Genomic DNA, 107,355 nt, shown 5'->3' with positions numbered 1-107,355 from the left:
AGTCAGAGCGTGAGGAGGGGGCAAGCAGCCCCTTTTATAGCTGTTGCCAGGTAACTGTGGGGTGGAGTTCAGACAGAATGCTAACACTCTGCCTAGCCAGCCTAGCCCTGGACACTGCTCTAGGTTACTTCAGGAAAAGGCCCACCTGCCCTTTGCCCGGACCCTGAGGTACCTGCTCCAGGATATTGATCTGCATGACACACGGCCTCCTGAACGGATTGTTCAAGAGAAGCACAGGCCTGTGGGTGGATGAACCCACTCCAGGATAGTAGGCGAGGGTCCAGCTTTGGGTCTTGGATATGACACCTAATGGCCAGGTGATGCTATGTAAATATCTCTGTGCCTCACTTGTAGCCAATTATAGTTCTTTACCTCACTGGGGTGTGGCGAGAAAAGCATAATAAAAATCTACACATGCAGCAGGGCTCAGTGCACACTAGCCATTTAGGATGATGACAGATATCTTGGACCAAACAGCCTCGGGCGCTGCTTGTCATCAGCTCCAGACACGAGCTTTCCACACCTTCTCCCCATTTAGGTGACCCAGGGTGTACTGGCTGGTTTTGTGTGTCAACTTGACACAGGCTGGAGTTATCACAGAGAAAGGAGCTTCAGTTGGAAAAGTGCCTCCATGGGATCCAGCTGTGGGGCATTTTCTCCACTGGTGATCAAGTGGGGAGGCCCCTTGTGGGTGGGACCAACCCTGGGCTGGTAGTATTGGATTCTATAAGAAAGCAAGCTGAGCAAGCCAGGGGAAGCTAGACAGCAAGAAACATCCCTCCATGGCCTCTGCATCAGCTCCAGCTTCCTGGCCTGCTTGAGTTTCAGTCCTGACTTCCTTGGTGATGAACAGCAGTATGGAAGTGTAAGCTGAATAAACCTTTTCCTCCCCAACTTGCTTCTTGGTCATGATGTTTGTGCATGAATAGAAACCCTGACTAAGACAAATTGGTACCAGCATAGTGGGGTATTACTGTGACAACCTGACCATGTTTTGGGGAGGACTGTGGAAGGACGTTGGAACTTTGGGCTAGAAGATCCATTCGGTATTGAGAGCTCTGTGGGATGTTGTATAGGAGCTTGGAAGATAATGTTGAAAACAGTGCAGAAGATGGAGGCCTGGCTTGTGAAATTTCAGAGGGAAGATTAAAGACTCTTATCAGGGCCATTGCTGTTTTGATTGTGAAGATTCTGTGGTTCTGGTTAGCTGGGGCTGAAGAATCAGCTGTGATTAACAAGATACCAGAACTACTAAAGTGAAAACTTTGCATTACTGGGAGTGTTGATGCTGGTGAGCTGGAGCTAAGAAATTAGCAGTGATTAAGAAAAGACTAGCATTACTGAGGTGACATCTTCTGGGAAGTGTTTTCTGAGAGCACAGAGGCTGTGTTCCAGAGATAGCCAAGGTTGTACCTTGTGCTGTGGCTGGGCTTGGTAATGTGTAAGAGTCACCCAGGTGGTACTGGTTTTGAAGGCATGAAGGGGTCATGAAGAACAGCTGAGGTTTGGCACTGTGAGAGGCCATGGAAGGCCATTGGTGAAGGTGCAGCCTCAGTTGCAATTGATGGCCCAGGACCAAAGCGGTCATGCAAAGGAGTTGAGGCTTGGCAACCATGAAAAGAGCCTATGAGAGGCTATTGGTAAAGTCTAGTTACAGCAGAAGACAGCAGTGTTTTGGAGATGCCAGTACCATGAGATGACCAGTAAGAACAGCAAAAAAGTAGAGTACTGGCAACTGGAGCCTAGAAGACAAGGTGTGTGCTACAAAGGGCAGAGCTGGAGAAGAGACCCAAGCCCCTGGAGGAATCCAGAAGATCATGAGTGGATCCCAGACATTGGACAGTTGGAATTTAATTTTGCTTTAGGTTATGACTGTGCCCTGATATTTTTCCCTCTTGAAAGAAGAAAGTATTTTAATGGAGCCTACAGTTAAGAGACTCTGAATTTTAGAAGATATTGGTTATTTTTAAAGGGATTGAACTTTTAATATGTAAAGACTGGAACTTTTAAAGTTATTTAGATCTTGGGAATGAATAAGAAAGTAAGGGCTGAGGCTTAATAGTGTTTGTGTGCCAAGTTGAAAAGGGGTCAATTGGACTGACTGGTTTTTTGAGTCAACTTGACACAGGCTGGAGTTATCACAGAGAAAGGAGCTTCCGTTGGAAAAGTGCCTCCATGAGATCCAGCTGTGGGGCATTTTCTCAATTAGTGATCAAGGGGGGAGGCCCCTTGTGGGTAGTGCCATCTCTGGGCTGGTAGTCTTGGGTTCTATAAGAAAGCAAGCTGAGCAAGCCAGGGGAAGCAAGCCAGTAAGTAACATCCCTTCATGGCCTCTGCATCAGCTCCTGCTTCCTGACCTGCTTGAGTTCCAGTCCTGACTTCCTTTGGTGATGAATAGCAATGTGGAAGAGTAAGCTGAATAAACCTTTTCCTCCCCAACTTGCTTCTTGGTCATGGTGTTTGTGCAGGAATAGAAACCCTGATTTAGACACAGGGGGTCAGTGATGATACAGCAACATGCCAATGGGTGGGGCAGCTGTAGTTTTAACATTTGCCAGTTTCCATGACATAGGCGATCCAAATGATCAAGGGTCCAGCTGTTGCAGAAGATGGAGTTGAGACGCAAGGGCCAGGAGCTCCATCCTGCACAGTGGTCCTGCACAGCCCCACTGTGCAAATCAGCAGGCCCCATCACCTTCAGAATCGTTAGCAGGAGGCAAGTATGGCACATTGGTGATGGATGGTGGGCTTTTAATATTATCTTCATCTTTTAGAAAAAAGATCTATTTTTAATTTACTTGTATGTAGCCATGGGGATGGGGCATGTGAGTGCAGGTGACCTCAGATTCAGGAAGACAATGTCAGATTCCCTGGAGCTGGACATATGCTTGGGTCTGCTGGAGTGATGTGTCGACTGCTGGATGCGGATGCCAGGAACTGAACTCAGGCCCTCAGCAAGAGCAGCATCCATTCACTCTTAACTACTGAGCCATTTCTGCAGCCTCTATCTTTGCCTATTTACAGAGGCTGCTAGGATTGGACCTAGGTCCTCATGCAGGCTAATCACGTGCTCTGTCCTATTCCCTGGCCCACTTTTACTCTTATTACTTTAAAGATATTCTCTTTTGTATCCCAGGTGGACTTTGAACTTCTTACGTAGCTAAGGATGACCTTGAACTTCTGATGCACCCATCTCTTTCTTCTGCGTCCTGGCAGTACAGATATGTGTCACCACACCCTGGGTTGTGTGGTACTCCAAGGGAACCCAGGGCGTTCACATGCTAGGCAAGTGCTCTCCCAAGCTCTTCCCACCTTTGCTTTTAGGAAACTCTACTTAGTTTGCTTGTTTCTTTGAAGACTTACTTTCTTTTTTTATTTTTTTTAAAAGAATTTATTTTTTGTATATGAATACACTGTAGCTGTCTTCAGACACACCAGATCTCATTACAGATGGTTGTGAGCCACCATGTGGTGGCTGGGAATTGAACTCAGGACCTCTGGAAGAGCAGTCCGTGCTCTCAACCGCTGAGCCATCTCTCCAGCCTGACTTACTTTATTTTTCATTATGTATGTGTATGTGGGTGGGTGCAGGTGAGGTCAGAAGAGGTGCTGGATTCCTGGAGCTGGAGTTTTATGGCTGACTGCAAACTCTCCAGCCCTTGTTTTCAATTAACTTTAAGTATAAGCATCTCTAGTTTAATTTTTCACAATGGCTGTGCTGAACCCATGAACCCATGAAATGGTGGAATTTTAACAAGCCACTGACCCAAGCACATTCAAGCTGGGCCCCAGCACCTCACTATACCTTGTTGGGTCCTCCCTTCCCAAGGCCGTTGTTACTATGGTAACTCTAGGACCAGACCTTTGCACATCAACAGCACCCCCCTCTTCCACCCCATTAAACTCTTTTGGAATGCTAGGCATACATAGAAGCTGTCTCTGGAATGCCCTGTCAGCTGGAGACCCCTGGTCTGCCAGTCAAATACCATTACAAAGCTGAGGTGGTAGCACATGTCTGTAATTCCAGTGTGAGGCAGGGGCATTGTGAGTTCTAAACCAGCCTGGGCTAACAGTTAAACAATGACAAAAGGTGTTTTCATACCAGGTTAATAAGCACAAGCTTTGGATTCAAGCCCACTGTGGTATCTTGTGTTGATCTCTGCCATACAATAGCCATGTTACCCTTAGTGACTTAATCTCCCTCAGTCATTTGCCGGAGCTGTATAAAGGGAATATGAATCCTAGCCAGGTGAGGGCACATACCTGTAACCCCAGGAACTTAAGAGACTTGAGGATCAGGAGTGTCAGGTTCTCCTCAGCCTGGGCTACATGGGTCAGCCTGAGCTACATGAGCTACATGAGACCAAGTCTCAAGCCGGGCGTGGTGGCGCACGCCTTTAATCCCAGCACTCGGGAGGCAGAGGCAGGCGGATTTCTGAGTTCGAGGCCAGCCTGGTCTACAAAGTGAGTTCCAGGACAGCCAGGGCTATACAGAGAAACCCTGTCTCGAAAAACCAAAAAAAAAAAAAAGAGACCAAGTCTCAAACAAAACAAAACCGAGGGCCGGGGCCTGACTCAGCATGTAAGCAGGAATGCTTGCTACACAAGCGTGAAGAAGTGTGTTCAAATCCCGAGGCCCATGTAAATGTCAGGTGTCTTTGTGCGCCACAGCAGAATCCCAGGGCTTGCTGGCTGCCAGCCTGGCTCCAGAGTCCGTGAAAGCCTGCCAGGGGAATAAGGCAGAGGGTGAGAGAGCAGGGCGTGCCATCCTCCTCTGACTTCTGTATGTGCATAGGTGTATACACCCAGGCACACATACACAGACATCACACATAACACACACACACACACACACAGTGTATGTGTGTGTGGGGGGGTATACCTCAAAACAAAACAAAAATACCAAAAAACCAAAGATGGGTGGGGTGGCACACACCTGTAATCCCAGAATTTGAGAGGCAGAGTTCAAGGCCAGCCTGATCTACAGAGTGAGTTCCAGGACAGCCAGGGCTACACAGAGAAACCCTGTCTTGGAAAAAAGTGAACAAAGAAACAAACCATAACCAACAGCAACAGAGAAAAAGGGAGTGGGGGTCAGGGAGGTAGAATGCTGAAGAGTCTGGTTAGAATTCTTACTGAGCCGGGCGTGGTGGCGCACACCTTTAATCCCAGCACTCGGGAGGCAGAGGCAGGCGGATTTCTGAGTTCGAGGCCAGCCTGGTCTACAAAGTGAGTTCCAGGACAGCCAGGGCTATACAGAGAAACCCTGTCTCGAAAAAAAAAAAAAAAAAAAAAAGAATTCTTACTGAGCCCTGAGTCTCTCCTGGACCCAAATCAAACCAAACCAGTTCTTTCAACTAGTCTTTAGCCTGAACTCACATTGGACATTTGCAGTTCTGGCATTATGTAGTCGTGAATTACAGTCATGTTACAATAGGAAACACATTGAGCGTGCCCAATGGGCCCTCCCTTTGCACTTGCTCCTGCCAAGCGGGCAGACAGTGCTCTCTCATCTCTAAGGGACTAGTCAGCATGCTCTACTAATGAGATCACAGCCCTCGGAACCAACCCTTTGTGTCGGGCTGCCTCGCTCCTGAGTTAGTTTAGATTTGACTTAAACATACAGAACCCCTGGCGCAGTGTGTGATGCTGCCCTCGAGACCCCTGCATCAGCTAGGGGAGGCTTGTCGGGCCCCAGCTGTGGGGATCCACCAGAGGAGACTGTTTGGATTCAAGGTTTTGAGCCAATAGAAAGTCTTTATTAGCTAGCTGGGTGTTGGGGATCCAGTGTAGCTCCAAGCCTCTATCAGGGCAGCCGTTTGAGCACAAAAACCATGTTCTGGGTTGACTAACAAGAACAGTTAGAAGTGGAACTACAGAAGCTAAGGAGCAAGGTGAGTCCATTTAGAGACTTCCCCAGAACTACAGGATTTGAAGGAGTGGGTCTTTGTTCTCATTTTTTTTTTTTTTTTTTTTTTTTGGCAGGCGGTGCTGTCTGCATGTTGTTTTACGGCCTGAGTGGTACTTCTAGCCCTGAGGTGGTTATGCTAAGGTCTTAGGGCCTCCTAAGGTCTGGCACCCTGCTTCTCAGTAACCAACAGCCCTACAACTTGGTGGTTCCTTTCTTGTTCACATCCCATGCTGTCATAAGCTGGCTGCAGTTTTGTGCCTAGTCACCTGCATTCCAGGACCCAGGTTGAAGGAACAACCCTTATCTGGGGAATGGCTCCCTGCCAGATGGAGGTAGAATGATCCCCATTGCACAGTGCTATGACCCCGCAGGTGTCTTCTGTGAGCTGGCACACCTCTAGTATGTACACCAGTCACTAATGAAAGCAGTCACCAAAGAAGTAGTCTAGCCTGGTGTGGAAACGTTGGCTATCCCATCCTCCCCTGGAGCAGAATTCTGACCAGCTTGTTTCAGCTGCCTGCCCCACCCCCACGATTAGTTCTTAGCCTTCCTTCCCTGGGTTGAGAGGATGGATGACACACTGTCTGCTTCACACCATTCTGGGCTGCCTCTTCCCTGACAGAGCCTGGGTCAGTTGGACTACCTAAGACCATCTTTGGCCAAGGCCTACTCTGTACACCCATTCCAAGGCACTCTCCTCCCTCACACTTCCCAAAGCCCTAGAGTTCTGTAGCTGGAAATGCTAGCAGACCTGGAACCCGTTGGAGATGGACCCCTTCCCTCCCGTTTCCCTGGTAACATTATGAAGGAAGTCTCTTAGGATTTAAATTACCACTGGGTGGGGCATCTGGGCTTTGTGGAGGCAAGAACTCAACAAAGGAGAACTAGTACTTCCTGATGCTTCCCCTTTCTTCCTCAGAAGAAAGGAGTTTTACCTCTAGCCCTAGGTAGGGACCTCACATCCCTCCCTGGGGATGGTGGTTGGCAGGACTTCCTTTCTGTATCCTTTCCACGGAGTCCTAACTCAGAAAAGAGTTAAATTCTCTTCTATCCCACACCCTCTCTCTCTTACATACTGGCCAGGAACTGGAACGTGCTTTCTCTGCCACTCTGGGCTCTTTTTACCTTTTCACAAAGCCCCACCCCTACACTTTTTCCACCCACATGATTGTTTGCACATCGCCATTGCAAAATCCCCCCCCTCACTCTTCCTTTCCTTCGGCTTCCTCCTCCAGGCAGTTCTATAATTTTCTTCCAAACTCCAATAAAATCGTCCTCAAGCTTCCTTGCTGGTCTGTATTTAAACTCGTTTATTACAAGACTAAGAAACCAAGAAGGAAAATTTCGTTTCCCTGGTAACTAGGGACTCCCATTCTATGGCCACAGAGTCTTCTAACCTGAGCTTGTGTGAGCAGGCTGTGTAAGCAGCAGTCTGCCATAGGCCAGGTTCTTCCTGGGCACTGCTTTCCCTGTGCCCTTGCCAGGCTTCCAGAACTCCCAGCAGCACCCCCTTCCCTCCAACTCTCACAGCCTCGGCTTTCTCTCTTTGCAACCTTGGGGTGGACGCTCGGTCCTGCTTGGGTACTGTCTGCCTTGAGCAGGCCCCTGTTACTTGCAGGTCACCAAGGTCTTGCCTGCTCTTCCCTTGACCTCAATCTACACCATGACACTTTCCAAGTCCTGCCTATTCGAGCTCTACAGTATGCTACAAGTCTGCTCGATGTCTGTCCCCACTGTCCCACTCAGATCTAGCCTGGGTCACCACAAATGCTCTCCCAGTTGGGTTCTGAGGCATCTTTTCTTTCCCTCTTCATCCACACTCTGCTCAAAAGTCAAGAATAAAAATAAAAACAAGCCGGGCGGTGGTGGCGCACACCTTTAATCCCAGCACTTGGGAGGCAGAGTCAGGTGGATTTCTGAGTTCGAGACCAGCCTGGTCTACAGAGTGAGTTCCAGGACAGCCAGGGCTACACAGAGAGACCCTTTTTCAAACAAACAAACAAAAACAAAATAAAACCAGAATTGAACGTTGTGGTGCACGACTATAATCCCAGCATTTGGGAGGCAGGGGTTTGAGGCCAGCGGGGGTGGAGGTGGGGGTGAGGGTGGGGTAGGGTGGGGGGTTGCGGGGTGAGAGCTCAAGGCCCTGTGAGACTTAGCCAGACTCAGCTTTCCTTTCCCTCCAAGCCTCTCTTGCTGCCTCAGGCCTGCTCTCCCTCTTTGGGGATCTTAGTCTGTGCTAAGTGTCTGCAAAGTGGGGAACTGGAAGCTTTACCTCCAAAGATAGCCATGTTGGGGGAGGGACCTGTGAGCAAGCACTGGGCACTGTGGAACCCATTGCTGAGGTCTTTGTTCTAAAATCCACCTGGCCCTCCACCTCCTGCCATGGGGTCACGATCATGCACCACAAAGATCTTCCCAGACTGCAGAAAACAAAACTAACAACCCCAAACTAGTTCATTAGTTTGCATTAAATGAGAACTGGTTTAGAGCTTGGTTTTGGGGGATATACTCCTTCATGGTGGGGACTGTTGGAATAGGGCAAGGGCTTGGTGCTTGGCAATAGGACAGCTCCTGTCCATGGCAGCAGGAGGCTGCCTGCTGCTCCTATCTTGGTAGACCAGAAAGCCAAGAAGAGCCTGATGACATTCCTGTTCTTTATGTTTTGTTTTGTTTTGTTTTTTTCCCCAAGACAGGGTTTCTCTGTGTAGCCCTGGCTGTCCTGGAACTCACTCTGTAGATGGGGCTGGCCTCGAACTCAGAAATCTGCCTGCCTCTGCCTCCCAAGTGCCGGAATTAAAGGCCTGTGCTACCACTGCTGGGGGAGATTCCTGTTCTTTATAAATGGCCCGATCTGATATCCCACTAGAGCTGCACCGAGGGACTGAGGCGATCCATGAGTTCTGTCCTGCCTCTGGCTCCAGGCCCTGTGCTCGGCTGGTAGCTCAAGCTAACACATACCCTGGGATCACTGGTTAAAGCCCTCAGTGGTCCACTGAGCTATGCTTCCCCTAGGAAGTCTCTTCTCACCTCTATCCTAGAACGGAACCCTCCTGTATTCAAGGGGCCCATGAACGTAGGTATCTCTGCAACCCTGTGGCCCTGTGGAACGGTTGTGGAGTGGTGCAGTAGGGTGGTGGGACAGTGGCAGTAAGGACAGTGACAACCATGAGGTAACAGTTCTTCAGCTCATACCACCAGTCAGTCACTATCCCACATGTTTTTGACAGATTAGTTTTCACCAATAAAGCTGCATGTTTTCAGACAGGGTCTCATGGAGACCAAGGTGGCTTCAACTCTGGAGCAAATGCTCCTGCCCCAACCTTCTGAGCACAGGGCAGAATAGACAGATGTGCACCACCATGCCAAGTTGCTGCTATTTGTCTTTTCTTTTTCCAGCTGAAGTACAGCCTACAGCAAAAGACAAATTATAAGTGTAGAATTGAAAACCATCAGACCATTAGCACACACATGAACCGGACAGAGAGGAAGTACCTGGCTGCTCTCTCTAGAAGTCCCACTGTGCGCCTGGCTGACTTACCCTAGGACACACCCTTCCCCTGGCATCTGGTCCCAGAGATTCAACCTGCCTTCAAGGTTGAACTAAATGAAATTTTGCCTAGGACAAAGTTGATTGAGCCTCTCCCACAGTCTGCAGGCTGAGCACCTGCTTTCTGGGCTCTATAAACAAGGTCTGTGGTTAGCTGCGGCTCGCTCCTTTGGGATCAGGTAGCATGGCTTCAGCATGATATGGAGACTTGCTCCATTGTGGATTGGATACCTCCGTGTCCTAGTTAGCTTTAACTGTCAACTTGACACAGCCTAGAGTTATCTGAGATGGAAGCCTCAACTAAGACACTGCCTAGATCAGTGAGCATGTTTTATTTTATTTTGTTTTTTAATTGTGGGGGAGGCGGGGAAAGTGTCTTAACTGGCAATTGAAAAGGGAAGACCCAGCCCCCCTGTGGGTGATACCATACCTAGGCAGTTGGACCTGAGCTAGCAAGATCTGAGTCTTTGAGTAAGCCAGCAGGCAGTGTTCCTCCATGGCTTCTGATGTTCCTGCTGTGGCCTCCCCTTAGTGATGGTCTGTGAAATGGAATTAGAAGTCAAACAAATCCTTTCTTCTCCTAAGTTGCTTTTGGCCAAGGTATTTGTCCTAGCAACAGAAACTGCACTGTGTCCCAGGCTATGAAGAGCATGCACACACTCTTGTCAGCCTGCCCACATCTTGTGAATGCCCATGTGCTTATTTGGCTTCCCCGAGTCACGGAGTCAGCATACATAGACTCTGATGGGCTCCATCAGCCAAGTCTGAGCATTCTCCCGAGTGCTGAATGCTGTCTCCTGCCGGCATGTGATGAGAGCCATCCTGGTTCTTTCACACTGGGCAGACTCCACACCACATGTGCTCAGGACCAACCACCCTTTACTTCCTGGCCACCAGGCATGGCTCATCGCCAATCAAAAGTGCCCACTGGGATGCTATCTCTGTCTGTGGTCCTCACATCCGGTGTTGGCAAAGTCAGCATTGAATCTTAAGAGTTCCAAAACACCCAGGGCTATCTAGAGAGACCCTATCTCAAAAGCAAATAACAACCAAAACCAAAAACCCTCCCAAAACAAAAATGATTTTTCAGTGCCATTCCTGGCTTGGGTCTTCTGTGGTGAGGATGCTGCACTGCTCCCATTTTGCAGATAAGGAAACAAGTTCAGAGATTAGGGATGCTGCCCTAAGTCACACATCTGGAAGCAGCAGAGCCACTCAAACATATTAATATTTTGTTTTATGATTTTAAAATGCTGTCTCTACATATTACTATTAGTATTTCTTGTCAATCCCATAATATCCATAGTGTATATTAAAGATTGCTGGGCTATGTTGTAGGACCCAGGGCAAGGCAGGTCCAAGGGGTCAAAAAACAGACAAGAGCTAGGATAAGTGGGGACACTCTGTAGAAAGTGTCTCCAAAGACCCCAATCAAGCACAAGTGTGGAAGCTACCTCAGGTGACTGCTGTGGGGGTGGGGCTAACCACTATTTGGAAACACCATCATCTTCATCTGAAATGCAAGATCCAGAAAGCTGGTTTCAAAGCTGGCTGTTCCAACAGTATGCTCTGGTGTGGAAATCATTGCTCTAACAGGAACAGGCAGCGCCACTGGCCCACTGTTGCAGCTGGAGTCTGGTGAAAGGATGTCCCGTGCTCAGCACTGTGGCTGGAGAAGACTTTGACTGAAGGCTGCCCCGGTCGGGGGCTGATCTCAGTGTGGGAAATGCCTGGCACTGTAGCAATCTCATGGCTTCACTTTGCAGGCCTACTGTGTGGGAAGACTTGTCTCTCTTACCAATACAATTGGATAGGAAACACATTGGCCAATGAAACCAATGGGCTTTTTTCTCTTTTCCAACACAGCAAGAAACTGAGATGCAGCCCATTGCAGAGACTTGTGGGTTTCCCATCTGTCACCTTGAAGACTGTCAAGGCCAGTCTACTACACATGGCCCCTTATCATTCCCCATATCAGTAGCTCCACTGTGATGAGGGTCTTAGGGTCTGATGATGGTTGGTAAGTCAGACAGTGTGAAAACACACATTCCATAGAAACTGTCCTTTGGTAATGGAGCTTGTCAGTTCTAGAAATATGAAGATCGGTCATCTCAAGAGGTTGGGCAGTGGCCACAATCACAGCTGCATCTACCAGAATGCACTGTGACAATAGGCTGGTCTATGGCATAGGCCTTTCAGTTATGTTTTCAACAGAGGGCATTTCCAACTAGTGACGGTCTCACTGGGATGAAAGCCTGCTCTAAGTTGGGGAACATCTGGACCTTGAGCATTTCCCTCCATCTGAGGGATTAGGGCGCGGTTTGAAGGATTGGGGGACTCATGTTTGACAACTGTACCTGGAACTCCCTTACAGTATTTTATCTGTACTTTTCTCTCAGGAGCTTGCAAAAGTTGTTCTCCATCACACAGAAGACAACCTCCAGCCTGCTCCTCTGGGAGACCGGCTCCTCATTCATCCCAAGTGCTCCTAGGATGCCAGTCTGATGGCACAGCTGGGAAAAGTACAAACTTTGTTCTTCATCTTAGCTATCCAAGAAATGGGGGGGATGGGGGGCTTATATGACCCCACCTTTATTGGGCCTGCAGGCCAGGGCACCTGAGATCCTGCAACTCCAGAGCTCTCTCTCTCCTGTCCCCATCTCTGGTCCCACCAGTCAGTCATTCCTATCTTCAAACCCTCATCTTCAAGGAAGCTTCATGTAAATGCTCCCTACCATCCCCCTCAGAGTTTACCCTGCCGTTTCTCTGGACATGGGATGTGGCTCTCCAGGGGATAGGTTGGGGTCTCTGTCTGCCTTCCTGAGAGGGCCCCTGGTTGCTGCTTTTCTCACAGTCAGGATGAGCATCAGACCCTGCCAGCCCTCTCCTTCCCAGCGCCACAAATTTCCAAGCAATGGCAGCAGACATGGCCTGTGGAAGTCTTTGTGGGTCACACTGTTGGGATGTCACGATGAGGCCCCTTCTGACAGAGACAGACAATCTTTGGAAGGTCCTACCAATGTACTCCTCAACCTAGTCAGGAGCCTGCCCACTCCAAGCTGGAGCTGTCCATCAAAGGGCTGGCTTTGCTGACCCAGCTGGGAGCTTGGCTGGGTAGCTCCAAGTAGGAAGACCACTTTTCTTAGTCACTTCCCATTGACACAGAAGTGGGGTAACTTTGATAATGTTAAAGCATTCCTTGGCTCTTGGTGAGCTTAGCTGTGGGCGGGTGAGAAAGCTAGGGTCTCAGAAAACTTGACAGCTACAAAAGCCACCTTGAGCCAATGGCTTCCAAGTTCTCATCTTGCCACTTTGAAGAGTGCAATGCATGGCCACGGAGGGGTTTTAGAAGTTTTATTATGGTTTCTGATAGTTTAGGAGGCCAAGTTGTAGAGCAGGAGCAGGTCCTAGAAGAGACACCGTGAATGGCTTAGGTTAAGTTCAGGGCTTGTTAAAGGATTCAGGTAAAGCTGGAGATGCGGAACAGGAGGAGGAGCAGATGGCCCATCCATGAGGTGAGCGAGCAGTGTCTCTCCAGTTCTGGTCATACCCTCATATACAGCTTCCAGGCAGGATTAGAGTTGTGGCTCTGGGGTCCCTTCCTGTCTGACCAGTGTGTTTCCTGTTCTGCTCTCCCCTGACGTCAGGTTGCTCCAATGTGCAGATACTCCTCAGCCCTTGCCCAGGCTGTCTTTTACTCTCAGCCCTTGGCCATGTCACTTACGCCAACTCCATACATGACAAAGCTGGACCTACACTCTCCTGTCCACTCACTCGCCAGGGGGAGTTTATCCCCAAGCAAGCGAACATGCCCGTATCTCATCCTTTTCTCGGTACAATCCTTGCTGTCCTCTACCCGCACCCGTGGGCCTCCCTATTCCCACGTCACAGTCCTACAGTCCTAGAACCCAGAGGTACTGTGGGACTGTAAGGACGGACTTCTCCTTGGTGTGAGTGCTCACATGTGTATGTGTAGGTGGACTCTGCATCTCTGGAGGACAGTAAGACTGTACTGAGCTGAGGGCAACTGAAGCTATGGCCTTAGTTTTGAAAGTGAAGATAAAGGACGCTTGTTTCTTCTTCAAACTGCAAACACTTGCTGCCAGGAGGGCAGTGCTCAGTGGCTGGGAATAGGCTATCCTCTGCTAAACTGTTTTTTTGTTTTCTTAACATGTAAAGTGCATGGGGCTGGAGAGACGGCTCAGCAGTTCAGAGCACCCCCATTCAACTCCAGCTCCAAGAGATCCAAGGCCTTCGTCTGGTCTCTGAGGGTACCTCTCTACCTCCATGTAAAAATACTGACCTATAGCTAGATGTTGGTGTTGCATGCCTTTAATCCCAGAGGCAGGCAGATCTATGAGTTCAAGGCCAGCCGTGTCTATGGAGCAAGTTCTAGGACAGCCAGGGCTACAGAGATATCTTGTCTTGAAAATCAAAACAAAACAGAATAACTAAACAAAACAAACCCCTCAAAACCCGAACTAAAGGAATTAAGTTCTTATTTGGAAAGGAAGAGCTGAAATAAGAAAGAGCTCTGGAAAGGGTTAATCACTTGCATTGAGGTATTTCAACAGCCCCATCTGCCAGAATGTGCAGGTGAAGAACACCCCACAGCTTCCCAAAAGGTCAAGGCTTACTGTGACCTTGAGGTTTGGGCCTAGCCTGGCAGCCCCCACAAAGAGCTGGCTCACTCTGAGTGGTCAGCACACTTGGAATAGCGGGCATCCAGGATGTGTGCAGAGAGCAGGTGGGGCTCAGTACTCCTCTTGGTCACTGTGAAGGCGGGCAGGGACTTGCTCTGGAGCTTCATTTCCAGGTACCCATGGCTGACATGGCCATGCTGAGGAGAGCCTTTACAGGCCAGGCCAGGGATCGTGTCTGGGACCTGGGCAGAGGCATTGCTCCTAGTTTCTTTTCTGAAGCTGAGGTCACAGAAAGAATTGCTAAACTGGCTCTGCAGTGGTGAGGGAGGGAGGGAGAGAGGGAGAGAGGGCTGGCTCTGCATCTGGCAGAGGATGAATCATCAGGGCTAAGAGACTTGCTACCCTCAGTGTAGCATGTATGGTGCCATGGTCAGGCTTGGGAAAGGTAATGTGTCCAGCGCCGCATGCAGTAGGCATGACACTGGCAAGTCAGGGGTGGGGACTGTCCTTTAAATCTTCCACACTGCAGTCAGAGTCTGGCCTCCATGGTGCCAGGCTGCCAGTCAGTGCCCATGTTCCAACCACGTAAGCACTGTAGCTGGGCCTTGCTATATTGTGTTCTTCTTTTCCCACCCTTTACACGCCGCCCCCCCTCCCCCTCAGTTTTACCCCTATCACTAGATAGGAGAGAACAGAGAGAGGGGAGAGAGATAGAGATCTCTGAATCTAATTCCTTCTTGTTTCTTTTCGCTTATAGCTGGTCTTTGCTACTTTTGTGGGTCCTTCTTTTCCCTACCCTTTAGCCCCCCATTTTCACCCCCTATCATTAGATAGAAGAGAGAGGATGGGGGGGGGGAGAGAGAAATAGAGATCTCAGAATCTAATTTCTTTCTGTTTCTTCTTTGAACACAAACTACTAACAAATTACAACCAACCACCCCCAACAACCAACAACCACTGATCCCACCTATCAGGGCCCTAGCAGTATGTACCCTCTAAAAAGTCCCAAATGTCACACAATCGCAGAAACCACCTGCTAGAGCATAAGGTAAGTCATGGTCAGCTGCTGTGAAGTAGACCCATAACCCCACGCCTGAGAGTAAACCAAAAACATATTCTTATTTCTTTCTTTAAAAAAAAAATCAAAGTTCCAGAATTGTCACTACAGAGCACTGTCAGGGATGGTCAGAGACAGTGGAGCAAAGACAGCCTCTCTCTTAGTTTAGACCCAAGAGTAGTTACACAGAAGACGGGGGGGGGGGGGGGGGGTGTTCCAGCTGTTAACTAGTGGCAGCAAGAACACCCAGGCAAGCCTCCGTGTAACCATCCAGGTCCAGGATCCCAAGGCAAACACAACCCCAGCCCCTGGTTGCATCACTGATGTCTCAAGAGCAAAAGGAACACTCCTCTCCAGAAGGACCAAGGACTTCCTCTGTCACAGCAAAGTGCACAGGGCACTTGTAATCTCAGCATTTTTGAGAGAGGGAGAGGGGAGAGGGGAGAGGGGAGAGGGGAGAGAATCTCAGACAATGGCTTTCTTAATAGCAGACAAACTAGATGCAAGTCATTAGCAATGAATTAATCCCTCTGGCTTGACTAGAGGAATTGAGTTTTCTAAGCCCATGTCAGGGGACATGGTGCAAGCCGTTGTGTGATGCTTCCTTTTGCAGTCTACAGTACCAGGCCCCAGTTTTGGGTCAAGTAGTTTCTAGCAAGCAAACACCTGAAATCTAAACTACCTGGGAAGCCAAGTGCTTCCAACTTAGGCCAACAGCAAGCGCGCACTTTAGAGCAGCACTGTGGCCCTTTTGACCCTCAGCCTGACAGCCCTCTGGGTGGCTCCATCTCAGGCAATTAACTGAAGGGACACAGGATCCTCCAGCTCTCATCTGTCTACCTTAGAGAACTAAGCCTCTCTTTATTAGTTTGTGAGAATTGCTTAATCCCCTAAAGTCTCAGTTTCCCTGTCTGTCATCTATAAAAGAGAGGGTTGTAAAACTGGGAGAGACTATCTTGAAGAGTAAGGAAAAAAAAAAAAAAAAGAGCTTTGGAGCCAGGCAGGCACATTTCCAACCTTAGCCCTGGGTGACAAAAGTCTGCTTAACCTGGCAGTAAAATGTCCATGGGTGGGGCCAGAGAGGTGGCTCCAGTTCAGAGCACTGCTGCTCTTGCAGAGGACCTGAGTCTGGTTCCCAGCACCACAATTTTAGGCTTCTCAACCTCCTGTTAATTTGAGGTCCAAAGAATTCCGTACCCTTCTCTAGCCTCAGAGGGCATGTATACTCTCCTCTGGCCTCAGAGCATACCATCAGACAGACAGACAGACAAACACACCCCAGAAATAAAATAAATCTTAAAAAAATGTCTCTAGTAAGGACTATTAAAGGACTCTTCATGTCCCCCTAGAGCAAATGCTTGATTTCAGCCACTGTAAAAGGATATGAATGTATGCAAATGGCAATAAAATAACATAAAATAGCAACGAGATGCTTCCAGAGACTGCAGTAGGATTGATCTCAGGTCTGTCCTCTAGCCAAGTGCCCACCATCACTGCAGCTCTGACAGAGGACTGAAAGGTGAGGAGAGGACGCTGCATCAGCGTCATCAGTGCAGGAAGCCCTGCTGGGGACTGAGACACACTGGGTAAGACACACGGTTTCCTAGGACATCAGCATCACAAGCCATGGAAATGCACTATCGGGAGGGAGGGAGGGGGGCCTGCGCGGGGCAGTTCCCCATGGCGGTGCATCAGCCTCCACACCAGCACATGCTAACTTTGCAGGGTTCCAGAGCTATAGAATGTCAACCAAGGGAGCCCAGTGTGTTCACTGCAGGACTAAAGCTGGGAAGCACACAGCACTACAGCTAGCATGCTGCAAGCTCAGCCCACATAGCACCCAGTTCAGGCTTCCGGCTCTAGAATCTGAGACTGGTTAGTGGGTTCTGAGCAAGTGTGTGTATGTGGGGACTTCTTCATTCACAACACAGCACTGAACCTTCTGCTTCCAAGAGAACAGTGTATTTTAAACTTGGGAAGAGTCATAACCTAGGAAGGATTCAGTCGTCACATTCTACAGACATTGGTTTCTCCTCTGGGAGAGGGTTCGGGGGGTCGCACCCAACTCTGTGTGTGTGGGGGGGTGGGGTGGTAGTGACACGCACACAGAGTGTGACTTAAACCATCCGGCACACAGATGCCTCTGACGACAAGACTAGGAATATACTAGTAAGGAAACTGCTCTGCAGCAACTGCGGACCACAATGCTTGACCATACAGAGGGTATAGAGGCCCTAGCAGAGGTGGTGTACACCCTGCCTTAACCTGCCACTTACCAGGCCTGACAGCTCAAAGGCAAGCCCTTCTCCCAGGTCTCTTCCCCAGTAAGTGATATAGGATCTCAGAAGCCCTTGGTGCTAGAGAGGAAGTCAGATGTGTTCAGTCCCAGTGGTGGGGCCCTGGGAAGCAGGTGGCATGTTCACAGTCCCTGGCCCTGAGGGCAGCTGTGTGGGGAAGGCAAAGGAGCAGTGGCTTAGTGCCCTGATGTCTATCACAGCCGTGTGTCAGGAGCTGCAGGATGGCCAGGCAGTGTGCACCCAACTCCATTCCCACTCTGGGAAAGGTGCAGGGCCCCAAGGTGCGACTCTAAAGGCTCAACGGGGTTCTGCCTCTGGACTTGACTGCTTTGCTCATCCTTCGAACTCCAGTTCAGCCCAGTCCCCCTCCTTCACACAAACTGGGACAGGTTGGGGACTTTGATGTTGAGGTCACCGATGTTGATGTTCCTGGGGATCTCAGGGAGGTTGATGTTCTTCACAGCGGACACGGCCCTTGCAGGGGCTGCGGAGAGGCCGCCCTGGAAAGCGGGGAGAGTGTTAGTCGATTTCCAGTGTCGTCTGCTTAAATCCTAAAGCAGATGACAGACAGAGATCTAAAGCATTCCAGATGGCACATACAAAAGTCTTCATTCCTCACGGGTGTCAACAAAGCCCTATTTAGCTATGTGCAGCCTTGCAGCCTTTGCTGCCGTCCCACTACAGAGTCTGCAAAGGTGTGTTGTGCCCTGTGCTTCATGCACTTTTATAGTTATGGCAAGTAACACCACGCTTGGCCCATGGGTTGCTCAATAAATACTTGGTAGAGATGATTTATCTAAGTCCTACGACTTGAGGATACTAGATTTACAAAGCAAAACAAAATGAAATCCTTTCCTTAAGAGTCTACCTTACAGAAAAGTGCAAAGCCAGAGAAATTCGTTTGAAGGAGAAAGAATGTCAGCTTTCAGACAACAGCCTGCCAGCTAGTGTGAGCTGGAAAGGATGGGCTTTGGATGTCACGTGGCTACAGGCTGGGAAGCAGTAACCTTGGAAAATCAGCCTCCAGGCCCTCCAGGCTCAGCAGGGAGTGGAGGGGGTGACACAGGCCTGGGAGTCACTCTCTGTTCTAACCCACAGCTCTCAGGACGCTCCCTCTAGCTCTGCCCTTCCCCTGCATGTCTGCCTCTGCTGGTTCCAGACCCCTTGCCTGACTCACTCACAGTGCCTGGAAGCCTCCCAGCCTGCACTGCTCAGAAAACCCTGGCAGGCAGAGCTGTGGTCAGAAAAACTCTGACGAGATGAGCAGTCTCACAAGAAGGACACCTGGTTTTGTAAGACAGGTTCCATTCACAAAGCAAAGAAACCCTTGGAGACACTCAGAGATGTCACCATCCCACTATTTCTGCAGCTGTGAGGGGTACCCCTCTAACCCTGCTCACTGTGGGGCTGAGGTGGGCGAAGACCAGGGTAGGATTGGCCTGGCTTCACCATGAGCTCCTCCATCAAGCTCAGAGACACATGAGGATAAGGAGGTATGGTGTTTTCTTTTCCTTTTTTTCTCTTTTTTGGTTTTTGGAGACAGGGTTTCTCTGTTTAGCCCTAGCTATCCTGGAACTCACTCAGTAGATCAGGCTAGCCTCAAACTCACAGAGATCTGCCTTCCTCAGCCTCCCGAGTTCTGGGATTAAAGACATGTGCCACCACTGCTTGGCAAGGAACACTCTTCTGTTTGCTTTTTGAGACAGGGTTTCTCTATGTAGTCCTGACTGTACTAAACTCACTATGTAGACAGGCTGGCCTCAAACTCCAAGATCACCTGCTTAAGTCTCCTCAGTGGTGGGACTTAAAGTGTGTGCCATCACCACCTGCCCAGGTATGGTATTTCTAAATCAGCATTACTGTAGTTTTGAAGAAGCCTCACTGAAAGTAAAGAATCTTGACCTTCCAGAGGCTAAGAGCTAACCATGATCTATGGCTGCTCAGAGAACAGATGCACATATGCACCGCCAATGTGAGTCATAATCATATTCCAGAGGCTGGCTGTCCTTCCTGCCATCTGCCTTTCCTTTAAGCCAGAGATCTCAAGTCGCCCTACCTGTTTAATGTTTATACTGGCCTTCATGTTAGTGTAGACAAACCAAGAAAGACAGGAGGGAACCACCTCCTAAGAACAGAAGCCACCCAGCAGACACAGTCCACCCAAGCTATGGATGCTCTACACAAACACATGTTCCTCCCTGTACCCAGTCGGACACAGTGCAGCTACTTCCTCACCTCCGACTTCTCCAGCCGGTTTTGAGCTTCGATTTGAGCCACAATTTCATTCATGTTTGTCTCCAACACCATTCCACCCATCACCACCTCCTGCAGGATGTAGTGAACCTAGAAGAGAGGCATCAAGACTCAGAGCCCAGCACAGTGGTTTGCCCGGGGGGCAGCAGCAGAGGGGTCAGACAGGCCCTCACTGGAGACCACAAGACTTCATGGTCTTCTATCAGCAATGGCGGAAGGGTTTGGTTCTCTCAAGACAATGAGGTGGTGGCTGAGGCTTCCAACTCAGACAGCTCATGTTTAAATTCTAGCCCTGCTGTTTGTTAGCTAGGTGGTCTTTGGCAAATTATTTTCTCAGTACTTCAGCTTCCTTCCAAAACCTCGGGAATAAATGGCTGGGTGAGATACCTAGATGGAGAATTAAACAACGCTTTGCTAGTGCCTGCTACATGCTGGGCCCCACATAAGTAGAGACACTTTTCTGTCATCCATTAGACTGTCATCATATTGGCTGGCATTAAGTAGATCTAAGCAGCTGAAATGGTCTAAATACTCTCCTTAGCGTGCAGCTCACAGTTTCCAGCCAACCGGCAATTCTCTAAGCAAAACCAAATCTTGATGCACTACCAGGATGGAGCTGAGGCAATTCAACCACTACACAGGGAGACAGAAAGGCTGCCATGGAGAGCCGTGGGTGCCATCCTAACTGGTTTATAGTCATGGGAATTCAACAAAGGGCACTGTGCATGGTAGGCAAGAGCTCAACCATCTAACCAGGGTCCTGCAGCCGAGCGAGCGGTGTTCTTGCTAAACTGTGCAGGACGGCCCTCTGCTCATAATCCTCCTGTCTTGTTTCTCAACTAGATGTTGCCAACTCTTGCAGGTCCAACCTGGCACTTTATATTTCAAATAAACTATAGCAACGAGTCTTGTAATTACTTTCTGTTAAACCTTCTGTCATCAAGTGAGTGCAGAACGATTGGGCCGGTGCACAGGAGGCCAGAAAGGCCCTGGGAAAGCAATTCAGCTGCAAGACTGGTGGGTTTCAAAGCTCTTGGGCTTAGCTAAGACAGCAGCTTCACGTAAGAGGGAGACTAAAGACAAGGCTGAGAGGGTAGCTTGGGTTTAAAGCAGGGTATCCTGTTTGTTTGTGTGTGTGTATACACACACACATGCATGTGTCCCAAGTTTAGACCACTGACCTCCAGTCTCAAGTCAAGTGTCAACTTTTTCTTTGGAGCCAAGAAAGTTGAAGAAAAGAAGTGTGTGCCTGTTTTCATGCATTTGACTGTGTTCTTAGATTCTGCCCACAGCACAGGAAGCTGAAAGAAAGCCCTAACACGTGGCACTGGGATTTGCCCTTTGGCCTTGGGGAAGGAGTCCACATGAAGTAACCCTTCCATGCAGCCGTTTATTAAGACTTATAACCACTTCTCTGCTCTCTCCTCTCACTTCTAAATTCTATACAACACACATTACCCATAGGATACAGGAATTTATATCTATATGTAAATAAAACTTAATAGTAAAAGTTTCATATTTAGGCAACTTAAAAAATGTTATGCAAGACTGGTTTTCATATTACTCCTTGGGGGAACTCCATTGCGTACACTTCCCTATCAAATAGTCCTCTGGATGTATTAACTGTATGGGAGTTCCTCAGAAAGCAAAAACAGAACTACCGTATGACTCAACAATTCAGTGTCTCGGTACACACTGAAAAGACTGAAAGCAGAGACTCAAAGAGACATTTATACACCCACGTGCACATCAGATATTTAAACACCCATGTGCATATCAGCAATAGTCACAATGGGCAAAAAGTAGGGCAGTCCAAGTGTCCACTCTCAGATGAATGGATTAATAAAATATGATGTGTCCATAAAATAGACTACTATTCTGTCTTTAAAAGGGAGGAAGTTTTATACATGTACACACCTGTGCAATACAGATAAACCCTGAGGAAACTGTTGTAAGTAAACTAAATTAAACACAAAAAGATATACTACAAAATGGGTGTGGTGGTGCACAACTTTCATCCCAGCACTCAGGAGGCACTGGCAGCTGGATCTCAGAGTTTGAGGACAGCCTGGTCTACAGAATAATTTCTAGGACAGCCTGATCTATAGAGAAACCCTGCTTCAAGTAGTAAAAAAAAAAAGGCTGGAGAGATGGCTCAGTGGTTAAGAGCACTGACTGCTCTTTCAGAGGTCTTGTGTTCAATTCCCAGCAACCACATGGTAGCTCACAGCCATCTGTAATGGACATACATAAAATAAATAATTCTTTAAAAAAAAAAAAAAAGCAAAAGTAAACCAAACTAAACCAAACCAAACCAAAAAAGACATACTATGAAATTCATTTATGTGGTACCTAAAGCTGTCATCCATAGAAACAGAGAACAGAATGGGGGCTGGGGGAAGGCAGGTACGCTGCAGCGTGTGCAGAGGTGGACAAAGACCTCTGCAGATGGACAGTGGTAATGGCTGCACACTAATGTAATGAACTCAATGCTACTGTCCTGCAAAGTTGCCAGTGGTAAGGCTGGCAAACCCTGACTCCTAAACACAGGCAGAGCCCTATCTGCAGTCAAGCACTCTCAGTGCTCCACCATTTTCTGCTTAACCCACCTCTTCTTCATTGGTGCAAAGCAATGCTTTTGCTGAGTATCAACTATGTGTCAAGTGCTTCATAGGACTTGGGTTAATTTTACGACACTTATTTGAGTTTGGTCGCCGTGATGGTTAGTTTTGAATGTCAACTTATCACGACTCAGAACCACCTGGGAAGAGAGCCTGACTTGAGTAACTGTCTTTATTGAGTTAGTGGATGGCAGTGGTTCTCAAACTTCCTATGCAGAGACCCCAACTATAACATTACTTTTGTTGCTACTTCCTAACTGTAATTTTGCTACTGTTATGAACTACAATGTAAATATTTGATAATAGGACATCTGATACACAACCCTGTAAAAGTGTTGTCCAACCCCTGAAGGGGTCGAGAAGCACTGTCTATGGGTATGACTGCTTTGACTGTTAATTGAGATAGGATGACCCAGCCCGTTACCCATGGTAGCAGTGGTCCTGAGCTACACTGGACAGGAGGGAGGCATGAGAGCAAGCAGGCAGTGTGGTGGACTCCCTGCTCTGCTGTCTGTGTAGGTGAAGAACTGGAATGTAAGCCAAGTAAGCCTTGCCTCCCCACCTGCTCTCTGCCAGGATGTTTCACCATAGCAGCAGCAGAAGTCGGAGTAAGATGGCTCCTTCATTTCTTAGCTGAGAAAATGCAATGGAGTCTGTAGCTCCAGGAGCCATGGGTTCCAGAACCAGGGCGGAGCTGACCCCTGTATCTGTCACCGCATGTACCACATGACTCAGGTACACAGGGTATCACCATAAGGCTTGAGGCTATTGTGGCAGCTCCAGTGGGAACTCTGCAGTGTATCACCTCAGGATCCCAAACAATGTACAATGGAGAGTAACCCACATCTTCCTCCATGGGCTTCCTCCTTGGGATTCAGGACAGAGGAAAGTGTGACTGCAGAGGCTTTATGAACAAAATATAGCCAAAGGCCAAATTTGTAATGTTATGGGAATCAGAAGATAGGAAAAAAATATTAAGAACTTTTGTTTTATTTTTGAGACAGGGTTTCTCTGTGTAGCCCTGGCTGTCCTGGAACTCGCTCTGTAGACCAGGCTGGCCTTAAACTCAGAGATTCATCTGCCTCTGCCTCCTAACCAAAGGTGTGCACCACCACTATGCACTATCACTACCTGGCGAGAACTTCTAATTTGAACAAAAAGACAGAATTCCCAAAAGCCATTCAAGTGTGTTCTAAATATAACAGGGAGAAATGAAACTGCAAACCCATTTTCAACAAGACCAGAAGGAAACACAAATCCCAGACCCCCAAACGATGGCAAAGAGATCAGAGCAGGGAGCTCAGGCAAAGCTCCCTTTGATTCACAGAAGGAAAAGATGTGCCAGAGAAAATGGGAGCTAGTGACCTCAGAAGGCCTGTAAAGCTACACTCCCTGAAGGCCAAGCACACACCAAAGGAAGTCTTTGCTGATGGAAGGCCTAGAGTTGGGACCACATTAAAACAATACACAAGAAGCCTGCTGTCTGTGCCTCACAGAAGAGGTCCCTGTGGCAGCAGAAAATGCCTTCACACTGGGGAAGCCTTCCTCCTCATGGGTGCTTAGCTTTGTTAGCTGCCTAGAAATAACGTTAACCGACTTCACCTACAACTCTCTAACACAGGAGTAACAAAGCCCAGCTTAGAATACCCTCCCCCAACAAAACTCCTAAAAATAGCTGGCACCGAAAAAGCAAACCCATTTAAAGATGTTTATAAAGAGAAGTCTACACAGCAGTGAAATAATGAAACAACAAAGAAAATTAGGAAGCCGGAAAACCGAACATTAGACTAAGATCTCCGAGCAGAACCCTGATGCTGGGAGCATAGCCACAGCACAGAGTGTCAGCCAAGAAAAGACAGACAGACAGAAGACAGCTCAGCAGGACAGCAGGACAGCAGGAGCACACACAGACCCTGATCTGAGTCCAGCACTGCAGACAAAGCAAAGTACAATTTAATCATGTATTTTCGGGAGCATGGTGGTACATACTTAAAATCTCAGCTATTCAAGAAGTTGAGGGAGGAGAAACAGTTGTGTCTATGAAGCAAGAACTCCAAGTAGGAAGTCTAGAGCTTACAACAGAGGGAGACTAGAAGACGAGAAAGTATGTCACAGCGGGACTCGGGGACAAAGTAGAAGGAAAAAGAAACTACAGGATTGAAGGTAAAAATAGAAAATACAAATCAAGGGACATCACTAAAACATAAAGAGCAAAAGGCAAGCAGTAAGAGAAAACTGAATGAAACAATTAGGGGTGGAGGGAGGGCTGGGCAGTGAGTGCTTGCCCGGCACGGAGGCCCTGGGACCCAGGCCCAGTACTGCATAAGGCAGGTGTGCTGGTGCATGCTTATGACCCAGCATCTGGGAGGTAGAAGCAGGAGGACCCGAAGTCCAAGGTCATCCTCAGCTCTACAGGGAGTTTGAAGCCAGTCTCTAAACCCAAAGCAAAGCTAATACTTAACGCTAGCAGAGAACAGTCCCATCCTCCTGGACACACCCATGGATTTTATGCCTGGATGATCACTCCTGAGTCTTTCTTGAGGAATCCAGAATACATGTGGCAATCAAGAGGCCACTCAGAAAGACTACAGCATAAAGAAAACATCAGCCGTGAGTGGGATCAGCTTCTGGGTTCCATGTCTCAATAATGAAAACAAGCAAGGACCAGGAAGAAAAGGGAGGGAGCTGGGGAGAGACCAAGAGGTCACATCACCTTCAACAGTCCACAGACAGCACAGTAACACTCCTGATACGCTTGTTAGGCTTTTTAATATGATTTTCTCTCAAGTCCAAACCTACTCTCATTTGCTACAAACAAACTCCAGGAGCCACCAGTTACAGCCAACATCTCTCCTGGACTATTAGTTCTACGCCATTAGCTCACACAACTCACCCAGAAGGCACCCTTATCATTCCACTGCTCTAGAAGAAAACCTGCCAGGCTGGTGCCCACAATCCTCGTACCCAGAGGAGGAGTCAGGAAGATCATGAGTTCTAGACCAGCCTAGGTCAGAGTGAGACCCTGCTTCGAAAGCCAAGAGTCTCTCCTGTACTATTTTTTGGGGGAGGGGTTGTTGGGAAGAATGTGGTGTTCACCAGGAGTGGGGGATAAAGGAGGATAATGAAAGGTGAATATGATCAAAGTATATTTCACATATGTATGAAATTATGTAAAAAGGAACTCCCTGCATCCCCCACAGAAGGAAAACCCCAGCACCTGTGATGTGACAGGAAGTAGAGAATCCTTCCAAATGCCTTTCTTTTCTTTTATTTGAAGTAGGGTCTCTTTGTGTAGACCCAGCTGTCCTTGAACTCTCTGTAGACCAGACTAGTCCTAAACTCACAGAAATCCATCTGCCTCTGCTGCCCAGCATGCTAGGATTAAAGGCATATGCCACTACATCTTTCTACCGTTTAATGTTCACTCTTTCTTCTCATTCTTGGCTTGCTGTGTATATGTGATTAAATTCCATCACTATAATATTCACGAGAACACCACAAGCACCCTTTGCTAAGTGCACGGCTCCACGGACCGAAGGACTTGTAGGATGAAGGAACAGTAGCCCACGGTAACCTTGCATGCCAGTCAGGAATTCTAAATCAGAGGTAGTAAAACTTATCTGAGTGGATAAGAGCGAGCTAAGATGCTGGAGGCCGCCAAACACAGGTGTGGGAAGCACGCAGCCAAGAAACGAAACTGACCCGGGCACCTGCCGAATTGAAGATATGGGCAGAGCACAAAGAAGGCCTCTGTGAGAGGCCAGGCGGGGGCTGATGGGCTGCCCTGGAGGTTGGCAGCAGCAGTCTAGGTAAATACCTGAGAGAACACTGGGAGTCAAAGCACCGCCCCAATGAAAGAAGGCTGGGAGGAGAAGAAGCCTGCACCTGAGTCATGTAGATGGCATTCAAAATGATAGGACCATGGAGAGTTTGGTGTGATACTGTGTCCCTTAGTAATGTCAGAAGCCACACCCATAAAGTCTTACCAACATGACTGCCCAAATGTGAGCTGAACAAGGATGAGACCAATGGACTGACAAACTGAATGTGAAAAAAACCCACAAGATCCCCGCCTTTCACAAAGAAGTATAGACAACGGAGGAACAGTGGTTTTCCCCGGCAAAGGGCACACCCGTTGCTTGTCCAGTGCCAAATGATCAGTAGTGAGAACACGAGAGAACACAAGTCACGTTGCACAGACTGAGCAGTTCTATTTGGGTATGTGTACATACAGATGCGTACATGCACACAATAACAACTATTGAAAGAAGAGGCCAGGAACTTGAAGTAGAGTGGGGGAAGGGTAAATGGAAGGTTTTAAAGAGAAGAAAGGGAAGGGAGAAATTATAATCGCAAAAATAAAAAGCAAACAAGAAAAGATGAGACTAGAGGGAAGCAATCAGTGTGCACTTTGAGCACAAATCATCACTAAATAGTCTTCTGTCAGCCCAATGAGCATTTATTTATCACTATGATATTATCAAATCGACTCAGAAGTGCTTCTTGGAGTTTAAGTGAGAAGTGTCATGTGATTTCTAAGTTCCTCTGACCTAGAGATACTCACAAGAGGGAGAGGAGTTTACCTGAACATAAGGTGTAAGACGGCCCCAAGGTTCCAAGGGGACAATCTCATATGAGGATGTAGGTGAGAGATGCATCTGAAATCCTAGAGTTTGTACAGCAGCAGGGAGCAGCTGGGGTTTCCTGAGTTTGATTGACATAAATCTATGGCCACACTTTAATGAGTGAAAACTGGTATTTATAGTTCTACACAACTTAAATTTTTTTCTCTTGAAACCTCTATCTCACAATTGCCAAAAGTAGGAGTGATTTTTAGCTAGCTTGCCAGACGCTCTACAGACCCTCTGACCTGCTTTCTAGGCCTCTTCTCTGCTCTCACTCTAACTCCCACTCGGATACAGACCCTCTGACCTGCTTTCTAGGCCTCTTCTCTGCTCTCATGCTAACTCCCACTCAGATATCTGTATATCCTCAGTTTTTCTTTTTCTTTTTTTGTTTTTTGTGTTTGTTTTGGTTTTTTTTCCGAGACAGGGTTTCTCTGTAGAGCCCTGGCTATCCTGGAACTCACTCTGTAGACCAATATACGCTCAGCATACTCAAGGACCTGGGTCTGATCCTCAGCACAAAAGGAACAGGTTTGTCCACCTGTTGCTATCTCCCAGTAGAAAGAAAACACTTTCCCAAATGAGAGCTAGGGTCTGTAATGCTGCCGACTGCTGAGATTTGCCAATTCCCACACCTTGCAGCCTTCAACCCGTCTTGCATGGTGACCTTGCTAAATAGTTCTGTGAAAATCAAAACCATTCTTCCAGGTTTGGGGTTCTGACTGCCTAGGATTGGGCCACCTAAGTCAAGAACTTTGAGGACCTGTGCTGGTGGAGTCAGCGTCTCCCTAGTGATCTGGCTGAGTGTTTACTGAGACACTAAGTCAGGGCACTGCAGTACTGTTCTCTGCAGGTCTCTTGTCTAATGTGATCGTTTGAGGTTGCATGTTAAGTCTCCTGCGGGTGCCCAGAGCAATGTGCTTACAAAGCATTAGCTCACAGCTGCTGGGGAAAGAAGAGTCCAGTACTAGGCTGAAGTGACACAGCTTGTTGATCTGGCATGGCCTCCAAACTTGGCCCTCTGAAACTCGACGTCAGATAAAACAGATTAAAATGAGCCTGGTAGTGTCTCAACAAGATTGACAAGAGTACAACAGGAAGGACACAGATGCCACTTCAAAGTTACAGAACCTGGGCTGTGGAGTTTTTGAGGGTGGAGACAAGTCAGTTTCAATAGCCTTTCCCAAGGACACGGGGCCCAGACCTCCAAGGGTCCCTCCCATCCCTGGGATGAATCAAAGAACATTCTGCCTCTAACTCTGTCAGCAATCACTACCACTGGGAGCAAACTGTCTAGGAAGAGGAAGGGCGGGGCAAAGCCCTGAAGTCAGGCTTCTCCTCTAGTGGAGCGGTCTTCAAACCTGAACTTGGCCATGCTTCAAAGCTGAAGCAGTCAACCTCACACACCTTCGCCAATAAATACAGAATGTGAAGCTTGAGGAGTCAGCTTCAATCCCAAATGTAGTGCCTCAGAACACCTCCAGCACTGACTCCACAACACAGGGCAGCTCTCGGGGGATGGGGGGGGGATGGCAGGACCCCACCCTGGAGGCTTTGGGGCAGGGAGGCTGGGTAACATCTCTTGGACACTATCAGCCCATTAGCCATACCACAGCCTTAGCTTACAGTCACAGAAACCTCTAGACTAGAGTAATTTCAATTCCTCATCGGATTAAAATCTTACAAGACAGAGGCACACACTCCTGCCTGGCCATTGATGAGATAGAATCAATAAAATACTAACCAAATATAAAAGAACAGGGTCACTCTGACAATCAGGGTACCAAGTTCACAACACTCATGCTTTGACAAGGGATTCCTAATCATCTACAAATCAAGCTTACAAAGTAACTACGGGGGGGGGGGGGGCGGAGGCTGGAGAGATGGCTCAGCGGTTAAGAGCACCTATTGCACTTCCAGAGGTCCTGAGTTCAATTCCTAGCAATCACATGGTGGCTCACAACCATCTGTAATGAGATCTGATGCCCTCTTCTGGTGTGTGTCTGAAGACAGCTACAGTGTACTCATATAAAAAAAAAAAGTAACTACAAAAAAAGCCAAGGATAGATAACATTTTCTATCCCCTCAGGTTAGATTGCTTGAGTAAGTTCTATGAAAAGTCTTCAGAGAGTAAGTAGGAAAGAGATTCTTGGGGGAGAGGGTGGGTCATTTGTTGTCTGCTAGATGGTATGTGCTCTGAGAGAACCCGAATGGACTCAGCACAGACTAGGGAAGAGAAATGACCTTGGCTTAGGGTCAGTTTCTAGCTCTCATATATTCCACATAAAAAAGAAACGGAGAGCGCAAAGGCAAAACTATGCCCTAGAGACCTGGGAGTGAGCCTTTTTTTCTCTCTTGCCTACTCTCATTCTGGAACCTAGTATTTTGCAGCATCTCAAGACACGCAGAGCACTGCTCTTCTTGGGCCTGTGAACTGCCTTGTGATTCTGTGCCAAAAGTAAGTGTGATAATCAGACCTGACCTCTGTTGGTCCCTAAATGGTAGTGACTGCTGTGGGGTTAGAGGCAGAATGTTCTTTGACTTGATTGAGATCTGAACCAGGGCTGGAGGTCCTGGCACCCAGTGTTCCTGGGAAGGGCTTGTCTCCACCCTCAGCATAGGGATTACTGCAATGTACAGCGTGGAGGGCATAAGGAAGAAGGCATACTTGGTTCCACCTGGGAACTCGGGAGATAGAGCAGTGCAGGAGAGAGTTGATTCTTAAGTCACCATCATGTTACTTTAATGGAAACTTTCTGAAAGTGTATTAAGTACTCCCGGACTCTGAAATAGCATGTTTTGTTTAGCACCCTCACCCCATCCCTGTTAAGATCAATTAATGTGCTACAGTGTGACAATGAGATGCCATTAGAAGTTCAGATAAACAGCTGTTTGGTTTATCTAAGCATCCAGACCTATTGCACATAGGGGATGTGTTATGCTCAAAACATCCACTCAGCTTCACTATCTGTTCAAATATGTTTACCATCACATAATGTTAAGTGCTGGGAGGAAGGGTGATGATAAGATGTGGACCATGTCCTCAAGCACTTGGAATCAGGAAAGATAAACCTGTACAGAATTAACTATAATAAAAGAAGATTGCGATAAGTACCATGACCCGTACAGAATGCTATGTCAGCTCAGGGAGGGGGCTGAGACTAAGTGCCGAGGGGGAGGGCGGGTAGAAATCCCCGAGCAACTGTGTTTCCCTCATGTTCTAGAAATCCCATAGTGAAAGTGGTGAGCCACTGGCTGGCTTTGTGATCTGTGCTCTCTGAGGACTTACGTTTGATGTAGCCAACTATGCGCACTGCTCCTTATTTCTAACTTCTAAAAAGAAACCAATTCCCATTACCAGTTAGGGTTCTCTGGATGTTTTGTTTTTTTAGTTCACAGATGAAGGGCCTTGTGCATGAGAGCAAATGTTCTACCTCTGAGGTACATCCCTAATTTATCTCTCTAAAACTGCTCTGTGGGGCTGGGGAAATGGCTTTGTGGTTAAGAGTGCTTACTGTAGTTTGGATTCCTGTACTGATACGGCAACCAAGGCACATATAACACACACACACACACATACTCTCTCTCTCTCTCTCTCTCTGCATAAACTTATATGGACACATACACAAATAAATAATCTTTTTTTATTTTTTAATGTTCTAAAGATGAAGCTGAACTCAATGATAAAGTGCTTGTGAGAATGTGTGAGCTCTCCAACTCAATCCTAGGACAGCAAGAAACAGAGGAGGTGAGAAAGGAAGGGGAGGGAGGGAGGGAGGAAGAGAGGGAGTCTGCATGCTGAAGTCAGGTACAGGGTGCACACCTGCCATCCCAGTACTGGGAGGCTGAGAGACAGGACTGCTGCAAGTTCGAGGCCAGTCTGGGAAAAAGCAAAACCAAAGTTCTAACAGGCTGTTTCTTTCTAGCCTACCATTCAGTTCCCCCGTCCAATGCTTGCACTACTTACTGGTCTCAAACCCACATGGTACTGAGCACTGAGGACAATCCAAACCTTGTTTTCTTGAATTTTGTCCTTGCCCTGGAAAACTGTGGACTAACAGAACATGACTAACTCCAGTCCTTTGGTTGCCATGTTCAGGATGCTAAAGCGAGAGAACACTACAGGTAATGTGACCTGGTGAAGATGTGCAGGCCCAGACACAGGCCGGGCAAGTTCTGATTCTACTATTTACCCCTGTGTAGCCAGGGAGAGGCTGGCTTCCTCTCTTAAGTCCATTTCCTTACCTGCAAATGGGAAGACCCAGAGGCTTAGCTTCCTAGTCTAAGGATAAAAACGATGATGCAGGAGGATCACTCTGGCTGGTCACTCTGGCTGACAAAGCAAATACCAGATGGGGACGGGTTACTCGGTGGCTGTTCTCAAAGCCACCTCATTATCCCGTTTAACTCTTCCCCCACAGCAGAGCCCAGCTTTCATCTCCTTTAGCTCAGGGAAGAGTCATGCTTAGTGCTGCCCCAGAAGCAACTGTCAGAAACAACTATAATAAAAGAACTGTCTGCTGTCAAGCCTAAGGAACCCTCACTCCGCTGCATTAGCCACACCATGCAACAAACCATTCCCATGCCCTGGTGTAGCCGAGTCATTTAGCACAGCAACATGAAAGAGTCCTGTCCCCCACTTGAATTCTAACCCCTTCCTAGTCAGAACAAGCACAGCACTTTCAGGTAAAGGAAGCCCTATCATTTGACCATCAGGAGTGATGCCAAATGCTGGACCACAAACCTGTCTTTGGGGTGTGACCTCTGACCTCACAGTTCCTGTTCCTTCTGAGCCACTGCCACCAAACATGCCCAGGCCTCATTCTATGTTCACCCTTTTCTATGCTGGGACAAAGACACACAAGCAATAATATCCCCAAAGACAAGCTATGTAGGCAGTTCAGTGTCACTGGCACAAGGCTGACTGCAGGAAATGGCAAGAGGTGAAGCTAGAAAGGCAGGTGGGAGAGGTTATGACAGTCATTGTGTGGTATATCAAGGGGCTCTGAACATTTAGGTAGCAGTCCCAAGTAGTTTCTCCACTCAGGCAAACTCATTTGCTTAACCAGTCAGGGTCATTTAACATTATTAAAGGTTTCCAGGAAGGTGGAAGGAAGGGAGAGGAAAGAACACAGTATGCCTGTCTTCTTGCAAGGGTCTCAGTCACTTAGATCGGGGGCAGATAGTTAACATGTCTTAGGAAAAAGACTACAGTCAGAGTTAACAGTTGTGGAAGCAGAGGACTCACAGAAAGAAAGTCAATATAAATGCAAACTCAGCATTAATTGAGCTAACTAAAGACTAACTTCCACCTGGTCTACAGCGTGAGCTCCAGGACAGCCAGGGCTACACAGAGAAACCCTGTCTCGAAAACAAGAAAACAAAGACTAACTTCAATCACCAATAAGCAAAGGTATGTGGTTCTATACTTAGCAGATCCACACCTTCACTGGTTTTATGTGGCTATAAGGGAAAATGTTACAAATTAAACTATGACATGCTGGTGATTTGATATGGTAAATCATAACTATTCCCCAAAGAAGTGAACTACGGAATTGATGAGGCCTGTCAGAGCACTTGCCTGGCCCATGAGAGGTGTAGTTCAGGTTCATGTGTCCTGAAAAATGAGAAGGGACTAAGTTATGTAGGAACTTGCAAAGTCCATGAACTGTGCCACTCTGGGCTTTGAGGAATACTTCTTCTCCTTGTAGTTAAGTTCTTCTTTCAATAGTTAAGCCCAGGAAGGCCACCCTGGTATCTCTGTTGGTGCTGGCTGACGGCAGGAAGGTTTGAGAACTTACTGCCTAACAACCGTGAAGCTTAGCTCCTCAAGTCACAGGCAGCTCAGGTCACAGAAGCTGACCAGTGAGCAAATGTAATGTACTGTGCAGGTCCCCACTGGCACCGAACTACTTTCAGGCTCAACAATGTTCCCTGAAGCGTGCACCAGGCCAGTCCCTTTACAGGGCACACACTCCTTTGGCCCCCAGAAGCTGTGAAGTTAATAACAGTTTCTAGGCTAGGGAAAGGATAATCTGCAGACAACTTATCATTTTACCAGGCCTCAAACTCAGACTTTGCCTTATGGCAATATGTGTGATTTAACTGTTTATTGTGGTAGACAATAAAGGAGAGGGAGAAGGAGAAAGAGAAAGGAAGGCAGGGAGGAATGGAAGGAGGGACACACAGAGAGACTCACAGACACAGACACACACACACACACACACACAGACACACACACCAGGCACTATGTGCACATGGCACCTTCTCTCTACACAAGTTTCTTCTGTAACCATGGCTTGCAGTGATCTCCCCATCCCCTTTAGACATCTCCCACTCCTCGTCTCTTACTCCTTCCTACCTTCCAACTGTGGTCCAACCATGAAATCGTTTGCCTCTTTTTAGGCATCAAGGTCCTTATTCTAGCTGCTCCAAGAGACTGGAATGCTCTGCTCTAGCATCACATCTCTTCTCTTCTTTCTGTTCAAATGCTATCTTATCAGACCTTTTCCTTACCCTACATAAACATCAGGCCATGTCACCGAAGCCTCACGTTCCTGTATGGTACCCTCTCTACAGTCATCACTAGTTAACATATACCACACTTTATTTTCCCCTGCGTCATGGACAGGAATGCTTTATTAATTCTTTCTTCAGCCCTAGAACAGAGGATACATGAATTCACAGCAATTGCATAGTCAACTGGAAATATTTGAACAAGACAGTCTGACCACACTTTCACAATACCACACAATACCCGGTAGGAGAAACGATCTGAGTAAGTAGTTACTATGCTCTAAGCACTTTATATGTGTGACTCTCACAGTCACTGTCAAGGACTGTGGCAAAAGCCACAGAGTTCCTAAGCAGTAGAGCGAGGATTCAAGTCCAGCCATCTGGGCTTGAGTCTCTGCTCCTAACCACACCATAAGCAGAGACATACTGTGACAGCTGCAGCTACAAAAGCAGTCAAGGGTGTTGGGGACACACGGGTAGCCTGCTTCAGTCTGCAAGTGGAACAGGTGCCACAAGGAAGGCTAAAGAAGATGGCCAGAACGGAAAAAGCTTCCATGTCAGTATGTTACAGAAGCTAAGAACAAAGAGTGCTTTAAGGTGAGGGGACAAAGCTTCACACTGTCACCCCGTCCACCACTCCAAATCCTCCAACCAGCCCTGTGCACACACCCTGCATCCAATCCAACTTCCCTACTCTCCTACCCTCTACCCAGCACCCCTGCCTTTGGAAAATGGCCCAGGGTACCACTGATTAGCAATAGCAGTCAAAGACACAAAGACCAGTGGTTACACACATGCAGTCTCAAATGTCTACAGATCTATACTTGGTTGAACTGGAGTTTATGCAAAGTACCCCACCTCCCACCCACCCCTTTCTAACATGCATGTCCTCCGTACCTCCCATCCACCCCTTCGCAACATGCATGTCCTCCCCAGTGCCATCAGATCCTGAGCATTTGTGTAGCCTAAGTTGGCCTCAAACTTGCAATCCTCCTGGTATCAAAGGTAGGTACCACCACTATCAGCTTGTCTCTACTCTTCTGTTTTTACTGTCTCTAGTTTTGAAAGAAAAACTGAGAGAAATACAGTTTTCAATATAATAATCATACTTTAAAGTTCTTCAATTCTATGTAGAAAGAACATGGGTGTAAGTTTCAGATATTTTTAACCTAAGCCTCAGCTTCATTATCTGTTACTGGAAGACATTACCATACCCACAAAAGTCAGTGACGAATAAAGTCCATAGCATAATTCCCGGCACTGGGCAGCGGACCATCACCAATTTCTCTCCCTAACTCTCCTTGCTCAATGACTTCTTGGTGGGAGCTCATACAGCCTCACGTCTTCTCACTTGATGCTGATCTTCCACCTCACACTGTGGGGCTTTCTCACCAGTCTGTGACTCAATACAAGCCACTCTTAGATGCAGTGGCCAGCACCAAGACCACTGTACTCAGGCGGCAGCAGGTGCCTGCCATGCTTCTCTATGAAGAACCCTGACTTTCAGCTAGGAGCTGAAGGTAGTCTGCCATCTACCCTGCCCACCAACGGCTCAGTCCAGCCTCAGAAACAGGTACATCTTCAAAGTCTCAACCTCTTCTCTACTTCTGATAAATGTTCCTAACTAAGCCTTACAACCAGGTACTGCATTACTCCACCCAAAGCATGCACATGACTTCTGGTTGGGTGCAAACCAATTTGATCAAAGTGGCACTTAGCTACAAAAGCCAGCTGTGCACAGTGGGGGCTCCAAGTCAGCTGAGGGCCGCATGCAGTTTCTAGTACCTTCCAAGGAGGGGCTATTCCAAGACCAAACAGTGGCTTTGGGTAAACCAGCCTGTCTGCTGGACTACAGGCTTCTTAGAGGTGGAGAATTAGTGTAAAAGACAAGTTTGTCTTTAGTTGAAACTATATTTAGCAATATAGTTCTCCAAGTAAATACTTAACAAACACCTTTTGTCTGATAATCAGAAGAAAAAAGACAAAAACAACAAACAAACAAACAAACAAACAAACAAAAAACAGTGAAAGACAAAACCCCACAAAAGTATCAAGACTTCCCAAGGTCATAAGTCCCAGGAAATAGAGGTCATTTGCACAAAGCCCTCCTACAGGGAGAGGCACCTTTTCTCAGACTCTGTTATTGAATTTTAATTTCTAAAGCAACCTTAAATTCATGTAGAAAGCATGTAAGATACAGATATCAAATACAGTCTTACCACTTCAGGGAAGCTATTGTAGGTGATGTCTCTTCCTAAATGTTAGCCATGTTTTCTTCCTACAAAAACATTTCTCAGCTGAACAGTGGTGGTACACACCATTAATCCCAGCACTTGGGAGGCAGAGGCAGTTGGATCTCTGTGAGTTTGAGGCCAGCCTGGTCTACAGAGCAAGTTCCAGGACAGTCAGAGCTACACAGAGAAACCCTGTCTCAAAAATATTTTTTTCTCTAGTTTTATAGTATGCAAAATAAAGTATTAACGAATTAAATGTCAGCTTTACCCCGGAAAGGACAAATGAAAAACCAGTGGCAGCCTGCTGGGCATGCTGGCAAACACCTGCAATCCTAGCACTCATGAGTGAGACGGGAGGATATGGAGCTCAAAGTCATCCCTGCCGACAGAAAGAGCTAGAGGCCAGCCTGGGACATACATATGAGAGCTTGCTTTAAAACAAGCAAACTAAATCATTAGTAGTCACTGCTGTATTTATTAAGTGCGGGCTCTCCTCCCTGCTGTTCTAAAGTAGGACTGTGTTTGCCTAGTCCCTTGACCAAGGCGTGTAACTTATGTTGACCAGTGAAATGACTGGTGGCAGGTATGTCACTGGAAGAGCCAACATACAAGCACCCAGGTGGACTTCCAACAGCCTAGACCTCCAAATGACAACAGTGTACAGCAATGCCAGTGACCACACAATTTTTGAGAAATAAACTAAACCTAAGCTATAAGCTATGGAGATTTTTGGGATGATGTATGACCAATGCCTCTGAGGATTCACATGAACAGCAAGTGTAGCACAGTATTCTTAGCTAAGAAAAGGCCTGCTTAGCCGGGCTTCGGTGGCACACTCCTTTAATCCCAGTACTTGGGAAGCAGAGGCAAGCCAATATGTGAGTTCGAGGTCATCCTGGCCTGAAGAATGAGTCTAGGATGGCCAGGGCCACACAGAGAAGGTCTGTCACAAAGAAAGAGAGAGAAAGAAAGAGGGAGGGGGGAGAGAGAGAGAGCTAGCAAGCACGAGGGAAGGAGAGAAGAAGGGATGGAGGGAGGAAGGGATGGAAGGAGAGAGGGAAGAGGGAGGGGAGGGGAGGGAAGTCCTGCTTGTTTTGTAGGTGCTCAGCCTCTGAGAAACGCACCCCCATTCCAGCCTTTAAGGGCACAACAGCTCCACAACCACCACTGTGCACATACTGTGTGGTTAATTTCACCTGCCGCTTATATAAGGGATCTCTGGCAATTCCCTTTGCTCTTGGTTATAGTTTGGTGGTTAGTTTGTGTTTAGGAAAGGACTGACATCTATAGGTCAGGCTGGCTTTGAACTCATGGTGAGCTCCTGTTTTAGCTACCCAAGTGCTGGGGTTACAGGGTGTCACAACACCGGGCTCCCTTCACACATCTTATAAACACTGAATTGTCTTAAAAAGGCTAGATTCCAAATGGGTTCCTCTAAAAGGTCAAATGTTGTTGCTCTGTGTACAGGGTTAGCTACCTAGCTGCCCCTAGCTTCTAAGAAGGAATAACTAAACAAACCAAAGAGGCTGTGTGTGATCTCAACAGCTGGCAGCCAATGAGACTGGGCCCTCAGTCGTGAAAGGTTTACTAACAGAGAAACCTATACTGTGGGAATAGACATCAGGGGTAGTTTGGAGAGATCGTGGCTCCCCACCCCCACCCCTGCTTCTTCTTTTTAAACATACTCAACAGACTTTGGAAGCTAAAAAATCCTTTTCATATATCGGTCCACTGTCCTGAGGGAATGAGATACTTCTCTAAAGCAGAGGAGCCAACACTGAGAAATGGAGACAAAGATGGACAGGAGGCATGCCTTGACAATCAAACTGTTGTTTTACTGATCCTTAGCCTTGGCCTACATAAATGCATCCTGAATGCGCTCACTCATTCTTTAAGCAAAACTCCCTACTCTCAACATATTAGTAGACAAGGGCTAGGGATGCAACCCAGATTGGACTGGCTTCCCCACTCTTTGTTTGTTTGTTTTGATTTGTTTCGAGACAGTGTTTCTTTGTGTAGCCCTGGCTGTACTGGAACTCACTTTGTCGAACAGGTGGCCTCTAACTCAGAAATTCGCCTGCCTCTGCCTCCCAAGTGCCGGGATAAAAGGCATGCGCCACCACCTCCTGGCTGGTTTCCTCACTTTTGGGGCACATCCAGAAAAGAAAAGATGGCCAGAGACAGTCAAATGTGCCAGCTAGCTACTACTGTGAGAACTTAAGACCATTCTATCTAATTCCTCGTCTTCAGTAAACTCACACAAAGACAGATATTCCTTACTCATCTTTTGTTTCTGGAGACCAAGCAAGCAAGGCAAAATACCTGCTTCAGAGATGTCACTAAGATGTAAAAGGTGCTGTCAAGCCCTGCTGTTGCTGATCTGTTCCCAGAAGGGCCATCTGACAAACATGACCCGTTGTCACTGTTTATGAGCCTGTCACCTTATACTTCAGAAGTTCAACCGTGAACACTCAGCATTTTCAGCTATCTACTTGGCAGCCTTCCTGTGCTCAGCCCCACCCAGCATCACATGGGCCAACCCTATTGAGAGCCCAACACAGACTAAAGCAGCCATCTTGCCCTGTGGTCCTCAACCTATGGGTCAAGATTCCTTTGAGGTCAAACAACCCTTTCACAGGGGTCACAGTTATGAAGTTGCAACAAAACTATTAGGGGCCAGTACAACCTGCGGAACTGTACTGAAGGGTTACAGCACTCACTTGATGCAGTCAGTGAGTTGTGATGTGAGTCTGACAGCATAGTCTTGAAGACCCAATAGAGTCCAATCCCGGATTCGCTGTTGAGAGGCTACAGATGAGGATGCTAAGCCATCCACTCAGTTCTGACAAAGGAAACGCAGTTACCACAATGCTAATACTTAGGATGCTGAGCTGTGTTTAGGGATTGCTGGGAGCACTGAGGAACCAACTGCCTCTGCAAAAATATGTTCCAGCCGGGCATGGTGGCGCACACCTTTTATCCCAGCACTTGGGAGGCAGAGGCAGGAGGATTTCTGAGTTCGAGGCCAGCCTGGTCTACAAAGTGAGTTCCAGGACAGCTAGGGCTACACAGAGAAACTCTGTCTTGAAAAATCAAAAAAAAAAGAAAAAAAAAATGTTCCAGATGTATCTAGAGAGTAAATAGCTACCTCTCAGAGCTGGACCCTATTCAGTTACATAGGAAATTTGAGACCAGTTTGCATTACATGAAATTCTGTCACAAACAGGACATCAAAACTAGACCAGTTTGAGAATTACCTTTAAGACTGGTAGTCTTCCAGGCATGGTAGCACATGCCTTTAATCTCAGCAGAGGTTAGCCTCCAACTGGTCTACATAAAGCTGTTCTAGGCCAGCCAAGGCTACACAGTGACACCCTGTTTCCAAAACAGAAGGAGGAAAAGGAACAGGAGGAGGAGGAAAGGGAGGAGGAGGAAGAGAAGGAGAGGAGGAGGAGGAGGATAGTTTAAGTATATAAAATAAGTACAGATATAGCTGAATCTATCAAAGAGGGAAGAGAACAAGCAAAAACTCAGGAAGATCCTGAGGTAACAACAGAAGATTAGAGCTGTCCTGCTCGAAAGCTCACAGCACAGGTACTGCAGACACATTAAACATGGTGATGGTCAGAGCTGGAGAGGGCTCAGCAGCTAAGAGCACTGGCTGCTCTTCTAGAGGACCCAGGTTCAATTCCCAGCACCTACATGGCAGCTCACAACTGTCTGTAACACCAGTTCAAGGGGATCCCTCAACACAGACACACATGCAGGCAAAACACTAATGCATGTAAAAATAAATAAATCTTTTAAAAAAGAAGAAAGTGATGGCCAAGAAATGGTTACAGGATCTGGAGATCAGGAACTCACCTAAGAATCGGAGCTATGTGTGAAAAACAGGTTATAGGGAGACATGAAGTAAAATGGAAGATGGGTGTAGGCCTGCCTCATCCAAGAAACTCACCTTGGTGCTGGGGTGGGGCTCATCTCAGCACTATGCTTACCCTGTATGTGCAGGGCCTTGGGTTCGTGTCCTACACTACAGCAGTAAAAGAAAGATCGGGGAGAGAAGGTAGGGGAAGAGTCAAAGGGAGGGGGAGGAGGAGACAGGAAGGCAAAGCAAGGAAGGGGAGGAAAGAGGAAAACCTTGCTTTGAGGGAAATGACAAAAATGTAGTTAGAAGTAGAGGGGGCAGTGTCACAGAAAGGCTCCTCTGGGAGGCGGTGACTCACCTAGTGACATTACAGCGACACATCTAGAGATTTGTACATATAAGAAGGATAAAAAGCACAACCAGGAAACCAGCTGGAAATGCAAGATTCTGGCGTCCTTCAGAGACAGGAAATGGGATGGAACAAACTCCCTTCAGTACAAGAAGGAAAATATGGCGGTGTGAAGAGAGAGACAATAAAGAAATGGGATTTAACAAAAACCAGTTTAGAAGTCTGAAAAAGAAACCCAAGATTAAAGAAGAGTGTGATGGCACGTGCGTTTAAGTCCAACACTTAGAGCGGGAGAGAGGAGGACCTGCTGGTTTAGCCTCAGCTACACAGTAAGGAAGCTCCAGGCCAGCCTAGGCTACATGAGACCTTTTCTCAAAGTAAACAAAAGAAACACCAAGACTGGAAAATTTTGAAAGTATTAGAAATTCAGTCAAATGTGTCTGGGCCGGCCTGCTGCTCTAAGCCTCATGAGCATTAAGGGGGCAGCTTAACTAAGCAGCTGCCGGGAGCAGCAAAATCCACCACCAGGCGCTGCTGGCCTCAAGGTAAGGGAAAGAGTCTTCCGTTAAGAAGCACGAATCCAGTGATAAGACTGCTGTTTTCAGATAGGCCTTTTGCCTACGTAAGTGAAACAAAACAGCTGACTATCAAGGCACACCTGAGATGGCAAATGCTTTGTGAGAGTGCAGATAGCCAGGCTGAGGAAAGTGGAGTCGCTCTCTGGGAAACACCTTCAGGAAGTCTAAGGGTGACTAAGACAGGATTCTGACTCCTTCTACCATAGACTTCAACAACAAATAGATATGAGCAGTCATTTCTCAGTGCCAACCCACAGCTAAAAATAAACAGTTGTATGAACAGTAAAAAAATCTGCTGCAGCAGCAGCAAGGTGCTTTATGGAACTGACGAGAAGATAAGACGCACGAGAAAGGGCAGCGTTTTTATGGCCACTTACTTCCTTCTAAAAGCCATGTCCAATAAATGGAACCGTTTACTGGCTGAGCAGACATCCTCACAGATGTTTAAAATGGCATTAGAAGGATGAGGCAAAAAGGCACCCAAGAGGCAGAGGAAGGGCTTCTGACAAATCCTGACATCCTTTCATGACCAGCAATCCCTAGCCATTAGGAAGAACAAGGAAGAAGCCCTCACCTGATACAGGATGTTTACAGAAGACCCACAGCAAACGCTATGCTTCACGGCAACAGCTGAGGTGCTTTGGAAACCAGCGACCCAGACCTGATGCCATTTACCCCATGTCTAGCCCGCACAACACTAGAGATCCTGGACAACAGAGTGCGGGTACAAGAAACATAAAAAGTAAGAACACTGCAAAGAAATTAACAAAATGTCTACATACAAAAGAATTCCTAAGACCTTAATATAACCGCTGGTCTTAGTGTAAACATATAAAAATAAAATCAAACACTATACATAAAAAGTAGATATCTGGGGCTGGTGAGATGGCTCAGTGGGTAAGAGCACCCGACTGCTCTTCCGAAGGTCCGAAGTTCAAATCCCAGCAACCACATGGTGGCTCACAACCACCTGTAACTCCCTCTTCTGGAGTGTCTGAAGACAGCCAGCTACAGTGTACTTACATGTAATAAATAAATAAATAAATGTTTTTTTAAAAAGTAGATATCTAAGATAAAAATATAACAAAATGCAAAACCTCTATAAAAACATAAATGCTGACTGACAGATCTAAAGAAACTTTCAAGGAGGAAGCAGGAAGATTACTATGGATTTAAAGCCATCTACATAACAGGCTATGTAGGAAGCACTAGGACACTTTGTTCACTGGAGATACACTATGGATGTAGTTTATTATAAAAATGTAAATTACCTTCGAGTATGTAATGGACTTGATGCAATTCAAGTTAAAAATCTTTTTTCTTTCTTTCTTTTTTTAAATTTATACAAACCATACTTAAGGGCAGGTGTCAGACCCAGAAGGAGACCAACAGAAAATAAACTTAATGGTATTTTTGGAACTTTTTTTTTTTGTCACATAATGCTTTATTTGGGCATTTTTAACCTTACTGGTCTTTTGCTTTTATGTTATGATTTTTGATTTTGTGTTTTTATGGATTTTAAGTATATGGCTGGGGTTTTGCCTGTTTGTTGTCTAAAGAGAGAAAAGAATAGAGTTGGAAGAGTGGGGAAGTGGGGGTGATCTTGTATGAAGAGCCAGACACAGCGGTGCTACTTACAGAAAAACAGAAAATTCTTACAAAGACAGTCAGCCTTGAACAGCACACTGTGACTCAGAAAGCTGCCTTAGAAGCACACTCTACACTGCTTGCATGAAGCAGCTTGAATCAGAGGACCGACCCCCCCACCCCTTCCCATGCTCCACCTCGCACAAGACCACCGGCTCTTCCAGTTTTCCATCTCACAGGTTCCCAAGGGATCAAGTACTAAGCAGGCGGTCTTCACAAATAGTGCCTATGAACACCTACCACTCAGACAGACTGCTGCCCAGTGCCTACCTACCCTGTGTTGCTCACCACTGACACTGCCGCGCTTATGAGCTCCTGATAAAAAGAGAGCTCTCAGCCTAGAGAGGGGGCTCAGAGGTTAGGAGAACTGGCTGCTTTTCCAGAGAACACAGGTTTGATTCCCAGCACCCACATGTCAGTTCACAACTGTCTGTAAGTCCAGATAAGGTGGATCTGACACCCTCACATAGACATACAGGCAGGCAAAACACAAATGCACATAAAAAGAAATCAATCATTTTAAAAAAGAGAGCTCCCTGTGAGAGAAGTGAGGATGGTCACTTCAGCAGACCACCCCAACACAACAGGGACCACAGAAGATGAGAGAGCTGTGTCTTCTTTTCTGTCAATTAAGAAAGTCCTTTCTCCTGAAAGTCCAATCTTTTCATCTATGCTGAGACATTGAAATGCCATGTCCATATTTGCAAACAAACAGCTGGCACCTGCCAAGGATCCCACTCTGCCTATCTATCACATAGTAACCCTGCTACGATCCCACTCTGCCTATCTATCACATAGTAACCCTGCTATGATCCCACTCTGCCTATCTATCACATAGTAACCCTGCTATGATCCCACTCTCCCTATCTATCACATAGTAACCCTGCTATGATCCCACTCTCCCTATCTATCACATAGTAACCCTGCTACGATCCCACTCTGCCTATCTATCACATAGTAACCCTGCTACGATCCCACTCTGCCTATCTATCACATAGTAACCCTGCTATGATCCCACTCTGCCTATCTATCACATAGTAACCCTGCTATGATCCCACTCTCCCTATCTATCACATAGTAACCCTGCTATGATCCCACTCTCCCTATCTATCACATAGTAACCCTGCTATGATCCCACTCTCCCTATCTATCACATAGTAACCCTGCTATGATCCCACTCTGCCTATCTATCACATAGTAACCCTGCTATGATCCCACTCTCCCTATCTATCACATAGTAACCCTGCTACGATCCCACTCTCCCTATCTATCACATAGTAACCCTGCTACGATCCCACTCTCCCTATCTATCACATAGTAACCCTGCTACGATCCCACTCTGCCTATCTATCACATAGTAACCCTGCTACGATCCCACTCTGCCTATCACATAGTAACCCTGCTATGATCCCACTCTGCCTATCTATCACATAGTAACCCTGCTATGATCCCACTCTCCCTATCTATCACATAGTAACCCTGCTATGATCCCACTCTCCCTATCTATCACATAGTAACCCTGCTATGATCCCACTCTCCCTATCTATCACATAGTAACCCTGCTACGATCCCACTCTGCCTATCTATCACATAGTAACCCTGCTATGATCCCACTCTGCCTATCTATCACATAGTAACCCTGCTATGATCCCACTCTGCCTATCTATCACATAGTAACCCTGCTATGATCCCACTCTCCCTATCTATCACATAGTAACCCTGCTACGATCCCACTCTGCCTATCTATCACATAGTAACCCTGCTACGATCCCACTCTGCCTATCACATAGTAACCCTGCTACGATCCCACTCTGCCTATCACATAGTAACCCTGCTATGATCCCACTCTCCCTATCTATCACATAGTAACCCTGCTATGATCCCACTCTGCCTATCTATCACATAGTAACCCTGCTATGATCCCACTCTGCCTATCTATCACATAGTAACCCTGCTATGATCCCACTCTGCCTATCTATCACATAGTAACCCTGCTATGATCCCACTCTGCCTATCACATAGTAACCCTGCTATGATCCCACTCTGCCTATCTATCACATAGTAACCCTGCTACGATCCCACTCTGCCTATCTATCACATAGTAACCCTGCTACGATCCCACTCTGCCTATCTATCACATAGTAACCCTGCTATGATCCCACTCTGCCTATCTATCACATAGTAACCCTGCTACGATCCCACTCTGCCTATCTATCACATAGTAACCCTGCTACGATCCCACTCTGCCTATCTATCACATAGTAACCCTGCTACGATCCCACTCTCCCTATCTATCACATAGTAACCCTGCTACGATCCCACTCTCCCTATCTATCACATAGTAACCCTGCTACGATCCCACTCTGCCTATCACATAGTAACCCTGCTAGGATCCCACTCTGCCTATCTATCACATAGTAACCCTGCTATGATCCCACTCTGCCTATCACATAGTAACCCTGCTACGATCCCACTCTGCCTATCACATAGTAACCCTGCTACGATCCCACTCTCCCTATCTATCACATAGTAACCCTGCTATGATCCCACTCTGCCTATCTATCACATAGTAACCCTGCTATGATCCCACTCTGCCTATCACATAGTAACCCTGCTACGATCCCACTCTGCCTATCTATCACATAGTAACCCTGCTATGATCCCACTCTGCCTATCTATCACATAGTAACCCTGCTACGATCCCACTCTGCCTATCTATCACATAGTAACCCTGCTACGATCCCACTCTGCCTATCTATCACATAGTAACCCTGCTATGATCCCACTCTCCCTATCTATCACATAGTAACCCTGCTATGATCCCACTCTGCCTATCTATCACATAGTAACCCTGCTATGATCCCACTCTGCCTATCTATCACATAGTAACCCTGCTACGATCCCACTCTGCCTATCACATAGTAACCCTGCTAGGATCCCACTCTGCCTATCACATAGTAACCCTGCTAGGATCCCACTCTCCCTATCTATCACATAGTAACCCTGCTACGATCCCACTCTCCCTATCTATCACATAGTAACCCTGCTACGATCCCACTCTCCCTATCTATCACATAGTAACCCTGCTATGATCCCACTCTCCCTATCTATCACATAGTAACCCTGCTATGATCCCACTCTGCCTATCTATCACATAGTAACCCTGCTATGATCCCACTCTGCCTATCTATCACATAGTAACCCTGCTATGATCCCACTCTCCCTATCTATCACATAGTAACCCTGCTACGATTGTGACCGTTGCACAGCTTCAGAAGGACCACACCAGGCCAAACAGCTCCACATGAGGTTTACTGGAAGAGAGAGGGGCAAGTTGGCAGCGGGAAGAGAAGAGGGTAAGAAAGAGAGAGAGATCAGGGGAGCCTTTCTTTTTATAAGGGTGATGACATAATCACAGGTAAAGGTGGGAGGTGAGCCAAGTGGATTCTGGTAATATGGTGGCTGTTTCCTTGGAAACAGGTGTGCAGGTTCCATCTATGTGATGTCATGGGTTTCAGAGGTCCTGATAACAACAAATCCCAATAGCACCTAGTTTTTTACAATTTAAAAGAAATGAGCAGGGTGCCAATATAGCTCAGTAGGTAGAGGGACGTGCTGCCAAGCCTAATGACCTAGGCCCCCATGGTAGAGAGAACTGACAAGTTTGTCCTACAAGTTTGTCCTCTGACCTCTACATACATGCTGTGGCTACAAAGTTAGATATGTACTCTCAAAGATCAAAAACAAAACAACAAAAAACCCATCCCTTTTAAAGTAACGTTAGGCCTATAAAGACAACTCAATTTCATATTTTCAATGTCCTTCCAGATAGTGCATAGGGGAAGTGTTCTCCATGGTATAAATCACAAGACAGCAACATCCTTAACAACAATACCGGTAAACAACACCACTGGTACATGCAAAGAGAAAGGCAGAGCTGTCTGAAGTTTAAAGATCTTTCAGCTGACAGGGAAGGTTGACACTACAAAAGCACTACTGAGTCCTGAGCCCTGTGACACTGTCAGTCTCAAGTCGTCTGAAGGGAGAAATAGGTTCCAGGATCACCCTGCACCAGGCAGTGACAGTCAGAGATAGGCCAAGGAAAACAGCACTCCTGTCTGACATCCAAACAAGAATGCACGCACTGAGGTCATCTTCTAGGAACCAGATTGCTCCTTTAAAGCAGTCAGGACTTCTCTGGACCACATAATCATAACAGGGACAAGATCAACCAGACCAGACCTTGTCTAGGACTGCTTAATCATGTCTACCTCTCGCCTCTCATGCAATTCTCCTATTTAAACCCTGGTACAAACAGAGAAGAAAGAGAAGAGAAGCCACTGGGAAAAGGCCAAAACCAGCTTAGCATGGTAATGCTAGTAGCAATGAGTGTAAAAGCTCTTGCTGTCATAATAAACCAATAAAAATTATGCCATAACAATGGGCAGTTTGGGGGCTGGAGAGATGGCCTAGTAGTTAAGAATACTGGCTGCTCGTCTACAGGCTCCAGGCTTGATTCCCAGCATCCACATGCTAGATTGCAACCATCCTGAAACTCCAGTTCCAAGAGATCCTTTTCTGACCTCTATGGGCACTGTACACACAGAGCTCACAATCAATCATACAGGCAAAAGACCCATAAGCATAAATTAAATAAATAATAATTAAGTGAAAATTAAAAGCAACACACACACAACTCCTTCCAAAAAGCCATGGATCACTGGAAGGTCACTGGCTGATTTACCAGAGAACAGCACTGAGGACCACATGTGCCAGCTGGACAAAATAACGTGCTTATCCCCTGTGAGTTGTCTCCTGTTTAACTTGGCACAAGAGGACTCAGACCTCATCAGAGTTATGCTAACAAAACAAAACAAAACTGAGAACATTACTCGGGTCCATTTCAATTCTCAGTGTGCTTTCCTGACAGTATCTTTTTTTTTTTTTTAATTTATTTAATGTATGAGTGCTCTGCTGCATATATGTATGTATGTATGTATGTATGTATGTATGTATGTATATCGCTACAGATGGTTGTGAGCCACCATGTGGTTGCTGGGAATTGAACTCATGACCTCTGGAAGAGCAGACAGTGCTCTCAACCATCTCACCAGCCCTCCTGAGAGTATCTTGCATCTTCTCTTAAATGGTGTTTCAGTACCAGTCACTACACTGCTCCTCAGCAGAGATACAAGATTTTATTTTGTTTTGTTTTTTAAGATTTATTTTTATTTTATGTGCATGAGGGTTTTTTTGTTTTGTTTTTGTTTTGTTGTTGTTGGGTTTTTTTGTCTGTCTGTCTGTCTGTCTGTATACCTCATGCATGCTTGGGATCTGTAGAGGCCAGGAGATACCATCAGATCTCCTGATTGGAGTTAAAGACAACTGGTTCTGAGTTACCATATAGGTACTGGGAACCAAGCCTGGATTGTCTGCAAGAGCAGTACGCACTCCTTTTTTAAGTTTTGTTTTGTTTTGTTTTGTTTTGAGACAGGATATTTCCATGTAACTGCCCTGGGTGTCCTGGAACTCAACTCTGTAAACATAGCTGGCCTCAAACTCACAGAAATCCACGTGCCTCTGTCTCCCAAATCCTGGGATTAAAGGCTTGCACCACCATGTCTGACTGCAAATGCACTCTTGACCACCAAGTCCTATAGCTCCCTAAGAGACAAATTTTATTATGTCAAAGTTCCTGAGTTCACATCATTCCAAAGCTTCACTTGCTTAACCTGTCTGTTTCTTCCGGGTGAACAGACACATACATGCCACCACGGAGCACATGTGGAGATGAGAGGACAATTTGCAGTGTCAATTTTCTCCTTTTACCATGTGGATTCTGCTGATCCATCTCAGGACTTCAAAGCTTGGCAAGCAAACCCCCTTACCCACTGAGCCATCTCACTGGCCTCTCAGAACTATTAAACTCACTAAATAAAACAGGCTCAGACTTGATGGATGGATCAGTGGTAGAGTACCCAGCTAGGATGTGGGAGGCCCTGGACTCAAATCCCAGTACTGCAAAATTAATTGACTAATTAATTAAAACAGACTCTTGAACTAGGTTGGAACAAAAGAGCAAGTGAAAGAACAGGATGGTGCACTGTGACTGGAGATGTCCTAACTGGTAGTTTCCAGGAGCCCTGTTCTGGGAGAGGACCTACCTTATCCATGTGGAAGATCAAATCCAACTCACATACGTTTTCAAAACACTTATCCAGTGTCTCCACAAAAACCTAAAGAATAAGGAGAAACAGATAAAAAGAACATCAGTCACTGTTTTACAGATGTCATGTATGAGTGCAAAGGGGCAAGCCTGGCACACACCCTAGTCCTTCTGATGCAGAGGCCAATCTGATGGGGCATCCTCTCAATTGAGGCTCCCTCTTTCTGAACCATTTCTCCAACACTTTAACTTTTAAAAGTCCCACAGTCTTAAAAATCCAAACACTTTAAAAGTTCAGTCTCTCTGGGCGTGGTGGCGCACGCCTTTAATCCCAGCACTTGGGAGACAGAGGCAGGCGGATTTCTGAATTCGAGGCCAGCCTGGTCTACAAAGGACAGCCAGGGCTACACAGAGAAACCCTGTCTCGAAAAACCAAAAAAAAAAAAAAAAAAAAAAAAGTTCAGTCTCTTTAAAACACTCAGCTTTCTTCAAAGTTTCTCTAAAATATCCAAAGCCTCTCTAAAATGCCAGTCTCTTAACTGTGGGCACCTGCAAAATAAAAAAATACATTACATTCTTCTTATTTCAAGAAAGAAGTGCCAGGGCAGTCACAATCAGACTAAAGCAAAACCAAAATTCAACAGTGTAAAAGTTTAGTGTCTGATGTCTGGGACTCAGCCACGATTCTCTGAACCAAAGGGCCTGAGCCACTCCTCCAGTCCTGCCCTCAGCAGCACACCAGACTTGTCTCCTAGGCTCAGGCTGGCTCCCCTCCACAGCTCTTGCTGTTCTTTGGTGGCCATCACATGGTACTGGCGTTTCACAAAGAGTCTTTGCAAGTGGGCTGTACCTTCACCAGTTACCTCTCTTGGGTTCTCTTCAGGAACTGTGACCCCACGTGGTGCCAAGCCTTAGTTTCCCTCCGTGACTCCTTAAATTCTGGGACTTTCACTGCACCCTCATCAATGGTTTCTTCTCTCCTCTCTTGGCACCAAGCCTCAGATGTTCTCCATAACTCCTTCATGCCTCCAAAGCCAGCATCACCTACATGACTCTTATTCATTACCAAGACTCCTGAGATTCAGCCTCAGCCCCACTTGGATCACAGTTTCTGTATGCTGACCCTGAAGAAACACGTCTCAAAAGATTTCACCTCAGGGACTGGTCTCTTCTTAACTATTGCTAATTTCTTAGCTCCAGCTGGCTAACATCATTTGTCTTGGCAAAGGTTTCGTTTCAGTTGTGCTAGTCTCTTATTAATCGTGGCTGATTCTTCATCCCCAGATGACCAAAAACAGATACTTAATTCAAAATAGCATATAAATGGCCCTGACAGTCTTTCCTCCCTCTGAAATGTCACAAGCCAGGCTTCTATCATCTTCACCTCTCAACATTCTTATCTTCTATGCTCCCACAGAACAAGCCTGAGCTCTGAGCACTTGATGGCTTTTCCAGCCCAAATCTCAAATGCCACCACAGTCTTCCCAAAAGCACGTGGCTGAGTCTGCCACAGCAATACCCCATATCCTGGTACCAATTTCTGCCTTCGTTAGTTAGCAAACTGTTATTCCATCCAGAGCTCAACTACTGTTTTCCTTGATGATGTCAATATCAAGATACAATGGGCAAAAGTGTCTGACATCCTGACCTGGGACTGATAACTGGCACATGGTTTCTATTGGAAACCAAACACTGGAAAATGGCTGGCCATTAAGTATTAATAATCTAGGAATTTGCAACTGTACTACTCAGGAGTATACCTTACAGAAAGACATGCAGATGTAATACCAAAAACAGACATAGACATTCCATAGTGGCACTATTTATAACTCTTTGTATTTTTAAGTAATATAGTTTGGGTTTTGTTGTTGTTGTTGTTTTTTGGTTTTTGGTTTTTTTGGTTTTTTTTTAAGAATAGCAGTTAAAGCCGGGCGGTGGTGGCACATACCTTTAATCCCAGCACTTGGGAGGCAGAGGCAGGCAGATTTCTGAGTTCGAGGCTAGCCTGGTCTACAAAGTAAGTTCCAGGACAGCCCAGGCTACACAGAGAAACCCTGTCTCAAAAAAAACCAAAACCAAAACCAAACAAAACAAAACAAGAATAGCTGTTAAAGGCGGGCAATGGTGGCACACACCTTGAATCCTAGTACTTGGGAGGCAGAGTCAGGCTGATCTCTTAGTTTGAGGCCAGCCTGATCTACAATGCAAGTTCTAGGAAAGCCAGGGCTATACAGGAAAAAAAAAAAAACAAAACAAAAAAAAAAAAACCTGTCTTAAAGAAACAAAAACAAACAGAACAGTAGCTAAATATGAGAGAGTTTTCAATCACCACTGTACTGGCTGGTTTTGTGTCAACTTGACACAAGCTGGAGTTATCACAGAGAAAGGAGCTTCAGGTGAGGAAATGCCACCATGAGATCCAGCTGTGGGGCATTTTCTCAATTAGTGATCAAGGGGGAAAGGCCCCTTGTGGGTGGTGCCATCCCTGGGCTGGTAGTCTTGATTCTATAAAAGAGCAGGCTGAGCAAGCCAGGGGAAGCAAGCCAGTAAGTAACATCCCTCCATGGTCTCTGCATCAGCTCCTGCTTCCTGACCTGCTTGAGTTCCAGTCCTGACTTCCTTTGGTGATGAACAGCAATGTGGAAGTGTGAGCTGAATAAACTCTTTCCTGTCTAACTTGGTCATGATATTTTGTGCAGGAATAGAAACCCTGACTAAGACAACCACGATACTGCTTCATGGTGAGTCCTAATAACCTGCAACTCAAGTTCATTAGTACTAGGAAATTTTACTAAATTGGAAATTTCTTCACTTACATATGCCAAATCAATTTTTTTTCTGAAAAATATTAAAGAACAATCTGAGAAAATGGAGATAACAAGGACTGCCTTTTCTTACTATGTATCCGAATTTTTCATAAGACCTCAGGAATTCAAATACTGTAATAGTGCAGAACAAGAGCCCAGGGCTAGCAGGGTGGCTGGGGGCAAAGCCTGACAACCTGAGTTGCATCTCCAGGACTCACACGGTAGAGGGAGAGAACTGACGCCAAGGTACGTCTGACCTTGTGCTGGCTACTAGTTTTATGTCAACTTGACACTAGCTAGTCACCGCACTGGCCTGTGGGCAAGCCTGTTGAGCATTTTCCTGACTGATGGTTATGTGGGAAGGCCCACCTCCCTCACTATGGGTGGTACCACTCCTGGGCTCCTGATCTTGAAGGACATAAGAAGGCAAGCCACAGAGAGCTTTAGTTTCTGTACTGAACTGTGATGTGAAAGTGTAAGCTGAAATAAACCGTGCCCTCCACAAGCTACTTCTGGTCATGGTGTTTTATCACAGCCACAGAAATCCTAATCAGATAGACCTCTAAACCTACATGGTGTGACTAAATAGAGACATTTATAATAAAATGATTTTAAAGTAAATGCAGGATTTTCAGTTGGTGGGATCTGAGCTGCTGTCAGCTCTCCTCACTTACCAGCCTGTACTGTGCTCTCTCTCACACCACACTCAGTGCTTCACCTTTCCCGAGCTCCCTTCCCTGGGCCCCTGAAGGCTCTGAAGGAGCTGCACCCGCTTCCCAATCTAATCCACTGAGTCCATCTTTGTGGCTGCTGCTGTCTCTGCCTGACCTCCCCAACAAGGCAAAGCTCTGTTTACTCCAAATATCACTTTATACCTTTCTGTTGATTTTGCAGCACCTGTTTTTCATTGTTGTTATTTTGGTTTTAGACAGGGTCTCACTGGACGCACACTGGTCTACTGCTGGCCAGAACTCGCTATGTCGCCCAGGTGGGGCCCTAAGCCTGGCACTGATCCTCCTCCCTCTGCTTCCCAGGGTGCTGGGATTACAGGCATGCACTACCACAGCTGCTCCAATGCTGTAATTTTATCGGACTCAATATCAGGTAATCCATAATAGATGATTTTTCAAATACCATCCTTAGTCACCATTTAATACTTTATGAAATTTCTAGCTGATTTTGTAGAAACAGGAAGTTCAATGCTTTCTTGACCTCAAAAAAGCATGACCTCATGTAGAGGTCAGAGGGTAACCTCAGGTGTTGGTCCTCACTGTCTTGTTTGAGATGGGGTCTCCTCTGTTCACCCCTTCTAGGCAGAAGGGCTGGTGCCCGGTTTTCTGATATCTTCTCCATTTCCCCATCTGGTAGCTCCTGAGATTTCCAGCATGTCAGTCCTGTTGTTTTTTCTTTCAAATTCTAGCAAACTTGTCCCATGAAGTTCTGTTCTTAGTCTGTTTAAAACTCTTTCATCTTCAAGACCGAGAACTCACAAAAGACACCCAGGGCTCCCCGTAATACCCCTGCCTTGGACACCATGCTCCCACAATGCCCCTGTGCTCCCTGTAATACCCCTGCCTTGGGCTCCTGAGGACCGGGATTGAGCCCCCACTGTGCTCCCCTGTCATCTTTCACTCTGTTTTGTAAGAGGCGCTTCTGTTTTCTCGTGCACCTTTAGACTCCGCAAGAGAACCCGGCTCCTGAAACTGGTTATGAAAGTAAACTAGGGAATAAGGCACTATGGATGTTCCGAGCCCTGGCTTTAGGCTACATTGCAGGTAAAAATAAATGTAAGTACGTAAGCCTGGGGAGATGGTTTAGACTGGGCAGTGCTTGCTGCACAACGTAAGGACATGAGCTTCATCTCCCAGAACCCAAACAAAAAGCCTGAGCAGCAAATCCTGGCACTGAGGAGGCAAGGACTGCATGATGCTGGGATCTGCTGGGCAAGTCTGTCTCAGCAGCATCAGCAGCTCCAGGTCCAGTCAAAGACTCTTAACGAAAAGGTGGAGAACAATTGAGGAAGACACCGACTGTAAGCCGCTGGCCTGCACAGTGTCTGTACAAACACAAGTGCATGTGTCTCACACACAGGAAGTATAAATACCTAAATGTAATTTAGTTTCAGAGCTGAAAGAAAATTCAAAACATTAGTAACCAAGGACAGTGTGAGGGCTGGGTAGAAACCACTGTTCAACAGCTAAGTCCTGGAAGGTTGCTCAGGCCCTTTACCAGAGCACCACCTGGTGGACATCTAGCAACTTTTTTTTTTTTTTAAGATTTATTTACTATGCATGCAGCATTCTGCCTGCACGCATGCCTGCAGGCCAGAAAAGTGCACTAGATCTCACTATAGATGGTTGTGAGCCACCATGTGGCTGCTGAGATTTGAACTCAGGACCTCTAGAAGAGCAGTCAGTGCTCTTAACCACTGAGCCATCTCTCCAACCCCTGGTAACTCACGGATGTCAATGAGACTGAAAAAAGGACCAACAGGATGATTACTGAATGCCCCCCACGGCCCCATGCAAACTCAGAAAGTTGTTGCCATTAGTCTATGACTACACATACCTGGATGAGGTCCAAGATCCCAAGTTCACTCTCTGATGAATCCACACAAAACACAAAGTAGAGGGTGGCATAGTGCCGGTAAATCAGTTTGTAGTCAGAGCCACCAATCAAACTGGAAGACAGTAGTAGCAGTTGAGAACCCAAATCTAAGGTAAACTTATCAAAGAAACCCTGCACCAAAGGATGGGATGGGCCTAACGAAGAAGAGCAGGCATTTCCACGTGGATGGCAACTGAGTGTGGACAGGGAACTTGAGGCCCCCTGACTCCTTCTTTGCCTTTCTCTTGCAAATGACCATACTTCAGAGTGATGACCAGGGGCTACAGAGATAGCTCAGCGGTTAAGAGCACTGTCTGCTCTTCCAGAGGATTCAGGTTCAATTCCCAGCACCCACATGGCAGCTCACAACTGTCTGTAACTCCAATTCCAGGGGCTCTGACACCCTCACATAGACACAGGCAGGCAAAACACCAATGCACATAAAATAGAAATAAACAAAATATATAAAAAGAGAAAGAAAAAAAATTCCGTGATGGCTGAAGCTCAGTGCAGGTGTTTCTCAGAGAATCAGGTGTCTTCCTGAGCAGCCCATGCTAAGAACAGGGTATATGGGTCTGTAGTGGTGCACACCTTTCATCCTAGCACTAGGAGGCAAGCAGATTTCTGAGTTCAGGGCTAGTCTGGGCTATACAGAGAAACCTAGTTGTGTCCGACCCCAAGCCCTGCAACCCCCACCAAACAAAAGAACAGGTTGTGCGGCACCAGGCAGCCAGGGACCCCTGCGTGTACTAGAAAAATGAAAGTGACGAAGACCACCCAAAGTGGAGCTGGGGAGTAGGGAGACAGCCACCTGAAGCTGATGGTTTACCTTCCACCTTCTAAGAAGTTACAGATGTTGTCATCTCGCTTGAGGACCAGATGGAAAGTCTCTCGAACAATCTGCTGTTGAATTTCTTCTGGCTATGGAACAACGACAAAAAGAAGAGTCAGGGGGCATGTGAGGAAAATGTGCACCCATCACTACGAACAGATACATAAAGAAGGACTTCTGGACTAGAGAGATCAGCAATGAATAGCACTGGGTACTCTTCCAGAGGACCCAGGTTCAATTCCAAGCACCCACATGTAGGCTCACAACTGCCTGTAACTCCAGTTCCGGGGGTCTGACACTCTCACACCAATGCACAATCAATCAATCAATAAAGGAAGGAAGGGCTTCCACATGGGGCACAACTGGAAAGGCTCACGCATAAGCACTCAGCAGAGGGTGACGATGGGAAGCCTTGTTTTCAAGGCTACAGTGATTAACGTGGCCTTATTGACCTCGGTATTTCCGTCACAAGCCTTCATATCTTACAGGCAGGCTCAGAATCAAACGAGGAAGCAGAATCCATCATCTCACAAAAACCCTCGATCTTTGTTTTTAATCTGACCCAACCCTCTGACATCAATACTGGGTGTTTAACTACTCCCAAAGCTCCAGAGCTGTATGAAGGTCAAGATGTAATCACGCGGTCTCAAAGATAACGTTGTCATTTTTACTTTAATACCAGTACTACATATAAGATGCTGTTTTACTCACAGACAAAGGGTTACTGGGAAAAGAGAAAATGTATTTACAGATCTGAATTTGGGACATCTGAACAAAACTCCAAAAAAAAAAAAAAAAAAACCCACTTTTCATTTAAGAGTCGCTTGTAATCTTGAGATACCTCAACAGTGAATGAAGCACATGATTAATCACATTTGATTTCCACTTGTATGTAAGAGTTTAATACTAGGTATGGCACACTTTTTTTTTTTTTTAAAAGCCATGTATGGTGGCTCACTCCTGCAAGGCTGCAAGGTTACCTAAGACAGGACGGTCACTAAGGAGGAGGACAGCCTGGTTTATATGGTAAATTGCTGGCCAGCCTGAACCACAGGGTCAGTCCTCATCTCAACAAAACAAAACAGAAGGAGGTGGGGTAGAGAGGGGAGGAGAAAGGAGACTCACTGCAGAGGACCATGTGTCTAAGCCTAGCACTTAGGAAGAAGGTGAGACCCTGGATAAGGGGGGAAAGTCGGGCGTGGTAGTGCTTTAATAATAGCACTTGAAGAGGCAGAGGGATGGATCTCTGAGTTCAATGACAGCCTGGTCTACACAGTAAGTTCCAGTTCAGCCAGAGATATGGAGTGAGAACCTGTCTCAAAACAAACAGACAGACAAGATAAGGAAGAAACCAGGCAGAAACGAAGTAGTTAAAACTTCTAGATCAGAACCTGGTAATGGTGGTGCACGCCTTTAATTCCAGTGCTTGGGGGACAGAGGCAGGTGGATTTCTGAGATTTCGAGGCCAGCCTGGTCTACAGTGAGTTCCAAAACAGCCAGGGCCACAAAGAGAAACCCTGTCTTGGAAAACAAACAAACAAACAAACAACAACAAAACCTTCTAGATCAGGAACTGGAGAATTGATTCAGCCATTAAGAGGATTTGTTGCTCCTTCAGAGGACCAGGGTTCAATTCCCAGTAGCCAGGTGATGGCTGATAACCATCAATAAACATGGTTACAAGGAATCTAATGCCATCTTCTAACCTCCAAGGGCACCAGGTACACATGTAGTACACACATACATGCAGGCAAAATACTCATACACTTAAAATAAGTAAATCTATGAGTAATGTAAGCCCTCTGGTCAGTCTTCTCTCATGGTGTGTGTGATCAGTCGGCTGGGGATGATGTTTAAATGCACTTCGGCTTTACTCTGCCTGGGTGGGGGCCCGAGACTCTTGCTCTATCAAGCTCCCTCAAACAGCAGTGCTTCAGGTCTAGGGACTACACTCTGGACTGCATAACTAAGAAAAATGTTCACCTTCAATCTTCCTTAAACCAGAAAAATACATTAAAAAAAGTTTCATACTATACTACTGAACTTAGCTTTGAAATGGCCAGTTCTTTAAAAGCTATTAGGAGGGGTGGAGGGACACACACACACACACACACAACAAAAACAAAAAACAAAACAAAAACAGGTAACTAAACACTGGGAGGAAATGGTTGGCTCAGTGTGCGTTCTGAAAACCTCTCGGTATCTACTGAATGTAGGAATGCAAACTTGCTAATCACTGCCCCACAAACTGGACCAAATCAATCACGAGCTTCCTGGTTTCCATGGGAACAGCACACCAAGCTCACATTTGCTAGGCTGTTGTCAACGATGAACTCTGTGTGCTCAGAAACACAACGCTCACTAAGCATCAGTGCAAACTGACAAAACATCTTTCCAGCTAAAGCCTTTATCTACCTACAGGTGGACCTGGCAAACAGTGGGGATGGGGTGGCGGTATCAAACGAGGAGGCCAACTTACCACTGGCTCACCAAAAAGGCAAACCGCCGACTGACTGCTTACATGCCCCGGTTACTTTAACAACCCGTCCTGTCTTTTTACTACACTGCAATTTTCAAGGCAGTCTCACTCCAGCAGTTCGTAAACAATTCTATGATCTATATGATCTATATCTGATCATATGTATATATGATCTGTATCAGATAGAGATATACAATAAGCACAAGACAGGTTCAGCATCCTTAGTCACTATAGAAACTAGATAGACATCAAAACCATTTCAAAAGGAGATCAATTTTCATCCACTAAAATGCCTTCAATAAAGACAGCGTGGCTAGGACTATACAGCTCAGTGGTGGAGGACTGCCTAGAGTGAGGGAGGCTCTGAACCCCTCCCTAGTTCAGAAGGAGACATAAAGACATTGGGATACTGATACATCGCTGATAGCAATACACAACAACTAGGAAAACACTTTCCCAGTTTCCCACTTAGTTATTATGTGGCCTAATGATTCTACTACATATAAAGTCAGGAGAAATAAAAAGAAATGTCCATACTAAAACTCAACGCATGAATGTTCAGAGCAATTACTGGGAAATACAGATGACCAGCAGAACACAGTGGTGCATGCCTGTAACTCCAGGATGATCTCTTTTGGTGGTTGGTTGCGTTTGGTTTTGCTTGCTTAGGGACAGGGCAGTTGATTGCAAACAGGGTAGTTGATCATTAACGGTAAGTTTCTTTAGTAGAGATAAAAATGTTCTCAAATTGTGGCAGATGCCACTAAACTGCATACATTAAGTAGCTGTATAGTGATTTTTAGCTCAATGAAACTTAGAAACTAGGAGAAACAAATGCACGTGCAAATTGAAGTTGTAAACCCTGTCTTGAAAAACAAAAACAACAACAAAAAATTGAAGCTGTATTCAGTGTTCTATTTAAAAACGTAGTTGGAAAATCCTATTTTAAAAAGCAAGTATCTTTTCATTTATGATGAAAAAAGGAATAAAAGGCCCAGAGACATTTCTTTTTGTTTGTTTGTTTGTTTTTCAAGACAAGGCTTCTCTGTAAAGCCCTGGATGTCCTGGAACTCACTTTGTAGACCAGGCTGGCCTCAAACTCAGAAATCTGCCTGCCTCTGCCTCCCAAGTGCTGGGATTAAAGGTGTGCGCCACAACTGCCCGGTGAGACATTTCTTAACGTGTAGAAAAGGTGGGGCTGAAGCCTGAAAGTCTTCTGATTTTATTCCCTCTCAGACGGAACCAGTCTCTCAGAAGGATATTTTAAAACCTAACCACGAATAAAATATTGAGGTACAGAAGGCAAAGAACGGCATTTACGTTTCCCCAAAGGAAATGTTTCCAGAAAATTCAAATGTGCATGAACATTGCCAAGGCATTCATTCCATGATGGCATTTGTTTAATTATTTGATTTCTTAAGATGCAGTCTGGTGTAGCTCAAGCTGGCTTAGAACTAGCTGTGTATCTGAGGATAACTTTGAAGTCCTGATCCTCTCACCTCCATCTCCCGAGTTCTGAGCTTTGAGGTGTGCACCACTACAACTGGCATCTTGTAATAGCTCATTTCCCCCTAGTTTTAAAAGAGACTTTCTGCAACCTTACTGGATAAAAAGTAGCCCAACCCTGATAAGTGCCAGCCAATGCTGAAGCAAGTGATTCCAGGAAAGAACTTCTCTCCATGCCCTTGAGAAAATATAAACTTAAAAGAACCCAACGACCAGATCATCACAAAACTACCCTCATCAATTTAAAAAAAAAAAAAAAAACAACAAAAAAATACAGAAACAAAAAACTTAAAAGACAGAGGCTCCTGTCACCCAAGATCTCAATGCGGCACACTGTGTACTGCGTCTATCCCTAAGACCCAAGGGAAAGTGTCACAAAACACAAAAAAGCGAAGCTCCAGGAAGGATGAGGGAGGAGCAAGGGGGTGGGTCATGCACTGTGCCAGAGCAGGAGATGCTGCTGAGCGCGGCTGCGGGCCGTGGGGAAGGGATGTCTCGGGTGCTCCGCAGGGGCATGGTTGGTCGGGCTGCACTCACAAAACGCTGGTAGAAGCGGACCAGCCGCGGTTTCCCATGGTTGTTGAAAACCAGAATCGCCTGAATCATCTTTACCGGTCCCGCTTCTCTCGGCACCAGCGGCTCCAAGAATGCACCTTCTTCCGGCACAACACGAACACTTCCTGTTGGTGTCCCGCTGAAAGCTACTCCCGGAAACTTAGTCTCCGTACCCCTGGGCACCGAGCACTAAAGGGTCCGGCCGCTCTGGGGGCCCGGGGAGGTCGGCGCGCTCTCCTGGGGAGCACGGCTGTAGAAGCCCAGGAGCACGGTCGCCTTTGCCAGCCTGGGAACGAATCCAAGCCTGGCTGGGACTGAGCCCCTCATTCTGGTTCCATCCTGGAGCCAACCGTGTCGGCAGCAAGCATCGAGACTGGCAATTCCTGCCAGCAGCCGCGCCAGTTTGAGGGACCAGTAGGTGTTGGTGTGGCTTCTTCTAACCTTGGACTAGCAAAAGCTAGGCCTTTATGTTGCAGTGAATTAGGCAAAAAGTCTGCCAGTGCAAATGGTCATTCTCTCCTTTAGATGGTGAAAGTTGACATCACATGGGATCTCTCATCCAATCCCATGTAAAAGGAACGGTTGGTCTCACCTTTTCTTATTTATTTATTTATTCGTTTGTTTGTTTGTTTGTTTGTTTGTTTTTATGTTATCTTTCTTTGAAACAGTCTCGCTGTGTCGCCCTGGCTGGCTTTGAACTCAGAGATTCGCCTGCCTCTGTGCCCCTAAATGCTGGGATTAAAAGCCTTCACCACCACATACATCCCTAGGATTTTAGTAAATAAAAATTCAAATGACTATTGCATTGAAGTGGGACAAAATGATTCAAATGTTGGGCTGAAATGTCAAAGACAATTCTAAAACAGAGTGGCAAGAGGGAACCAGCTTTGCCCACCAATCAGACCAAGCAGGATAATTTGAAGTATGTTTTAAAGTTACATTTATATGTTTTTTTGGAGAGGACCCACGCACCTGCAACGGTGCATGTGTGGAAATCAGAGGACAATTTGGGGAGTCAGTTCTCTCCTGCTGTGTAAAAGATCTAATGTAAGCCATCAGACTTGGCAGTGCCTTTACCTCACAAGCCTCAAATCATAATTAAAGGGGGAAGTATTATTGAACTGTAACACAATAGTCTGTGGTAAACAATTTTAAAGATTTAATTTTCATTATGTTGTATGTGTCCGAATGTTGCTTCAGGTGCCCTCAGAGACTAGAAGAGGCCACCTTAGAGCTGGAGTTTATAGGCAGCTGAAGTGAATGCTGGGAGCAACTCCAGTTGTTTGGAAGAGAAGTCATCTTTCCAAGCCCTTGGCCTGAAATAATTTTAATATATGATGTAGGGGGTATCATAGTTTGGCTGTAGGAAGGAATTCCACAAGTGCTGTTGAGATAACCGATTAGCACTCTGAAGAAAAAGCAGCTGAGTTTTTTCATACTTTCATATATGTTAGGGCCACAGAGTAAGGACCTGGGAGATGGCTGCACAGGCAAACTCACTTACCCTTTAAGCCTGACAAACTGAATTCAATGCCCAGAACCCAAGAGAGGAGAGAACTGGCTTCCAAAATTTGTCTCTCATTGCTGTGGCACGTGTGCACTCAAGTTCACACACAACATTAATAGCAATAAACGTGTATGATAATGATACAGCTCAAGATGTAGCACAGGTGTCAGAGCGCTTACACAAAACCCTGGATTCTGTCTCCAGCACTATAGCTGGTATGCCAGCACATGCCTGCGATACTCAGGAGACAGAGGCAGGAGAAAGGCAAAAGCTGGAAGTCACCCTTCAATGGGAGTAACAAAAGAAAAAGACGCAGGGGCCAGTGAGCTGTCTCAGCAGGTAAAGGTGCTTGCTGCCAATCCTGATGACCTGATTTGGAGTCCCAGAACCCACATGATCAGAGAACAAACTTAATTGTCCTCTGACCTCCATACACACACACACTAATAAATCTAAACAAACAAACAAACAAAAAAAACCAAACCTTTTTTGTTTAAAGAAATAGATGCAGGAAATGAAAAACATTTAATTTCACTATAAATAGAAGAAAAGGCAAATAAAAGTATATTTAAGAATTTTCACTTTATCAAATATTTATTCAAAATCTTCTTCCCCAATTCTGGTCAAAGTAGCATGGCATTGCTTCTCTCCTCCATTGATACTGAGACTGCAGTCTGAAACAATCCTTTTTGGTTTTGGTTTTGGTTTTTTTTTTCTTCGAGACAGTTTCTCTGTGTAGCCCTGGCTGTCCTGGAACTCACTTTGTAGACCAGGCTGGCCTCAAACTCAGAAATCCGCCTGTCTCTGCCTCCCGAGTGCTGGGATTAAAGGTGTGCGCCACCAATAGATGCAAAACAACCCTTCTTGGAAGCCATTTGGTAATCTAACAAGAATGTTACAGGTGCCAATTCCCAGTGATCTAACTCTAGAATCTTGTTTCTCAACCATCAAAAATACAGTGAGGAGTCGAATGGTGGTAAGTGCCTTTGACCCCAGCACTGTGGAAGCCAGCGCAGGCAGATCTCCAGGAATTTGTGATCAGCCTGGTCTAAAGAGTCCCCCAAAAACATGACTATGTGTTTTGACAGTGATGCCATAACAATAATGGGAAAAGTAACATCCAAACATTATGTGTTAAAGAGCCAAGATAATAACAAATATGAACAAGACAGAATGAAAATATGGGTCTTTCCCAGCTATTTAGGGATCCCACACAGTTTGAGCCAAGCCATCTTTCTGTCCTGGGAAGAGGGTTTTGTCTCGGTTTTTCTAACTGCTAAGCCTGAAATCTTTTACTTTTTCTTTTTTTGTTTGTGTGCGTGCCTGCCTGCCTGCCTGCGTGTGTTTGTGTGCGTGCGTGCCTGCCTGCGTGTGTGCGTGCCTGCCTGCCTGCCTGCGTGTGTTTGTGTGCGTGCGTGCGTGCCTGCCTGCGTGTGTGTGTGTGTGTGTGTGTGTGTGCGTGCGTGCGTATGTTGGGGTGCCCAGATGCTGCTGTGTGCATGAGTACTACAGTCAGCAAACAAGGTGGAGTTGGTTCCCCCTCCCACCAAGTGAGTTCTGAGGACTGAACCAAGCTTCAGGCTTGGTGGCCAAGCACTTGACTCACGAAGCTATCTTACCAACATTTTGATGTTCTTTTGCTTGCGTGGTTTTTGGTATTGGGTTTGTGAAGTGGGGTCTCAATCTGTAGCTCTGTCTAGCCTCAAACTGATGGCAACCCTGTCTATACCTCTGCCTCCCAAGCACAGGAATTCTAGGCATGAGCTTCCGGCCTGTCTTTGAGATCCTGTTCTTTTCTACAGAACACATGGTTTCCCCTTCCCCGGGAGTCTGATCTCAGCATAGCCCCTCAGGCTGGGCTACGGCTAAACAACCTTCTGAAGCCCAGCGCTGTGCACATCAGAGTATGAGCATCTTTCTTGACTCCTTCCTCTTTCCTGGGACTTGGTTCTGTTCTCTAAATACCTCTGGGCATGAGCCCTTTTCTCACTCTCTGTCTCTGTCTTTGCTGCAGACCAAAGCACAGTGATCTCTCACCTGATACCCTTATGGATAACCACATTCCCCACCACCTTCAAGGGTAAGGCCCCATCATGACTAGTCTGTAAGACACCCCAGATACGGGGACACCAACGATGTGATTCTATATCCTCTTACTTTTTTTTTTTTTTTTTTTTTTTTTTGAGACAGGGTTTCTCTGTATAGCTCTGGCTATCCTGGAACTCACTTTGTAGACCAGGCTGGCCTCGAACTCAGAAATCAGCCTGCCTCTGCCTCCCAAGTGCTGGGATTAAAGGCGTGCGTCACCACACCCAGCTTCCAAAAACCTTTTGTGGCAGGGGACAAGGAAGAGACTAAGCTCTGAACTTGAATCCTGGCTCCTCCCCTTAGGAACTGAAGAGTTAGTTGTCTGCCCTGCTTGAACCTCTCTTCCTCCTCTGTGGTTTGCATGTGGAAGCAGAAGTCTGGTGATCAGAAATGTAGACTTTGATCCCAGCATTCAGAAAGCAGAAGTAAGCAGATTTCTGTAGTTCAAGGCCAGCCAGGAGTATATACTGAAACCTTCCTTCAAAAAGAAAAAGAGTGGGGGTGGAGTGGGGGTGTGGACTTCAGGCCTGGGGATGTGGCAGGGTGCCTGCCTAGTATACCCAAAGCCCTGAGTGTGAGCCCCAGCACCACATAAACCAGGCATTTGGATGCATGCTTGTAATCCCAGCCCTGGGCAGGTAAAGGCAGGAGTCTCAGAAGGTCAAGGTCATCCTCAGCAACACAGCAAATTCAAGGTCAACCTGTAATGTATGTGCTCCTCCCTCTGAAAAAGGAAATGTAGCCTTTGAAACTGACTGCCTGGATGTAAATTCCTTTCTCTGGCAATAGATACTATTCATAGAGCCTCAAAGCTTCAGTCTTATGTATCCAAAATGGGGATATTTATCCTATGTACATCATAGGGTTGTTGTGACAGAGTACTCCAAGTACTTAACATAAGCACTAGCATCAGGAAGAACTCAGTGTTGTCAGTACCGGTCACAGAAAGCATCTGTCATTGAGTTTGAACCATGAAGTCAGATCAGTAATCCCTGTCCTCCCTCACCCTTCTTCCCAGGATCAGGCAGGATGCATACACCTGCCATGGTCACACTCAAGACACGTAGACTTCCGTTCTAGATCTTGTCACAGGGCTGAGCAGGGGCACACTAAGACTGAGGTTCTCGTCTAGGATTGTGACTCAGCTAGAAGACCTTAAACACGAGACAAGACCCCAGTCGTGGAGGAATTCTTTCCTGAACAGTACTCACTCCTAAGAAGTTCTCCAAGTACAAAAACAACAAGATGAGTCATACCAAAGCAGACGGTCTGGGACTTGTTGGTGTAGACTGTGGTGGATCACTCACCAGGAAGCGTGGGGCACTAGGTTTAACCACCAGCACTATTTATTAAAAAGAAAATATTTTAAAAATATAAAAAGTTGGCTCAGTGGAATGAGTCAGGACCTGGGACCAGCTAGACACAGCTGGGAAGGCTGTAGGCCTTCCCAAAAACGGCATCTTTAGGACAGCAGCCAGATAGGTCTGTGATAACTAGCTTTATGTCAACCTGACAGAAGCTAGAGTACCCCGGCCCAGCCCATTCTAGGTAATGCCATTACTGAGCTGGTGGTCCTGGGTTCTAGAAGAAAGCAAACAGAGCAAGCCAGTTTGCAGCACACCATGGTCTCTGCTCCTGCCTCCAGGTTCCTGCCCTGCTTGAGCTCCTGCCCTCACTGCTTTACTGGTGATGAACTGTTCTGTGGATCTGTGAGTGAAATAAACCCTTGCCTCCCCAAGTTGCTTTGGGTTGTCGGGTTTCATCGGAGCAGTAAGAGCCCTAAGACAGAGATCTAAGGCAGGAAAGCCCACAGAGGCACAGAGCTGAATAGAAATAAAGAAGTGGTGTGGGACAGGGAAGAACAGACAGAGGAAGACTGGAACAGGAGAACAGAGGCACAAGAAGAAGCTGGCACAGGGTAGAAAGCAAAGAAAGAAAACTGCAGGATTGGAAAGAGCCGGCGCTCTTACCCCCTGAGTCCCTCTGGACTCAGACAAGGAGCCTTTGTCAATTGTGTACCTTGGAGGACTCATCTAGTCCATGCCAGCTACCTAGAGAAAGGAATACTGGAGATAGGTCTAGGAATGCTAGCCTTGCATCCAAAGAGGGCCACAGACATACAAAAGCCATAGCCTGGAGACCCTTGGTGAGTACTGAGGTCTTGGGTTTGATTTCATCAGAGGGTGTTCAATGATATTCTGCTTGACAACCTGATCTCTCCAAGGTAGAAGTTGGTGTGGCCACTTCTCAGCGACACCATCCCAGATGCTGGTCTAGTTGAGGAGGCACCTCAGTCATCCTGGAGACAAGACAAAGAGGCCCAGTCAAGGGCTGTGAGTAAGGCTGAATTCATAACAGTCTTCTGGCTATCTTCAGGTGAGGGTCTGGGCCTGTGGTATTCAGAGGACCCTCAGCCACTGCCTTGGCCTCACCTCCTCAGAGCTGGCTCCAGAGCCCATCCAGCAACCCCACCACTTGTCAGCTGGGAGCCCAGACCCACCACACTCACTCCTCTCACCTTTGGTCAATGTCTGAGGTAAATCCCCCATTTTTCTGCAGCTTCTTTGCTCTACCTACTTTATTTGGAGGCTTTAGGTATCAATTCAAATCTTTAAGTGACTACACTTCAGATGAACAACTAAATAAAAGCCACAAACTAAGTAGGATGCTAACCCTCGGCCCAGGAGGCATTAGTGCTTCCCAGTCTAGACTAAGGAGGAGAAAAACCATGTGGTTGCCCCAGGGCCAGCCCATGATGAGTGTAGCACTACAAGAGGAATGTTTCCAAACTAAAGGAGAGTCCCTGGTTCCTTCTGTAATCTTTTCTTCCCACCCTTGCTTTTATACATCTCTGGGGCTTTGTGTCCATCCATAGGGCAGGTCAGCTCCTCCAGTAAGAAAAGCCTTAGGTTGTCACCTTCTCTTAATTTCCTGATGCTAACACCCTCTTGGGAAGCACACAAAATTTATCTCGCCTTCTATTCCTTTGCCCTCAACCCTACCTGTATGTATAAACTCCCACCAGGAGACACAACAGTGCCGGGCCAGTTCCACAGCTGCCCTCTTCACCTACCCATTCCTCGTCCTCTGCCCCATCTCCTTGCTCTCGGATCTCTACTGTGTTCCTCTCTGAAGACTTCTGGGCCATGATATTGTCTGTCCAGGAAGCTCCCGTCTTTCCATCACCAGCAAAATTACACTTGGTCACTGTCCCCAGCTCCAGTTTGGCTAAGGAATCTGAAAGAAGAGAAATTCAATGGCCTTTCTTCTTGTAGATTGGTCAGCGTATGGCCCTTCATTCTAAGTCCTCTAAGTCTGGGTTGTTCTCTGGTGTGACCACTAAGATTTTTGGTGGGACTCCCACACCATTAGAGAATAAGGGTTAGCCACAGGAAGCAAGGAGTTAGAGGATACCCTGGGATATAGTAGATCTAGTCTAATTGCCCCAGAGCAGTTGGCCACAGATTTGGGAGTAAATCTCAAAATCACAGGTCATGTCCTGTGGGAAACCCGACCTGGCCTTCTCCCATTGCTCTAAGCAAAAGAGAAGGGGAGCCTCTGAAAGGTGGCCAGGGGCCCCAGAAGCTATTGGAACAGGCAAAACAAGTCACACTGCTCACCTATGAAGGGACCATCACCCCGAGTTTTTAACCGCACTCCAGTCCCCAGTTCGAGTTCCATGACCTCCATCTCTGACTCAGGCATCCAGAATGCCACCGCCTGGTCTGGGGTGAGGCTCTCTGTCAACTCCAGCAGCTCGGGCTTATTTACCAGGCCCTTCAGCGCCTCCAGGGTGAGCCGGTCTGTGTCGCCCTTGGCTTCCACCTCTGTAGAGCATATGGTGCAGGAGGGTTAGTGTTCCCGGAGGATAAACATTCTCTGAGGATCTTCAGGAGCTGGTAAGGACATCTGTCCTGCTACTCATCAGAGAATCCCACAGCAGAGGCGTCGTTGCCTGGACTCTGGAGCCAGGCTACCTGGAGTAAATCTAGATTCTGGCACAATCTAGGACAAGTGATCTTTCTCTTTGTCCTTGGAGAATGAGGATAAAAATGGCGTGCAATGTAGATGAAAAAAAGAAAAGAAAAGAAGAGAAAAAGCAAGCTGAGAAGCTGAGCAGTTAGCACAGTGTCTGGCTTCCAGCCACTCTCAGCAGGGGTCTCTGCTTTCGTTATTCCCATTTCAGTGGTGAGAGAAACCAAGACTTAGCTGGGGCAGCATTCAAACACCCACTGCCTTCCCACTGAGACTCTGTTCTAGATCCAGCAGCCAGCCTGTGGTCAGCACCCTCTACTGGCCTACTCCAGGCAACTCCCAGGAGCTCAGGGAGGAAGCCAAGAGGTAAGCCTGCAGGTGGGGCTTACCGAGAAACAGCCATCTATAAGGTTGCTGAAAGCTTACATGAATACCACTGTGCCCAGCACAGTGTCCCCAGGGCTTGTCTGACTTCCTGCTGTGGCAGTCACATAAACCCTTTCTTCTTTAAAGTTGGTTTGTCAGGCATTTTGTCGTAGCAACAAGAAAAGTAACTAATATGCTTCACAGATAGACTGAGAGCCAAAAATCAAACATCCAGTAGGAGAACCGAGAGAGACTGCTGGGACCTGGCCTGCTCCCCGCACAGTGATAGTCGGAGCCGGAAGCCAAGCCTGGGGATGATTCTGCCAGACTTCAGGAGATGGAAGCCATTAGGAATGCCAGCCTGCAGCCTGGTCTACAGAGTGAGTTCCAGGACAGCCAGGGCTATACAGAGAAACCCTGTCTCGAAAAACCAAAAAAAAAAAAAAAAAAAAAAAAAAAAAAGGAATGCAAGTCTGGCTCCCAGGACTAACATGGGATACTGGGGAATTCTGAGGGCCTCAGGGGAAGGAATCCAACAAGGGATGCTCAAGCCAGAAACTCTAACATTCCTCTTGGAAGGCTATTAGAAAAGGAAGAGCCCAGGATACCTACTGTAAGATGACATGAGGAAGCCTGTGTTCACCTTCCTGGTGGCACTGAAGTTGGGCTCAATTTCATTTCCCTTGGGGTCAAACTTACGCCTGTGGATACAACTGGGCTGGATATACAGCACATAGTAGCGTTCCTGGATGAGGCAAAGAAAGGGTGAGGGGACTCCTTCACTCCCTACCCGAATCCCAGCATACCCAAAACACGTAGCCCAGGCTCTCCCTGCAGCCTCTGCCCACCTCACCCTCAGCTCCAGAATCCCATCCCCGTTGCTACCCTGCTGCATAGGCTGGACAGATGCCTCGTTTAAATACTTGTTCATTTTATACATTTTTATACTTACTAGAGTCACATATAGCATGCTACAAAAGCCATGGCAGGACAACAAAAGGCCTGACTCCAAGGCTTCCACACAGCCAATGACCTGTAACTTTAATCCAAGTACCAAGGTCCCTACAGGCCACAAGGCAGGATCGAAGTAGCCAGCAAGCCTCAGAAAGGCCATGAACTCAAGGAGGGCAGTCTCCTTGCTATTCCCACAGACACAGCAGTGGGGCAAATCACTCCAAGCTCTGTATGCCTCAGTTTCCCCTTTCTTGGAATAGCATGACATGTCTTTTCAGGGACATTACAAGGAACCAGTGACAAAATGGAAGAGGACATGGCTTCTGCCGTATGTATCGTCAAGAGTTAAGGGCACAAGAGACACATCTGGAAAGGGTCTGGGTGAACACCTGCCTGCACCAGGCTAGCTGAGGCAGACCAGCTTGGTACAGCTCTCCTGGGCAGGCTGAGTGGAGACTCCAGATCGGTGTGTCCCCCTACTGACTTGCAATCTAAAGAGCAGAGAGTTGTGGCAAGATCTCTGGGCATGAAAACGACCAGCCAGTAGCATGACTGCTCTCATGGAGTATAACACAAATGCATATACTGAAGCATGATGGTGCACACCTAGAATCCCGGCAGAGGGAAGGGGAGCTCTTAAGGTCAAGGCCAGCCTGCTCTAGAAATGGTGTTCCAGGATAGCCAGGGCTACATAGAGAAACCCCTGTCTGAGAGAGAGAGAGAGAGAGAGAGAGAGAGAGAGAGAGAGAGAGAGAGAGAGAGAGAGAGAGAGAGAGACAAGGCTGAATGAAGAATCAGGCCTCTCAGCCCCAGCCCACCTTGGGAGGGCCTGATGCTAAGCTGAGATTTAGAGACCAAGGACCCAGGAGACAGTGTGGTCAGCGCTAGAAGAGGCTGTCTGAAAGGACCCAGAAGGGATGTGGGCTGGTACAGCTGTGAGTGCCCATGGACACCTGGACTGTGTGGGCTATGAACATATCCTGAAGAGGCTGTGAAGCACAGACAGAAGGTCGTACAGGAGCTGCTAACCTGGATGTCAGCATGAGGTCTGTATATTCAGGCTAGACTGGGTTTGGGGGCCTGTCTGTCTTTTCAGTTGTAGCAGAGGTTCTTCTTGCAAGAACCATGTAGTCCCTCTCATCTGCCTGCTACCCACTGCAAGGCTAAGTCCCCCTTTTACCAGTCCTACTTGGCTGTAGCAATCTGTTCTGTGACCTCAGTAACGGATCTTAACCCAGCAAAGGAGATATCATGTGGGTGAGGGAGGAGACTCTGGGAGGGCCAACCAGGATACAGCCTCACCTTCCTGCCCTGGGCATCCAAGATGCTGTGCCGAGATACATCCACGAGCTCCCCCTCCAGCAAGATGCCATTTCCCCTGGGGATAAGAAAGGATGCTCATTGTCAGTCCTCAAGAAAGCCATCCTCGGGTTTAATGGCCTGGGTGAGAATCTGCGCTGAGACAGAAACAAGTCTCACCCCAGTCTCCTTGTCACCTGTCTCTGAGAAGGCCTGGAACAAAGCAACCACACTCTGCTTCCACCATCAGAACCTCCATAGCTTCAAAGAACCTTCCCAAGAGAAGGTTCTATGCCAAGGCCAAGAGATGTCTCCCTACCACCACAGATGCCTCAGGAATCATTACGACCAACCCCTCAGGATTCTCACCCACAAAGGAGGAGCAAACAGCTGCCTCACTGTGTTCCTCTGGTGCTGGGCTAGCCTGAGGTCATGAACGCAAAGGTAAATGTAAACTATGAAGCACTGACTAAACGTAAAGCATATTTTTTACAGCTGGGTTTGACCACGCACATCTGTAATCCGTGCACTAGGGAAGGAGGATTGCTCTGAGTTCAAGCCTAGCCTGGGCGACACTGTGAGTTCAAGCCAAGCCTTTAATACATAGCAAAAATGCTGTAAATAAATAAATGATCCTACACTTTTAAGCAAATTTGGGAGTGTTGCGGCCTGTTCCTTTTAACATAACTGTAACCATTTTGTATTCAGTCTCCGTTTTGCTCTTAAGGTGAAATTCAGTTCAGATTCCTAGACTCTTATTTCTCAGAAGTAATCATCCATAGCTGACACTAAAGAGTGTTACTAATAAGCCAAAAAGTTCAGGCCGAATCACTTGTCCCTGTTATGTCAATGTTCTGAAATTCTTCTATCCACCACCCCTCTCACCTCACTCAGGACCAGTCAGCTTAAAGGCTGGCTGATAGTAGTCTGTCATGTTAGCCAAAAATGTTGTACCATGCCGGGCGTGGCGGCGCATGCCTTTAGTCCCAGCACTCGGGAGGCAGAGGCAGGCAGATTTCTGAGTTTGAGGCCAGCCTGGTCTACAAAGTGAGTTCCAGGACAGCCAGGGCTACACAAAGAAACCCTGTCTCGAAAAAAAAAAAGTGTTGTACCACTTCACTGCTTGCCTTCAATTTTTTTTTTTTTTTTTTTTTTTTTTTTTTTTTTTTTTTGGTTTTGCGAGACAGGGTTTCAAGACTGTGTAGTCCTGGCTGTCCTGGAACTCACTCTATAGACCAGGATGGCCTCAAACTCAGAAATCCACCTGCCTCTGCCTCCCGAGTGCTGGGATTAAAGGCATACGCCACCACTGCCCGGCTTGCCTTAAAACTTTTGAACCTGGTTTTTCCTATAAAAAGCCTGCCCTGAGGACAGACTGGTAGGTTTTTCCTTCCTGTGGACCTGGACGTCCAGTATTATGATGGGTGTTCAATAAACTGTTCTTGCTTAACTAAGGTTGGTGTATGTATGGTTTGAGTGGTAATTCCCACTGCTGAGCCATCTCTCCAGCACCCCCTTCCCCTTTTTTTTTAAAGACAAGATTTCCCTATGTATCTCTAGCTGCCCTGGAACTCACTAAGTAAACCAAACTGCTTTGAACTCAGAGACCAACCTGCCTCTGCCTTCCAAGTACTGGGATTAAGGTTGTGAGCCATCACACCTGGATGCTTTTATTATTTTTTATTTATGTGGAAGTATGTGTGTCTGTGTGAGTATAAGCATGTATACTGGTGTGTACTGGTGCCTGTGGGGTCTAGAGAGGGAACCAAATCCCCAACAGCTGGACTTACAAGCAGTTTTGAGTCCCCTGTATACATTATATCCTCAGAACTTATTCCCCTTTGACTGAACCTGCTCCACTGGAGACCTTATGAGTTGGACTTTAGATTTCACTTCCTAGATGACGCAATATTTTGGTTTTCTGGACCTGGCTTCTTTCATATAGAATAATTCTTGTTGTTTCTGACTGTAAATGAAATTGTCCATCCTGCTTATTACCCTCCGGATATTCCCACCCTCCCTCTATTGTTCCTGCCACACTACAAACTGGTCACCAGTGATGCAGTGTGACAGATGGCTAGAGTTTGGAGCCCTGGTGTGGGGGAAAGACGGAGGTCAGTGGGAACTCTAGCACCGCCTCTGTAGTTCCATTTGGGAGTCTGGGCGTCCCTCCAGTGGATATTCGTGCAGGCGGGAATTTCAAGTTTATCTGTCTTCCCACTGTGTGTTGGCCAGGGACCTTGGGAAGAGCCAGCTGGATGCCTGGAGTGGTTTTGGCAACCCCAGTTTCTCTCCCCCAGTGCCCCCTACACCTCCACCCCCCATCAATCTCTGAGCAGGACTCAGATCCTGAGTTCGACAGAGGCCTCAGGGATGTTCCAGGGAGCCCAGGCCCCAGGGATGCTCCCAGGCCACAACCGCTGGCCATAGCAGGGGCCAGGGCCCGGACACAGCCAATCCTGGCAGTTCCCTTGCCCAGTCCACGTCTGGCTAACAGTGTGGGAAGGGGAGGGAAACACAGCCCACCTCTGGCCAGCAGCAAAGTCCCAGGCCCGGTAGACAGAGTACAGCCCACCCCTGGCCAGCCGCAGAAGAAAGTGTAACCCATCTCTGGCCAGCAACGGGATGGACAGAGTACATCCTACCCTTGGTGGGTGGCAGGGTCCCAGGTTCCCGGCAGGCGCGCGCTCTGCACCGCCTTGTTGCGGAGGGCGCTATCCTGGTAGATGCGGCTCATTTTCCCCACGCTGAGGCCCTGCGGCTCCAGGAAGCAACCGGCGCGTAGGGCGGGGCACCTCGGGGACAGGAGCTTTGGAGGTCGTTGCAGCACCAGCTTCCCGGGTTAACAGATCCCGGAACCGTGCTGCTCGTCCGAGGCGTTCCCAGTTGGGATTTAAAGGGGCCGAGCCTCATTCCTGACAGCCAGACCTTGTGCAGTGACAGGGAGCTTTTGGAATGACTACTGTCCTTCATGTCCTTATAGTCTAAGACAGAAAGATCGAGAGTTCGGTCCCTATCTGTACTATACAGAGATTCTGTCTCAAAACACATCAATATACAAAAAGGCGGCCTTGAAACTCAGGAATGTAGATCTTTCTTGGGATCTGTTCTGGAAGGACATTTTCTCGGGGAGCAGGAAGGGAGAAGACGGAACAGCAACGAAGAACCACAGAGTGGTCCCCATGGACTGCCCTTTTGGACCTCCCTGTGGTTCCGCAATGGCTTAGGGGAGTTCCCAGAATGTGTGACGGAGTAGGGCTAGGTGTCAGATTTGCAGCAAGGGAAGCCTGAATCTCTGCAATCCCGGCAAGTTCCTCAACCCTTCTGAGCCTGCGCTTCTTGCTCGGCAAAAATAGAAAGAAAAGTGTCTAATGGTTTGTAAAGATAGAACTCTCCCTCTCCTAGTCCGGTGGACATAGCATTCATTACTTTGTCTCCCACTTCTCAAGGATTCTGACGGATCGATCGCTTCTCTAGCCCCACAGTGCCCTTTGCTCCAGAGTGTCTGCAAGCCTTTTATTCTCAGCCTGCACCCGGGAATCTCCTCCGACCCGGAAATCATTGGGAAGTCGTCTTGTTTTATTAGCTCCTTTGTGCCAAATTCTGGCGCAGGTGGCCACATTCTGATGTGCCAGGTGTGCCCCTGCCTCAGCCACAATGGAGATACCCGAGAGTCCAGGGTGAGTTGTTAGCTTTGGAAGGAGCTCTCTCTCCCACATAGTATCACCACAAAGTGGTCTCAGTCACTTTATTTTTAAGGGTCCTTCCTCTTTTAACAAAATATAAATCTTTTTTAAGAGATTATTTTATGTATCTCAGGCTGGCTTTGAACTCGCTATGTAGCCAAGGATAACTTCAAACCCCTTTCTCCTTACAATACTTCCCCAAGAACCAGGATTACAGGTGTGGGCCACCACTGCACCTGGATTATTTGGTACTGGGGGTTCAATCCAGGACTTTATGAACGTTAGGCAAACAGTCTTCTCAAGCCACATCCTCAGCTCCAAAAATATAGTTTTGTGGATCCCTAAAAATGTAACAGACCCTAGACAGGATGTCTGTGACTAGTCAGCCCCAGCCTATGTCAGACCTGTCAGGCAGCTCTGTAATTCCCAGAAAGAAAGACAACAATCCTGTGGGGAGGACTGTCCTCTGTGTCCTCTGGCAAGTCCTAGGCTCCTAGGCACCTGACTCTTCTGCCTCCTTCCTCTTCTGTCCCTTTCCTGGGACAGCCCCTTTGCACGGGCTCTAAATGTGCAATGCCCTCTGTGGACGTTACATGTAGCTACTTAAATTGTATTTTAACAGTGCCGAAAATAGAACCCAGGGTGTTTGTGAACACCAGACAAGTGTTCAACCAGGGAGCTGCATACCCAGCCTAAACCATATATGATAAAAATCTAAATAACATAGAAAAATGGCTTCTCCTTTGCTAGTCACAGGGCTCCATGCCTGTAATCCAGTGCTTACAAGCTTGAACTATACCAGGTACCAGGCTAGCAGGGCTACATTGTGAGAGTCTGGTTCAAAATTCCCAAACAATAATAAAAGTAAATTTGCACATTAAAATTCACTTCCTCAGCCACTAGTCATGTATGGGGTGGGGGGGGGGGAGTTGTTTGTTTGTGTTGATGGTGGTTTCTAGGTTTTGTTTGTTTGTTTGTTTTGTTTTTTTGATTGGTTGGTTGGTTGGTTTTGCTGTTCTTGTTGTTGTCTTTTGTTTTGAGACAAGGTCTCACTAAATAGCCTTGGCCAGCCTGGAACTTACTATGTAGACCAGGCTGGCCTGGAACTCATAGAGATCCACCTTCCTCTGCCCCTTGAGTGTCGGGATTAAAAGTGTGTGCCACCAGGCCAGGCAGTTTGTCACATTTTAAAATAAAGACCATTATTTCTTTTTCAGCTAGGATTCTCCTTCTGCCCATCACCTTTCCAGGTGAGAGAGAGTGAGACCAGGTGAGTCTGACGAGGGTCGATGGAACTGACAGCGTGGGCTCTCTCTATTCTTGTCTAACAAAGCTGTCATCAGTCACCTTGGACAGCGATACCCTCCTGTACTTGTGCCCATTTATCTGCTGCAGGACACAAAGCAAATGACACCAAGGAGCAAAGCAGAGATCACAAGGAAAAAGAAAAAGATCGTAGCAGAGAAATGTCCTCCAATTCTGGTACTGAGACTCTGTGAGGAACTGACAAAGAACAATGTAAGAAAGAATAAAGGTGGAAGGTGAGCAGGGTATGGTGGCACATGCCTGTGATTCCAGACTTAGGAGGCTGAGACCAGGGCATTACTACAGTTTCAAAGCCAGCCTGGGGTACCTAGTGAGTTTCTGGATAGCCTGGGCTACAGAGTGAGATCCTATTTTAAGAAAGGACAAGAGGAACTGAAGAGATGGCTCAGTGACTCCAAGCACTGGCTGTTCATCCAGACGGCCCAGGTTTGATCCCCAGAACCCACATTGAAGCTCACAACCATCTCTAATTTCAATTCCAGGGACCTGACACTCTTTTCTGACCTCTATGGGTACCAGGCATGTATATGGTACACGGACATACATGTAAAAATGAACAAATCTTTTTTTTTTTTAACTTAAAAAAATAAAAAGACCCAGAAGCTCGTGTGTAGAAATTTCTTCTAGTTAGCAGGCAGGTAAAATCATGAATGAAAGATTTGTTTTTCATTAACCCTCGTCAAAAATTGAAATTCTCTCAGGAGTGTTTTTTTTTTTTCTAAAGCAATGCGTGTAATTACAACACACCAATATGGACCCCTCCCCCCATGCCTTCCCTGAAGAAAATAGACTTTGTCAAGATCTATTTGGAGATGAACATACAGGAGCACATTCATGCATCGGGTCACAGCTTAGCATATCTGACAGGTCTCATACTGACGGTGCGTCTGGTGGTTCCAGAAGAAGTAGCGTGCTAAATTGCCACCAGTACAGTGAAATAGACTGAAGAAAACACACATGCACACCCCGGAGCATCGGAGAGAAAACAAAGGATGCACTGGAGAGGGAGAGCGAACCTAACATGAAATAAGATGCCAGAAGGAGGGCCAGACCCATCCATCAACGGGCCATCAATAAATGCAAATGGAGAAAGCCTGCTCTGGAAAGAAAATCTATCATATGCCTCGGATCAGGCAACGCTTAATGTCACTTCGATGTCTCTCAGCCTCAGGTTCCTCCAGGCCCGTCCCACTCTCTACAGTGACAAATTGATTTCACAAAGAAACAACGCAGCCCATCTCAACCTGTGGCCATTGCACCACACTTTTCTCTTGAGATGGTCCCTGGAAGGAAACCCTCAGAAGAGGACTATAGAACTGGATTACTTCCTGTTCTCATGCTATCAGGAACAATATTCCTCGTGGTGAGTAATAACCCTTGGTATGAAATGGCATCAAAATGTATAAGGCTTTAGCTGAGCATACAACCCAGCTACTGAAGAGGCTCAGGCAGTGAGATGGTTGGAATGAAAATGACCCCTGCCAGGCAATGGTGGTACATGCCTTTAATCCCAGCACTTGGGAGGCAGAGGCAGGCGGATTTCTGAGTTTGAGCCCGTCTGGTCTACAGAGTGAGTTCCAGGATAGCCCGGACTGCACAGAGAAACCCTGTCTCGAAAAACCAAAAACCAAAAAAAAAAAAAAAAAAAAAAAAAAAAAAAAAAAAAAAAAAAAAAAAAGAATAAAAGAAAAAGAAAAGAACAAAGAAAAAAGAAAAAAAGAGAAATAAATGACCCCCATAGGCTCATGGGGTGTGACATTTTTTGAAAGGATTAGGACTGCAGCCTCGTTGGAGGATGGAGGAGGTGTGGCCTTACAGAGGAAAGTGTGTCACTGGGGGTGGACTTTGAGGTTTCAGAAGCTCAAGCCAGGCCCCTGTGGCCCACTCTCTTCCTGCTGCCTGTGGATCCAGATGTGGAACTCTCAGCCACCATGCATACCTGTGTGCCACCATGTTCCCCACCACGATGACAATGGACTGAACCTCTGAACTGTAAGCCAGACCCAATGAAATCCTTTTCTTTTATAAGAATTGCCGAGGTCATGGTGTCTCTTCACAGCAATACAACATTGACTAAGACAGGCAGGAGGATTGGTTGAGGCCAGGAGCTTAAGGTCAGCCTGAGCAAAATGATGAGTCCCTGTACTGTGTGACTTTTTCCTGGAGAGACACCAATGTCAGACCAAAAAAAGATTCTGTCCAAGCCTAACTTGGTAAATCTGTGAATTTATTGGAATTACTTATAGGAGTGTAGATAACTCAAAATAAAAGCATCTCTGAAAAGCCCACTCCAGCATGGGTGACACTGTGTCCCTCGAGTGTCCTGCCCAGTTTGCAGTCAGCTCCACCAGAGAGTCTCCTCTCCCTTAGCAATTGCTTACTGGTTAGATACACTTGCAAAGGAGCCTTGGGAAACCTGTGACTTTCCTGGCTTCCTGAACCTTATAAGTTTCATTAGCTTCTCATCTGTCAGGAGCTGTCTTCATGTTCCGGAGGGAATGTATGAATCAGAGAAAATGGTTTCACAATACTGTCTCTAAATAATAACTAAAGGCCAAGTGTGCTCCCCAACACCCATAATCTCAGCATTTAGAAGCCTGAGGCAGGAGGATTGCCCTGAGCTCAAGATCAGCCTGACATAATGGTGAGTACCATGCCAGCCGGAGATATATCTTTGTTGTTGTTGTTGTTGGTGGTGGTGGTGGTGGTGGTGGTGGTTTTTAATTTTGTTTTGTTTTGTTTTCCAAGACAGGGTTTCTCTGTGTGGCTAGCTCTGGCTGTTCTGGTACTTGCTCTGTATAGACTAGGCTGGCCTCGAACTCACAGAGATCTACCTGCATTTGCCTTCCAAGTGCTAGGATTAAAGGTGAAGCCCCAGCACTTGGTGCCTGCTCTACAGGCACTCCATCTACCACTTGAGCTACATCGCTAGCTCATAAACCAGCTTTTAGTATCAATATGGAACCTTGGGGATGGGGAGAGAAAAGACGAAGAAAAGGAAGAAGAAAGTGACAATCGCAGTGTAGCTAACAGCCAGTGTTGGTGTCTGGAAGCCTTGAGGAGAGCCAGGTCAGCATCTGGTGGTAAGGGACACAAAGCTGCCAAAGGAGCAGCCTTTCTAGAACTATCACACTCGAGAGTATGATAAAGGGCAGCTCTACCCACTACTCTCCACCCCCCACTGACACCGGGGTTGGAGGCATTGGATGGCCAAGCCCAAAATCCTAGAATGTGAAGACCAGTGTGAACGTTCAGAGTTACTCTGACACCATCATGAGGAAGTGGTTCTGATGAGTGCTACAGTGGATCTACTCTGTAAGACCTGAGCAGTCTCCCCCGCCGGCCTTGTTCAGGAGGATCCAGAGCCTTAAGGCACGTCATATCTCTCTGAGATATCCTTTGTGACTGATGAGGGTATTTGCTGTCATGGAATGAGGCATCTGGACCAGGATGCCAAGCCCTGGCAGAGCTTGACACCTGCTGGGCTAGGCAGACGGAATCACCTATGGCTGTAAGGATGGCATCGGCAGCTAGGTACACTGGAAAACATAGCCGGGCAAGATGGTGCACTCTGTGAGCCCAGCAAGACTTGAAAGTCATCCCCAACTAGTTTTGAACTTTGAACTCAATAGTGAGTTAAAAGCCAGCTTGGGATTCATGGGATACTGTGCATGAGAGAGATGGGGTGGGGGGTGGGGAGGGAGAGGGAGAGGGGAGAGGGAGAGAACAAAACAACCAAAATCTTTATAGCTAAGGGGGTAAAACTGATGTGTCACTAAAAGGAGAAGCTATGGGGCTGGCAAGAGAGTTGAGTGTTAAGCCCTTGCTACTGTTCCAGAGGACCAGAGGTCAGTTCTCAGGACCCATGTAGGCAGCTCATAACTACCTCTAACTCTGGCTCCAGAGGATCCGATTCCCTCTTCTGGCCCTGATACCTGCACACTGGTGCTTTTCACTCACACAGACTCATACACGTAGATAAAAATCAATATGCTAAAAAATATTCTGATTTTCAGTTATGTGGAATGTGTTTATCTGTGAGTGTGGGCAGTGCCAGCAGAGGCCAAAAGGGGGTTCTAATTCCCTGGAGCTGGAGTTATGGAGATCTGCAGTGCCAGCCATCTCTCTCTCTGTCTCTCTCTGTCTCTCTCTGTCTCTCTCTGTCTCTCTCTGTCTCTCTCTCTCTCTCTCTCTCACACACACACACACACACACACACACCAGAGACAGACAGTCAGTCAGTCTCTCTCTCTCTGTCTCTCTCTCTGTCTCTGTCTCTCTGTCTCTCTGTCTCTGTCTCTGTCTCTGTCTCTCTCTCTCTCTCTCTCTCTCTCTCACACACACACACACACACACACACACACACCAGTCACAGAGGGCTGATGGAAGCAAACCAGCAAATGGAGCTGGATTTAATTCTTCACCAGTCAGTCCAATGAGTATCAGAGCAATGGGACTCCCTTAAAGAAAGAAAAGAAATGCAAAAGAATTATAAAGAATTCAGAAGAAAGCACACGTGTTGGGAGAAGAGTCAATAGTTTAAACATGGAATAGCTTCTCTAAACAACAACAAAAAGATTTTTTTGTTTTGTTGTTGTTGTTGTTTGTTTGTTTGTTTGTTTGTTTTTTCAAGACAGGGTTTCTCTGTATAGCCCTGGCTATCCTGGAATTCACTTTGTAGACCAGGCTGGCCTTAAACTCAGAAATCCACCTGCCTCTGCCTCCCGAGTGCTGGGATTAAAGGCATGTGTCACCACGCCCGGCTAAAAAAGATTTTAACTTTAACTGTGTGTGTGTGTGTGTGTGTGTGTGTGTGTGTGTGTGTGTGTGTACAGGCACCCTCAGAAGCCAGAAGACGGCATCAGATTCTCTGAAGATTCAGGCCACTCTGAGCCACCTGACGTGGGTGCTGGGAACCAAACTTCAGTCTCCTGCAAGAGCAGTGCACTAACCACTGAACCGTCTCTCCAAAGGGTTTGCTTCATTGGTTGTTTGGCCTCTTCAAGACCAAGCTTCTAGCCCTCTCTGGCCTCAAACTCTGTAGAGTTGAGCATGACCTTGAACTTCTGAGGAGCATCGGAGCAACGCTTCTGATCCTCCTGCTTCTACCTCCTCAGCACTTCATGTCCAGGCATATGTTAGCATTCCTGCTTGATAGAGCACTGAAGATCAAACCCAGACCTTCAGACCCGCCAGGAAGGGCTCTACCACTAAGTCAGATCCTTAGCCCTTATTTTATGTTTGTTTGTATTGTTTTGTCTTCTGTCTTTTGATTTGTTGTGTTATGCTGTGTTGTGTTTAGATGGGATCTAGCTTTTCTTGGTTGATTTTATACTTACTACATAGCAGAGGCTAGCCTTGAATTTGTAGAAATCCCCTGTCTCAACTTCCCATATATAGTGATTATACATATCTCCTCAATTTGTACTATGTGTGTGTGTGTGTGTGTGTACACCATTGTATGTTCTTATGAATATCCCTCTGTAGGAGGCCAAATAACAACATCAAGTGTTCTGCTGTGTCGTTCTCTCTGCTTTATTCCCTTGAGCCTTGAGACAGTCTCTTGCTAAGCCTGGGACCAAGCTGGTACCCAGCAAGTGAGCCCCAATGATCACACTCACACACATGTACACACAAGTACACACACACACACACACACAGAGAGAGAGAGAGAGAGAGAGAGAAAGAGAGAGAGAGTTATATACTGCCACACCCAACTTTTTACATGGGTGCTTGGGATTTGAACTCAAGTCCTCTTGCTTATACAATAAGTGCTGTTATCTGCTGAGGTATCTCTCCACCCTCCACCCCCCAGCCTGTGCATCTTTAACTATGAATGAAGTTGAAAATCTTTCTTTCATAGAGCAGGTCCCAGATATTAACTTCAGACTCATTATGTAGCTGAAGATGACTTTAATTTCTGATTGTCTTAGTTAGGATTTTACTGTTGTGAAGAGACACCATGGCCAAGGCAACTCTTATAAAGGCAAGCATTTAATTGGGGCTGCCTAACAGTTTCAGAGGTTTAGTCCATTATCATCATGGGGCACGGGGGGAAGTGGGTAGGAGGGAGCATAGCAATATTCAGGCAGACATGGTCCTAGAGGAGGGGAAAGTTCTATATCTTTATCTAAAGGCAGCCAGAGGAGGCTAAAATCCACACTAGGCACAGCTTGAGTATAGGAAACTTCAAAGCCAGCCCCACAGTGACACACTTTTTTTCAAAAAGGCCACACCTCCTAATAGTGCTCCTCCCAAGCATTCAAACACAGGAGTCTATGCAAGCCATACTTGCATAGCACCTTACTGATACGTCTCTCTTCTCACGTGTTAGGGCTACAGTCCTACACCACAAAGCCTAGTTAATGAGGCACTGAAGATGGAGCCCAGCGCTTCACGTTTGCTAAGCAAGCAGCACTCCATCAACTCAGATACTTTCTCAGTCATCACTTCTTTTTCTTTTTGAAACAGGATCTCACTGTGTAGCTCTGGCTAGCCTGGAACTCACTGTGTAGTCCAGGCTGGCCTTGAACTCACAGAGATCCACCAGCTTCTGCCTCCCAAGCCCTGGGATTAATATGTGCCACCATGCCCAGAATTTCTCCCGAATTTTTTTTTTTTTTTTTTTTTTTTTTTTAGACAAGATCTCTCTATGTAGTCCAAATTGCCCTTGACCTCGTGATCCTCCTTCTGCATGCTGGGATAACAGGTGTGTGCCGCACAAGTTAGATGGAGCACTATTTTTTAACATGTTTTATAAACCATTTACATTCGTTATTTCCTGTGTGAAGTCGGATTTTAGCTCTCACTCATTTCTCCCCAGTTTGGTAAAGATCGGATGATTTGCTAATGCAGATTTAGTTACAGCAAGAATAAAGCGACTGTTCTGTACCTTTCTGGGTGAAAATGCATGAATTGATCTGACTTTTCAAAGGGATACTAAGTAGTGTTTGTTAAAATTGAAGCACATATGTCATTGGCTCAGCCACTCTTTCATGGCCAGAGACAGAAATAGTTGTGTAGGAGATGATATGTTGAGCATTGTTTGAAATAGCAAAATGCTAAAAACAGCTTGGGTGCCCATCCACCAGAGACTTGGCTAAACACATCACAAAATAACAGTAAAAAGAAATGCCGTGGAGCCAGGCTTTGTAACCCCACCATGGCACAAGCCAGGGAAGGGGATTGCTATGAGTTCAAGGCCAGCCCCATCTGCAGAATAGGTTCTGGGGAAGCCCAGGCTCCATAGAGAGACCCAAAACAAAAGAAAAAGTTGGGCCAGGTGGTTCATGCCTGTAATCCCAGCAATTGGGAGGCTGAGGCAGGAAAATCACAAGTTCAAGACCAGCCTGGGCTACAGGGTGAAATTCAGTCCATACTGAGCTACACATCAAGATCCAGTATCAAGGGGCTGGGGAGATGGCACAGTAGTTCAGAACACTGACTACTCTTCCAGAAGAATCTAAGGTCAGGTCACACCGCCCACAAGGTAGCCATCACCATCTCAAAGTTCAGTTCCAAGGGATCCAATACCCTCTTTTCCCCTCTGTGGAAAAATACCTATACACATAAAATAAAATAAAAATAAAATTAAAAGATCCTGTGTCAAAAGGAAAGGAAAAAACAAAGAAAAGAATGGACAAGAGAGAGGAAAGAGGAAGAAATGAGAAGGGAGGAGAAAGGAAGAGAAATACTTATGGATTCACTTAGAGTGACATGGGTCACATGACATATGTATGTGCATGCATATTCACTAGTGAAGTATTTCATGTATTGGATAAAACAGCACGCATGCATGCACACACACACACACAAACACACAGATACCCAAGACAGTCAACCCAGCGTTCACTCGATCATCCAGTTATTGGGGGAGGGGAGGGAGCATCATCTCTGTTGGAAGCTGTCCTGGGTGCTGGAGATATATGGTAAGACCCACAAAGTCATAAAACTGACAGCCTGGTACAGGAGATGGACGATGAGCAAGTAAGATACCTCAGCCATGAGATCATTTCAGACAGCAGGAAGGGTTATGAAGGAAACTCAAGGAATGTGACCCTGAGATATTGGGTGGGGTGGGGGCCACTTTAGAATGGGAGCTAAGGAAAGACTTTTCTAGGGAGTGCTGTTGGAGTTTGGGGTGGGGCAAACGACTTGGAGTGGAAAGAGCGTAGAGTACTGAGGGGTGGGAAAGCAGGGGCTGGTGCAGAAGGCCCTGTGGTCAGATGTGGGCAAGAGGCCTGCACAGAACTCACTTCAAAACTTGGGGGACTGGAGAGATGGCTCGGAGACTAAGAGTCTGTTGAATCTTGCAGAGAACCTGTTTAGTTACCAGTACCCACATCAGGCAGCTCACAGCCACCTGTAACTCCAGCTCCAGGTGGCCTGATGCTCTCTTTTAACCAGCTTGGGTGCCTGCACTCACAAGCACATATCCAAACACACACACAACACACACACACACACAGAGAGAGAAGACTGAAGGAGGGGAGAACAAGAGAGAGATTTTTAAATAAAGAAAATGTATGTGTATGATGATGTTGGGGTATCTATTCTATACAGTTGTCAAGTCGGGTGTGTGTATGTGCATGTCTGTAAAACACAGTTGAGCTGGGAGGAGTGCCCTTTAATCCCAGCCCTCAGGAGGCAGAAACAGGAAGATCTCTATGAGTTAAAGGCCAGCCTGGTCTACAGAGTGAGTCTGAGGACAGCCAGCGCTACATAATAAGGCCTTGTCTCAAAAAACAAAAAGCCAGAAGCCCCTCTCCTCAATCACTTTCCACCTTTCCTGAGCATCTCTTACTGAGCATGAAGCTCATCGATTTGACTGTTGGACAGCGTTCCCAAGGATGAAGCCTGAAGTTGTCCTCTGGCCTTGACATCTCTCTCTCTCTCTCTCTCTCTCTCTCTCTCTCTCTCTCTCTCTCTCTCTCTCTCCCCCCCTACCTCACACACACACACACATGTTTCTTTTATGTGTGATTGCTTGTGTTCTAGATTTTTACAGTTCTAGAAGGAGAAGCAAGACCCTGAAGATGGTGGTTGCCCCAGGGGACTTGGGTTCCAGGGCTGGAAGAAGACTTGTGTTTCAATAGAACAATTTTGTTTTTAAAGCTGTTTGATATTTTTGCCATGTCCGTGAATTGCTGTTTCGATTAAAAACTAGTTAATTTTTTAAACTATGAAAACATCTTAATATGCTATCTCAGTTATAATCAGAGCAATGTAAATTAGAACATCAGAGAAACAGAATTTTTTTTGAGAGAATTTAAAAACTCGTAACATTCATAGTTGATGGAGATGTGGGGGAAATGGACTCCTCTGCACCTTGCCTACTTAACTCGTGGGAATGAGCTGGCTGAAGGAACATTCGTCTGCTTAGTAGCAAAGACTTTGTTTTTTGTTTTTTGTTTTTATAATCTCCTTGCTTCAATCATTCCATGCCAATGAATTTTCTTAAATTAAAAAAAAAGTCATAGACTCAGATTAACAGCTTTAGTGGCAAGCACCTCTTTGCTGGGCCATCTTGATAGTCTGTTCTGTCAAGGTTTTTATTCTGACCCACTGCCTAAAACAGCAGGACCACACTGTTTGGCTTTTGTTGTTAAATGTGATGTTCTAATAACCAGTAGCAGCCAGGCAGTGGTGGAGCATGCCTTTAATCCCAGCACTTGGGAGGCAGAGGCAGGCGGATCTCTGAGTTCGAGGCCAGCCTGGTCTACAGAGTGAGTTCCAGGACAGCCAGAGCTGCACAGAGAAACCCTGTCTAGGAAAACAAACAAACAAACAAACAGACAAACAAAAAACCAATAGCATAAGTTCTCATAATTGTCCATTTGATCTTGAAGTTTCTTCCTGCACTAGGACCAGTCAGACTGTCAGGACCTTTGGGACCTAGGACATCATATGTTGGTTTAATGTTCCCTAGGGCAGAGTGGAAGGGACAGTAGCTTGTCAGCTGTTCCCATGGTTGCCAGGTCTACTCTCCATGTGATACCTAGCAGTATCCCCTTTCACTCTGTCCTTCCTGCTGCTCACCCACTACAGGTGTTTTCCCCAGAGACCTAAAAATAATCTCTATTTCCAGAAAAGGGTTAAACAACTTCTTGAAACAGAAGCCTGCCTACTGGACCCACCTCAGTCAAGGAAAACTGTGGCTCTTTCCAGAGGGGCCTGAGACACCTACCTCCTAAGGCGCAGATCTGAAGATCGCTGCATGGTACTGGGCACAGAACCTAGTTGCCTTAACAGTATGCCTTCCCTGGAGCAGTGGTAAATCAGGAAGTGACCAGCGTGAACCCTGAGCATGGCTCAGGAGCCTCCCACTGGTGTAGCTATTGTCTGTATGGATGCCTGGGCATCCGGTCATCCATGGACCATATTTCAATCTTTGTCTTGTGTACTGGACAGAGAAGCAGATGATCTCTGAGGAACAGTATGTCAGAAGCAGGTTTCTCTTGGTGCTGCCAGCACAGATGATCTGAATGGAGAATTCCTCATTCTTTTTTTTTTTTTTTTAAGATTTATTTATTTATTTATTATATGTAAGTACACTGTAACTGTCTTCAGATACCCCAGAAGAGGGCATCAGATCTCATTACGGATGGTTGTGAGCCATCATGTGGTTGCTGGGATTTGAACTTGCGACCTTCAGAAGAGCAGTCGTGCTCTTAACCTCTGAGCCATCTCTCCAGCCCCCAGAATTCCTCATTCTTAAAGAACCAGGGGCTGCTGGACTGTCATGGGGACGTCAATGTACTACTTCAGCCTTGAGGACTGATGCTAAAGGGTTAGCCTGATAAGGACTTCCCAACCAGGGCTCATACAGGACTAGATATTGGAAAGAAGTGGGGGTGGGGGAACCCAAAATTTAAAAGAATGAAAAGTATCCATGTACACATTTCATTCAAAATTATAATTGTTAATGTTTGATGAATTTTCCAGAATCTATTTTTAATATATAAATGGTACCATTGAATGTGCCCACACTTATTTCTTATTGTACAATTAAAATGCAGTTCTAAATTGAATTTTTTTTTGCTTTAAAGTTTATTCTATTTTAAATTTTTAATTGGTTTTAAATCATTTTCACTTTTACTTTTATTATTTATTTGGGGTGTCGTGTGTGTGTGTGTGTGTGTGTGTGTGTGTGTGTGTGTGCACTAACACACAGTACAAGGTCAGAGGACAGCTTGCAGGAGTCAGTTCTCTGTTGTTCACGTGTGGATTCTGAGGACTGAACTTAGTTTGCCAGGCTCTCAGCATTCTATCCACTGAGCCACGTCACAGGCTCTGTTTTAGACTTTGTTTTCTTGGGGAGGGGAGAGGGAAATTCCCTTATTTTGAAATTGAAAATAGCCAGGTGTAGCCAAGTAGTGGTGGTTTTGAATCACAGAGGCAGAGGGGCAGAGGGGCAGAGGGGCAGAGGGGCAGAGGGGCAGAGGGGCAGAGGGGCAGAGGGGCAGAGGGGCAGAGGGGCAGAGGGGCAGAGGGGCAGAGGGGCAGAGGGGCAGAGGGGCAGAGGGGCAGAGGGGCAGAGGGGCAGAGGGGCAGAGGGGCAGAGAGGCAGAGAGGCAGAGAGGCAGAGAGGCAGAGAGGCAGAGAGGCAGAGAGGCAGAGAGGCAGAGAGGCAGAGGCAGGCAGATCTTTTGAGTTTGAGACCAGCCTAGTGAATTCCAGGACAGCCAGGGCTACACAGAGAAGCCCTGTCTCCTCCTCCTCCTCCTCCTCCTTTTTCCTCCTTCTTCCTATGATGATGATGAGAAGGAGGGAAAAGGAGGAGGAGAAGGAGGAGGAGGAGGAAGAGAAGAAGAAGAAGAAGAAGAAGAAGAAGAAGAAGAAGAAGAAGAAGAAGAAGAAGAAGAAGAAGAAGACAACGACGATGATGATGAATATTACAATGACGACGAAGTAGTAGTATGGGCTCGAGAGATCAGCAGTTAAAAGGTTTGCTGCTGAGGGAAGGATTATGGGAGGAGGTGACTGGGGAGGGGAAAAGAGTGGGATGTAAAGTAAATAAGTAAAAAAATAAAATAAAATTTAATTTAAAAAGAAAAAAAGAGGGAGGTTTGCTGCTTTCTCGGGTACATGTAGCTTCTGAGATTCCAAGGTCAAGCTGGCAAAAGGACTCAGGGTCTTGGGTAGGGAGTCTGTTCAGGGATCTAAGGAAATGTCATAGCCCAGTACATCAGCGGTTGTTCCTTCTCTGCCAGCATCACAGAGTTTCAGGATGGCCTACAGGTGAGCCTTTCCTTTTCTGGGATGTTAGAGAGAACATTCCAGAAAGGGTCAGGGCATTCGTAGAGGCAGCCTCCTCTAAGGGACGCAAGTGGGAAGAGATTCAAGCTCCTCTCAGGGAGGCATCTCCCCCTGTCTTGCCCCCTGGATTCTGCTTCTTGCATCCCCTTCTCCCCCAGCACCACAGGGCCATCTTCTCCACTCAAAAGATGACTCCTTGCTCCTCCACCTCCAGCTGTTCGTGGGGAAGCTGAGGAAGCTAGATCTTCTCTTAGGACAAGCAGCCATTTGCAAGGTGGATGTCTTGCTTCCCGATTCAGTTCCGGATGTCGATGCTGAGTACTCCGTACTCCGGTGGCTTCTTGATTCTCTACACCGCTTCCCACCTCGCCCAAGCTGCTCCCCATCATCTGCGAGCTGTGCTCCTGTTTTAGATCCTCCTAAGGACAAAAACCACGCTGCCAACGAAGCCATGAACAATGAGTTCTTATTTAGGAGTTTGGTTAGAATTTACTGAAAGGCTCTTTTTTTAGACTTACTTAAGCATATATTTTTATCATACATCACTCTTGTGCATAGGTAAAAAGGGAAATAAATTGGCAGTTATTACTAAAACTTCCTTATAGAACAGCCTGGTGCGGAGGCTAATTTATTTCTGAATTCCTTTTTAACTCTGAGTTGGTCATGACCGCTCTTCCTCCACAGTGTGAGTGCCTGTGCGTTCCAAGTGTTGTTGACACAGGAAGGAACCTCTTAACCCAACACTCCACCACGGCTTCCAGAAATTTCCTCCAAGCTGTTGATGTGCATCCTGCAAGCTATTCAAATGCACACCTCATAACCTTTAAAAAAATTGTATTTAATTGATTGTTATCTGTATATATATGTGTGAGAGACAGGGGGTCTGGGGCTGTGAGCCCACGCATGCCACAATGTGTGTGTGGAGGTCAGAGGTCAGAGGACAGCTTTCAAGAATCAGTTCTTGCTTCCACTGAGGGTTCTGCGCTCTGAGAATTGAACTCAGGGCCTCAGGCTGACACAGGAGGTGTTTTTACCTGGTGAGCCATCTGACTGCTCTCCCCAACCCAATATTCTTAAAAATCCTATGGACATCATTGTTAGAAAGTGCCCAGATCCAGTTTGCTTATGTGAAGATAGTAGCTGCCAATCATAGATGCTCTCTAAGCAATAGCTAGAGTCAGCAGTACTGACTGTAGGATACAGGCCAGCTCCAAAGAAATGCAAGCCTTGGACATGATGGGTTTGGGTGAGTCTTGAGATTTCTCCTCCACGCGCCTCTCCTGATCCCCTGGGCATGTCTCCTTGAGAGAACACGTGCTTGGAGACACTCTGTTCTTCTCTGAGCTCTAAATCTTACTACATTGCTATTCCAAGAAAAAAAGGACTTTTTTTGTAAATTTCTTTTTAATTTAATCTCTTTTTATTTTTTTGTGTCTGTATGAATGTGCGCCATGAGTGTGTGGGCACCCACAGATGCCAGGAGGTGGCGCTGGATCTTCTGAGACTGGCACTAGTGAACCACTAGATGTAGAAACTGGTAACCAAACTTGGGTCCTCAGAAGAGCAGACAGAGTTCTTACCAAAAGAGCCCCCTCTCTAACCCCTGGTGTGGTGGTTTGAATGAAAATGGCCGGCCGACTTATAGGGAGTGGCACTATTAGGAGGCATGGCCTTGCTGGAGGAAGTGCATCAATGGAGTGGCTCTGGGGTTTCAAATGCTCAGGCCAGCAGGCCCAGTGCCTTACTCTTTCTGTTACCTATGGATCCAGATGTTGGACTCCAGCACTGTGTGTCACCATGCTTCCTGCTATGATGACAATCGACTAAACCTCTGAACTGCCAGCCCCAACTAAATGCTTTCTTTTATAAGAGTTGCCATGGTCACGGTGTCTCTTCACAGCGATAGAAACCCTGTAGGCTTAGATGTTCTTAATAAGGGTTCTCTAAAGCTTTGACTCCCCTTCTAGCCCACCTTCCAAAAGTAGGGGGGAAAGATGGTAATTAGAAGGGGATGTGGACCTGTTTAGAAGTAGTTCTTCGGGGTGATTCCAATCTCCTATCTTTGTCAGGATACCAGCAGTTCAGTTCAGTAGTGTCAGCATACAAACAGGAATCAGCAGCAGTGGCCCACGATCCAGCAGAAACCACCAGGCCTCTGCTGAATCCAGCTCAAGTCAGCAGGACCAGCTGGGATGCCAGCACAAGTTCTCTGCTGTGCCTGCCTCTCTCAATGAATTAAAGATCAGCAAAGACACAACACCAAGGAAGTATTGCAAGGCTAGCTATGCAAGTATGCCATTGCTTTCTTTCTTTCTTTCTTTCTTTTTTAAGTACTTCACAATTTTATTCTTTGTGCACAAAGACTAGCATGATCGGTTCCACTTGGTAGTCAGTCGAACAATCCATTTAAGGTCGCTTAGTCCAACTTAATGAAGCCTATGTCCTTCACATACTGCCGGAAGCACTGGCGGCACATGTTCAGCCCGTATTTGCGGATCAGACCGTGGCGGTTAGAGCAGACTCGGCAAGAGCGGGAACCCTGGCCGAACTTCCGTGGGTGACTCCAGTAGAGCTGCTGGTGACCTATCTTGCCTTCATACGCCCAAAGAGGGAAAAGGGTGCCATCACTTTCTGTGAGTCCTTGTTATACTCTCTCCAAACATCACGAGTTCTCCCACAGGTCTTCCTCAGCAAAACACCAGGAGACTCTGTGTCACATGACACAGAAACGTCCACTTTAAAACCCTAAGACACCTGGAAAAGATTTTTTGTTTTTTTATTTTAAGTGTAGGCTCAGCTAACAATAAAAGTCTTAAACAAAAACTGGGTCTCAGATGCCCCAGGCTACCCCAGTACTCACTGGGGATGACCTTGAACTTCTCCTCCTGACTCCTCCAGAATTCTGGGATTATAGGTGGGTACCACAAAACTTGGTTTTACAAGATGCTGAGGATTAAACCGAGGACTTTGTGCAAACTAAGCAAGCACTCTACCAACTGAGCTCCAAACTCAACCCCAGTCCTTGTAGATAGATTTTTTTTTTTTTCCAAACAGGTCTCACTACATAGAATAGGCTACCCTCGACCTCCTGCCTCAGCCTCCTAAGTGCTGGGATTACAGGTTTACAGGTGTGCACTGTTATATCTGGATGAAAAGGAATCTTTAACTATAAAACTTTAACTACAATTTTGTCATTTCTCTAGAGAGACTCCTAAAAGAAGGCTTAGATACTTCGAAGGAAGTATCCAAGGTACCTTCTTTCATGACCATGCTTTTCTTTTATTTCTTCTTTTCTTTTTCTTTCTTTCTTTCTTTTTTTTTTTGTTTTGTTTTTTGTTTTTTGTTTTTTTGTTTTTTGAGACAGGGTTTCTCTGTGTAGCCCTGGCTGTCCTGTGACTCAGTTTGCAGGTGCTCACCAATAAGCCCCAAAACCGGAGTATGGTCCCTGGACCTATCCTAGAGAGAACTGACCCCTAAAGGTAATCAGGGCTCTGACCTCTACACCTGTGTGCATGTGCATGAGAGAGAGAGAGAGAGAGACAGAGAGAGAGAGAGAGAGAGAGAGAGAGAGAGAGACAGAGAGACAGAGAGACAGAGAGACAGAGAGACAGAGAGACAGAGAGACAGAGAGAGAGGAAAACAGTGCCCAGAAGTCTGACCACCACAAGCATGCCTGCGCCCATGTGCACTCACACACACACACAAATAAAAAAATTTTATTTAAAATAGAAGACTTTAAAAAAGGAAAAACAGAGGGCTAGAGAGATTTCTCGGCGGTTAAGAGCACTGTCTGGCCAGGCACATTTTCTCCTTTGTGTGCTCAGAGGAAGCCAGTTGGTATGTTGTGAGCTGGCCATGAAGAGATCTACGAGGCAAGTATTCTGCTTAGCAGCCTTCAGATGAAGATGTAGAACTCTCAGCTTCTCCTGTACCATGCCTGCAGGCTGCATGGATGCCGCCATGTTCCTGCCTTGAGGATAATGGAGATCTACAAGGCAAAAACCAAAAGGAGGCCAAAGTTGTGTAAGTGAGTGTGTGAGTGTGTGTGTGTGTACATTTGCTCATGCGCACTCACACTGGCATGCCATGGCACACTTGTGGTCAGGCATCTGGACCTGAGTGCCTCTCCTTTGGGGGAATCCAGCAGAGGGTAAACACCATCCTCAGTTTTATTTACCATCCCGCTCATCTTTAATTTTCAACAACAACAAAAGACCAAACTACAGGTGACTGAGACTAAGGATGATGGAGACTAAGGATGTTGGAGCCTGCTATCCAGTGTGGGTTTGAACCTGTGCTCTCAAGTGATCCTTTGCCTCAGCATCCTAAATAGCTAGCATTATAGGCACATGCCGCCTTGCCTGCTAATAGCAGTACAATTTATGACTAATGGCAGCAGGGGATAAGAGCACTTGTCAGTTTCACATGACCTGGGTTGTTTCTAAACACATCTGGCAGTTCACAACTGCCTAAACCTGTAGCTGGAGGGGATCCAATAGCATCTTCCTCCTTGGGTACCTGCACACACTTAGTGCGCATGTAAACACATACACATAAAGTCCTTTGGGGGGGGCGGCTAGGATCTCTCTACATAACCTTGGATGTCCTGAAACTCATTATGCAGACCTGGCTGGTTGCCTCTGTGCCCTGAGTGCTGGGATTAAAGATTTGGGTTGCTACATCCAGCTACACATAAATGCATTTTTTTTATTTAAAGTTTTTTTTTTTTGAATGAAAGAAAGAAAGAAAAGAATGTCAGCAAGAAGAAGGGGAAAACAGATTTGGGCTAGGGAGTTGGCTCATTTTCTGTGTAAACATGACAAACAAGCTTAGATCCCCAGCACCAGTGTAAAAGCTAGACATGGCAGTACCAGTCTATCATCCCAGTATTGATACCTGGGAAACAGGTTAACCCCTGGAACTCACTGGCCAAGCAGGATGGCTGAAATGTTGAGCTCTAGGTCCACTGAGAGACCTGGTCTCATAAAATAAGGCAGCAAGAGAAGCCATCTTACACCAAGCCCTGGCCCCCACATAGGCATGCTCCGGCACACGCACGCACACCCAGTGCACACATGCAAACCACACAGCCCAAGTTAAGAAGGCCAGATTGCCAATCCTCAGCCCTACAAATAAAGAACAGAGTGAACTGGAGAAACAAAGACTGTACTTTCTGTCGATTCTTCAGTTGCAGTAATGGAGACAAAAAGACAATGGAGCCTCATTTTCGAACAATGGAAGAGAACGAATTTTAAAACCTAGAATTTTACATCCAGTTGAACTTTCATTCAACTGTGAGACCATGACTTAAAAAAAAAATCCCATCATTCATAGCAAGCCTGAGAAGACCCACCACACAAAGATTCAGGCTAGAGCTGGTTTTGAATAAAATACTTAAATAATAGGAAAGATGAATCTGGTCGATTCCAGAAGTGAGAGAAGTTAAAATAATCACATTTGTCTTTTTAAAAGTCAAAGGTGAGAGCTGGGATTGTAGACCAATGACAGAGTACTTCCCGAGCGTGAGGGGGGCCTGGTTTTGATCCCAGTACACGACCCCCACACATACACACACAGAAATACACACATGCATGGACAGACAGACACACACACATACACATGCACATGCACACCTAAAAGAAAGTCTTAAAGATAAACATTTACATATCAAATAATGTGGGTTTTTTCCTTGCTTAAAGGATTTATTCCACTTTGTGTGTGTGTGTGTGTGTGTGTGTTTGTCTGTCTGTTCCTAAGCCCACTTCTGTGAGCTTGCAGAGGCCAGAAAAACAAAACAGATCCCTCAGTGTTGGGGTTTCAGGCATTTGGGAGACACGGGTTCTGGAACGTGAAGTCCAGTCCTCGTGAATGACCAGCTAGAACCAGCTCTCCACACCTTGCCAGCCCTGTTGCTTTCTTCTCGAAGGAAAGATATTTACAGAGTTTTGTTGATTTGATTCAGAAACAGAGTCTCACAACTGAACCCTAGCTGACCTGAAACTTGGTTCATATGCAGGACTGACCTGGAACTTGCAGCAATTCTCCTGCCTCCACCCGAGTGCTGGGACTGCAAGCATGTGCCACAACTGGAAAGGTTTTGATGCGTGTGTGTGTGTGTGTGTGTGTGTGTATTTTGTGTGGAAGTGGTGACTCTTGCAGGTCAGAGGACAACTTTGGAGAATCCTTTCTGCCCTCCTACTGTGTGGATCCTGGATCCAGGGGATGGAACTCAGGTCACCAGGCTTAGCAGTGGTCACCTTTACCAGCTAAACCATCTCTCTGACCTCAGATTTCAGGGGTTTTTTTTTGTTTTTGTTTTTTTGTTTTTAAGAAGAAAGATTTAGGTAAAGAAAATAACTGCCAGGCACTAAGAGAATACCTATAGTCTCAGCTATTTCAGAGGCTAAGGCAGGAGGATTATCTGCGTCTAGGAATTTAAGGAAAGCGTGGGCAACAAGCAAAAACTTATTTAAAAAGAAAAGAAAAGCTGGGTGTGGTGGTGCACACCTTTAATCCTAGCACTCGGGAGGCAGAGGCAGGCGGATTTCTGAGTTCCAGGCCAGCCTGGTCTACAAAGTGAGTTCCAGGACAGCCAGAGCTACACAGAGAAACCCTGTCTCAAAAAGCCAAAAAGAAAAGAAAAGGAAAGGAAAGGAAAGGGAAGAAAAGAAAAGAAAAGAAAAGAAAAGAAAAGAAAAGAAAAAGTCTACAATGAGTTGGCAAAGATACTCCCAGTAACATTACTAGGACAGAGACAGGTAGATTCCGGGATCATGCTGGCTAGCCATCTTAGCCAGAACACGGAGCTTCTGGTTCCACAAGAGTCCCAGGGGAATGAGAAGAAAAATAACGGAAGAGCCTAATGTGTAGCTAGTGGCCTCTGCATGTGTGAGAGCGTGCACACACACACACACACACACAACCGCAAAGGCCAGGTGACATAGCACTAACTATAGACCCAGCCACCAGGCCAGCTAAGGCAGGAGGGTCACTTCAGCTCAGCAGCTCAAGACCAGACTGAGCAGCACAGCAAGTCTGTCTCGTGGAAGAATTTGAAGAGACAGTGAGTTGGGCTTGAAGGGTAGCTCCATAGTGGACACTGCTTAGACTGCCTGAGGCTCTCCCTCAGTCCCTAGCACGCACACAAAAAGATAATAACGTGCATATTGAATTTCTAAAAGCCCCAGCTATATGCTCTTTATATACAGTCTATCTAAACTATAAGGATACTTGGAATAAAAAAGGACAGAGTCAGGGACAGAGAGATGGCTCTATGGTTAAAAGAACTAGTTGCTCTTCTAGAGGATCCAGGTTTGATTCCCAGCACCATCTGCTGCTTGAATTCGAGATCTGTCGCCCTCTTCTGGCCTCTATGGGCACTGCATGCATCCAGGTACAGATTTTTGTAAATAAAATAAAATAAAAGGAAGGATCCAGGCATGTTGGCATATGCCTTTAATACAAACACTTGGGTGACAGGAGCAGGCAAATATGGAGAAAGTCTTATCAAGCAAATATAATGACAGCACATGCCTATAATCCCAGTACCTGGGAGGTACCGGCTGAAAGATCTGGTGTTCAAGGTCATCTTTAGCTGCACAGCAAGTTAGAAGTCATTTGGGGACTACACGAACTGAAAACACCAAACCAGACAAAGAAATGTAAAGGTATGTAATCCTATTCATATTAGATACAATATAGTCTTTTAGCCGTAGAACATTATTGCAAATGGGCAAACTCACTCTGTTAGGATGAATGACATCATTCTCCAAGACGTTGTAGCAATTCTAAACTTGTGTGCACCTAATAAAGCATATGAAGCAAAAAAATTGATAAAGCCACGAAGAGCAGTGCCTAATGCATCATCAAAGTGGGAGATCCCATCAAATTGCTCTTAAGTGGGTCACGCGGCAGAAAAGCTGCAAAACAGATCCGGGCGGCGCCATTAGCAAGTTTGGCCTATCGAGTACAGAGCGTGCTCTGCAGCCAGCAGAGGGAGGGGCCCGTGTTCTTTTCTCATTCACTCAAGAGGCACTACAAACCTTAAGGAAAGCACAACCCGTCCACGATGCATGCAGGGTATACAGGTCTGGCTGTCTGAGCAGAACTTAGTACAGTTAGAAGTTAATTACAAAAAAGGAACTATTTGGGCTGGAGAGATGGCTCAGTGGTTAAAAGCACTGACTGTTCTTCCAGAGGTCCCGAGTTCAATTCCCAGCAACCACATGGAGGCTCATGACCTCTGTGGGATTGGATTCCCTCTTCTGGTGTGTCTGAAGACAGGGACAGTGTACTCACATACATGAAATAAATAAAATAAGCCTTTTTTTTTTAAGTGACAACTTAAACCCCAAGCAAAAGAGGTGGAGGAGAAGGTGTAAGAGAAGCTGTGCTTGATTGGTTCATGCTAACATGTACCGAGATATCACAATGGACTTCATTGATATGTGCAGTTAATATGTGCTAACTAGGGCTGGAGAGATGGCTCAGCTGTTAAGAGCACTTCCTGAGGTTCTAAGCTCAATTCCCAGCAACCACATGGTGGCTCACAACCATCTGTAAAGAGATCTGATGCCCTCTTCTGATGAGTCTGAAGACAGCTACAGTTTATTCATATACATAAAATAAATAAATAAATCTAGCCAGGCGTGGTAGCACAAGCCTTTAATCCCAGCACTCGAGAGGCAGAGGCAGGCGGATTTCTGAGTTCGAGGCCAGCCTGGTCTACAAAGTGAGTTCCAGAACAGCCAAGACTACACAGAGAAACCCTGTCTTGAAAAACAAAAATAAATAAATAAATCTTTAAAATATATGCTAACCAAAACCAAGTTCCTAAGCATCTGCATCCAAGGAAACTCGAAAACAGACTGCAAAATCACCCAGGGGTTGTCTTACTGTGCTTTGTAGCGCTGTGATGAACACCAAGACCAAAAGCAACCCCAGGAGGAAAAGGCAAACTTCTCCTACCACTTACGGCTCATCCTGAAGGGCAGCCATGGCAGAAGCAGAAGCAGGGACCATGGAGGAGTGCAGCCTTCTGACTGGCTGCTGGCTTCCTCTATTTACTCTCATACATCCCAGGACCACTAGCCCAGGAATGGCACTGCCCACCGTGAACTGGGCCTTTCATATTTAATCAAGATAATGCCCCACAGGCTTGTCCTCAAACCCACCTGATAGGGATTTTTTTTTCCTCTCAATTGAGATTTCCTCTTCTTAAATGACTTCAGCTTGTGTCAAGTTGATTAAAAAAAAAAAGACAAAAACCAATACATGGATTAAGAGTGGGATGTGGTACATGCCTTAAGTCCTAAATTTGCATTTGAAGTCAGCATTTGGGAGACAGAGGCAGGTGGGTCTCTGTGAGGTAAAGGTAGGAGAATAATGATTTTGGGCCAGCCTGGGCTACATTGTGTCTATCTTAAAAAAAAAAAAAGAAAGGAAAGGAATTAAGCAAAAAGAACTGGAAATAATGACATGAGTTTGGTCATGTCCATAGATCAAGATATAGAAATTATTAATTTAATATAATAACCTGAAATTTTTAATAAAACTACTGTTTTCTTGAAAAAATATGCCATGCTGAAGCCTAGGCACCGAAGCGAAGACTGAGCGGAGGGCCTCTGGGTTTCCTGTGTAAAAAGTCACAGTGCGTCCAGGCTTAGAGGCTGCTGAGGCAGGTGCTATGCCACCTTGCCTAATGTGACCACAGGTGATCCTTCTTGCAGAGACAGAGCCCAAAAAGGAGGAGAGACACATGAGAAGAGATGCAGAAGAATCAAGCTGGTTCACCCGAGGGCATTTCTCAAATGAGGTTTGGAAAGCTACTCGTCTCATTGTCTGAAAATGGAGTCTCAGATGTGGGACAGGGAGAGCTCATGGGGTCATGTGAACCACGACTTTCAGTGAAGACAGGGACATAAGTGTAAACACATTTATATCCTGAGTTTTGTCCACTGAGAGGAGCTGGGGAGAAGCAGCAGCCTAACAAACACTCACAGGGTCAGGGGTGCAGAGCAGACAGACCTAACAGAGCAGAAAGTGGGACAGACATCAGGATGTATCCAGAGCCCATGACAGCCCCAGAGAAGGGACCGCCCAATACCAGGGCATTCTTTGAAAAGTCATCACAAATTGCACCCTTAAAGTGATGAAACAGAGGCTGGGAAGTGGTGGTACCCACCTTTAATCCGACCTCAGGAGGCAGAGGCAAGTGGATCTCTGTGAGTTTGGACTACAAGAGCAAGTTCTAGAATAGCCAAGGCTATAGAGAGAAGCCCTGTCTCAGGAAAACACAAAAAACAAAGCAAAACTGTGACACAGGCAATCTGAGAATCTGGGTTTCTTTGTGGGGGTGAGAAACTGAATTTGTAACTTCAAAACAAAATTTGGGCTGAGGGTGTGGCTTAGTGGGCAGCAGAAGCTAAGCCCTGGATTTTGTCCCAGCACTGCAATAGCAGTGCCTCAGGTGGCTCTGGTGGCTCTGGTGGCTCTGCCCTATAATCTCAGGGAAATGGAGACAGGGGAGTAGGAGCTCAGTGGTACCCTTTAGCACTGGGCACTATTTCAAAGGGAAAAATTATGTTTGTTTATGAGACAGCTTTCTCTGTGAAGCCCTGGCTGTTCTGGAACTCAATTTATAGACCAGGCTGGCCCCAAACTTAGGGCTCTGCTTGTCTCTGCCTCCTGGGTGCTAGGATCAAAGGCGTGCACCATCACACCCAGCTGCAAAGAATAACTTTAACTGGGTGCGGTGACACACATCTGTGGTCCTACTAGCCCCTAGGGAAATGGAAGAAAGAGAATCACTTACAATTGAGGAAGCCTAGGTTACATAGAGAGTTTAAGAACAGCCTAAATAAGTAATAAGTAAAACCTTCACACATACACATGAAGGAATATTTGTGTTAGGAATGAAGAAAGTTTGAGCTGGGTAATGGTGGCACATGCCTTTGATCCCAGCACTGGGGAGGCAGAGACAGGCGGATCTCTAAGTTTGAGGTCAGTCTGCTCTACAGAGTGAGTTCCAGGACAGCCAGGGCCATACAGAGAAACCCTGTCTCTGGAAAAAAAAAAAAAAGAAAGGAAGAAAGAAAGAAAGGAAGGAAGGAAGGAAGGAAGGAAGGAAGGAAGGAAGAAAGGAAAGAAAGAAAGAAAGAAAGAAAGAAAGAAAGAAAGAAAGAAAGAAAGAAAGAAAGAAAGAAAGAAAGAAAGGAAGGAAGGAAGGAAGGAAGGAAGGAAGGAAAGAAGAAAGGAAGAAAAGAAAGAAAAAGAACGTAAGTTTGAAAATCAACTTTCTAAGTCATTAGAGGGAAAAGAGCAAATTAAACTCCAAGTAAGTAAAGGAAATGAGAGAAGAAATCGATGGGACGGGGAACAGACTCGCATTAGAGAGAAATCAATGCACCTGAAAGCTGGTTCTCTGGCAAGATCAATGGCATTGATAAGCCTCTAGATAGACTGATCAAGAGAAGTGAAGGGAAGACGCACCTCATCAATGCACGTGCCTGCAGTTAGCTTTCCTCCTAGGTTGAACATTCACCTAATTCCAGAGTTAAAGCTACAAAAAACAGGCTTCTCGAAAAGCACCGAGTCTACTCCAGCCTGACTCCTGTGTTTCTGCTGTTATTTGGTCCTTTGTGCTTTCCCCTTCCATGATTCAGCATTACAATATGCAAAAGCAGTACTGATGAGTGGGTTCCATGGGTAAAGTTCTTCCTACACACTCTGTTGACCTGGGTTCCATCCCCAGAGCCCACATAAAGGAAGAAGGAGAGAAAAGGAGAGAACTGACTTCAGAGTTGTTCTCTGGCCTCCACATGCACGGCCCTCCAATCAATCATCAATCTCTCTCTCTCTCTCTCTCTCTCTCTCTCTCTCTCTCTCACACACACACTTGATAATAATAAGCATATTTTTAAACAGAAAGTGAATGAGTGGTGAGTATATTCACACTGTTGTTTTAAGGTCTGACTTGTCTCTTAACATAGGACTGTTGGGAAGAGCTTATGATTTCTGTGATACAGTTGCGGGTCTTGGTGAAGCAGGCAGGTAATGTCAGCACTTGGCAGGAGGATTACCAAGAGCTGTAGGGCAGCTTGAGCATTAGACACTCACTGCCACAAAAACAAGAACACACACACACACACACCAAGATTTCTGTGTTACACTCAAATATAATCAATATAGTCAAATAAAAACTTCTTTCTGTGGTTCAAAAATAGATGCCAGTGTCTGCTCAATAGATCAGTGGATGCAGTCATGATCAATAAATATCACAGAGAATTCCTGAAGGGCCCTGACGCCGAAGAGGAGGCCATCCAAATCAGCTTTCCAGGCTGCTCCTCAGAATCCCGCTTCAGATCCCAAAGGTCCATCTGAAGGAGACGCTGTTCATCATGGGGCCAGCGTCGTTTGTGACCAAAGACCAGGTGCGTCTTCAGGAAATGGCAGACTTCAAACATGTTCAAAAATGTTTTATAGGTGGTCTACTTCCCCTGCCCCTTGGACTAGGAAGCATCCTGCGATTTTTCCAGGGGTGGTACAAGCAAAGGACAGACCAACGAAAACAGTGCCACCCAAGTCTAGCTTGGTGAACCAAAGAGTGTGCAGGGGTCATTTATAGGAGTGAATGCACCAGGCGGCTGCATTACAGAGAAGCCCACTGGGTGCCGACTCACGAAAGCCGAATGCCCAGCTTGCATTTGCTCCACCAGATCTTCCCTCGCCAGCATCTATAATATACAACATTGTTGTCTGTGGTCTGTTGTCTACTACATCTACAAACTATGCTGGCCCCCTGATAAACAGAGTCTCCATCAAATGGATCTTTGGGAGCTATACATGAGAGAGAGAGAGAGAGAGAGAGAGAGAGAGAGAGAGCATTGTCCATATAACCTTAGGGAGCCACCTGGACCATGTAACTCTCTAAGATTTCTGTAACTTATGGGTTTCATCAGCTTCCTAGGTCTTACAGGCCTCTCCTTCCTCCAGAAGTTTCCAATTCAGAGGAAATAACTATGCTAAATTGTTTACTGGAAAAATCTTTACCAGACAGTGGTAGCACATGCCTTTAATCCCAGCACTCGGGAGGCAGAGGCAGGCGAATTTCTAAATTCGAGGCCAGCCTGGTCTACAGAGTGAGTTCCAGGACAGCCAGGGCTATACAAAGAAACCCTGTCTCAAAAAACAAAACATCAACAACAAAACCCCTCAAAGCCTAGCCCCAGTGACACCCCCCCCAACAAGGTGACACCTCCTAATCCTTCCCAAACATTTTACCAACTGGGGACTAAGAACACAAACAAATGAGCCTTGGGGGTAGGGGGGTGGGGATGGGGCAATTGTCATTCAAGCCACTATAACCGGTAACACACAGCTAAATACATTTAATTATTTCATGTCACTGTTGTCCTCAGGAGCCATGTGGTGACACCTGTACCTAATGACAGGTATTTGTAGTGATTCCTGATTCTGCCGTGGCTAAGGAAACACTTGCATGGCTTGATCCAGTTGCTTGGATTTCTTTTCAGTTTGAAGGTAAGGGCGGGCACTCTACAAATAGCTCATGGATTTTCAGCCACCAGGCCAGGGTCCTCAGCTATGGTTGGACAAAAGTAAGAAGTCCATCAGGGTATGCTGCTGCATGACAGCTCACAGATCACAATAATGTGCTGGCTATTCCGAAAAGCTAGGCAAAGGGGGCTATTTCTTCTTCTTCTTCTTCTTCTTCTTCTTCTTCTTCTTCTTCTTCTTCTTCTTCTTCTTCTTCTTCTTCTTCTTCTTCTTCTTCTTCTCCTCCTCCTCCTCCTCCTCCTCCTCCTCCTCCTCCTCCTCCTCCTCTTCTTCCTTCTCCTTTCTCTTTCTTTTTTTCTCATTTTCTTTTTTCTTTTGGCAGTGCAGGGCTTTGCAGGTAAAGTGTCACATCTGCAGGCAGAACTGACCAATTGATCAGTTGATTGATTCAGCCATTGATTCACTGTGGGCCGAAGCAAGAGTGGGGTTGAGGAGTATACAAACCTTGCAAATCTCATCGGCAGCAGTGGAATGGCTCCTCCACCTGCCCTGGGCCCTCAAGGTCCTGGCGTCCATGGGCCTATGTCAGGTAGCACAGTAGCCAGATTAAACTTCCTTTTCCCAGCAGCACCTGGAATGCCTCCTTATGCAAATGAGGCACTCCCAGAACCCTGGCCTCAGCCAATCATGTACACTCTCCCCCACAGACCCCCCCCCCCACTCAGCAAAGGCTACATAGCCTTTGTTCCCCCACCAATTAAAAGAGCTGCTGCCTGGATCCTGTCTCTGCAGAGTCTGTCTGTCTGATCACTGCTGCCTGGATCCTGTCTCTGCAGAGTCTGTCTGTCTGATCACTTGCCACTGGATCCTGTCTCTGCAGAGTCTGTCTGTCTGATCACTTGCCACTTAAGGTCTTTGCTTGCTGCCTAAGGTCTCCATCGCCCCCAGTCCCTCCCACCTCGATTTCCCTGATCACACTGATATGGGGAGTGGCACAGGAACAGTTCACTGATCCATTGATTGAGATGAAATATCGATAAGCCATCTAGGTTATCCTGAACTCCTACAACAGCCCAGGTAAAATACTGTGATCCTCCTGCCTCAGGCTCCAGAGTAGCTGAGATTATATCCCTGTAGTACTAGGCCCAACTTAAAAAAAAAAGATTTTTTAATGGCTGTACCAAAAGAAAATGATATTTATAGAGATACTTAAGATTTGAACCTTACAGGCCTCGGGGGTTAAAGGTGACTGCTGGGTTCGGTACTAAGTGCTCACATGACAGCTCACAACTGCATATAACTCCAATTCTCGGGGATTGGACCCCCTCTTCTGACCTCCTCAGTCTCCAACAGGCACATGGTGTGAATATATTCCTTAGGGCTCACACATACACACATAAATCAATATTTTTTATAAAACATTGCATGCCTGTAATAAACATTGATGCCTACATCAATGTCTGACCTCCACACATATAAACAGTCCCACGAATATAACTTAAGGCCATATTTATGTGTACATATGAGTATGCCTGTACATGTGAGTGTGTGTATGTGTCTGTCTATCTGTCTGTCTGTCTACCACATATGTACAGGAACCCATAGAGACCATGTGTCAGGTCCCCTAGAATTGGGGTGCTGGGAACCCAAGTCCCTTCCCAGCACAGCAAGTGCCCTCATCCAGAGTCACTCTCTGTCTCTCTCCTCGATTTGTCAGTCAAGAGTTCTTTTTCTTTCTTTCAAAGCATTAATTTATCAAAGTAAATAGATTCAAATTTCCTCCCTACTACTCAGTCCTACTGCAAAGCATTGACATCTGTATTTGTTTCTTCCTGGTTTTGCCTTTGCTTCTAAGAGTAAACATGACAGGTACTTCTTGATTTCTCAGGTTAGGACCTGCTCAGAGGACTTCCCACTGTCAGTGAAGTCTTATCATCAGTCTTTCTCTCTGGCCAGGCCTTTCCCTCGTGCTTACAATTCATATACAGTTCATGCAGAGTGCCATCATTTTTGTTTATTTTCTGGGAATAATTTTTCCCCCTGAAATGAATTATTGCTTTATTTTTAAACTTATTTGATGATGGTTTCTACCCTGTCGTCACTAATGCCCAACCCCCAGGCTGCCTAGATGCTGTCAAAGATGTTGGACAGTTTTGTTTTTTATTTGTTTTGAATGTTTTGTCTTATTTTGTTTTGCCGTTCCTTAGTGCCTGGAAATAGGATTCCATGCAGCCCAGACTGGCTTGCCTCTCTCTGCCTCCACTGTGCAAATGCAGAAATATTAGACATTCACTTCTTTTTCTAGAATTTAATTTTTTTTTATTTTATGTGTATGATTGTTTTGCCTGCATGTGTGTCTGTGCATGGTTTGTGCATCTGGTGTCCTCAAAGACAAGAAGAGAGCAATGGATGGCCTAAAACTGAAATTACAGAAAATTGTAAACTACCATGTGGGTGCTGGGAATCCAAACTGGGTCCTCTTGAAGAACTGCCAGTGCTCTGAACTCCCAAGCCTCTCTCCAGCCATTTTTAAAATAGATTTTGGCAAGGTATGATAGTTCACAGCCTGGAACTCCCAAAGATAGTCTTGCCTCACCTCCCTGGTGCTGGGATTAAAGATGTGTGTCACAAATCGGTGACATCAAGCTGGAGTTTGCTCCTGCCATCCTGGAGCTTGGAGGGCTGAGGCAGGAGACTTGGAGTAAGCTCTAGGAGAGAACCCATCTCAGAGTAAAACTGTTAACATCATCCTGGACTCCACCCCCATCCACTCACTGGCTCCTTCCTCCTGGACTCCACCCCCATCCACTCACTGGCTCCTTCCTCCTGGACTCCACCCCCATCCACTCACTGGCTCCTTCCTCCTGGACTCCACCCCCATCCACTCACTGGCTCCTTCCTCCTGGACTCCACCCCCATCCACTCACTGGCTCCTTCCTCCTGGACTCCACTCCCATCCACTCACTGGCTCCTTCCTCTGGCTCAACCTCCTCTCTCAGGAGTCCCAGGGGACTCCCGCCAGTCTCGGTTGCCACGAGACCTGCTAAACCCGGGAGACCCACAGAGAGCATACCTAGAGACACAAGATACTAGCTAAGGTCTGCTCAGGATACATTCTGTTCTTCCAATTAGGTTATTACTGCCTCTGTTTTCACTGAACCTCAGGCTGAAACAGGCATAACAACGCACACTGTAGAAGGTACCTGTGAGAGAAGACCTGCCTTCCTGAGTCAGGCTTATCTTGTGCCATTATTAACCCCAGTCCCACCCATTGTCCTAGGTGTGATTTCATCCTCCGTGGCTGAGCGGTGCTCTGTGGTGTGTGGACAAAACATTTCCTCACTACTCAGAAAGCCGGGGTGGGGGGCTGGTGAGATGGCTCAGTGGGTAAGAGCACCCGACTGCTCTTCTGAAGGTCCAGAGTTCAAATCCCAGCAACCACATGGTGGCTCACAACCATCCGTAACGAGATCTGGCGCCCTCTTCTGGAGTGTCTGAAGACAGCTACAGTGTACTTACATATAATAAATAAATAAATCTTTAAAAAAAAAAAAAAAGAAAGCCGGGGTGGAAGGAAGGAGAGGGGTTGACCTGGGCTGGAGAGATGGCTCGCTGGCTAAATTTACCTGCTGCACAAAAGCATGAGGACCTGAGTTCAGATCTCGACACCCACCTAAGAAGCTGGGCGTGGTCCTGCACATACCTGTAACACCAACCCTAGGGAGAATGGAGACAAGAGGACCACGGGGACTCAAGGCTATGAGCATAGCTGAGAAACACATGTCCAGCCTCAGGGAGAGAGGGACCGAGCTGAAGGGACGAAGGCAGAGCATAACAAAGGGCATCCAATTCCATCCAAGATCACACAGGCATGAGCACCCACACATACACACGTGCACGCTCCATACATACAGACGTGCATACATACACATGCACACTAGCAAAACTAAGGAGAGCAAGAATTCTTAGCTAACTAACAAGGCCAGATCTGCTTCTCGTGGAACATTCTGATTTGTGGGCACTGAGGAATGATGGAGTGGAAGCCACTGAACTTGCACTTGAGACCAGAGACACAACAATATATGATATTAGGAGAGCTTATGCACCATACAGGAAAATGAAGGAGGGGAGACAGGACTGCGGTGCTATAGGAAGCAGAGTCTCATTGAGTGACAAGAAAAGAATTTCTAAAGAAGTGATTAGTGCAAGGACCTAAACTCAATAGTGGAGTGTGTCACTGGATACCAGGTGGGGAACAGGAGGAATGATCAATAGAGACTTGGTCCTGAATCAACATGGAGAAGAGGCAGAGCGCTCAGAGGTGTTCAGCACCTTCAAGCTGTTCTCTCAGTTAATTGTCACAGTGCTGTGAGGTCTGCCTGACAACAGGCATCGATGGACCAGGAGCGGTGAGCTGCTGTAAATAAAGGAGGGGGTGAGCTGGGCGAGGTGTCCCAGCAGGTGATCAGCGACAGTCCCAGGCCTACCTGGGCTAAGTGCTGAGTAAGACCTTATCTCTAAAAAGCAGGAAAGGTGGCATGGGCGCTCACACCTCACATCAGAAGGACGAGGCTGAGAGATTGCCAAGGCTTTAAGGCCAGCTTGGTCTACATAGTGTGTTCCAGGGTAGTCTGGACTACAGAGGAGTGAGACCCTGTCTCAAAAGCAAAGCCAAAGGGCTGGAGAAATAGGTCAGTGGGTCAGAATTTCAGACGACCATAATCTGGTTCCCAGCACCCACATGGTGATTCACAGTCACCTGTAACTTTGAGGATCTGACCCCATCTTCTGGCCTTTGAGGGGATTGAACATGCATGTGATACCCATATATACATTCAGGCAAAACCCTTATACACATGAAAAAATGAAAAAAAAATCTAAAACAAAGCAGAAACGCAAAGCAAATTTTAAAAAGTAGCAACAATGAATAAGTTAAGGAACCAGCAAGGTGGCTCAAAAAGGAACGGCACTTGCTGCCTGGCGAACTGAGTTTGTGTCACGTGGTAGAAGGAGAAACCGGATCCTACCAATTATCCTCTAACTTCCACGTGTGTGCCATGGTAAGTGCATGCCTACATGCCCAGACACACACACACACACACACACACACACACACACACACAAAGAAAGCAATGACTGAACAAATATAATAACACGTTTTTGAAAATAAGATAGTCAAGGAACACAATGCTTAAAAATTAGCTTTTTTTTTTTTTCAGTGTAGAAGGTAGAACACTGTGCCACACCCATGCCCAGCAAGCAGCTGACCACTGCCTGCACCCCAGCCCAGAAACTCGGCTTTTATAAGGCAAAGGAGGGTGAGGGTTAGGATCCAGCCCCAGAGAAAATGAGTAAGCAGGGCAGGAGGAGGGGACAGTGCATGGAACAGGGGGGGGGAAAGAAAGAAAGAAAAGAAAAGAGAAAGCCACAAAGAGGCCGGCGTGTTGAATGATTCATCTCTATGCATTATGAATTCAGCAAGCATTAGCACAAGAGAAGTGGTTGGGGGTGGGGTGGGGCAGGAGAAGGCACACCAGGAACTGACACCTTCAATGAAGAAAGTAGGATGAACCTAAGGATGGTGGGTGCTGGGGCAAGAGGATGACTAACCTGAAATGAAGCCTGAGACAAGTGTGAGGAAAGCAGATGAGCTAAAGGATTCTTTCCGGGAACAGCAGAGGGTTTGGGGTCTCCAGGTGTTCAGCCCAGGGGTGAGGGTGGAGCTGCAAGGGAGGTGTGCCCAGCACAGGAGCGAGGCAGAACCCTGGCCAATGGTCCTCACGACCTCTATTACACAAGATGCCACTCTCTCATTTACCTCAGGAAGCTCAAACGATGTTGTTGACAGCCATGTTAGGTCTTGAACTTCAATTCCCAGGACAGGCCAAGTGACTCGGAAAAACTGAAGCCAATCAGCAACTGCTCTGACATCTGGCCAGGGGCTTACAATAGATAAGAAAAAGTCCCTATGAGGTACCCCGCTCTCCCTTGAAGTATGAACCAATCAGATGTGTACAAATATCTCATATTATAAGCTCAAATAAGCCTGATGAAGGTGACCCAACTGCACTTGGAAAACCCCTAACTGGCTTTAAAGGGGGCCCGCAAGCTTCCTTCAGGGTCACCATTTTGCTTGGATGTGACCCCCACATGCTGACTGTTTCTGCAGAATAAACACTCTTTGTCTTGCATACAAAGAAGTCCGAGAGGTCTTCTTTCAGCGATTCTCAGACCCTTACACTGAGACCATCGGAAAACACCAATATTTACATTACCATTCATAACAGTAGCAAAATTAGTAATGAGATAGCAACGAAAATAATTTTATGATGGGGGGCGCCATAGCATGAGGAACTGTACTAAAGGTTGGCAGCTTTAGGAAGGCTGAGAGGAAATGTGCCTTATGGAAGGAAGACAGAACTGGGCAGCACACCCTTGAGGGGATATCAAGGCCCACCTCTGCCCCTCCGTCATCTTGCTTAGTGAGCATGAGGTGGGTACCTCCCTCCACCACACACATCTCCAGTGGCTGAACTGCCTCACCTTGGGCCTCAGGCAATGGAATCACATAACTATGAACTGAAACCTCTGTAGCTGGAGCTAAAACAAAGGTCAGGCAGTTTGTTCTGTTGTTGTTGTTGTTGGGATTTGAGGGAACTTTTTTTTTCCTGTTTTTTTTTTTTTTTTCAAAACAGGGTTTCTCTGTGTATCTCTGGCTGACCTGAAACTCACTCTGTAAACCAGATTGGCCTTGAACTCACAGAGATCTGCTTGCCTCTGCCCCTGGAATGCTGAGATTAAAGACGTGCATCATGATGCCCATGGAAGATCGGGGGATTGTTTGTTTATTTATTTTTGGTTTGGTTTTTTATTTTTGAGACAGGGTTTCTCTGTGGAACACAAGTTTTTAAAAATAGACTTTCTTTTGTTTAAGCAGGCCTGAAACTCACCCCAATCCTCCTGCCTCAGCCTCCTCCTATGTACTGGATGACAAGCATGAGCCACCATGCCCAGCTGCCTGTTCTCCTTTAAACTAGTCTGTCAGTGACCAAAAGCTGCCACAGTCACTGTGCAGAGAGCAGCATTGCCGGGGGAGGGGGGGGGCTGAGCATCTGAGACTGAAGTCTCGCTCCGCCCCCAAGGAGGCAAAAGGATCATCCAAGAGAAGGCTGCCGCTGCTGACTCAGGGACACATGGGAGAAAGTTCAGGAAGAAACTGTAGACATTGAGCCTTCTTCCCTTGGAGTAGGCAAGATCTCTGAAACTATATATTATAATTT

The 107,355-nt window shown here is 46.5% G+C and overlaps 2 protein-coding genes across 2 annotated transcripts; both read right to left on the bottom strand.

Moving 5' to 3' along the window:
• Nucleotides 1-15,198: 15,198 nt before the first annotated feature.
• On the bottom strand, nucleotides 15,199-59,237 carry Ap3s2 (adaptor related protein complex 3 subunit sigma 2). Its single transcript, XM_021166886.3, has 6 exons — nucleotides 59,084-59,237; nucleotides 54,559-54,650; nucleotides 53,691-53,802; nucleotides 48,314-48,385; nucleotides 19,694-19,801; nucleotides 15,199-17,958 (listed from the first exon to the last, which is right to left on the bottom strand). Exons 1-6 carry the CDS (start codon nucleotides 59,150-59,152, stop codon nucleotides 17,830-17,832), a joined length of 582 nt encoding a protein of 193 aa, XP_021022545.1. The 5' UTR covers nucleotides 59,153-59,237; the 3' UTR covers nucleotides 15,199-17,829.
• A 4,783-nt stretch (nucleotides 59,238-64,020) lies between these two features.
• Arpin (actin related protein 2/3 complex inhibitor) lies at nucleotides 64,021-72,152 on the bottom strand. Its single transcript, XM_021166885.3, has 6 exons — nucleotides 71,936-72,152; nucleotides 69,294-69,369; nucleotides 67,650-67,782; nucleotides 66,317-66,523; nucleotides 65,770-65,933; nucleotides 64,021-64,995 (listed from the first exon to the last, which is right to left on the bottom strand). The coding sequence occupies exons 1-6, from the start codon at nucleotides 72,025-72,027 to the stop codon at nucleotides 64,987-64,989; spliced, it is 681 nt and encodes a 226-aa protein (XP_021022544.1). The 5' UTR covers nucleotides 72,028-72,152; the 3' UTR covers nucleotides 64,021-64,986.
• Nucleotides 72,153-107,355: the final 35,203 nt, after the last annotated feature.

This window comes from Mus caroli, unplaced genomic scaffold (genome assembly GCF_978045245.1).
Source record: "Mus caroli unplaced genomic scaffold, Mus_caroli_1 scaffold_8, whole genome shotgun sequence".
NCBI classification, from domain to species: Eukaryota; Metazoa; Chordata; class Mammalia; order Rodentia; family Muridae; genus Mus; species Mus caroli.
The sequence above is the reverse complement of the archived record's forward strand: the minus strand, read 5'-3'. Positions and strand labels throughout refer to the sequence as shown.

Coding starts and splice junctions, on each gene's coding strand:
- Ap3s2 (XM_021166886.3), bottom strand. CDS start 59,152: ATGATTCAGGCGATTCTGGTTTTCAACAACCATGGGAAACCGCGGCTG. Junction 54,651..59,083: donor TCCGCTTCTACCAGCGTTTT/GTGAGTGCAGCC, acceptor GTTGTTCCATAG/CCAGAAGAAATTCAACAGCA. Junction 53,803..54,558: donor AACTTCTTAGAAGGTGGAAG/GTAAACCATCAG, acceptor ACTGTCTTCCAG/TTTGATTGGTGGCTCTGACT.
- Arpin (XM_021166885.3), bottom strand. CDS start 72,027: ATGAGCCGCATCTACCAGGATAGCGCCCTCCGCAACAAGGCGGTGCAG. Junction 69,370..71,935: donor GACCCTGCCACCCACCAAGG/GTAGGATGTACT, acceptor TCTTATCCCCAG/GGGAAATGGCATCTTGCTGG. Junction 66,524..67,649: donor CTTCCTCATGTCATCTTACA/GTAGGTATCCTG, acceptor TATGCTCTACAG/AGGTGGAAGCCAAGGGCGAC.